At 50.2% G+C, this 135,341-nt stretch overlaps 11 protein-coding genes and 2 long non-coding RNA genes across 18 annotated transcripts in view; 11 read left to right on the top strand and 2 right to left on the bottom strand.

Annotated features, from left to right (window-relative positions):
* Positions 1-4,129, top strand: part of HOXA13 (homeobox A13) — a 4,733-nt gene extending 604 nt beyond the window's left edge. The window contains exons 2-3 of the mRNA XM_035021401.1: positions 19-632; positions 1,374-4,129. Coding sequence (XP_034877292.1) covers positions 19-632; positions 1,374-1,618 — 859 coding nt within the window. The 3' untranslated portion in view covers positions 1,619-4,129. The remainder of the gene's footprint in view (positions 1-18; positions 633-1,373) is intronic.
* Positions 4,130-14,700: 10,571 nt separating this feature from the next.
* Positions 14,701-18,642, top strand: HOXA11 (homeobox A11). The gene is made up of 2 exons (XM_035020802.1): positions 14,701-15,427; positions 16,880-18,642. The coding sequence occupies exons 1-2, from the start codon at positions 14,701-14,703 to the stop codon at positions 17,110-17,112; spliced, it is 960 nt and encodes a 319-aa protein (XP_034876693.1). The 3' UTR covers positions 17,113-18,642.
* A 7,043-nt stretch (positions 18,643-25,685) lies between these two features.
* On the top strand, positions 25,686-28,770 carry HOXA10 (homeobox A10). Its single transcript, XM_035020799.1, has 2 exons — positions 25,686-26,665; positions 27,840-28,770. Exons 1-2 carry the CDS (start codon positions 25,699-25,701, stop codon positions 28,112-28,114), a joined length of 1,242 nt encoding a protein of 413 aa, XP_034876690.1. The 5' UTR covers positions 25,686-25,698; the 3' UTR covers positions 28,115-28,770.
* An 8-nt stretch (positions 28,771-28,778) lies between these two features.
* Positions 28,779-31,289, bottom strand: LOC118020906. Its single transcript, XR_004682051.1, has 3 exons — positions 30,254-31,289; positions 29,536-29,669; positions 28,779-29,173 (listed from the first exon to the last, which is right to left on the bottom strand). It is a non-coding gene; the product is annotated as an uncharacterized LOC118020906 (long non-coding RNA).
* A 931-nt stretch (positions 31,290-32,220) lies between these two features.
* On the top strand, positions 32,221-36,640 carry HOXA9 (homeobox A9). Of its 2 annotated transcripts, none has more exons than XM_035020801.1 (2): positions 32,221-35,166; positions 35,471-36,105. In XM_035020801.1, exons 1-2 carry the CDS (start codon positions 34,587-34,589, stop codon positions 35,614-35,616), a joined length of 726 nt encoding a protein of 241 aa, XP_034876692.1. In that variant the 5' UTR covers positions 32,221-34,586; the 3' UTR covers positions 35,617-36,105. The 2 variants fall into 2 exon arrangements, with proteins under 2 accessions (XP_034876692.1, XP_034876691.1); XM_035020800.1 differs by lacking the exon at positions 35,471-36,105 and adding an exon at positions 36,234-36,640 and having other exon boundaries at positions 32,222-35,166.
* Positions 36,641-43,398: 6,758 nt separating this feature from the next.
* HOXA7 (homeobox A7) lies at positions 43,399-46,447 on the top strand. 2 transcript variants are annotated; one of them, XM_035020796.1, is made up of 2 exons: positions 43,399-43,945; positions 44,320-44,888. In XM_035020796.1, the coding sequence occupies exons 1-2, from the start codon at positions 43,567-43,569 to the stop codon at positions 44,547-44,549; spliced, it is 609 nt and encodes a 202-aa protein (XP_034876687.1). In that variant the 5' UTR covers positions 43,399-43,566; the 3' UTR covers positions 44,550-44,888. The 2 variants fall into 2 exon arrangements, with proteins under 2 accessions (XP_034876687.1, XP_034876686.1); XM_035020795.1 differs by lacking the exon at positions 44,320-44,888 and adding an exon at positions 44,918-46,447 and having other exon boundaries at positions 43,403-43,945.
* Positions 46,448-49,800: 3,353 nt separating this feature from the next.
* Positions 49,801-54,612, top strand: HOXA6 (homeobox A6). Its single transcript, XM_035020798.1, has 2 exons — positions 49,801-52,911; positions 54,307-54,612. The coding sequence occupies exons 1-2, from the start codon at positions 52,470-52,472 to the stop codon at positions 54,564-54,566; spliced, it is 702 nt and encodes a 233-aa protein (XP_034876689.1). The 5' UTR covers positions 49,801-52,469; the 3' UTR covers positions 54,567-54,612.
* A 1,648-nt stretch (positions 54,613-56,260) lies between these two features.
* On the top strand, positions 56,261-89,235 carry HOXA5 (homeobox A5). Of its 2 annotated transcripts, XR_004682050.1 has the most exons (6): positions 56,261-57,175; positions 58,152-58,463; positions 60,050-60,153; positions 73,304-73,483; positions 77,762-77,844; positions 89,120-89,235. XR_004682050.1 is itself a non-coding variant. In XM_035020793.1 (2 exons), exons 1-2 carry the CDS (start codon positions 56,281-56,283, stop codon positions 58,400-58,402), a joined length of 1,146 nt encoding a protein of 381 aa, XP_034876684.1. In that variant the 5' UTR covers positions 56,261-56,280; the 3' UTR covers positions 58,403-58,653. The 2 variants fall into 2 exon arrangements, 1 of the variants encoding a protein (XP_034876684.1); XM_035020793.1 differs by lacking the exons at positions 60,050-60,153; positions 73,304-73,483; positions 77,762-77,844; positions 89,120-89,235 and having other exon boundaries at positions 58,152-58,653.
* On the top strand, positions 69,529-71,824 carry HOXA4 (homeobox A4). The gene is made up of 2 exons (XM_035020794.1): positions 69,529-70,212; positions 70,766-71,824. The coding sequence occupies exons 1-2, from the start codon at positions 69,585-69,587 to the stop codon at positions 71,110-71,112; spliced, it is 975 nt and encodes a 324-aa protein (XP_034876685.1). The 5' UTR covers positions 69,529-69,584; the 3' UTR covers positions 71,113-71,824.
* On the top strand, positions 89,177-95,821 carry HOXA3 (homeobox A3). Its single transcript, XM_035020792.1, has 2 exons — positions 89,177-89,762; positions 91,189-95,821. The coding sequence occupies exons 1-2, from the start codon at positions 89,240-89,242 to the stop codon at positions 91,986-91,988; spliced, it is 1,323 nt and encodes a 440-aa protein (XP_034876683.1). The 5' UTR covers positions 89,177-89,239; the 3' UTR covers positions 91,989-95,821.
* A 243-nt stretch (positions 95,822-96,064) lies between these two features.
* HOXA2 (homeobox A2) lies at positions 96,065-99,681 on the top strand. Its single transcript, XM_035020788.1, has 3 exons — positions 96,065-96,150; positions 96,810-97,901; positions 98,544-99,681. The coding sequence occupies exons 2-3, from the start codon at positions 97,403-97,405 to the stop codon at positions 99,281-99,283; spliced, it is 1,239 nt and encodes a 412-aa protein (XP_034876679.1). The 5' UTR covers positions 96,065-96,150; positions 96,810-97,402; the 3' UTR covers positions 99,284-99,681.
* Positions 99,682-100,107: 426 nt separating this feature from the next.
* On the bottom strand, positions 100,108-103,807 carry LOC118020897. Its single transcript, XR_004682049.1, has 2 exons — positions 103,557-103,807; positions 100,108-100,243 (listed from the first exon to the last, which is right to left on the bottom strand). It is a non-coding gene; the product is annotated as an uncharacterized LOC118020897 (long non-coding RNA).
* HOXA1 (homeobox A1) lies at positions 101,001-106,684 on the top strand. 3 transcript variants are annotated; one of them, XM_035020790.1, is made up of 3 exons: positions 101,001-101,963; positions 103,964-104,666; positions 105,174-106,684. In XM_035020790.1, exons 2-3 carry the CDS (start codon positions 104,024-104,026, stop codon positions 105,527-105,529), a joined length of 999 nt encoding a protein of 332 aa, XP_034876681.1. In that variant the 5' UTR covers positions 101,001-101,963; positions 103,964-104,023; the 3' UTR covers positions 105,530-106,684. The 3 variants fall into 3 exon arrangements, with proteins under 3 accessions (XP_034876681.1, XP_034876682.1, XP_034876680.1); XM_035020791.1 differs by lacking the exon at positions 101,001-101,963 and having other exon boundaries at positions 103,947-104,368; positions 104,572-104,666; positions 105,174-105,360; XM_035020789.1 differs by lacking the exon at positions 101,001-101,963 and having other exon boundaries at positions 103,947-104,666.
* The last annotated feature ends 28,657 nt before the right edge of the window (positions 106,685-135,341 follow it).

The following is a 135,341-nucleotide window of genomic DNA, read 5'->3' as shown; positions in this document are numbered from 1 at the left end:
TGCGCCGCCGCCGAGCAGGGACTGGACTGCGCCCGGGGAGGCGCCCCCGTCGGCCGCCGCCGCCGCCGCCGCCGCCGCCGCCGCCGCTGCAGCGGCCGCGGCGGCGTCGTCCTCAGGAGGGCCCGGCCCCGCGGGCCCGGCGGGCGCCGAGGCAGCCAAGCAGTGCAGTCCCTGCTCGGCGGCGGCGCAGAGCTCGTCGGGGCCCGCGGCGCTGCCCTACGGCTATTTCGGCAGCGGCTACTACCCGTGCGCCCGCATGGGCCCGCACCCCAACGCCATCAAGTCGTGCGCGCAGCCCGCCTCGGCCGCCGCGGCTGCCGCCGCCTTCGCGGACAAGTACATGGATACCGCCGGCCCGGCGGCCGAGGAGTTCAGCTCCCGCGCTAAGGAGTTCGCCTTCTACCACCAGGGCTACGCGCCCGGGCCTTACCACCACCATCAGCCCGTGCCTGGCTACCTGGATATGCCGGTGGTGCCCGGCCTCGGGGGCCCCGGCGAGTCGCGCCACGAGCCCCTGGGTCTTCCCATGGAAAGCTACCAGCCCTGGGCGCTGCCCAACGGCTGGAACGGCCAAATGTACTGCCCCAAAGAGCAGGCGCAGCCTCCCCACCTCTGGAAGTCCACTCTGCCCGGTAAATGGCGTCCCCTTCTCAACCCCGGTCCTCCGGCTCTGCTCCAGCTTCTCTGCCGCTCGCTCCCGGGTCACCCTCCTGGCCCTCTGCTCTCCCCCGCTGGCCTGTCCCGGGGGCGCTGCACCCCGGGGCGCCCGACCCCGGCTGGCTGGCGCGGCCCGCACTGCCCTTGAGTTGGGCTGGCTCCTCGCTCTTCCTGGGTGAGGGATGGCTGGGAAGAAGCTTGTGAGGACCCTGGCTGGCTCCCTTCTCCCTCTGCGCCCCGCCCTCCCCAGCCCTTGACATCGACTTAAGGATGGAAAATTGACCTGGAAACGGTTTCCCAAACTGCCCGTATTCGATCTCTCTCTCAAAAAAAAAAAAAAAAAAAAAGGCTTCAGTGTAGAAACATCAAGTGTTGGGGCTTGGGGTATACAGAGAGGAGTCAGGCATAGCAGAGTTGTCCCCTGAGCCTGGCGCTAAGGTGTGGGCCGCTGGGCCAGGCGATCAAGAGAACCCAGGGTGCTGTGCGGACAACGTGGCCCGGTTGGGGTGGTCATTGGGGCCCTAGGCGATTTCATTTCGGTGCAGAACTAACCACCCTCCCCACCGACCCTCCAGGTTGTAGCAGAAGGCTGGATTGTGCAATGCGTGGCAAAGGGCAGCTGGGCGCTGCAAGGGGGGTGGCTCAGATAGAGCTGTCGCCTGTGTCTTAGCCTGGGTGTGATCCCTGTGTAACTTGCCTTCTTCCCTATCTTCCAGACGTGGTCTCTCATCCCTCAGACGCCGGCTCCTACAGGCGGGGGAGAAAGAAGCGCGTCCCTTACACCAAGGTGCAATTAAAAGAACTCGAGCGGGAATATGCTACAAACAAATTCATTACCAAGGACAAACGGAGGCGGATATCAGCCACGACAAATCTCTCTGAGCGGCAGGTTACAATCTGGTTCCAGAATAGGAGGGTCAAAGAGAAAAAAGTCATCAACAAACTGAAGACCACTAGTTAATGGATTAAAAATGGAGCGAGAGGGCAACTTGAAGAAATGCTTCAGAACTGGTTGCTTTGCCCAGATAATGAACATAATGCTTAATAATAATAATTGAAGAATGGGAAAGAGAAAGAGAAAGACACTGGCATTTTGCTTTCCTAAGGGGGATCTCTTTCTCCTTGGTGGAATCTACAACTCTTTTAAAACTTTAAGAAAAGGTAAAGACTTCCAGTCCTCCCGCCAACCCCACCAGACCGTTAAATGACAAACTCTAGAGTCAAACGTCAACCCCCAAATATGCAATTTCAGATAAGTTACACATTTACTGAAATCTTGTAAGTATTTATGTGACCATAATATTTCAGGATACTGTGTTATATGGTAATAATCCAAAAGTTGGTTACAAAAGCAAGAGGCTGTTGTAAACATCTGTTTGTCCTTGGGTCGCCACTGCCATCCCCTCTGCATGTTAAGTGACTGCTCAGGTAAATCTTAGTGAAATTCCTACCATTGTTGTATATTCTGCAAAACATCTTATGTATAGATTTAGAAAGGGAGAGAGAAGAAGGTACTGAAATAATGATCTTGGGCAATTTACAATGAAGAAAGAGAGAGAAAGCTTTTCCAAGGATCATTTGTCTTGGTAGTAAATACAACCAGCTGAGCCTTTGAGGCTACAAGGAAACCCCAGGTTGGGAATGTCCTTCTGACAATAATTTTAAATTGCTTATAACAAACATATTTTGTGGCATTTGGATTACATTTTCTGCTTGATATAATTTACTTTCCAAAGAATTTAATAATTTTAAAAAAATATTTAAAGCATCAGATGTTTCATAGAATTCCCTTTATCAGATCTCCTGAGAGGTCCACCCCGACATGGTGAACTTTGGTTTGAAGAGAATTCATGTTTCATTTAAATTGGTATTTCCAAATATTTACTAAACATTTTGCTAGAGAGTAATTTTGCTTTTTTATTTTTTAGAAAACTCAGAGCGGAAATCCATTCCCCCCGAAACATTTAGATGTTTACATTCTATATTTTGATCTATTAGGGATTAGTATTTTTTCCTTGTTTATTGTGTTATAAGACTGCATAAGGAAGTTTAGGGATTCATCTTTATAGCACATTTTTAATCAAGCAGTTATTTCAACCAGCACATTCATTTTGTTCACATTCACTATAAAATGCTATCTTGTAAATAAAGACATTCAGCACACTGTGAAAATGTATTTGTGCACCTGCTTTTCAAACATTTCTACTAAAAATAATAATTAAAAAGAACCTTAGACCTGTAGATAGTGATATAGAAGTATTAATTATGGTAATAAAATAGTCACTGCCATTAAAATCTGAAGGAAATACTCATTATTTTCCAAGCTAAATGTGCACTGCACAGAAAGAAAAGGAGCGGGTTTGTCCTATACAAATTATTCTATTATTATTCAGCCTTTTTTTTTTTCACTACAAATTTTTTAAATAAAAGGAGAAATCCCTCATAACTAAAATCTTAAAATTTGGATAAATGCTTCAGGAGAGTTAAAGTGTTAAGCATTCTGAAAAGGAGAAAGAAGAAAGGAGGAAGGGATAGTATAAATTCCCAGGCTCACTGTGGAAAATGAAAACCAGTTGTTTAGTATCAGTGATGCCCGGGCTGTAGTATTTTAAAATCTGCTATTGGATCTGCATGTGTCTGAAAGGGCAGGTTTTGATATTTGTTGAAATGACAGGACTAGGAAAGGCCTTAAACCTTGACCTTGACGAAAAAAGACAATTTGTGACCTTGACTTTTGACAGCTCATGAATTGGCCTCGGCTGGATTAGTAGATCAAGGGCGCCACCTCGCGTTGACAAGCTTCCTTGTAATTCTTCAGCTTCAAGGGAATCAAAAGGTCTTACCTCCTTGACTCCTTGTTTTAGAGATTTAGTACTCATTTCTTTGGCTCCAGATGGAACAAATTTGAATATATGTAAGTTATACATGTGCCTGTATATATGTGAATATATATTATATATGTGTATACATGTATACTTTGCATATTGGTGCTCGTGTGTGCTTGTATATATATTTGTAGAATCTGTACAGATATAGGATCACTAATTACTGATGATCCAAGATGTTGTAATTTAAGGTGATTTCTAGAGTTGAGGTACAAAATGTACTTTACATGATGAAGTTTTGCTCCTTTTCTTTAATGGCCAAGTTTGATTTGTCTTCACAGTCCTTGTTCTGCCTCAGATTTCTGCAGATCTGCTTTAAAGCTGTACATTTTTGTTACAGTCTAAAGGTGTTCTTAAATAACCATTCTTTCCTGGCCCTCACCCTCCAAGGTGGTCTACCATCCTAATTAGAGCTATAGGGGAGTCTATACGGCAAATAAAAAGTTTCAGATGCCTTGCTAACTCTAGAGTTCTAGAGTTACATTTCAGAAATTCAAAGAAACTCACCTCTTAAGAGGTCAGTATGGAGAGCTTAAAGATCTCATAGCTACAAAATGACCATAATATGGATGCAGAAGGAGAGTTATCCTGGATAGCTCAGAGCCGAGTGCTGCTCCTGGGTGGTGCGTGCAATCTTATACTGGAGCTTGTGAGGCTGCCATTTGATTTGTGGAAGAAATAGATAAAGATAGTATTAACAGTCACCATCAAAACTATAATAAATATTATATCTACTACCTACTGACCCCCAACAACACATCAGTTGCTGTGTTTAGAGTCATAAATAATACATATGTTCGTTTTATATTTAATATACACATAGGGTAATGTGTTTTTGTCAAATCCATGCTATGCATGTATATATATGTTGGTGGAACCAGGAGCCTTAGGATGCAGAATTTTGAGATGAGGTCAATTTTATCTTTATGTTAGAGGAAAGTAATTGTGAATCAAAAAACCATATTTATCGGTTTATGGAAAGAAATACTGGTTGGTTAGAAACCTGGCTGACGGAAACCTCCCCGACCTGAAGACTTAGAGCTTCTTTATAGGTGGAGAATTACAGAATCTCTAAAGCTGTCTCAGAAACAGCATGGTCTTGAAAACATACATATGGAATGGTCTTGTGAAGTGCAATCCAATTTTGCTGTCCTGAAAGTGGATTTTCACTCCACTTGTGGAAACAAATGAAAATGATGCTTCAGATCAAGCTCCCCACATCGTGTGCCCCAGCACTCCCTTTCTAAATGAGCTGCCATCAAGCCAAAGTAACAACTTTCTCCCCAAATGTTTAAAGTGGTGGAAAATCCCCTCAAAGCTGGGTCATACTGTGTGTTTACGGAACAGCTCCAAAGGGGACTCTTCTGTTGACGGGGGATATTTTTCTTTAGATGTAAGAAATATTCTGAGCTTCAGGCCTAGGAAGGAGGCCAACAGCAGCTCTGCAGCCGGAATACCGCCCCTTCCACAACCCATCGCAGGAACTCTGGGTAAAGTAGTAGTTTTCTTTTCTTTTCTTTTCTTTTTTTTTCCCCCCCTCTCTTCAATTTTTGAAACTAATGACAGAAGACGTGTCAGGGTTTTTTTGTGGGTTTCCCCCCCCCCTGTTCTAAAATGGTAGTTGATAATGGCGATCTTACCGAACTCCCCTCTTATTTAAAATTCCCATGGATCTACCAGATAACCTGAGGCAAGCATGGATTATGAGGGCTCCCTAATGCCCAAATAGCAATTAGCCTAAACCTTTAGAACAAAAGATATCCAGGAGGACTCCAGCCACCATATAAGAATAATAACACCGGACACCAGGATAGTGTTGTTGAATAGCTTATTCAATTTTTTTTTTCCTAAAAGGGAAACCTTTTCTGAACAAGACATTGTAAATATGGAAACAGCTAGACACCGTTTTCATCTATTAAATTTGCAAAGATTTTTAATCCTGTAGTGGCCTACCATTTTAAAAATTGTAAATGTGGGACTTTAAAAAAAAAAAAACACTTTTCCCATATGCTCTTAATTCTGTCAAATTTATTAAGGTATTTGAAGTGGATGATTGTAAAATGTCACTTTGCATTTAACTACTATTTATGCCTGATGCAGAACTGAAGCCATCCGCTTAAATTGTTAAAAAAAAAAAAAAGAAAGAAAGAAAGAAACGATGATTTTTAAAGAAAGGGAGGGAAGAAAATTATTCTTTTTTTAAAAAACTTAACCTAATTGAAGTGCTTTCTTAAAAATTCACGAGGCAGTGAAATTCAGCTGAGGGTGATACGCATGTGTGCGGGTAGTCCGTGACACAGATTTCACCGTATAATATATGTGCAGATTACACCCCGCTGCGTGGGCTTGGAGGACTCGGTGAAGATGCGGCGTCTCGCTTCCTCTCTACGAATTCCGGAGATTCGGAGCGGAGACGATCGCTGTCCGGGACTGCTAAGCCCCAGACCTGGTGGGCTGAGAGGCGCCCTTCCGGATTTGCGGACCTCTACGCGAGAGACGCTAGGGGCTTCCTGATTTATGCGCATTCCTTTAAAGTTGATCGAATGCGTGTCAGCAGCCCAAGACCCGGAGAATCAGAGAAATGTGCAGCGAGTAGCTCACATCCCATTTTTCATAAGCAGTGATGTAGCGTTATCCAAGCGGTCTGGGGAGATTTATGCCTAGGTTTTAGGACCCGCACACAATAATTAAGTTTTCAACTGCTAGGCCGCCGGGTAAATAAGAGCCGGCCTCACTCTTTATGAAAACACCCGCTTTCTGATCGGCTGCTTGGACCCTCGCCCATCTACCTAGCGCCGCCGAATGCCTGCGAGGTGTTCGCTATTTTTGATTTGATTTTAAAGGGAAGAGAAAAGACGCCGGCACGGAAAAATCCCTCCACCGAAGCAGCTAAGGCCTTGTCACAGCTGACTTCATTTTTCCCCGGCTCCGTCGCGCCGCTGAAGGCTGGATGCCCCGGGCAGAAAGCATTACAACGGCCTCTCCGAGACGCTCGACCCTTCGCGGGCGGCGGTGCGCGGCGCGGGGCTCGCCCCGAGTGCGGGGCCGTGGACGAGCAGGAGAAGCGCGGCTGCGGACTCCGAGCGCCTGCTCCCCGGGGGGCAGAGGCGAGGCTCGAAATCCTCCGTGCTTCTAAAGGAACCCTCTACTCAAAATGGAGGCTCAAACCCTTCCAGAGCCGGCCTCGCTCGGAAGGCTTGCGTGTGGAAGGAGGAGCGCCGCAGAGCGCTTGGCCGAGGTCAAGGCGCCGGACCCCAGGCCCGCGCCAGGCGGACTCTGGAGGGCCCGGCCGGGCACCCGCGCCGCGGAGTCGCCCCGCAGCTGCAGGCTGACGTCACGGTCGCCCGAGAGCGGGCCTTCGCGGGCCTCTCTAGGCGTTGATGAGGACAAGCCGATTCAAACGAATGTTTTGTGCGGGTGCCCGCTTCTCCGCCCCGCCCCGCCCTCCCCAAGAGAATAATCGGGTATTTAATCTCTCCCGGTCTTAATTCTTGGCAGCGTGGAAGGTGGTTTGCACGGGAAATAAAACTTGACAGGAGCATTTTCTCCAAAAGGGGTTCTGAGACGGGCTGAAAAGAAACCGTGTTTTTGTTTTTCTCTACCAAATACTTCCGCTTTCTGAACCCCGGGCCGAGGGGTGGGGTGACATCCGAGGGAGCAGAGAGCGAGCTGGGCACGCAGGACAACGCGGTGCACCCGAATCGGGGCGCTCCGGGCAGCCCCGGGTCTCCGCCTGGGCCTGGGCCGGGAAGCAGCCTCGGGCCTCGCTGCGCCCAGCGCTCTGCGGCTCGGCTCGGCTCGGCCCGGCCATAGGCCCGGCGCCGCCCGCAACCCGACGCCAGGACCCCGCTCCCGGGAAGCTGGCACCCAAAGTAATACCCTGGCATTGGCTACGGGCGGCTGGGCTCAAATGCGAGAAGGAGGCGCTGGGGAGGGTCTTGGACCGCTTGGCTTTCGCCCTGAGCCTTTTAGCCAAGGGGAGTTGGGGACCAGAGCACTGCTGGGGGCTTTGTTTCGGCTGCGGGTCTGCAGCTATTGCACAAAATGGAGGGGGGCGAGGGGGCGAGGGGGTGAGCGGCGAAGCTTGCGTGGGTTGTCTGGGCTGCTATTGGGTGGGAGAAGCTGGAGACAGCAGAATCCCCCTCCCGGCAGCTCAGAGAGCGCCCTCCCCTCGCGCCGCAAAGGTCAAGTCCTCCGCACCGTGGCTGCCTTCGCGGTCAGGGCCGCGGCGGACGCAGGAAGCCGCAGGACCCACACTTGGCCGGCTGCATGCAGGTTCTGATAGCCCGGGCTCTCCGACTGGAGGCGGCGGTCCTTTCCTGGCTTCCAACTTTGTCGCTCCAGCCCGACTGAAAAGGAGTTCCCGCAGCCAGGTTTGGCCCAGGCTATGTCCCCGTCGAGTCCTGGAAGAGCGGGTCCAGGAGACTTCGGAGCCCGAGGAGGCCTAGCCCCGAAGAGAGGCAGAGCCTGCAAGCTCAGGAGAGCGGATGTGGCTGGATCGGAGCTCTGGGCTCCGGCAGAAACAAGGGACCCGCAGGGCCTGTGGGCCAGCAGGGCCAGGAATAGGTTAGGGGAGCAAGGACCCTGCTGCGAACCTCTCTTAAGGTCCTTGAGTCCAGGTACGCTCTTTCAAGTGCAAGCTGATGCTTTGTGCACTTTGATGCTCTTCTTCTCCTGCCTAAAATCTGGGCCAAGAAGTGAGGTGCACTCTGCCAAAGGTAAAAATCCCTGACTCCGGGGGGCCCCCCAAACCCATTCACTGTGTTCTGGCGGCATGGGAGCCCCTGCCCTCTGCCCAAAGCTTGCCTGCAGCAGGTCACACATCAGATGCAATGATAAACAAATAATTTTCATGAGGTCTGCCCTGAGCTTATTGCCCCAGGTGAATCAAAGAGGCCCTGCAAAGGATTTCATCTTTTTTTTTTTCCACAAAAGACACAAAAGCTGGGCTTTATCCCTAGAACTGCATGGGTGAGCAGGGCCTTGAGGGGACACTAGCTGGAGGAATTGTGCATGGATAGGTGCCATCACAGAACTGCCTGGAAGGGCATGTAGGGGAGACTCCTAGGGCAGGGTTGGGATGGGCATGGGCTAGCTCTTTTCAAGTACGGAATGTGAACCATGGATCGCTGCTCGAGTAGAAACAGAGGAGCCTGGGGAACTGCCCAAAGAGGCAGCTGGAGCTTGGGGCATGGAGGCTTCCTGCGAGCCACAGCTGAGGGCCAGGGCTGCCCTTCTGGTTGGGCCGCCCCCTTTCGTCCTCTTTATTGCAGATACCCTCGGCTGGAGAAACCCGTTTGAGCCGAAGTTTCAGGGAGAATGGACAGCAGACGCCGAGAACCAGGGCTTTGTCCTTTAAAGTTTCCCATACTCCATTTGTTCCCATTTGATAAGGGGGGGGGAATTTTTTTTTATAATGAATCTACAATAATAAAAATAAAAATAGTTCTTCTCAAAGGAAGTAACTCTCTCCCATCAGTTTGGGACCCACTAAACTAAATATAACCAGATCGCTTGGGTGTCTAAAACCCTCAACTGAGCCCTATGCCCCACTCTTCAGTGGCCAGGGGGAGGATGTGGACTTCTTCAGATGTTTAGGGGCCTTGGAGGATTGAATCTGTGAGTCAGATGAGAACCAACCGTAAGGCCAAGTTCAAGGAATTACCTGTTCCTGTGCTATAGGGAAGTGTAGAGGAGCTTCTGGACAGGAGGGTGCCTTGCCAAGCCAAGGGGATAATGAGCTAACCCCTGCCTCCACCTAGTAGTGAAGAGAGAGTCTCCTAATATTTCATTGTAGCCTCAGGGCCACGTCTGGACAGCGCCTGGAAATGTGATAGACTGGCCATGATCTGCCGATAGACTGTTCCCTGAGAACAAATACTGGAGATGTCTTGGCCTCTCACAAACAACCCGTTACCCAGAATCACCATGGAGGACAGATGCACCTCCAGACACCCCCCACCTGGAAGGAGACAGCCCCCAAATAAAAGCCTGGCCTCCAACCCTAGGAAAGACTCTGTGGCTGTTTTTACCTTGGGCCACCAGTTGCCTTTTGCACCTGTGTGCAGTATGGTCACTGGGGTTGAAATAGTCTTCAATGGAGCTTTCTAGAAATAGGTGTGACATTTAGGGACCGAGGTTGCTAGGGGCTCAGTCCAACAAGAATAGGAAAAAAAAAATTGGTGCCCTAAGTGATCCATAGATAAATGACTATAGATCTTTGCAAATGAGTTTTGGTTTGTCCAGTGAGCCTGAGCGCTCCCAGGCTGGCTGCCATCCGGGAGCTAGGTCCCAAGAAGAGAAGAACGGAGTACTGGGGAGAGAGGCGAGAGAGAAAAAGGACATGGTAGAGCCTTGGGATGGAGTGTTCAGAAGAATGAGGTAAGAGATCGAGTTCAGACCCCTGGTGGAGGCCTAAACTGGCGGGGGGGGGGGTCCAGGAACCTAACAGTCCTCCTTCTCTGTGCTTGAGGACTGGGTGCCCTCAGTTCTTGCTCAGCCTAGGAGGGGTATCAGAAAAGGCAGGAGGCTGCAGAAGGGGAGACTCTGCTGGAAAGAGGAGGACAGGGAGACAGGTGAGCAGGGGCTGCCAGGAGACAGGATCAGCTAAGGAGGGAATGTGGTGAGCGCGCAGCCTGGTATTGGCATTCACACTACTGACTACATGCAGAGCAGTCAAGAGGCTGCAAGTGCAGGCATTGGGGACTTCAGATTCTCAGAGTTGGGGGTCAATGAGCCGGTCCCAGTGCCCGAGCTGGCACCAAAGAGAAAAGAGGGCAGCCCAGCAGCAGTGCCACATGGGGTTGGGAACCCAGAGTCTGGAGTTACTCCCTGCCCACTGCTCTGTTTCTCCCTTGGAGTGAGCAGGTGTTAAGCTGCCTATCAAGTGACAGTCCTTTCAGCTCATGGCCCTCAAATGACTGTGCTGGAAACGCCCCCAGCATGACAACCCCCGGTGGAAAAGCTTCACGTCGCCCTGGTGCGCACCGACTGCACCAAGGCTACCCGGCCTGGGCACCGCCAGCAGGCACCCTTCGGCTACAAGAAGTAGAGGCGGCAGTGCTGGGCAGAGGCACCTGGACGCAATTTATTCCAGTATCTTGCCTGGGAAGGTGGGTGGGGCGCAGGACGCAGGAATCATCCCCACCAGGGCCCACTCAGCCGCAGCAAGGAGGATCCGGGAGGTACTGCCGAACCCCTCAAACTCCCCCTCCCCCATTTAGGGCCAAATCAAACGGAGCCTTGCAAAGGCTTGGTCTGCTTTGCTGAGCAAATCGCCTCGTTAGCCGTTTCCACTTGACAGGGCGGGCTCGGGACCCATCCTTCTCCTCTCCGGGTGGCCGTCTCCAAACGCTGCTTGGGGAGCGAAAGGGCCCGGCCCTGCGAGGGCTGCCTAGACCTTGAAGTTTGGAAAAACAACAAGAAGAGATTGAAAAGGCTCCCTCCCTTCTCCACAGACACACACGAACCGTCAGGCCGCCGCCACTTCCTGCCTTTGTTTTTCTTCCTCCAGAACATTTTTGGCCTTTTGCATTAGCTGCCGTGGGGTTCTGGGTTGAGGATAAAAGGAAATACATGCTGGAGACTGTTTTCTGGAGATGGCCCCGCGCTGTGGAGCTCCGGAGAAAGGACAGTTCATGGGCAACCAGCTGCCAGGGCCAATGTCCTAGCCTTGCCCACTCAATCTCTTCAAGAAATACAACTCGGATGTGGCTTTCCAGGGTGGCCTTAGCACCCGTCAGGTCTTCCCTGAGCCGGGTGGGCTCCCTTCAGCTGTTGGGCCTCCTGCAAAGCGGAAGAGTCAGGCTCAGAGCAAAGTCAAAACCGAGGAGCTGCAGTTCTGCCTCCCCGGCTTCCCCAGATTTGATCTGATCCTCAGATCTGCGACCACCCCCAACTACACACCCCCCATGCAAACCTTCACTCTGCCAGTGTATTCCGGGCAAGAGGGCCAGGAGCGGACAAAGCTGGGAACAGTGCGAAGCCTTGGGGATCGGAGCACCCCCTCCTGTCTCTGCTGGGGAAGTAAAAGCATTTGCCACTCCAGGCGTTTTCTCTTCTCCTGCCATCAAAAGCCTTTCCCTTCATCCATCTTCACCGCAGCACCCCCACACACCCTCTTCCAGGCTGCGTGCCCCTCCTGGCACCCCGCATTGGTACAGCCTTCTGAACTGCCCTGCCGACTGCTTTGGGACAGCCTTCCTCCAGCCTAGCCTTTCCTCAGAAATTTGTCTTTGTCTCCTGCAGACACCCATGGGATCCAGACTTGCTGGCACCCTCTCGGCTTGGCTCTCAAGGACATGGGAGGCATTGATCATGCAGAACAGCATATACCCCCATACTGACCTTTCTGCCGGGACCCCCTCTCCCTGGCACCTAGGGGGAAACCGATCTAGTTAGGAGAGGGGCTGCGTGCAGCTGGGGGAGGCAGCTTGGCGTCCCCCCGCGGGCGGGCCACCGCAGCCGGTCTGCTCAGGCACAAGCTGAAGTTGACTGCCAAAACTGCTATAAAACCCCAGGTCTGTCTAGAACTGTTTTCGGTTCTCCTAGATGCCCCCGGGTTCAATTATAGTCTTAAAAGCCCTAATACAAGTGCAAGAATTTGTTTGCCTTCACCCAGGGGCGGGGCAAGCCCCGAAATGGTGGCGCCTTTGTTATGGCAAAGTCACTGAAAACCCTCAAGCATTCCTTTTGTTCGAGGGTCGGGGTGGCGGGGACTGGGTGGGCTGCCGGGAGATAGTTTGGGAGAGCCAAAATCAAGCCAGGGAACAGCTCAGATACTACTGTTCGCAAACCTCTCCCTCTCCCGTTTATATTCTGTCTCCAAGAAAGAGATGCTGTGGAGAAATAAATATTTTGCCTTGTTGGTCACTGCTGGAAATCGAAGTTTTTTCGCTGCAGGGCAATCCCGTAACTGTGATTCCCAGCTTTAGGAGGTCTCAGGCTGCCCTTCCCCAGCAACCTTCTTCCCCACCAGACCTTCTCACCCACACCGCTGATGCCCTCTGCACAAGCCACAGTGGACAAATAGGTCAAGCTGAAGATGCACAAATAATTTTAAGTTCAACTCTCAGGGATTCAAGGGATATGAAAGTTCTTGAAGCAAATCCTGAATAAAGAGTTCATTAAACCAATGTGCCCGAGTAGTTTGATTTGTGATAAGAAACCCTTCTAAAGGAAGGGGGTAGGAGCCACATAAACATTAATGCTAATAAATTAGTTTACTCCACTGCAGAGTAATTACTTGATATTATTGATATTTACAGCAGGTATTCAAACGCAATGGTGGGCCATCATTTGGAGAAAATACATAATGAGAATAGTTCTTTTCCAGTGCAATACATGATTAGATTTGTTATTGAGTCAGTTACAGTCAGCTCAGCAATAAATAAATAAATCGATGTTGACACTTAAATACCAAAGATCTTAGAGTTTATACTCTAAATCTCCCCAAGATATATAAATACCTTCAGCTATTTCCTGGATGGGGAAAGGGAAAAGGTTATCCTTTTTCATTTTTCGACTTTCCTTCAGCGACATCCAGCTCCTTCCAAGAAGATAGGTGTGGGGAGGCCTCTGGGCCCCTCCCAGTCGCCGGTCCTGCTTAGCTGCTCTATGCCCTCTTCTTTCACTTCTCCCAAACGTTGATCATCCAATCCTGCAGGATGGCAAGCCCTTTTCACCATCTTAATTTTTTTCTTTCCTTTTCCCAAGAAAGCTAGTCTCCTACCAGCAGCTATGACCCCTGTCTCTATCTTTGGCTCAAACCTAGCCTTTTCAGGGCGTTCTCGTCATCCACAGTGCCAGGAGTTGGGGAAGCATGGCTCTTTTCTTTAGCATTATGTTCCTTCTGTGGGATGAGTAGCAGAAAAGGCGCCCAGCCTTCTGAGTTTCTTTCTGCTTGCACATCACTGGCTCTCGCGCTTTGCAAGGAAGGAGAGGAGGCGGGTTACCCCTTTCTCAGCCACAGCTCCCTGGCCCTAGCCTCCTTCCTTCTCACTGCCCTCACTCTCCTTCAACTCTGCAGCTCTGCTGGCGGCCTGGTGGGCCCCCGGAAGGTGCAGCATACCCAGGAAAGGCTCCTCGGATGTCAGCGCCTCTAAGCAGCCCAAGGCTCGCCTCAACTGCGTGGTTTCCCGAGTCCTCAGCTCCAGAAGACCAGGCGGGCGTGCACAGTGGCGCAGCCCCCACGCGTCTGGCTCCGCTGAGTGACTCCGACCCCCGGCAGGCAGCGAGGAGGAAGGGGTTTCTTCAAGGGCAAGGGGTGGAGTGAGGAGGCCGGCGGGGAGGATGAAGTGGAGGTGGATCCCGGGTAAGACGAAGGCCCTTCCGGGACCTGCAGATGCCTGACAAACCGCGGGGGAAGCCGCCCTGGTTGTTGGCGGTTTAGGGACGGAAGGCACTAAAGCGCTTCGGAAGTGACCATGAATGCGAGCGTGTAATCAAGTCACCGTGCAAATCGGGCAAGCCACGAGGCAGGCACATCCACGGCTGCGAACCCTGGCCCCGAAGGGGTCCGGCCAGAGTCGGAGACAGAGGTGGTTCCCAGAGCAAGCTTGTGGGAGGGGGATAGCGAAGGAGGTGCGAGCGCGAGCCTGCAGGAGAATAGATTCCAGGACCGCGCACCGGCCACGCAGCGACGAGCTCCCACCCGGCCACCCCCAGCCTGGGGCATCCCTCACCCGGGGAGTGATGGGTGGCAGGAGTTGAGCTCTCTCACCGCCCTCGGCGCACTTGAGGGCCAGGACCGTGCCGCTGAGCACAAGCGAGTGGCATGGGGCGCACCTCAGCCTCGCCGCGCACCGGGAGGCCCCCCAGCCAACATGAGTTACACCGGCGATTACGTGCTTTCGGTGAGAACACCGAGTGACGATCTGTTGCTTCCCCTGAGGTGGCTACAAAGAAAGGAAGCCGGGGAGGGGGGGGGGGGGGGGAAGGGAAGGGAAAAAAAAAAAAAAAAAAAAAAGCCCGGACCAGCTTGCAGCTTGTCAATTTCAACATCGGGTCACATGACCAGCACCTCCCTGCTAAGGATGGGGATAGATTTCCACGTCAGCTTACGTCTCCAAATTTCTACTTCACGGATCCGCTTCAAAGAGGCAGCTGCAGTGGAGAATCATGTTAAGCTCGGCTACTGCGGAGAGCCCAAGGTAGCCCAATGATGGATTTTGATGAGCGTGGTCCCTGCTCCTCTAACATGTATTTGCCAAGTTGTACTTACTACGTCTCGGGTCCAGATTTCTCCAGCCTCCCTTCTTTTCTGCCCCAGACCCCGTCTTCGCGCCCAATGACATACTCCTACTCTTCCAACCTGCCCCAGGTCCAACCCGTACGCGAAGTGACCTTCAGAGAGTACGCCATTGAGCCCGCCACTAAATGGCACCCCCGCGGCAATCTGGCTCACTGCTACTCCGCGGAGGAGCTCGTGCACAGAGACTGCCTGCAGGCGCCCAGCGCGGCCGGCGTGCCTGGCGACGTGCTGGCCAAGAGCTCGGCCAACGTCTACCACCACCCCACCCCCGCCGTCTCGTCCAATTTCTATAGCACCGTGGGCAGGAACGGCGTCCTGCCACAGGCTTTCGACCAGTTTTTCGAGACGGCCTACGGCACCCCAGAAAACCTCGCCTCCTCCGACTACCCCGGGGACAAGAGCGCCGAGAAGGGGCCCCCAGCGGCCGCAGCGACCTCCGCGGCGGCGGCGGCGGCGGCAGCGGCCACGGGCACGGGCACGCCCGCAACTTCAAGTTCGGACGGTGGCGGCGGCGGCTGCCGGGAGGCGGCGGCGGCGGCGGCGGAGGAGGAGAAGGAGCGGCGACGGCGCCCGGAGAGCAGTAGCAGCCCTGAGTCGTCTTCCGGCCACACTGAGGACAAGGCCGGCGGCTCCAGTACGTATAAAGGCAGCGCCCTGCGCTTTATGAAAGGGGAGTTGGAAATCTAGCGCAGCACCGCTGTTAAATTTTTATATGCTGTTTTATAAGCATATAAGGTTTATGAAGGGCCTTTAGGTTTCCCCCAACAAAACTTTGTTATAAAAGGCGGGATCACGTGGCGAGTGCTGAAATTGGCCGTGAAATACCCACCGGCCAAGGCATGCCTGCAAAAAAAAAAAAAAAATCAAAAAAAAAAAAAAAAACCACACACACAACTCCCTTTTTCCCTTTTTTCCCTTCTCAGTCCCAAGCCCAGCAGCTCGACCCTGCTCGGGGCCAGCTCGGGCTGGGGAGCCGGAGGTGGGCGCCTGTAAATTCCCCCTGCAAGGGCTCCGGGAGCCTTTGATAGCGAGGTAATCCGGAGATTTTTATAAAAGCCATGTGTTGCGCCGGGACTCCAGTCCCGGCCGGGATTCAAAGGCGTCGCTGTTTAACGATGGCGCTAGGAGCGTGTTTAACGGATAAAATAGCCCGCTTAGCTCGAGCAATATATTAAAAGAAACAAATTAAGCCAAAGCTGGCCTTTTTATCCAAAGGAAGCCATTTTCCTCTGGCGCGGTGGCAATTACGTGCCGCCTTCTGTCCCACTGCATGTTACTCACAATTGTTATTCATTCTGTCAAAAGCGGTTTTTTTTTTCCTCTCGGTCCTGTGAAGTTTTATTGAAAAGGGGGGCAAGTCGAGCCTGCCCGCAGCTTTAGGAAACCCCTCTTCCCTCCACGCTATCTAAAACAGCACCCCTGGCCAGCCGGGTGTTGGGGGGGGCGGGATGGCTGTGTGGCCTTGGTGCTCAGGGAGGGCCCGTGGTAGGGGGCTTCCGCTGCCACCTCCTCAGCTCGCGGAAGCCAGGAGGCTGGTCAAGGAGGCAGGAGCTGGTGGCCAGGACTCAGGCTGACAAAGACCCGGCAGCGGCCTCAGATGCTAACGAGGGCCAAGTCACGGCCGCAGCCGGGAAAGGCTGGGCCTGGGGTCGACTGTACTGCCTCGGGAACCGGGAACCGGCCGCCCAGGTGCTGGAAGGTGAAATGTCCGCGGGCGGTTGTTTGTTTAGTCTGGCCGGGCTGGAGGCAGCCGGCGACCCCCTCTCGGCGGCTTTAAAAGCCGCTTCTGAGGCCCCAGCCTGCCCGCCTGTTGCTGAAGGAGCCCTCCTTTCTGCTCTGGGGGCAGTGTGAGCAGCTTCCCTGGGGGCCTATCTAGGGAGCTGGCTTTTATCTGGGGCTGAGTCTCCGCCTGCAGCCTGTCCCCAGCGGGCAGTAGGAGACTGAAGGCAGGGGACGGAGGGGACCCTGATGGGGCTAGGACAGGGCCTCCAGTCCCATGGGCCAGCCCTTTTCCTCCACTCGGGGTTCTGGGATGGATTGCAGCCCCCACACCTGGCTCATTCCCTGCTTCTTTCTCCCTCCACAGGTGGCCAACGCACCAGAAAAAAGCGTTGCCCCTACACCAAGTACCAGATCCGGGAGCTGGAGCGGGAGTTCTTCTTCAGTGTGTACATCAACAAAGAAAAGCGCCTGCAGTTGTCTCGCATGCTCAACCTCACCGACCGTCAAGTCAAAATCTGGTTTCAGAACAGGAGAATGAAGGAAAAAAAAATTAACAGAGACCGTTTACAGTACTACTCGGCCAACCCGCTCCTCTAAGGCTCCAGCCAGCTGGAATTGGGTGGGGGGCTTGATACACGTGAGATTATATGCAGATTTTGCCCTTGACAAGGTCAAGGCACGTGGTGACTTTTGAAGAAAAGAGATGTGCAAAAGAGGGGAGGCTACACGGAGACAGCCTCTAAGAAGGCGGCCCGGGACTCTCTTGGGCATCTGTGGTTAAGATTCCTAACAAAAATTGGATTTGGAGAGTTGTGCATCAACTAGAATGAATGGTTTGGGACCCCTGGTGGTTCATTCTTGGAGACTGTGGAGCTTTGGGCTGGGTGTGGTCTGCATCAGGACTGGGCCTCCTGCCAAGCGCCCTGGAGACCGACCTGGGCCCAGGACCCTCCACATGGAGCCTGCCCATCCCCAGGACCCCTGCGCCAAGAAGCTATTCAATCTTTAAACCCAGTTCAGCTTGGGGACAGGAGCAGGAGGAAGGGGTGAGGATTCCTAGATGTCTGGAGTGGGGCTGCTTTCCAAAGCCAATGTGAAAGACGGCTGGACTAAGAGGTGGCTATGAGGTGGGAGAGGGCTGCTGATCCTTGAGGGGGGAAAAATCAATTCCAGGTGGCATTAGGGGCTCTCCACCCCTCCTAGCCACTCACCGCACTGTCCGAGGCCGAAGCTTCTAGCAGTAGCCTCCTGCAGCCCACCTAGTTTTTCCTACCGATGAGGGCCTTCTTCCTGGACTGCCACTCAGGCCTAAAGCCTGGTCGCAGAGCAGACCTTTCCCGCTAGCCCCAAGATCTCTGCAGGAAATGCCTGTGGAGTGCGGCAGCCTAGCTAAGTCTCCACCACACTTAAGTGAAGCTTGGGTTTGTTCAGCGGAACAGTGGGCCTGGCCAGCGGTCCCCAGCTGTGAGGGGCTTGAGTCCCCAAAACACCCAATCTGGCACCGCACTCTGCCCTTTGCGCCCCAGAACTGAGCTTGGAAGCTTCCAGCAACCTTCCAAGAACTCAAGAGCGTTTGGAATTATTTTAAAAAAATAAATATTATATTATATTATATATATTTCCCTGCAGGAACCAAAGCGAATTTTAAAAGATGCAACGTAAAGAGGGAAAAAGATGATGAAGAGAATATTTAAAGGCTCTATCTGTTTACAGTGTTCCACGGTTAAACTCACTCACTGCTAAAGAATATTTGAATGTACGCTTCATACAGGGATGGTGTTCAAAAGACTTGTAAATAAAAGAACCATAACCTATTTTGTTTGAATACTTTCTAAATTTTGCCATTAGTTGATTTCCTTGGGGTGTTGGAGGGGCGGGAAGGGTGTTAGGAATGATCTTTTTAATTTCTTGCAATGTCTGGAAAACATTAGGGGGATGCTCTGAAGTAGTTTGGCCCTCCAGGGTCTGGAGACCTGAGCTGAGAAAGTCAGGCACCCTCCCACTGAATCTCCTCTGCCTCCCTGTTTTAAGAAGTGTCTGGTGACTCTGTTTGTAACGGGATGTTGGCCTGTCCTCCGTTCTCACCCACCACGTATGTCGCAGCATGTACACAGGCGACAGGGCACAAGGAAAATAAAGACTGGAAACTTGAGTACTGGGTTCTGGTGTGACTTTCCTCTTCCTGTTTGCCTTTTACTGCCAAATGTCTGCCCCCCCCATCACTCCCCCCAAGGGGCAAGTTACCAGGCCCCTGAGGGGGTGGGGAGGTGTCTTAGTCAGGATTTTAACTCCACTAGAAAGCAAGCTTGGGAAGCCAAGGCGACTGGCCAGGTCCTTTGCAGAAGTGGGGGTCCCATGAATGGGGTATTTCAGGACCTGGAATTGGGGGTTTCATCCTTTCAGACTGGAGAGAGGCCTGGGAGAAAGCCCTGGAGCTTGAGGTGGTCAATGAGTTTGATCCCAGGCTGGGCTTGCTCACCTCAGGATTAGGAGGCCTGAAGTGGAACCACTCTAGGGTGCCCTGGGGATCCCCTTAGGAAGACAGAGACCAGTCTGGGTACAAAGAGCAGACTCTCAGGAGCCTCTATGGACACTTTGTCCCAAGCTCCCAGCTGAGGTTGCCTTTTCCCTTTGGGGAAAGAAAGATGCCTGTTTACTCTTTGTTTCCTGCCTTTGAACTTCTGCCTTAAATTTGGACATCACCCATAACCTTGAGGGGCAGGGCGGAAAGGCCAGAGCCTTTTGTTGCCCACCCCCCACCTCTACCCCCACCCTCTCCCCAGCCACCCAGGCAGGGCCAGAGTTGCAGAGAAGATCGAATTTGGAGAGAGGCCCCAGACCCCAGACCCTGCTTTGTTTATTTGTTTGTGTGTTTGTCTAACTGGTGCGACTGGGGAAATCGAGCTCAAAGGGGAATGGGACAGACCCCCCTAGATGAATGTCTAGGTTGATGAACACACACAAGGAGGTGAACAACGACTCTCCTGGGGGCAGGGAGGGGTGGGCAGGGAAGCCCAGGGTTTAAGGAAAGACTTCCTTTGGGACGGTTAAAGATTAACCAAAGTCTTGCAAGTTGCTAGAGAGTGTCTAGCCAGGAGGACTGTTCGCTGGCGGGCGGCAAGCGGGCGCGGGTTTGATTTCTGAGCCCTATAAAAAGCCCATCCTCCGATGGCTGTGACAATGTGGTCGTAAACCCGTCCGGGGCCGGCCAATTTGCATATTTGGAATGCGCCGCTATAAACCCGGCTGGGGTTTTGCAGCAATTTCTTAGATGTAAAAATGAGATCTGTTTAGCAGCGAGCTGGGCACATTCTTTCCCTCTGTCTATGCCTAGAGCCTGCTTCCCTCTCCCGGCTCCCGGCTGAAGTTCGGGCCGGGCCTAGTCACTCAGCCGCCACGAGATGGCGCACGTCCGATCAATGTCAAAGCCGCCGGGGAGCCGGGAACCCCAGCGCGATTCTTGGCCTTTGTTCGCTTCTGATACTAAGAGCAGCACGTTACATTATTTCACTTGTCCCGATCCCCTTAGTATCAAAATAAGGGGGGGGGCTCACCTTCAAGAAGTAATTGGTGTTGTAATTTAAAGCAACGCGCCTTCTCTAGGCCTCGCAGGCGTCGCGCCGCGGAGAAGCCTGCTTGCTGTCCCTTGGCAGTGATTTCGGAAATATGTCAAGGTAAGAGGCCACAAGTTTAGCAATTTCAGTCTGGCTGAGTCGGGAGTGGGGAGGTGGCCCATGTCAGAGCAGGACTGGGATAAGTGGCTGGGTTTGTGCGCTCCGGGTGACGCTATAGGCGCTCAGCCCACCCCCTCCTTTCTCCCATCGCTCCCTAAGGTTGGAAAGCAGAGGGAGGCCTAAGTGGAAAAGTTGACGATTTTAGCTCCTTGCGCCAGCGGTGCACCCAAGGCGACCTTTCAATTTTGTAGAAATATGCAGAATGGGATGAGTCAGGGATGGGGGGCATCCAAGTGAAGGGGTTCTGGCAGTGCCGGGGTGGGGGTTGTGGTGGCAACAAAAAGAGAAAGAGAGAGAGAGAGAAGAGGAGAGAGAGTGAGAGAGATGGCGGTACTGGGGAAAACAAAGTTTCTACTCTAAACAATGAGGTGGTTAGCAACCGTGGCCGCTGAGGCTGTCTTATTCCCTGGGCAGATATCCGGGAGGTCTCTGGTTTTCTACTAGGTGCAGTCTCTAGGTCTGTCCAGCAGCCTGGGGAAAACCTTTGTTCTGAAAAAGGCCAATTCCAAAAAGTCGCATATGATTTTTGAGGCTTCCAGAGAAGCTGTATTTGCTTATTTGGGATGCACTGCTACAAACCTAGCTGGGGTTTTGCAGTGATTTCTTAGATGTAAATATGAGATATTTTGCAAATATGTGAAAACTGTATTGGTATATACCCATACATTTTCAAAAGCTAGCATGGAGGATAAACTCTGATCACAGTCTCTCCATCAGGGTTGTCACACAACAAGTTTTAAATACTCAGTTCACTTAACGTTTCGGAGGCTAGATTCAAATATCCTCTTTTCTTATGTTTAAGTTTTTATCCCAATATGTTTTCATTAGTTTCTTGAAATCACTATTTTCACAAATATATAGTGCATGGGTGAATGGGGGGAGGGAATCTCAGAGAAAATATGAGTTCCGTGTGTGTGTGTGTGTGTGTAAATCTTGCCTATCAAAAGTCACTAGTCTTTGTTGAGTGTGGGCTCCCAAACTCTGCCAAAATAAGGCAACCACAGGAACCACACCAAGTGGGCACCCGCACCACGCTTTCTGCAGCCTGAGCCTTCCCTAAAATCCCAGAGCCACCTCTGGTTTCAAGGCCAGAGGCAGTTTATTATGGACAAAATTAAGCATATTGTAATTTGGGGAGTGTGTGAAAAGGCCCCAACACTCCCCCATGAGGAGAGAAGGGCCAGTTTAGTGGTTGGATTTAGAGAAAAATTTAAAGCGGGTTGTTTAGGGATAGATTGCACCTGATTAATTCAAAACAGACACAACAAATTTCCCTGGAAATGTTGACATTCTTAAAGATGAACGAGAAAGAACGTCATGGCTTACAAAAAAATTTTCTAACCATACAGTAAATGTGAGAATCAGAGAAGTCCAGATTTTTTGTTAAAGTGGATATGTGAAAGGAGCGCTTATTTTCCTTCTGTGGGGTCGCAGCCCAACTCCACAACCGGTCAGATAATTCTGAGCCTGGAAAACACTGAGAACGACTTCCAGATACAAACTGTTTACTGGCTATCCCCATTTCTGTACCTAGTATTTTTAAAAGGAAGTGGGGTTTTGGGTAGTAACAGTTTGTTATTTCTCATCGTTTGCAAGGGCCTGGTCAGAAGGAGGAATCCGCTATCGGGTGAAATGCACCGTGATCCTCGCCAAAGGGCTTTTTCCACTTGCCTGGCCTTTACTTGGGCTCCACAGGCACGGGGAGGGTGAGCGTTATTACCCAGGTAGAAATGGATGATATTTACTCCGAAATAAAACGTGGGCCTTGGGGGCTGCACATAACCTCTACACAGGCCTGGTTGAAGGAAGCATGCACGGAGAGCTTTAGGTCAAAGGCATCCTGAGGGGGACAGTGAAATTCAGCTGCTGGGAGGGAGGGTGAAAGGGAGAGAGGGGAAGACCGCAAAGGGGCTAGAGGGAAGACAATATCCAGGAGCCGACCCATGCTGCAACTGAATCGCTTTTCTTAATCTCTGGGGATGGGGGACCTTGAGAAGGCCCTGGCGATCGATAAACCGAATATTCTATTGAGGAAGTTAACACCTCGGTGTTATAGTCTGGGGAGTGCGGAGCCTTGGTGGGGGGGGGGGGGCGCGGTCTGGGATGCTGGGAGCTCCAAGACCAGTTGAAAGGGCAGCAACATCTAACTTGAGCTTCTGCTGCGTGGATATCTTCTTGTGCGAACCAGCGGCAGCAGGCCGGCTGCGTCCCAGGCCCTGGGGCAGGCTGTCGGTTTGCTCGCAGCTCGGCCAGCCTCGGTGGGGGTGGGGCGGCGGTCTGGGACCAGAGAGGAACTCTTACCCGGGCTTACACACTCTTCATCATCGTCATCTTTTTTTTTTTTTTAAGCAAGAAACAGCACAAACTCAACATCCCATTTGGTTTATTGCAAGGGGGAGAAAAGAGGTTGGAGAAAAACATTCAGCTTTCCCAAAGGTCAGTGAAGACCCAAGTGCCAATGCCATGGTCTGCAAGCCTGCAGCGGGCTTTCCACCTCCTCTAAGTCCGCCGCCAAGGGGGCCTTCTTAAAGCAGATGCAGTACCAAGCTGGCTTTTGTCACCTTGGTTGGCACCTGTGTGTTCTTGGATCCCATCCCGCCTAGAAGCCCATTTGGTCACCCTACAGGGCGCTGACCAGGCTGAGCCTGAGATGCCTACAGCCAGGCACCCGGCTTGTCTTACCAGTCAAACTGGCAGGGTTGCTGAATTCCTGAGAGTTCTGGAACATTCTGGAGGGCCCAAGGAGAAGGCTGTAAGGGGTCTGTGAACTCCTTGAAAATGATGGGTCAAATTGTGGGAATGCCCAGATGTGCATTTTTCACAGGATAAGAATCAGAGCTTGGCCTTAGCTTTTCCAAGGGGGCCTTAACTTTCAAAAAGAAAGATAGGCTTAGATCATTGACTTTCATTTTATTTTCTTAGCTTCTGCCATCTCAAGCATTCTCTCCTATAGCCACTGGCTCTTCCCTTCCCAGCCTACAGCCTTGGGAAAGCTGCTTTCTGCTTTTAGTGTGGAGAGGAACCAAATCCTGGCCCAAACGGCCTGCAGGGACTCATTCTCCTCAAGGACTCCTCTCCTGTTCTTGGGCCTTACTTCACACTCTGCAGAGCTTTCTTGATTGGCAAGCACAGTGCTTTGGGGCAAAGCCCCCTTCTCAGGCAGTCCTCAGTTCTGTGGCATTTCCCAGTAGCACGCTGAGTGCAACAGTCCCAATGCGTTCCACCCTCCTGGAGAGCTGGATAAGGACCAAGCCCATCCAGACAGGGGTCCTAGGTTGTCCTGCTCTGAAGCTTTTCCCTATTCAAGTTTGTTGGCCTCTGGGCCTAGCCAGGTTAGAATTTGTCTTGGCCTCGTTCGCCGGAAGGAGGTGGGGAGTGAAGGACAGTTCCTGATCTCTCCACACAGACTTGATTCGGCCGCTGCTGCTACTTAGGCCTCAGGATCTCGTTGGATTGGAGAGAATTGGTTCTCAGACTCTCTCCCCTTCTCCCCCCCGCCCCTTTCCTTTCTCTCCCTCAGCCCTTCTCTCCTTCTTGTCTCGATCCATCTCCCTCCTCTGCACCCCAGACGCTCGGTCCGCGGAGCCAGTCACCGTGAGGCACAGGCCGGCCGGGTGGACGTGGCTGGAGCGCAGCGCAAGCCGTGGTTCGCCAGCTCTGCAGAGTGGGAAGCGGGGGTGCGGCGGCCCGCGGAGCAGCCACAACAGGCGCAGACCGCAACCGCTTGCATCTCAGAAGCCCGCGTCAGGGCTCTCCCGCCAGCCCTCCCGGCTACTCTCTCTCTGGGTCTTCTCGGGCTCGGCTTCCTTCTCCGACTAGGTGCACGACGGGAGGAACAAGGCCAAGTGCCTGGCACATCACCCGGGATGCAAGGGTCTTTCCCCGCTGTACACAGAGGCCTGAGCGCTCTGCTTCTTGGGATCCCGGCGTTCGGCAGCGCCAGTCAAGGCCTCTGCAGGGGCTGGAGCTGGTGCGGCGGGCAGGCCTGGGGCATCCTGGAGAGCTGTGGCCCACAGGCCTGGGGCAAGGCAGCGAGCTCCCGGGCTCCACTGGATCCGGCCGGAAAAGGTATCATTTCCTGAGATACGTATGAGGCCCACACCGGGGCTAGCGCCCTGGGCCAGCAGTTTCCAGTTGACTAAGAGCGCGTCCCTACGGCCAGGGACGAAGGAGGCCCTGGAGTCTACTGAGCAAAGGGCCTGGCCTCCGAACGCTGCTATAAATGGGCCACGAGCCCAGCCCGGCCTTGCCGGGACGGATTTCCTCACCGCGGGTCTCGTTAAAATGCGCACACCGCAGGAGTGAGGGCTGCCCCAGCCGCGGGTTTAGAGGGGAGGGGGGAAGAGGGGAGGGGACGGAGAGGCAGGAGTGTGGTGACACTGGTTCCTGTCATAACCTCCGAGAGCGTGCGAATGCCAAGGCTAAAGGGAGAGCTTGAGGCGAAGGCGTCCATCCGCCGCCCCCTCCTCCAAGTTTCCCCCTCCAGGTCTTGTCTCCCGTCAAACCGAAGACCCTGAAGAGCAATGTTTCTTTCACTTCCCAGAAGCGGCATATGAGCTTGGAAGCTACCCGGGTGATGGGGCTGTGGGGTGCCTGGATCTGGCTGGGACCTCCAAATCGGGGTAGGGCAGTCTTTCAGCCAAGGTTACCAGTTGCTTTTACCAACACCCCCCGCCCCCCCGCCCCAGCTTGTTTCAGCTCACCAGGGTCCACCGACAGGAGCTGCAGAGAAAGCAAGCCAGGTGAGCACGCCAGAAGCAAAGATCCTAACTGGATCAACGACTGGCCGAGGGGAGTGTAGAGAGATGAGAAGCCATTTTGGGGAAAATTCTGTGTGGGGTGCAAGAAAGAAGTGTCAATAGCCAGCTGCCAGTGAGCGCTGGATCTCGGGACACTCTAAGGGTCTTCTTGGTGGCTTTAGGGCCAGGTCTGCCACTTTGGGGAGACAGCTCCAGGTCCCGAGCTGAAAAGGAAGAGCCTGAGGCCCCCACAGGTCCCCTTAGTGGTTAGAGTGCCTGGAGAGCTAGTGGCTGATTCCGAAACAAGAATGGGGAGCACCCAAGGCGGGCCGGGGTGCGCACCATAAACACCCCACTTGTTAACTGCGCGGGGGGCCCAAGGGCCCTTCAAACAGACCCGACAGGAGGGCTCACGTCCGAGCGTGGGCGGGGCTAGCACAGGGGCCAGGCCCCCCACTAGCCACGTTGGGGCAGCCCCCACAGCCCCTGGCCTTTGGGCTGAGGTATCGGGTGTGCGTCTCCCGGCCCATCAATACAGATTACATATTTATATCAATCATGCGCTCAGAGGGCGCCCTCGGAGAGCGGCCCCGCGCCTACGAAACCAAACTGGGAGTGGTCGCGCGGAAACTCTGGCTCAGGATTGGCTGCGGGCACCCGCCGCGATGCGGGGGGATTGCTAATCGTATTCAGCATGTTTTGCACAAGAAATGTCAGCCAGAAAGGGCTATCTGCTCCCTTCGCCAAATTATCCCACAACAATGTCATGCTCGGAGAGCCCCGCCGCGAACTCTTTTTTGGTCGACTCGCTCATCAGCTCGGGCAGAGGCGAGGCTGGCGGTGGTGGCAGCGGCGCGGGGGGCGGCGGCGGCGGCGGCGGCTACTACGCCCACGGCGGGGTCTACCTGCCGCCGGCCGCCGACCTGCCCTACGGGCTGCAGAGCTGCGGGCTCTTCCCGGCTCTGGGAAGCAAGCGCAATGAGGCGGCGTCGCCGGGCGGCGGCGGCAGCAGCGGGGGCCTGGGTCCCGGGGCGCACGGCTACGCGCCCGCACCTTTAGACCTGTGGCTGGACGCGCCCCGGTCGTGTCGGATGGAGCAGCCCGAGGGGCCGCCGCCGCCGCCGCCCCAGCAGCAGCCACCGCCCCCGCCGCAACCACCCCAACCCCCGCCGCAGGCCACCTCGTGCTCTTTCGCGCAGAACATCAAAGAGGAGAGCTCCTACTGCCTCTACGACTCGGACAAATGCCCCAAAGGCTCCACCGCCACAGCCGAGCTGGCCCCCTTCCCGCGGGGCCCGCCGCCCGACGGCTGCGCCCTGGGCACCTCCAGCGGGGTGCCAGTGCCCGGCTACTTCCGCCTCTCCCAGGCCTATGGCACGGCCAAGGGTTACGGCAGCGGCGGCGGCGCGCAACAGCTCGGCGCCGGCCCGTTCCCCGCTCAGCCCCCCGGGCGCGGCTTCGATCCGCCACCCGCGCTCGCCTCGGGCTCAGCGGATGCAGCCCGGAAAGAGCGAGCCCTCGATTCACCGCCGCCCCCTACGCTGACTTGCGGTGGCGGCGGCGGCGGCGGGGGCTCACAGGGCGACGAGGAGGCGCACGCGTCGTCCTCGGCCGCAGAGGAGCTCTCCCCAGCCCCTTCCGAGAGCAGCAAAGCCTCGCCCGAGAAGGACTCCCTGGGTAAGCCGGGCGCGCCGAAGGGCCGCAGTCAGGCGAGCAGACAGGCCGACCCAGAGAAGGGAAAGAGCAGAGAGCCAGGAGTGCGCGCAGCAGCCGGCCGGCCTTGGCCCAAGCTGCAGGCAGGCTGACCTTGTGAACTTGCTTTTTAATATTTGGGCGTGGGGACGCAGTAAAAATTCATGTCCGGCTTAGCGCCCCACACCAAGACGTCCGCCGCGCTGGCCTCAGCTCACCCCCCATTGGGGGCGAGGGCATGGACGAGCAGCCCCCCTCTTGTGCATGCCCTTCTCCGTGGCCCGGAGCACCCTAAGCCGTGGTCTGGGCCCAGCCTGCGAGGCGCGGCCCACGCGGGGGGAGGGGGAGGGAGGAAAGTGGCTCGCCCGCAGATAGCGCGGATGTTTGTAAGGCATCCAAAATAAGCAGCCGCCAGCACCAATAAATAAGCCCATTAACCGGCGAAGTTCGAGTTTACGATCCCCCATGCTTTTTTTCAAAGTTGCTGGAGGGGCGGGAATCCTTGCGGGGAGAAGAAAAGGCAAATCCGGCCGGGTCGGCGGGGCCCTGAGCCTAGAGTCAGAAAGGGGCCATTTCGCTTCTCCTGGAACTCGGAATCGCCCAGACTGCCCGTCCCTGGCTCCTGGAAAGACGTGAGGGACGGCCCTTGACCCCGATTCGGTTTTTCGTGCCTTCCCCATGGCCCAACGATGTCCTTGTTCCTCTCCTCATTGGGCCTTAGGCAATCAGGGGACGGGAATGGGACAAAGCCACGCTGCCGGCCTCCCTTCCAAGTGAGCACCCAGGTCTCCAGCCTGGGGGCTGCAGGAAATGTTTGTCTGCCTTGGGGCAAGAAGCAAAGAAAGGCGTTAAGTTCAAGATACACAGCCTGCCCTCCCAGGCCGTTCTGTCTGTGAGCGCCGGACAGCTTTGTGCTAAAACAGGTGTTTGGGGAAAAGTGGAGGAAAATGTAAATCGGGAAGGCAGGTGTAGATTGGAGGCCCTCTCCATTTTGCTCATGCCCTTTGGAGGAACTGCTCTTCCTGAGCAAGCTAAAGGGGTGTGTACGTGTAAAACTCTCTCTGTGTGACTTAGGGCATCCAAGTCCCAAATTCACCCCTGCGCACAGCCTAGCGTGGCCCCTATTTAACCTTCCCTTCTTTATTCTCTTAAATGCTAGGCAATTCCAAAGGCGAAAACGCAGCCAACTGGCTCACGGCAAAGAGCGGCAGGAAGAAGCGCTGCCCCTACACCAAGCACCAGACGCTGGAGCTGGAGAAGGAGTTTCTGTTCAACATGTACCTTACTCGAGAGCGGCGCCTAGAGATCAGCCGCAGCGTCCACCTCACGGACAGACAAGTGAAAATCTGGTTTCAGAATCGCAGGATGAAACTGAAGAAAATGAACCGAGAAAACCGAATCCGGGAGCTCACAGCCAACTTTAATTTTTCCTGATGAAGCTCCAGGCAATGCCGTTTTTTCGCTGCCAGAGAGCCGTTCTCCTCCCTCTGCCTTCGGCCTCTGCCCAGGAACTCGCACCTGTGCCGGAGCCCCGTTCCTCCCTCCCACACTCGCCATCTCGCTGGCCGTTACATCTGTGCAGGGCTGGTTTGTTCTGACTTTTTCTTTGTCTGCTCGCTTGGTGCTGGTTTACTTGTTTTCTGGGGGAAAAAGCCATATCGTGCTAAATTTCTATAGAGATAAATATTATCCTCAAGTGTTGAGTGGTGACCGGCTGGTTTGCTGTCTCGGGGTTCCTCTGCTGGAAATGGCTCCTGTCCTCCCGGTGGAGCTGGTTTCCTGCGGGGGCGGGCAAACCTAGCCGGAAGGCCGAGGTCCCATTGTAGGCGCTGAGGTGTCTGGCCTGAGGTCAATGGTGCAAGGAGCCGCCACCAGGCTCGCCTGCCTAGAGTGCTGGGCTGTGTTTAATCAGGGGACACAGGCCCCTGGGTTTCTTTTTTCTTTCTTTCTTCCTTGGCAAAGAGAAGGGCTTGCAAGCATGAACATGCAGGCTGGCAAAAGGGCTTGGCTTTGGCTGATGAGAAAATTGAGAGTCAGAAAGATTAATCTTTCTTTTCTCTGTAAGATATCCCAGCTCTAAAAGGGGAAAAAAAAAAAAAAAAAAGAACGACAAGGAGAAGGAAACTTCTCTTCCAGTTTGTGTGAGGTCTTGCATTGTGGGACTAAATTATTTCACTTACCTCTGAACTTCCATATCCTTCTGGCTGTAGATAAATAATCTAATATAGTTTTGTTTATGCGTGCGGATTTAGTGGGGTTTTTTGGGTCATCAAATAATTGTTACCACTGGTAACGCGACAAGCACACCACAATTCTCCCTATCTTGTGGAGAGTTTTCTTTCTCATTTTCTTTTTTCTTCTTCCTCTTTTATTTTTTCTTTTCTAAAATTCACAGAATCCGAGGAGGGCTGGGCAAGCAGAATAGACTAGAGAAGGGAGACATTGTTTGGGTTTCCTTTATACTGTGAAGTTACATGCATAAAAGGGTCAAACCTGTAGGTGCAGAAAAAGAAAAATTATAAATACAAATCTGTATAAATGTTTATTATTATGAAAAATTGCCAATCTTGTTTTATGCAAATGCATTCTATCATTATTATAAATGTTAGTTCTAGCTCTATTTACTTCTAATCTTAAATCAGAATAAATTAATATTGTAATGCTGCTGTGCGTGGAAAAAAGACGATGTTTATGTTCTTATAGAAGAATAAAAGCTGTGGAATGAAGCTTTTTAATTTTACCTCTTTTTTTGACTTCTTATCTTCACCTTCCACTTTATCCCGTTCACCACTTTTACAACAGGAGGACTAGCCCGCGCCCCCTGCAATTACTTTAGGCATCTATTTAAATATTACCTAGACGGTCGTAATTTGTCTGGGCCCTATAGCCCTGGTGCCGTAAGGTTTGTCGGCTTTTGTTCAGTTTTATGACTCGCTAGTATATCTGGATTGTAGCTGTCCTGGACCAGTGGTTTCAGTTGAGAGGGGAGCTGCATAGACAGAGGAAGCCAAACAGGATTTCTTTCGGGAGCCCCAGGGAGGCTCGCAGACGCCGGTTGTTTTGTGGGTCCCCTGGTCTTAGATGACCCCCAGCCTAGGAATCCGGGGAGCAGGCTGGGCCCAGAGCGCGTCCCTAGCATCCGCGGCAGCAGCTAGGTAGCCTGCTGCGGGCTGCAAGCCCCCCTCCCCCAGCACGGCCTCCCCCACCTGGTCGCCCTCCGCGGGGCCACGCGTTTCCTGCTCGCGGGAGGTGGGGGGGGGCGACCGCAGGGGGAGGGGGCGCGGGAGCGCGCGCCCCGGCTGGCTGGCTGGCTGGGAGGGAGAGAGGGGGAGAGCGAGCCGTGGGGAGCGAGCGCCGGAGGCCGAGACAAGACAGGGAGCTGGGCTCGGTGCCGTCCCCGGCGCTTTCGAGTCGCCCAGGGCTGCCGCCGCTTGGCGCCGGCTCGCTGAGAAGCAAGATTTGGGAAACCAGCACGCACACTGCTCACTCTCCTTTCTTCTCGCTTTTCCTTCTCCTTCCATTTTCCTCTCTCTCCTTTACCTTCCTCCCCCCTCTCTCCCAGGTTTAGCTTACCGGGGCCGGTGGCTTCTCCCTCGGTGAGGCCTTAGCGGCAGCGCGGGACACACAGTGGCAGCGCGGGCGCAGGTTGGCAAGGGGCCGGGCCGGGCGCGATCGCAGGGTTCTCGCTTGGCTGCGGCGGTGGCGGCGGCGGCGGCGGTGGCGGCGGCGGCGGCGGCGGGCGAGGCAGCCCCGCGCGGGCAGCACCAGAACTGGTCGGTGATTTAGGTAGTTTCCTGTTGTTGGGATCCACCTTTCTCTCGACAGCACGACACTGCCTTCATTACTTCAGTTGAAATCGTCTCCAGGTACCTGTGCGCGCGGGGGCCGGGCCAGGCGGGGCATCCGGGCCCTGGTCGTGCCAGGCCTGCGGTGGCAACCGCGGCTTTTCCCACGCAGGAGCCTCGTCCCTGCCTCCTTCCCAGCGCTTTGCCAGGCTGTTGGCCTCAATCCCTATCCCCACCTGGCCCTGAGCAGGTATGGTCAGGTTAGCCGCTCCTTGGCGGACGCCGGGGGCGTGGTAGGAATTCTGGGCCCTGAGCCATTCAAGGTCAGGGGCGCACGCTTCCATCCTGGGCCTCCCCCAACTCCGGGCCATTCTCCTGCAAGGCTGGGACGCTACCAGCCCCAATCCAGGGTAGGAGACCAGGAAAGATCCCTCTGAGAGAGACTCAGGCCAAACTAGGAGGGACAGGGCAGAAAGGGGCTGGGATCCTGGCCTTGTCACTTACCCTTCTCTCTGTAAGCCGCCCTCTGCTCCCAGGAGTCGCCTTTGACTCTTTCCTTCCTTCTTTTCTTCCCTCCTTTCTTCCTCTTTTTTCTTCTTCTTTATCTTTCCCTTTACTTCTTTCTTTCCTTCCCTTCATTTCTTTCATCTTCGGTCTCTCTGTGCCCAGTTTTCCATCTCCACTTCCTGTCCTCCCATCTCTTCCTCTGGGAGGGACCCAGGTCTAGCTTGGGGAGAGCCTGGGGCGGGGATCTTATTTTTTGATGCGTGTTCAAGTTGTGGTCAGAATCTGCCAAGGAAGGGCTCGCGTGGGACAGCTGTCGAGGGCTGTGGATCAGGGCCTGGTGTGCCACTGCACAGACAAGACCTCGGTTATGATCACGACCTGATGGCGGCGGCCTTGCGTTCTTACTCCGTGGGTCAGCAACCACAGCCTAAGAGATCCGATTAGGGGGCATTCGCGGCGTTTCTGTGTGCCCACACCGAGGGCAAGGAGGCCTTCGCTGGCCTCACGGGGCACTTGAGGCTGGGACCTGGGCTGAGGCCCAGCCAGGCTCTGTGGAGCCTGGCCACGCAGGGAACCGCGCCTGGAAGCTTCCTCCGCTTTCCGGGGCCTGCCGGTCCCAACTCTGGCTTTAACCACTGTAAGGGAGCCCGGCTAGGGCAAAGATTGGTTGCTTGATTGCCCGTAGCTTCTATCAGGTTCAGAGTCTGTTAGAAATGGCATCCTTGTGCGGGCGGGTGCTGGAGAAAGGGACCCTTCCAGCTCCAGTCTGTTTCAAATAATAGGGGAAAGGAATCTTAAATTCCACAACCATTGTATTACAAACTTGAGCCCTTGTTGCAAGTTGTAGTCCACCATTGGAAGCCAGTCGAAGGATTCTTGCTACCGAACTGAAAACAACTTTCATCCCCTCCCTGCCCCCAAACACACACACACATACACACACACATGCAGGGGCCTTCAGACTCATGCCCACCCAGCTGTGTTTCCCTTCCCAGCTCTGGCTGTGGGCCCTGGAACTGTTTCCATTGCTCTGTCTGCGGTTCTGTTATCTGAAAGGCCAGCACACCGCTCTCCTCTCAACTCCTCTGTACCATTTTCCGGACCAGAGTATTGGATTTGTTTTGGAGGCCAAGGTTTTAGAACTCTCAGGCGAAAAGAGGCGGTTTGTAATTACATCCATTTATTTTTTTTTTTTAAATATACACACGCAGTCCCTTTCATTTCCAAAATAAAAGCTGATTCAAAAGCCTGAATATTTTCTCCCCAAATCTCTGGGCAGAAGAGGGGTCATATTAGGTTTTTCTGATTTTTCTCCCTTTTTAGGCATCAGTAAGGCCTGCTTAACACTCCACGCCTGCTAATTATGTGGTAACTGTCCTATTTTGGGAGCTAAGGCTATTTAAACAGACTTTTTATTTAAAAAAAATACTAATAATAATTCAAGGCTTCTCTGGGCAAAAAAGTCGAAAAGCAACTAGGCGAGTCCAGCCTGTTGGCAGACAATTACAATTAGGAGCGAGGTTTCCTCCAGGGTTAATATTTCTTAATGAAAATCTCAGAGGCACCGCGAACTGCCCAATATTTGGGACACACCGGGATGTGGTGGGGGTGGAGATAAGGTAGAGGAATGTAAAGGAAAAGGACAATATTACGGGGGAGGAGGCTAAGGCGACCGGGACCAGCCACATCGGAGTTCGCTGTGTCGGCCACTTCCCTCTTCCGGCGAGAGCGGATAACGGGGCACCCGGTTGGTCTCCGCCACGCTTCGCAGCCTCGATCTGGGGGAGAGCCCGGCATTTGAGGGTCCCCGTCCCGGATAGGGATGTATCAGGGTTTGGGGGAGGATTACTGGAACTGTTGGGGAGGATGGAGGCAGAAAAGGAGATGGAAGCGCCCTCGCCGCCTGCCCGCGCCGCCAGGGAAGTGGGCTAATGAGAAACACACTCTTGCAGGCATAGTGTTCACACGTGAATTTAATTACCCCGTTTTTAGGAGTCGCTGCTTTCCGTTCGGATTTGGGGTGGGTTTTTTCTTCCAACTAACAGAGGCCGCGAGGCCTCTTAATTTAACCCTGAAAGACTCTTAAGGGGTGAGAAATACCCTCCTCAATGTGGCCAAGCCAAGGAATGGGATTAAAGTCAATGCCCCGTGCCCCTCCCCGTTTTAATTTCTAGCCCTGGACTTGAGCTGCGGTCGCCTAGCTTTGGGCCTTGTAACCCTGTGGAGCCGTCCGGCCTGGTGAAAACCGAGGCGGGGCCCGGGGCGGGGGCCAGAAAGAAAGGAAGGAAGGAGCCCTGAAGAACTCATACAGGGCCCGAGGCCAGCCGCTCCGGTGCGGGCCTCCCAGCTACCGGAGCCGCGCGGTCTCTTTGGCCGAACTGCGTCTCGCAAGCCCATCTCGCCTTCCACTGAGGCTGCCTCGTGTTTTTTTTCGCAGCTAGGGTTTGGGGAGTGCGACAAAGCTTGCAGAGCTCAGCGTGAGGGCCTTTGAGGTCGGGGCACAGTGTTGGGTCGCCTGCTGCGTTCGCCTGGGTGTCGTGATTCCCGGCTGAGGACCCGAGGACCCGTAGGGCGCGGGGGCCGCGTGTGCGCGCGGCCGGGACCGAACCCGCAGCACAACCTGGCCCTCAAACCCTTTGGCTCAGGGACAGCCGGCCGCTCCTCGGTCGGGCGCTAGCTGTTAGCAAAGCGGCGAAGCTGGGAGCTAGCTGCCCGGGTGCCCTGGGATCCAATGGGGCAGATTTCCGGGCCCCACAATAGGCGGTGCCCTCTCGGAGGCCTGTCCTTGCCCAGCGCGCTCGGGCAGGGGCGGTGGTGGCTCAGTTTGGGATGGATACTGCGTTGAATTTGACTTTTCGCGGCCGGCCCGGGGTAAACTCGCATCTCTGGGGACTGCAGGAATTATTTACAGGGAGCTCGCCAACCAAACACAACAGTGTAATTTAACCTTTCCAAGTCCTCGTAAATTTTTACAGCTGGGAGCCATGGCGAAGCAACCGAATCTGCTGGTCGTTCCCAACTTCCCACCAGCCTGTGTGGCTTCTGAAACAATAACTCCTTATGAAATATCATAAATATAGATTTAAATACAGTAGAGCGAGAATGCGATTTGGCTGCTTTTTTATGGCTTCAATTATTGTCTAATTTTATGTGAGGGGCTCCACTGGCCGCACTTGCACGCGGGACCCGCGCCTTGCTGATGGCGTGATTAATTGTGATATAAAATAGTCCGCTTAAGAAGTGTGCGTCTGGTGGTGGCGGTGGGAGGGGAGGGAGTGCAGAGGCAAGGCCAGATTTGATCTTTTAATCTTCGTTGGCCACAATTAAAACAAACCCGATCGTGGAGCGCCGCGATCCCTTTGCATAAAAACATATGGCTTTTGCTATAAAAATTATGACTGCAAAACACCGGGCCATTAATAGCGTGCGGAGTGATTTACGCGTTATTGTTCTGCCGGGCGGGCACGTGACGCGCGCGGCCAATGGGGGCGCGGGCGCTGGCAACTTATTAGGTGACTGTACTTCCCCCCCTGGTGCCACCAAGTTGTTACATGAAATCTGCAGTTTCATAATTTCCGCGGGTCGGGCCGACCGGCCAGGCACGGGGCACAGCGATGGCCACCACCGGGGCCCTGGGCAACTACTACGTGGACTCGTTCCTGCTGGGCGCCGACGCTGCGGACGAGCTGGGCGCGGGCCGCTACGCGCCCGGGGCCCTGGGTCAGCCTCCCCGGCAGGCCACCGCGCTGGCGGAACACCCCGACTTCAGCCCGTGCAGCTTTCAGCCCAAGGCGGCGGTGTTCGGCGCCTCGTGGAACCCGGTGCACGCGGCGGGCGCCAATGCGGTGCCCGCCGCAGTGTATCACCACCATCACCACCACCCTTACGTGCACCCCCAGGCGCCCGTGGCGGCGGCGGCCCCGGACGGCAGGTACATGCGCTCCTGGCTGGAGCCCACGCCCGGCGCGCTCTCCTTCGCGGGCTTGCCCTCCAGCCGGCCTTACGGCATTAAACCTGAACCACTGTCCGCCAGAAGGGGTGACTGTCCCACGCTTGACACTCACACTTTGTCCCTGACTGACTATGCTTGTGGTTCTCCTCCAGTTGATAGAGAAAAACAGCCCAGTGAAGGCGCCTTCTCCGAAAACAATGCTGAGAATGAGAGCGGCGGAGACAAGCCCCCCATCGATCCCAGTAAGTGTGTCCTCCCTTCAGGCCGGCCGCCGCCTCCACGCCGGCCACCAGGATCTGCCAGCCCTTCAGCTTTCTCTCGAGCCTGCCTTCGCCTGCGCTGGGAGCCTCTTGAGCAGGGGCCGGGAACCAGAAGTTGCTGTTTAGAATGCCTCAGATGGGGCCCCAATTCCAGAGAACAGTGACAAGCTGGCTGCCGCGTTCGGGGGGAGGGGAGGCGGCTGCTGCCGAGAGAGAGGGGGGGCGGGGCGGGCGCTGCCGGCCAAGCCAAGACCAGCAGCCCCTCTCCCTGGCTGCCCGGTTCCAGGACAGCACTTTGGGCCGTTCTTCGAAGGCAGCTCGTCAGAGAGAATCTTTTGTGCGGCTAGATTGTCCTGGAGCGGCGGCAGCAACTGTAGCCTAGACCCTGGAGAAGACAGCCGATCCCCTCCACTTCTTGCCTTCAGCCAGTGATGGCGTAAATCCTGCCCAGGATGAGGCTGTAGGCGACCGGGCCACGGTGGTCCCCATGCCAGATTATTCAAATAAACTGGAGACGTGATCTACGCCCCGCGGTTGCTCAGGGGCGCCTTGCCGGCTGCCCGGCTCCCACGGCCTTCCAGGGAGGTCAAAGACGGAATGGGGAAAGTAGAAGGAAAGGTGGGGAAGGGTGGATAGAGAGAGAGAGAGGGAGAGGGTGTGTGTGTTAGTGAGAGGGAGAGAATATTAACGTTGCAGGAACACAGGGCAGCGTGCTTTCCCCCTGCCTGGCAAGAAGAGGATCTATTTCCAAATTTCACTCCTTGCACAGTGTGCAAAGGGCAGGACGAAGGAGAGGAAAAGGACAGGAGGACAGTGGAGGAGAAAGGAGGGTCTGGGAAGGGAGGGGGAAGCCGAGGTTTTCCTGCGTGCAATTGTGACTGTTCCTCTGTCTGTCTGCCGGGATGCCTTTGTGTACGGTTCGCAGCGCTTCCCCAACCAGTTCAACAGCGCCCTGCACTTTGGCGGAAGACCCCAGGAGATTCCCTGGCCCCAGTGGAGGGGCGAGGTAGGTGCTTCTCCTCTTGCTAAATCCCCTGTCTCCCTCGCAGGCAACCCAGCTGCCAACTGGCTCCACGCGCGCTCCACGAGGAAGAAGCGCTGCCCCTACACAAAACACCAAACGCTGGAACTGGAGAAGGAGTTTCTGTTCAACATGTACCTCACCAGGGACCGCAGGTACGAGGTGGCCCGGCTGCTCAACCTCACCGAGAGGCAGGTCAAGATCTGGTTCCAGAACCGCAGGATGAAAATGAAGAAAATCAACAAGGACCGAGCAAAAGACGAGTGATTCAACTGGAGTTCATTTAGAAAAGAGTGAGCTAGAGAGAAAGAGAAAGGACTGCCTGATCCTCTCCCACCCCTATTCCCACCCCAGCCTCCACCACCCCGCACAAAGCGGCTCTAAACTCCGGGCCTCATCTCCCCCCCCCCCCCCCCCCCCAGCCCCGCTCCCGGGCGGGCCCCCCCCCCCCCCCAACGCCCCGGCCTGCCGCTTTGATGGAGGAGGTATTGTAAGCTTTCCATTTTCTATAAGATGAAAAAAAAAAATGGGGGGACATTTTCACTGATGGCTGTGTGTGCTAGCTTGTATATATTTTTTAAAAAAAATCTACCTGTTCCTGACTTCAAACAAACAAACAAACAAACAAAAAAACTACCTTTTTATAATGCACAACTGTTGATGGCGGGCTGTATAGTTTTTAGTCTGTGTAGTTAATTTAATTTGCTCTTTGTGCGGCAGAGCGATCTGCCCAGATACTTGAACACTGTGTTTTATTGTGGTAATTATGTTTTGTGACTCAAACTTCTGTGCTGGGTGACGCACCCGTTGTGATTGTGAGAGCTTAGAATTCAATTTCAACTCAGGTTGTTGATGAGGGAGAAAAACAGTTGCATAGAGTATAGCTCTGTAGTAGAATCTGTCTTCTGTATGACTAGGCTGTTCGCCTTTGATTGTAAACTAGCTGTAAGGATTTCCCAGTGAAATAAAATTTTAAAAGAAAGAAAGTGTTCTCCTGGATGCATAGATTCATGGTTTTTTCCTCTTTTGAAATGCGGGCATTTTAGTCTCTACATGCTCTATAGACCTGTCTTGTTCATTGTGTATATAATCCACATATTAAAGAAAAAGTAATCAGACAAGCTTGAATATTGTTTTTGCACCGGATGAACATTGAGGAAATTCGGAGCTATACATATGTGCAGAAGGTTACTACCTATGGTTTACATTTAATTTTAATGGGGGGGGGAATGAATGCTTATTGTAATGGAGTTAATTTTATTGATAATAAATTATACACTATGAAACCGCCATTGGGCTGCTGTAGATTTGTATCCTTGATGAACCTGGGGTTTCCATCGGGCTGAACATACACTGTATATTTTGTGATAGTTACCTCAAGACCTACTGACCAAATTGTTGTGTTGAGATGGTATTTAACTTTTTGCCAAATAAAATATATTGATTCTTTTCTATTTATTGCGGGTCAGCTCTTTGCACCTTTTTCTCTGGATAAGGGAGCGGGGGTAGAGTCTCTGGGTGGGGGCCGGGCCGGGGTGCAGGAGGACAGAATCTCAGTTTCACCTCTGGCGGCGGGCTGTTGGAGCGGGAGCCTGCCGCACCCAGCTGCGCTCCCGCTGGCGGCGCAAGCACGGGAGGAAGGCTGCACGACGAGGGCCGGCGAGGCCTAGCTCCCGCCTCTGACCTGCCCCACTTGCGGGGAGGCCCAGAGGCCTCTGAGGAGCAGGGCTGGGGGCTCGGGTCTCGTTGGCCAGTAGTAGTGAAAGGCCATCCTTTCATCTTGGCGCCCCAAGAAATTCCCCTGACACGGGTGCACTGAGACTCCCGAGGCCTTCCCCTGGCACGGGGCGGGGAGTGTGAGGGCAGCACCGCGGGCTGAAGGGCCTGCCTCCTGAGGAGTCTTCAGGGAGGGAAACAGGAGCCCGGCTGCCCCGACGCGGCCTCCAGGACAGACATTTGCGGACTCTCAGGGGACGGAAGTCTTGCGCCCCCCGCCCCCGCCCCCGCCCCTCAGCGTCCTGTCCGGCTGGCCCGGGGGATTCGGGGTTCTGTACGGCGCTCCCCTCCCGAGCACAAGTCCTGGCAGAGGCAGGGCCTAGGCAGCCAGCGAGCTGGACGCGCCATAAAAGCAAATGAGGGCTGTTGCCGTTTATGGGGTGTAAAGGGCTGCGGGGGGAACAGCCACAACATCGGAGGCCCAAGTGCCTTAGAGATGTGGCCAGAGGGTTCAGCATAATCTCCCCCCTTTTCTTTTCTCGCTCTCCCCGCCCTCCCCCCACTACCCCGAAACTGCTGGAAAGTTATCTGAGTTCCGACGCCTAAAGGGGGAACCTGGACGCCGGGGGGATGGGTCTTCTCCTCACACCCCCACCCCCACCCCGCCGCCAGGTTGGGACGCCCTCTGTTGTTGCAGACAGAAGGAACTTCAAAGAATGGGCAGTAAGGGTGTGCCATAAAGGCCGGGTCTGCGAACTGTCTGGAATTCGGCCCTTAATGAGTTTACAACTGTCCAGCCCCAATTAAGATTTTCCACCAAAGCCTTTTCATTTGTTCTGTCTGCACCGATAAAGCGGCTGCGGAAACAACTCTTTTATGGGCACTGCGCTCTCGGCAGCGTAGATTCCGGGCTCCACGCACACCCCCCGCCAGGGACTGGGCCCTCGCCCAGCTTTGGGAGCGCGGCGCCCTGCCCGGCCCGGCGCGGCAGACGAAGTTCAGGCCGCGCGGCCGGGGCTGCAGTGCAGGGACTCTGCCAGCAGATGGCAGTATGGCTCCACGCAAGAGGCGTCCGCGCCGCCATCTCCCGCCGCCGCAACCCTGGGAAGTTCCTAAGATGTCGACTTGACGCTAGCCTTTCTCGAATCGGAGCCCCAGATCTGAATGAACTGCGGTCGTATATTTTCTTTGCTGCTCACGCCCGCCGGGAAACCTCGCTGGGAAACAAGCAAGCTGTGGGACTCGCCCGACCTGCACCGCTCCCGCCCTCTTTCCTCTCCCCGATTCCGGAGGCCTAGTGCTGCGTGGCTGCAGCCGTCCGGCGGCTGCGGGGCGGCAGCTCCAGGCGCGGGGGTGGCTCTGGGGTCACCGTCCCCAGGCCGGGACAAGACTTGGGGCAGCGCGACGCTCGGAGAACTCGGTTTGACCCAGCGGACAAACCAGGACTAGGGCCTACAGCCCCGGGACTTGGTGACCCCCCCCCCCAGAGGGTATGCAGAGGGCGCATACCTTGGCCAAGGCTCCTGCGGCAGCCGGGGAGGCTCCCTAACGCTGCGCCCCGGTAGGAGGCCCGGTGAGCCAGCACCCGCAGGAGAGCCGGGACCCCAGGACCCGGCCGCCTCGAATAAGTGGCAATAAAATTAGGCGGCTGAAGATGGGGGGGGGGGGGGAAGGCATTCTTGGTGACTTTCTAGTGTGGGTTTGGCGGCTGAATTGCCCGGGATGGGGAATCCCTGGGAGCTCACCAGGGACTGCTTTGATTGTTCTAAAATAAATGCGATGTTTAAAATAATTATAATAACATCCTAGCTCCAGGATAGGAGTTCACGTCGTGAAAGCTGTCCTTGCTTTCTCTCGCCACCGAATTTCCTTGGCAGTGGAGCTGCTCAGGCTGCTCTGGTTTCCCGTGTTCAGGAGGCGAGGAGGAGGGAGGGGACCCCAATCTAGGCCCAGCCTATCCTGGACCCTGCACGGGGAACACGCCCCGGAACCTTCCAGGAGGCGGCCACGAGTGCGGGTGCGAGGATCAACCCCTGGTGCAGAATGGTTTCAGAGGGAAAACGCAAAGCAAACAGAACCCTTCGAAGCACCCCGGAGCCCTGTGAACACGCCACGCGGTGTATTTATTTGGGTTGTAATACTGTCTGCCAAGCCCACAAAATGTTTACAACCTGCGTCTCCGCGCTATACACGCTGTAAAACTGGGAACTGGATTTTTGGCTGACATCTCCTGAGTGTTTCTCTCTCTTCCTCTCTCTCTCTCTTCCTCCTCCCTCCCTTTCCTTCCCTCTCCTCCCTCTTTCTCCGTTTATATACACATACGTTGGTATTGCAGACACACGAAATAACACAATATTTCACAACATCTGATTGTAAGAAGGGTTTTATAGCTTCCAGGAGAATCGCCCGTGGTCATGTTATCCAAGCTGCAGATAGAAAGCTCAATTTATGTAACTACAAATAAATGGCGTGGGAGCAGATCGGTGGCGACCGCTTCTCTCCACCGATTACGGTGCCGGCCGGTTGGGATCTCAGAGGCCTCCTGGACTGACTGCCACGCCGGGCCTCCCTTGCCCTTGGCCGGCGATGGCTGGGAGACGGCTCTCCTGGCTCGTCTGCCTGGGAAGCGCTTCCCTGTTAGCTGCACAGACAACGCCCCTACCCCGCGTCAGCCCCAGCTCCTTTACACTCGTCGGGCACGGATGTGTCCCCGCGCCGCGACCGGGGACTGCGGACTGCTCAGTGACTGAAGAACCCTGCGCAGCCCGTGCGAGGGGCGCGGGTGGAAACGTTTAAAGAAGCAAATCACCAGCCGCCAGACTCAAGGCAGGCTCCCTTCGCTTGCCCAGAGCTGGGCTTATATTCTTAGCTGGGTTTAAATATTGAGCCCTATTTGGTAACAAGAAGCAAGGGAAACACATTCTGGTTGGTAGGTAGGAACCCAGCTCCAGGAGAGCGGTGAGAAAAACGTCTTTATGAAAAGACAGCTCGGCTGATTAGAAACCCGCCTGCACGTGCCTGCCTGCTCCAGGCTGATCGTCAACGAGTATTTCTGTGAATATTATCACATATAACCCAGTGCATTTGTGTCTTTTCAGCCAGATAAGTAGGAAACCAATGGCTCAAGAACACGCGATTAAGGAGGCCTTACTGAAAGCCTTGCTCTGTCTGGCCTTTTCGTTTTAAAACCCCGCCACCGAAGGCAGGAGGAAAGAGAGAAGCCCAGAAACGAAAGAAAGGATTCGGCACCCGCGGGACTCGGCCCAGTTGGCTGACGTGGGCCCAGAAAGGCTGAGGCCTTGCCGGCAGTATCTGGATTCTCCTTGGCCCAAGCGGAGGGGCAGGGCGCCCTGCCAGGACCATGTGGACCTGCGCTGGACAAAACCCAAGCAGGGATGAGCCTGTGGCGTGGGTTCCCAGCCCTCGTGGCTGGGATTGCGTTCCTTCCCGCGCTCCCCTGCTCCCTGAACTCTATCCCTACTTGGTCTGGGTCGTCTTACTTCGGGGCAGGTTTTACTTTAAACGCCATCGCTGTTGGCCGCTCCAGCCGCCCGAGTCTAGACAGACGGCGGCGGCGGCGGCGGCGGGGCCGGGTCTTTCTCTTTGCATCTTGCTCTGTGTCACCCAGGGAACAATTTATTGGTCTAAAGCTGTCTAATTCCGCCTCTTTGATCTCCTAGCTTTCTTGCTTGCTTCGTCTTCCTTTAATATTTTTAGGTTTTTATTTCGGGCAAGAAAGCGATGCTATTTGGAATATTTAGTTTTTCTTCCCTTCCCATGTTACAGCCTCCATTCCCCAACTAAGACATACTATCATCCTGATCCTCCATAAAGAGCATCCCCGGATATTGCCCCCCCCCACAGCCCCTGTGCCCCCAGGGGAAACCAGCAGGCGCCCACCTGCCCGGACAGCTCCCCGCCTCTCCACCCACGCCCCTGGGCAGTCCACTAGGCAGGAACTGGGGCTCCGTTGCATCCGGGTCTGAACCCTCTTGCTGCCTTTTGTGCTCCTGGGACCCCCTGAGAGGGTGCAGTGAACGGGGGCGGCCTGGACTCTCTGAAAGTGATGGGAAGTGCTTTGTACACAAGGAACCAAACTCTATAATTTAGAGGAGAATTTCCGGGGCAATTCCATTGTGAGGTCGGGTTTATGGTGTGCAATCGAGCTAAGCAGTAAAAGGCATACTGACCTGGCGCCTGGGCTTCCAGCGCGGCCTGAGCAGTTTATGAGGCGTTTAGGGGAAGGGTTCGCCCCACCACACTCCACCAAGCGGTGGGCGGCAGGGGCTTGGGCTGGTCCAACCCTGCGCAGGGGTTGGAGGCTTGGAAAGGTAAGCTCCACGCGTTGGGGGCCTGGATGGGAAGGAGGGAGACTATAATGTGTTCTGCTCTCTGTGAGCCAGTCTTGGAAATGTGAAGCCGCCAGAACTGGGTGGTCTTTCTAGAGGGGTCCCCCTATTTGGGGGGTCTCCAAAAGAATAGCGGGCTGAAGCCCCCAGGCACCTGGGCCCCTTTCTCTCCTCTCAAACTGGCTCTAAAGTATGTGTTGCTTTCTCCCAGGCACTCAAGTCCATGAGGAGCTGGCAGAGGCCCGTGGGTGGCCCCGGTGAAGGCTTCCAGAAAAGTCCCAGCGCTAGGGGTACCTGGAAAGGTGTGGGGTCTGAGGTTCCTCCAACCTTGGGGGAAAGAGACTTGGTTCCCCTTGAGCGAGGGGGAACCAGAGTCTGCAAGGAGGACAAAAGAGTGTCCAGCTATTTCGTAGGCTGCCAGAGGCCAGCCAGGTGCCCAGGAGCGAATGCACAGAGCCTGCCAGGACAGCGGTGTCCAGGAGGAGGGAGGGGAACCCCACATTAATAAATCTGTTGGCAAATGAGGCTCATTAATAGTTAAATATTTCACTGCTTCCTTTAAGGCGGATAAACAGTGTGCCGCCGATTAAGGAAAGGAAGCTGGGAGACGTTGACTTTATTCGAACCACATGGTTCCAGTTTGCGGTGGCGTTCTCGCTGCAGCTGGAAGCGACGCTGCGCCGGCCCCATCTGGATCATAGTCTAAGTGGGCCTATCGCCCAGTGGACCTGGGTGGGGGGCGGGGGGAGAAGCGGGCAAAGAACCGATTTGCCGGGAGCTGAGACTTGCCCGTGGGCTGCCGCGGGGCGGGCGGGTGCGCAGAGTGTAGAGAACCTCCCTAGGCTGGGTCAGTAGACAGGACAGGGGTCGGGAGGGCCTGCAGGCTTGGTCCAGAGTTCGGTAATAGGCTAACGGAGGCTGTGCCCGGCCGACCCCGCGCAGCCTCTGCAGGCCAGGGGTCCACGCTGCGGGGGGCTGAGCCCTCGCACGGAGCCTCGGGGTCCTTTTCCCGCGGGACGCGCCAGGCCGGCCGGGCGCAGGCAGATTCGTTGGCCACATATTTGAGCCTCTTCCCCTTCCATTCTAGGCTGCCGCGGGCCCCGCGGAGCAAGACCACCTGTGAGGGCTGCTGAGATTGGCGGAGGCGGTCATGTGGGCGGTCACGTGCTGCGGCGAGCTCAGTCCAAAAGAAAATGGGGTTTGGTGTAAATCTGGGGGTGTAATGTTATCATATATCACGCTACCTCGTAAAACCGACACTGAAAGCTGCCGGACAACAAATCACAGGTCAAAATTATGAGTTCTTCGTATTATGTGAATGCGCTTTTTAGCAAATATACGGCGGGGGCTTCTCTGTTCCAAAATGCCGAGCCGACTTCTTGCTCCTTTGCGCCCAACTCGCAGAGAAGCGGCTACGGGGCGGGCGCCGGCGCCTTCGCTTCCACCGTACCGGGCTTGTACAATGTCAACAGCCCCCTCTATCAGAGCCCCTTCGCGTCCGGGTACGGCCTGGGCGCCGACGCCTACGGCAACCTGCCCTGCGCCTCCTACGACCAAAACATCCCCGGGCTCTGCAGTGACCTCGCCAAAGGCGCTTGCGACAAGGCGGACGAAGGCGCGCTGCACGGCCCGGCCGAGGCCAATTTCCGCATCTACCCCTGGATGCGGTCTTCAGGTAGGCGAAGCAGCTAGGCTGGCCGGGTGGACTGGCGGGCGGACAGGCAGCGGGGAGCGCGGGGCCGGGGAGCGCGGAGCGCGGAGCGCAGAGAGAGGCGACTGTGAGCCGGCGGCCCCGTGACTCCTGGCGGCGCTGCCTTTCTGGTTTTAATTAGAGTCAAGGCGCCATAGCGTGGAGAGCCCGTAGCATTGTATGTAAATGAGGCTCATAAAACTTTTTATGACCCAATTAATGGGTGCGATCCTCGTAAATTTATTTAACTCCATTTGCCTTGGAATTTTAATATTTTGTTCGCTATTCTCTTTCTCTCTCCCTTTCTTTTCTCCCTCCCTCCTCCTTTTCCTTTTGGCCCGGCTTTTCTATTTCAAAAGCAGGAAGAGCCAAACCCTTCATCAGGGCCCCTCTTACGCCCCTGTGCCAGGGGCCAGTTAAAGGAGGGGTGGGAAACGAGAGCGGGGACAGGGGGTCGGAGTGCCCACGGAAGGTCCGGGGATGGGGGCGCGGTCTTCTAGGGAGGAAAGGCGCCCCTGGAGTGCGGACCGCCCGAGGGTCACCCACTTGCCTAGCAAGGGGCGGGGGAAGCGGCCCAGCTCGCCTTTGAATGGCAAAAGCGCAGCGTCTCCCACTTGCCCACACTCTATATTTACAATTTCCCTTTGTCAGGGGGAAGCAGGACATTGTGGAAGCCTAGCCGGCTGGAAAGGGCGGTTGTAAAGTTGGGATTCTGCGCCTTTCCTCCTCACAGAGCTGCCTGCCCGTCTGGCACCGCAGTTGGGGTCTTCCGCTAACGCTCCCGCTCCTCCCCCAGCTTCGTTCGGGGGGCGCGGGCCTAGGGGGGACGCGCGCCCGGGTCAGCGCTGGGAGAAAGGTGCAGGCTCTGGGACGGCGGCCTGGCTAATGCACTGTCCCGTCTGTGTCTCTGTTGGTTTGTCTGTCCATGTGTCCATGTGTCCGCGTGTCTGCTCCCAGGGCCCGACAGGAAGCGGGGCCGCCAGACCTACACGCGCTACCAGACGCTGGAGCTGGAGAAGGAGTTCCACTTCAACCGCTACCTGACGCGGCGCCGCCGCATCGAGATCGCCCACGCGCTCTGCCTCACCGAGCGCCAGATCAAGATCTGGTTCCAGAACCGCCGCATGAAGTGGAAGAAAGAGCATAAGGATGAGGGTCCGGCCGCAGCCCCCGAGGGCGCCGTGCCCGCCGCCGCCGCCGCCGCTGCCGCCGCCGCCGCCGCCGACAAGGCTGACAAGGCCGATGATGAGGACGAAGACGAAGAAGATGACGACGAAGAGGAGGAGGAATGAGGGGCCAAGTCGGGGCCCTGGCTGCACCAGACAGTCGGGAAAAGCGTCTTTAGAGACTCATTGATTTTATTTACAAAAGTGGAAAAAATAAAAAGAAACGTTAAAAAAAAAAAACAAAAAACAACCCAGTCCCCAACCTGCACCCATCTGCCCCATTACCCACTCCAGCTCCCATCTTTTCTGGACCGAGCAGCCGCCTAGACTGGGTCCCCTTGGGGATCTCTCTGCCCCCAAGGATCCCCAGCAGACACCCTCCCTAACCCCAGTCCGACCAGCTCTGCGCTGGCACGGCGAAAATACTACCTAGCACAGGCCTCGGCCAGAGGCACCCCAAACTACCTATGGGCCCAGCCCCGGTAGGCCTCCACTCCCAGGAAGCCCAGACGTGTCCCAACACTGGCAGACACCCAGCATCTCCTCCATACCGGCAAGGACCTGATTTTCTCAGTACTACCTACTCCTCCCAAACTACCTATTTTGTGCTCACTGGCTCGCCTGCTACCTAGTGCCGGCCCCTTCCCCCGTCAGGCCCCTCCTGCTTCTGCCTGGCAGCCTTTGGGGTCCCTGAGGCTGCATGGAGAAGGTGCTGGGGTCCGGGGACCAGGGTATTGGCTTCTATTTAAATTGAAAAATAATATATTTATTCCAAAGCATTCTAAGTGCTGCAACCTAGAATCCCTCCTTCTCTGGCCTGGGCCCCTGAAGTTCAGGCCCATTACCCCTACTTCTGGAGGGGAGCATTCCCAAGCTAGCTGCAGATCTCTGGGTTAGCTTCTGCTTAGTAGGACTGCAGAGATGCTCCCAGCCTCCCTGCACCTCCCCTGGCCCCTATGTCCTACTGTCCAGCCATGTTGAATATGTACACCCTGACTTTTCCTACAATAGCAAATATTGTATATTTGAACAAGACTTTTTTTTTGTCATTTATATAGTCTTGGAGCTCATTTGTAAGGCAATGTCTTGATTTGGGAAGGATGTGTTAATGGGGTGACTTTGTAGCATGGTGTGTTGTCTTGAGCTAACTTTATAGCTGGTGGGGAGGGCCGATGCCCTTCCCAATGCCCTTCATCTCTTGTGTTGTCCTGCGTCCCCCTTGTCCCTGTAGGCTCTAGCTTGGGGTTCCAGGAATGGGAAGGCACACTTCCTGTCTTGCCCAGCTAACCGTGTTTTATGTAACAGAAAAATAAAGATGCTTGGTGACAAAAAAATGTGGACTGCTTTATACAGGGGGGCCTGGGAAAGAGAGGGAAACCTAGCTGGGGTTAGCCTAGCCACAGTTTGCTATGTCTGGATGCCCACAGGGGCTTTGGGGAAGCAAAAGTGGAAGGACAAATAAGGTCCAAGTGTTGAGTGTCCATGTATTGGTGTATGTGTGTGTCGAGTCCCTTTTTGTGTGGATTCTAAGGTGTGGATTTGTATAGGTATGTGTGTACCTCTTTTGTATGTGTATTTTATATACGTCTGTGTGTATTACTACCCAAGTCAGTGATTTTATGTAATTCTGTGTCCAAAATTGAGTGCATGTGTTTCTGGTGTAAATAGTTGCATGTATTTCTGTGTCCATAATTGAGTGTGTGCATTTCTGTGTGTCCATAATTATATATGTGCATTTCTCTGGAGATTTTCATCTTGGTTTTGTGTGTGTGCACAAACATCTTCCAGATCTCTTGAAAATGGAATCTTCAATGATACATTATATTCTATGAATCTCCCTTAAAAAAAAAAACAACCCTCCACAAATTCCATGAGCGAATCCAAAATCCACCCTTTCCTGTACGGCTGTGGGGTGGGCACACCACCCTGCCAAGATCCTGAATTTTCCATGAGTCCTGAACACGGCCCCATGCTAGGAGGTGGGATTCAGGACCTCTGACGCAGCCCCCCTCCCACCCTGCATTCAGGCAAAGCAAGGGCGCCCAGGCACAGCACTGCAAATGAGGGATATGGGAAGGGGCAGGGGCCCCGCAGACCCGGGCTGCCGAGCCTTGGCGAGGGCGTCCGGGTGCGGGGAAGGTGGAGGGTCTGGGTAGGGGTGAGGGGCGATGGGGACAGCGCAGAATAGCCTGAGCTCGGCAGGCGAAGACCTCGACTCCAGTGTCCTGCCTAGGTTGGGCCCGCTTCTTATTGCTCTTTTAATAAAACCCAGCCCAACTGGGTTTGTTAAACCTGCGGCCCCAAGTCGGGGCGGCCTCGGTGGTAAGATGGCGCCGGTGTAAGAGCTGCCTCCTCTTAGTGATGGGGAAAGGGTCATAAATCCGTTGTTGTTTATGAAAATTTACAACTTTGCAATACAACTTTATGAGTTGTTCGGCCCTTCCATTGGCCGCTGTCGGTCATGTGGATGGGAACCGTGAACATGAACTTTTTTATAATTTCCCTTGCGAGAATAGAGCCGCATTCTTTTGCTCCGCTCCGTCCTGCCTGCTTCGGAGCTCTGCCTTCCAGCTGGCCTTGGCTGCGCTTTGTCCGGCGATGGCGAGCGAGACGAGGCCCTGGCCCGGCCCGACCCCGCCGCTCCCGCTGGAGGTGGGGCGCGTCCAGTTCCCGGCGCCGCGGCGGCCGCTTTGCAACTCGCAACCTGGCTAATTTCCTGCGTCCTCTGGCACCAGGAAGGAGGACGATTCGTCTCCCCGGCTGCCCAAGCGACAGCTGTCAGAGGGGCAGGAGCTTCTGGGAGCCGCCATCTGAAGGTGAGACATGTGGGGAGACAAGAGCAAAGGTGGTGAGATGGCAGCCGGCGCCAGCGGCGGTGGGAGAGGGCACCCAGGGCGGCTTTGAAGAGGGGCATACTCACCCTCGCCCACACTCACCGTTCACACTTGCCCCCATCACACGCGCGTGCACACGCGCGCGCGCGCACACACACACACACACACTCCCTTTCTCTCTCCTCTCCCTGGTTCACCATGGCAGTAAATGCCAGCCTTCCTTCCGTGGCACAGCGTCCTGGCATGGGGCAGGAGCACTGTGGTCTTCTCTCTCCTCTTCCCCAGCGACCTTGCCGAGCCCCAAAAGAAGTGGCCCTGCACTCAGCGTTCCCAACCAGCCTCTCCGGTTTGGATTTTTTTTTTTTTTTCCATTCATGACCCAATTGGCTCGACTGAATTCCCCAACACCTGGTGACAGTTCCCAACCTGGGGAGGTGGGAAGAGGTGAGGGCGGAGGGAATTAATTGACATGCGTTTTATTAGTATCAACACAGCACCTTCTGTTCCGAGGGAATCGGTTTCTGGAGAGAAAGGTAGAATGAGGAAAAAACAAACAAAAACTTACTAATTCAGCCAGGTTCCTCTGCTGATTGCCTGCTTTCCCTTCACGCGGTTTTCCGATGACAGAGGTGGTCTGAAGCGCGGGGAGAGGGACTAGGTGCGTGGGTGGTACTCTGTGTTGGAGGAGAGGATGGGGTTAATTGACTGGGTGTTGCTTGGCGGGAAGTTTCGGTGCAGAGAATGTAGTGGTGTTATTGAGTGTGGCAGGGGCCGCAGCTAAGGTTGAAGGAAGGACGCAAACCGAGTCTGGGCGATAGGGGGACCCCCCACCCACCTCGGCGCAGCCGGCTGGCGACCGCACGCCCCACTTTCCGCGAGCGGGGAGAGGACTGTGGAGCCGCCGGGGAGGAGGCACGGAGGGTGCCGGGGGCGTCGGCTTTATGTGGCGCGGTGGCACAGACTGGGTGAGCCTCGGCCAGATTTGCCCCAGGAGCTTCCTGGGACTGCGACCAGAAACGATCCTGAGGTTCTGGGCTCGAGTTCTTTTTGTTTGTTTTGTGGCTTTGGTTGTTGTTTTCCCACCTTAAGATAATACCTTGGTATGCATTCGAAAATTAAGAAGGGGCTGTGGATGTTTGGGACGGCCACGCGCGCTGTGGGTGCGCTCAGGGCGGATAAAGCCGCGCTTTTGCGTCGTAGGGCCGCGGGCTGCCTGACTGCGGCTGCCGCGGGCAGATTATTTATTGCGACCGCGCCGGGCGCTCGCTGCTGCCACGCTGTGGCCGTCGCCGGGACCGACGCCACCCGCAGCCCCGCGTCGTGCAGCCTGGCGCGACCGCTGCGCGGGCCCCTCAGAGATTCCCAAGCAGGCCGAGGAGAGCCGGGCAAGGGAGGACCCGAGGGGCGGCCTCCCAGGGCCTGTCGGGAGCCTCCCCTGCCTTGGCCACCCCTGACAAGAGCTGGACGCCCGACTAGACTCGGGTCCTCCCCCCACCCCCAGCGCCATGGAGACTGGTTGCACAGGCGGCCTGGCACGTCATGGCTGCTTCTGTCCAAACTGCGCGACCCAAGGCGCCCCCGGGGCGCACGCTGGTGCGGGGAAGGCGCCCGCTTCGGGATTTCGAAATCGGAGAGACCACTGCTGGTCCCGAGGCCTGCAGGCCTGGCTGCCCTTGAGGAGGATTGACTATGGCAAGAAAGGCGGGCTTTGGCGTCAGGCGAGGGCCTGTGACAGGCAGAGGCCGCACCTGTATGCTATGGCCTGGCTACAGATGGAGGCGGCCCGGGTGGCCCTCAAGGTCCCCCCCACCCCCACCCCACGGCAGGCCGCCCTTCAGGCTGGCGGAGGTCGAGGTGGCAGCCCAGGGAAAGGGCGGACTGTGGGGCCCTGCACGCCATCCAGTCCCCTTTGAAGAGGGGCTGAAAGGTAAGTGGACTTTCTCTGTGGCTTTGACCTAGAAGAGAGAGTCCTGGTAGCCATTCTCACTATCCCAGGAGAGGCTCCCTCCAGCGTCTGGGGCTCCTATTCTTGCCTGAGAGTGTGTGTGTGTCTCTCTCACTGTTTCTCTCTCTCTCTCCATATATATATATATATAGGCACCTAATGCTGGTTGGAGAAATAAATTGGGCCATTGCCAACATAAGATGTACCAGACTTGGCTAACACGTAGAGATTTCAATTTATGTTTTTCTATCTCAGCGCCTGTAGAAGCTAGAAATACAATGTTTTTTGGCTCTTAGCTGAGAAATCAAATTCTGTCATTGTCTGGGGGTAATTATTAGATCAAGAATCCAAGTCAAAACATAACAAATAATAACAATAGTAGTATATGGAGTAAACTGCCATCAGTCCCAATACTGTGTGAGACCTGGAGGTATGACACAGAAATTATAAATGTAAACATTTATCAACATCTCCCAACAGTTATTTTTGTCTTACACAATAATAATTTGTTTGAAATCACTGTCTTCTGATGGTCTTGTTTAAGAAACAATAACTCAAACATGATTTTCTTTGGACATAGCTTTTAAAAAATAGTTCCCTTTAGAATTTTTAACTTGAGTTTTCATTTTCAGCTATCGTGTCTATTCTCTGAGGAAATTCGAGGGAAATGTTACATTCTATCCTCTCCTGCCAGGTCCTTCTTTATATATGGAAGGGAGAAACTTTCCCAGCTTGGATTGGTTGGGGCACAGGCAGAAAGCTTCTGGGTGCAGCCCCCATCGCGTGGGGAGAAACCACTTTCAAGGGTGCTCGCTAGGTTCTGTGGAGGCTACCCGTAGCCCAGTCCTTTCCCAGTTTTCCCCCTTTGAGGGAAGTGAGGGCAGGGGGGCGGGGAATCAAAAAGCAAGGAAGAGGTTAAGGAAGTCGTTGGCAGATTCCTAGGAGGGCATAGCCACCCCCCCAAGTCCTGAACCCCATGAGCCTGCATTCACCAGAGTTTTACAGATCTTACAAACATCCTCTGGAAACTCAACCAAATTGTATAAATAGTCTTTCTTCAGCCTCCGCAGAACTGAGGATTTTAAAGCTAATTCAAGGGTTTTACAAGCCCAACAAATACAGTTGTAAAAATGCCATTGGAAAGATATCACATTTTACAAAATGAGATTGATCCATGTGCTGTAAAAGTCAGCTATCTCGAAGGCACACCTATCAAGCAAGGGAAAGCAACCCAGGACATGCTTTTCACGTCCTGTCTGGGGAAGGCCAGGCCTGGGACCAGGGTGAAAAGCAATGCAGACGGTTCCTGGAGCCGGTGAAGCAGCTATTCCCGGTTTTAGAGCAACTGCAGGTGGCAGGCCCCCGAAGTCCCAGGAAAGGCATGGAAGAGGGTACACCCCAGGAAAGTGCGGGCTGTAGGGTGCCCCACAAACCAAGCACACCAATGATCTCACAGCCTTGGGACATCCCAGCTGCCCTCTCTCCCTGGCTTGGCAGGGACCTTGGGTCGCATGAGGACAGAGATTCCACATCTGGATCTGTCTCAGCTCTGAGCAGTCCGGGTATCGGGAGGGCGAGTCCCAAGTGCTGGGCGAGGAGAGCAGGTCCCACGGCCGGCTTCGGAGCTCGGTCTCAAGGCCACTCCTCTGTTGGTCCCTTTCTTGTTGAAACCAGTGGTTTCTGGCCTCTCCGTTCCTGGGTTCAAAGGTGGGACGGGGACGCACAGCTTGTGGGGTGCTGTGAGGCCACGAAGGCGCTGGCCATTGGAGGGGGGAGTCCGTCGGGACTCAAAGGAGACGTGTTGTATGTGGGAGGATGGGGCCGGCGGGGGAAGACGTTTGGCCGCATCGTGGTCAGCTCGAGGTGAGCCTTCCGCGGCAGCGAGGCCCAGGCCCTGGCTGGAGGTGGGGAAGGAGAGCAGGAAGGGATGCACCGATTCCTAAGGTGCAGGAGTGAGGAGCAGGGCGTGAAGGCCTGGGTTCTCAGACCCCCTTCTCCAGTTCTGGAACCCGCACCCACCGGTAGGGGAGTGCAGAGGGAGGGGCAAACTCAGGGCAGGCCGACGGGGAGCAAAGCCTTCGTTGTCACCGCCCCTCCGGGCGCGGGGCTGTCAGGTTTCCTGTTTGGAAAGAAAACCCAGCAAAATCCGACCAGGCAAAAAGGGGAGGAGGAAGGAGCGGGCCTGGCGGGCCCTTTGCGGCGGCCCGGGCTCTAGGGCCCCTACCCCGGCCTGATTCGCACGCCCCTACCCGGGCCGTGCCCGCCGCTGGCGTTCGGGAAGAGAGCCGGGCCGGCTGGCTGTGCGCGCCCATTAATCTGCCGGGCGGGCGGCGGGCGGGCGGGCTGGGGGCTGTTTGTAACTTTGCTGCCTCGGTCGCCGCGGTCCCCGGGGAGCGGGCTCCGGCGCTCGCTCCCATTGGCCGCCGCCGCGTCAGCTGGTGCGATTTGCGGCTGTCGCTTTTGGCGTTCGGCCATCCAGAAACAAACCAGTTCGATGACTACTAATAGTTATAGCCAGATGTACTAATACACAACAAATCACAGTCCTGCAGAGGGGCGCGCAAATGAGTTCCTATTTTGTGAATCCCACTTTCCCCGGGAGCCTGCCCAGCGGCCAGGACTCCTTCTTGGGCCAGCTGCCCCTCTACCCGGCCGGCTATGACGCGCTGAGGCCCTTCCCGGCCTCGTACGGGGCGTCGAGCCTCCCGGACAAGACGTGCACCTCACCTTGTTTCTACCAACAGTCCAACTCGGTCCTGGCCTGCAACCGGGCGTCCTACGAGTACGGGGCCTCGTGTTTCTATTCTGATAAGGACCTCAGTGGCGCCTCGCCCTCGGGCAGTGGCAAGCAGAGGGGCCCCGGGGACTACCTGCACTTTGCTCCCGAGCAGCAGTACAAACCCGACAGCAGCAGCGTGCCGGGCAAAGCCCTCCATGACGAAGGCACCGACCGGAAGTACACGAGCCCTGTTTACCCCTGGATGCAGCGGATGAACTCCTGCGCGGGTAAGGCATTTCCCTGCAGCCCCCGCAAGAGAGTAGAGGGAGAGGGGGAAAGGGGCAGGGAAAGGAGGAAGGAAGGAGGAGACAGAGAAAGTAGAAAGAGGAAATAGAAAGCAAGGAGGAGAGAATGAACAAAGTTTCTTTGGCTTTTTTAAGAGATTAAAAAGCAAATACAAAAACCAGCCCATTCCCAGTGAGGCAATCAAGCTGTGGCAGAGTGAAGGCACTTGTATCCATGTAAGGTGACACCTTAGGGGATCGAGAGGGGTCACTACCACTCTATGTGAGACTCTGTGACAGGGGCAACCTGAACACACAGCTAGGCTGCATGGGAGGGAGTGCCTGCCCACACTTCCCCCTCGTAACACCCTGCTCAGATCCCCAAGCAGAGATGGCCTTCTGCAACCATCACTGGTAACTCCCCTTTACTCCCCAACCCCTCTCCTTTCTGCCTTTCAGAAACCTATATAGATAGAGGCTCTCATTTGGCCTCTCCTAGTGTCTCCCTAAAGCCTTGGAGGGCCACATCCCCAGCCTCAGGATTTTTTCTTTCTCCTCCCTTCCCTCCTCCCCCTTCCACTCAATTGCTCCCTCTTAGCCAACTTCTGCCTCCTTTTGAGGCCCTGCCTGAGTCTCACACACCCAGCTTGGGGGGAGCCCCCCACTCATGGCCTCCTTTGGCACCAGTACAGATAGCCCATCACAGTCCTACATTTCCAGAAACCCCAGATGGCCCATAGCTCCATCCCTTTGCCTCTGGTTTCCAAAAATTCGACAGAGAATCCTTGGAGCAGGGCAGAACCTAATGCAGATTTTTAAACTGATAGTGTTTTGCTTTAAGATCCACTTGTTTTTTCAAGGGAGCTCTGCTTTTCTCAGAAGGACCATATAATTTGGGGGGGGGGGAGTTTGCAAAGATTTGAGAGGGCTGACCATTTTTCATCTTTAAAAGAAAAAAAACCATGTTGAGTCCTGTCATGTCTGGCCACAGTAACACCTTCACAGAGATCCGTGTGTGAATTCCGAGTGTCCACCCTACTCACAGGGTTCCACACCCATCACTTCCAGACACACACCCTACACTCCCACAAAAACACGACTCAGGTACCCCGAATTAAGAATGCTCATTCTATTCTGTTGCTTGTAATGGTTTTCTTACAGAGCAGATTTTTCAAAAACAGTAACTTCTCACTCCAAGTTGTTTTAGGTGAAAAACATCTCGCTTGGTATGAAATAATCTTCTCCCATCCTGCCGGCTTTTGGCCTTAGACATAGCGAAAGAGACTGGAGTGGAGGCGGGTGGTTTCCAGTTTAGAGGCCAGGGGAGCCGGGCGCGGGTCTGACTGGTTCGGCTGCCAGGATCCTGGCTCACCGGCGCCCGGCCATTTCTACCCGCAGGTGCTGTGTATGGGAGTCACGGGCGCCGAGGCCGCCAGACCTACACGCGCTACCAGACGCTGGAGCTGGAGAAGGAGTTCCACTTCAACCGCTACCTGACGCGGCGCCGCCGCATCGAGATCGCCAACGCGCTCTGCCTCACCGAGCGCCAGATCAAGATCTGGTTCCAGAACCGCCGCATGAAGTGGAAAAAGGAAAATAAACTCATCAACTCCACACAGCCCAGCGGGGAGGAGGCTGAGGCAAAGGCGGGCGAGTAGACGCCTGGGCAGGGACCAGGCCAGCGCCGCAACCTCCCTCGGCTTTGCCCCCTTGCCTTCGCCTGCTCCCCAACTTTCCTCCCCCGCCTGCTCCCATCCGGGGGGCCTCTGCAGCTTCAGGGGAGCCGGGAGCTTTGCAAACGCCTGAGCATTTATTTCTTACCAAAAAAAAAAAAAAAAAAAAAAAAAAATCCTACACACAGCCAATCCCAGCGGTGGAGCGGGGCGCACTGCACATACAGTCCCGCTCTCCAAGGCTGCCCTAGCCGGCTCCGGATCCCAGGGCGCGCCCCGAATTCGTCCCCGGCTCTTGTGCTAGCGCCTTTGCGTGCCCCTGAGCTCGGGACGCGGGGGTGCTGGAGAGGAAAGAACCTGGGCCGAGCTCCTTTTGGTGTCTGGGCGTTTTCGCCCCTTTCCCTCGCCACCAAGTCCCGGACGTCACCACCAAATCGACTCAGGCCACTGGAAAGAGGGGGCCTAAAGGCTGGGGCCCCAGCACTGCGGTGGCATCCAAGGCCGCTCCTAGACAGGAAGAAGCGTGAGGAACAAAGGGGGCCCTGAGACAGCCTAGTCTCTCGGCCCCGCGCGCAACCGTCCGTGGAAGAGAAGCAGCCTCAGCCGAGCGGATCCAACCTGGGCGCGGGTGGAACTTCACAGCCCCCGGAGAGACTGGGCTCCCGAAGACTCCAGCTCCGGATCCCGGATCCCGGATCCCCGCCTCCGATAATGCCTGCGCTGCTACCAGAGTAGCTTTCAGGACCTAAGGAGGGGGCTCAAGGCCATGGGAACGGCAAGAGTCCTGGTTTCCAAATGTGCCAGGGGTGACTGGAACGCTCAGCCTCCAGCGGGAAGTACCCCTCATGCCTTTCGGCTTTATTTGTGATTTACTTTCGTCTTTCAGGACCCAGGAAAATAACTACGAAGATACTAGGCACTGCCACGAAATGCTTCCATTAGCACCCTCATTTTGCTCCTGGAGGTCTAAGCAAGACCCTAATAATTCGGCCCAAGGATCCTCAGGCTCCAAGCAGCTTCTGTGGCTGCGGGGAGTCTGGGCCCACTCGCTGGGTTCAGGGAGAACCCTCCAACTTGGGGCCCGGCTGCCTCGAGGAAAGGGACCTGGTGGTGAAGATTCTCCAGATTGGATACTTAAAGCAAATCAAATAGCGAACTAATGACACGAAAACCATATTTACACGAAAGAAAAATCGACTCCGGTTATAAAAGTGTATGGAATTTGACCTCGCCTCGGAGAAACACTACACAAAAGCTATCTTTAATAGACGCCTGTCATTTAAGAGCGGCAGGGACACTGTCCCTCATGCACTCACAGAAAAACAGAGCCGTAATTGTAGCTGCTGCTGCGGGCAGGATTTATTTCTCCAATTGGCTAAACGGCCTCCCCCCTTCCCCGAAGGTGATATCTGTATTTTCAAATTTCAGAGCTGCCGGCACGACGGGCAGAACCGACCCCAACCTCGACACAAAAATAAGAGGGGCTGCACAGCGGGGAAATAAAGTTGTTGTAAATAAAATCCAAGTCACCATCTCCCCCCAATCCTCTGCATCCTCGCCGGGCGCGCGATCGGCAGCTGACGGCCTCACAATTGGTACATCCTAATGGAACTGCGAGGGAAATGCAATAATTTTGCCATAATGGGCTGTAACCTCAATTCGACCCCGGCCCTTGCAGCCCTGGGTCGGAAGCGGAGCGATGCGCCCTGCCTCCAGCGGGTGGCGCTCGAGTCCGACTGAACGGCGGCGGCGGGTGGCGGGCACGCGCCTAGGGCGCGCGCGCCACCCCTCTCGCCTCCACCCAACTCCCCCATTAGTGCACGAGTTTACCTCTAGAGGTCATCAGGCAGGATTTACGACTGGACAACAAAAGCACGTGATTCGAAGTCGTACCCCATATTTGGGTGCCTACGTAGGAGGGAACCAAGTACATGTCCCAGTCATTTCCATAATTCATCATAAATTGTGCAAGGGTGCTATAGACGCACAAACGACCGCGAGCCACAAATCAAGCACACATATCAAAAAACAAATGAGCTCTTATTTTGTAAACTCATTTTGCGGTCGCTATCCAAATGGCCCGGACTACCAGTTGCATAATTATGGAGATCATAGTTCCGTGAGCGAGCAATTCAGGGACTCGGCGAGCATGCACTCCGGCAGGTACGGCTACGGCTACAATGGCATGGATCTCAGCGTCGGCCGCTCAGGCTCCGGCCACTTTGGCTCCGGGGAGCGCGCCCGCAGCTACGCGGCCGGCGCCAGCGCGGCGCCTGCCGAGCCCAGGTACAGCCAGCCGGCCACGTCCACGCACTCGCCTCCGCCCGACCCGCTGCCCTGCTCCGCCGTGGCCCCCTCGCCCGGCAGCGACAGCCACCACGGCGGGAAAAACTCCCTGGGCAACTCCAGCGGCGCCTCGGCCAACGCCGGCAGCACCCACATCAGCAGCAGAGAGGGGGTTGGCACGGCGTCCGGAGCCGAGGAGGACGCCCCCGCCAGCAGCGAGCAGGCGAGCGCGCAGAGCGAGCCGAGCCCGGCGCCGCCCGCCCAACCCCAGATCTACCCCTGGATGCGCAAGCTGCACATAAGTCATGGTAAAGCCAGCCTTTCTCTAAATCCACGCGGCTGCGGGGGGCGCGGCTCTCGGTCCCCCTTCTCTTCTTTACCGCCCTCTCTCCCCATCTCTCTCCTGGTCTCGCCTCTCCCAGCCCTGTGGAGTCTCTCCCCGCCGTTCTCCTTCCCCTGCCTTCCTCCTTTCACCTTCTCGTCTCTGCAGTGCCCAACGCTCGCAAATGGGAGGGGGGGGTAGAAGAAGGGCCGCTGGCCAGGCAAGTTTAGATGTTGAAACCGGGGGAAAAGGAAAAATCCCATATCGAACCCCAGCGCCTCGGAACGCGCTCCCGGGTCAGGCCAGCCGAGCAGGGCGCAGAGAGGTAGAGGATGGCAGTAGGGGCCGTGAATCGGGCTTGTCAGGGCGGATAATTTATGAGGAGGGCTACGCTGGGGAAACAGCGTTACTAATTAGAGTCCCCGAAAAGGGGCTTGGGGGGGAATAATCGAGGCGAGAGCCGGCGGGATTCTGAAGTTTGGGAGCAGAAGGGACAGCAGGAAAGGGAAGAAAAAGAAAGCAGGCGCCCCAAGCGTGCAGGCTGGAACAGAAGGCGGCTCGCGGGGCTGGAACTTTAAGGGAGGGTGACCTGGAGGCCACTTGGGCGCTCAGGAAAGGGCCTTGCTTCCGTGGGTTTCTGAGAGGTGGGCTGCCTGGGAGGGCTCTGCCCCGCCTCAGGACGCCAGGGGCAGGGCCAGAGGGCAGGAGAGGGGTGAAGGAAAGCCGGGCGATCCTCCGGGACGCGCGGCTCCAGCCTCAGATGGGCCGATTGTTCCCAGAGTCCAAATTGTATTGTTTTCTCTCTAGAAAGGAAGAGGGAAGGAAATTCTGGAGGGGTGGGCGGGCGAGGAGAGAGGACTTGTTGAGCTTTTCTCCCCTGTTCCCTGCTCAGGACCCTAGCTCGACTTGGGTAACCAGGGACTGAGGAGTTGGTGGCTAAATCGCCGACTTTTCTGTTGCAGACAACATAGGCGGCCCGGAAGGCAAAAGGGCCCGGACGGCCTACACGCGCTACCAGACCCTGGAGCTGGAGAAGGAGTTCCACTTCAACCGCTACCTGACCCGCCGAAGAAGGATTGAAATAGCACATGCTCTTTGCCTCTCCGAGAGACAAATTAAAATCTGGTTCCAAAACCGGAGAATGAAGTGGAAAAAAGATAATAAGCTGAAAAGCATGAGCATGGCGGCGGCGGGAGGGGCCTTCCGCCCCTGAGTATTTGAGCATTTAAAGTACTGAGCAGTATTAGCGGATCCCGCGTAGTGTCAGTACTAAGGTGACTTTCTGAAACTCCCTTGTGTTCCTTCTGTGAAGAAGCCCTGTTCTCGTTGCCCTAATTCATCTTTTAATCATGAGCCTGTTTATTGCCATTATAGCGCCTGTATAAGTAGATCTGCTTTCTGTTCATCTCTTTGTCCTGAATGGCTTTGTCTTGAAAAAAAAAAAAATAGATGTTTTAACTTATTTATATGAAGCAAGCTGTGTTACTTGAAGTAACTATAACAAAAAAGAGAAAAAAAACACACAAAAATGTCCCCCTTCAACCTCGTTTAGTGCCAATGTTGTGTGTTGCACTCCAGTTGTTTAACTGTGCATGTGAGTGGAAGTGTTCCTGTCTCAATAGCTCCAAGCTGTTAAAGATATTTTTATTCAAACTACCTATATTCCTTGTGTAATTAATGCTGTTGTAGAGGTGACTTGATGAGACACAACTTAACTTGTTTGATGTGTAGTGACTAGTGGCTCTGTGACGAAAACTGTGACTCCGAGCGGTGTGTCCCTGCGTGCCTTTGTAGGACCCTTTGCACGAACTCTGGAAGTGGCTCTCATAAGCTCAGCTTCAGTGATGTATGTTTTTGTGAACAAAGTTACAAATATTGTCCGAGTCTGGCTGTTTAAGCAAACTGTGATCAGCTTTTTTTTTTTTTTTTTTTTTTTTTTTTTTTTTAAGGAAAAAATACTGACTGGAAACAAAAAAATAAACTTTCTATTGTAAGTTCTCTTGGTCTGGTTTGTGCCAAAGTAGCAAGCGGCTCTTTCTGCTCTTCTGTCTGTCCAGTGCTGGAAGGCAGTGAGTCTGAGGCTACCTGAGCAGCCTGCCTTGCGCAAGGAGACCTCAGACCAACACCCTGACCCGCGACCTCCCTAGCTCTGACCCATCAGAGTTCAGGGCAGAAGGTGGAAAAGCTGTAGGTGGTTCCAAAGCCTGAGTCCAACCTGCCCATCTCTGAGGAAACCAAGATAACTTGCTGGGTACAAAAAAAAAAGAGGAAGAGAGAGAAAGGAGCAAAAGCACAGGGCTTTGTTAGCAGCCCTCAGGGCCCACACAGATGCTGCCTCTTCCCTAAGGTCATCCTAGGCCTCCACTTGCTGAAGAGGCTGCTGCGCCAGGTCGTGGCTCCCAAACCCTCTTCCCCTAACCCACCCAGGCACCCCTTCCCATTCCTCACCCTGAGCCCAGTTGGCTTCTTTTGCTACAATTAATTCGCTACAAATGGAAGGTACTTACCCCATCCTAGCTCGATTGGGAAACTCCTCAGAGCAGCTAAAGCGCAACTAGAGATTTGCACATTTACCGACTGCTTACACTGATGCCGTCTTTCCTTTTAAAAGTTATAAAACAGTAAACTTTATAAGCCCCAGTTCCGGCTATATGACATTTGGGTGCCAAATGAATAGGGTTTTGTCTATGAATTAGATCGTAAAATCATCCATAGCACAGACAGATCGGCTCACTGGCTATAAAACGTCACGTGGGGCCATTAAAGTAAGTTTTATGGTTTTGGGGAGTTGACATCCAACATTATATACCACATAACATATAATCTCACTGACGCTGGACTCCATTTGACTCTTTTGCAGGCTACGTGTGCCGCCCGGTCATTCAAATTGTCAATTTTAGGTCCAGAAGTGTCCAAACCACAAGTTCTCAAAACTCTCTGAAAAATGGCTCCCTCCGAGTTAAGGTAAGCTCGCCTCCTGAGCGCTTTCAAGTTTATTTGTACTCTGGAAAACTTTCTTCCTCGATCTCTCTCTCTCTCTCTCTCTGGTTCAATAACTCTGAGGTTGCCTCTGAATTCAAAAGGGCAGAGCCAACTTTTCCTCTGCCCACATTAGCAGCGCCAGGAGCCAGCTCTGCGGAGGCACCCCGGTGAAAAGCGCCTGTGGCCGCCGCGTCCCCAGGCCTAACTTTAATTGCTGCACAACCGCGAATGTTAATGACTTCCGCTGCTCTCGCCGGCGTGCAAAAGATGATTTTTGTGTTCGAATGGGCCTGTGTGCGGAGACTTGGCAAGGCCGCCCCCCATTCCGGGGCTGGCGGGGCTGGCTCGGCTGGCTCGTCGAGGGGTAGCGGAGCCCTAGGGTGGGGGCTGGGAGACTGTGGGGCGCCGGGCCGCGGGCGCCGAGGGCCGCGCTGCGCTGCGGAGTGCTTGGAGTTTGAAAGAAAGGCCCAGGCAGGGCCGAGGCGGACTCTGGCGGGATTCCTTACGGGGCTGCGGCAATATGTCTTCGCGGGCCGGGGTCATTTGGCAGCACTGAATTGAGACGGCTGCCTTCGGGGCCGAGTTTCAGGCTGGCTCGTGAGCGAGCCGGAGGGTGGCAGAGGCCGGCGAGGCGCGGGCCGCACCTCCAGGCTGGGCCCCTGGGTTGCCAGGCCGAGCCCAGGACTGTGGGGACGGCGGGTCCCCACCTGGGGGGAGGGCTCACCATCCCCTCCCCCCGCACCCGGGACCAGGCCCTGAACCTTGTTTGCCTGCACGTTCTTTTTATTTCGGTGGGACTGTTCTCACCCGCCTGTGAGTCTGAAGCAATAAACTTTATGGCCGGATTTAACTTTAGTCTTTGAATCCCCAGGCTAAATGAAAGGAGTTAAAGCGCTTTCTTTTCTTCCGCCTTCCCTTTCTTCTCCCTCTCTTCGTTCCTTTTCCTCTCCTCCTTTGTAGAATTAAGACCTGCAGGCACAGGACGCTCAAAAGGCAACTTAGGGATCCTCTTAGGTAACACTAAAGATTAGAGACATTTACTCCCCCTCAACATACAGGCAAATTCTGTCTTCCAAACTGTGCCCTAAAGTTTGGGGGGAAGTCAAGGTGTCTTCAATGCCCAACTTAAAAGTCCCCAGAGCCATTAGGTTGTTTTTCCTGACACGTCATAAAGGATAGTTTAGGGAAGAAATTGGTCGTTTGTCAGTAGGAGATTTCCGCCTTTCTTTTGTTAGCTGCTCTTTCTGTTTGATCCCAGGAAATTTACATAATCTATGATTTCCAAAACAGTTCCCAATATTGCACCTACAATGAAGTAAGGTGAAATAAATTTTTCCTGGGTACAATTCCAACTTGGCCTCAGCCACCACCCCCTCTGGCCCCAAACCCTCACATTCTTCAGTGGCAAAGTGACTGGGGATGCTGTGGCCTGTCCAGGGGTCTTTTTCTGGATGGGTACCCACAAGGGACCTAGCAGATTTCCCACACTCCCTCTGAAGAATTAGACCAAATTCTCCAGCTCAGAAATGAAATAAAAAAAAAGAAATAGGACCTTCTGTCGCCAAATGCTTTTCTCCTTAGGAGCTAGATAGTATTCTGCAAGTGCTCATTGGTAAAGATATTTACTGAGTGCTTAAAGTGAAAAAAGAAATTAAGGTATAGTTTTGGAATTTCAACAAACTTTATTGTGCAGAGGCCACTTAAACTCAGCATAGGTCCAACAGTTGTCCCCAAAGTCAGAGGTCCAAAAAACAAACCTGGGAAGTTTTTCGAAAAATCAAAACCCTCCCACAAGTCCCACTTCTCTGTAACAGTGGCAAGGCAAATCCCTGAAGTCATCCTGCGTGACCTATTAAAGTACTGATATTTCAGCACTCAGGAAGATGTGTCCGCATCTTAATGGGAACCAGAATATAAACTCTATTTGGGTTCTCTTTTGTCATTTTGTGTGTCTGTGAGAATTCTGGAGTCTGTTTTGCTGCTCTGACTTTTGAGTTCTTTACTGGAAAATATTGGGTTAAGTTTTTATTTTAGTTACTCATTTGGTGATCTTGCTTTAGTGATTTCTTGGTGACTAAAATTAGTAGCAGGGAAAAAAAGAGCGATAGGGCTTCTGGCAGGTTCACTTGAGTAACTTGCCCGGAGGAAGCGTCCACACCACGTCCGTGGCCACATCCCACCCTGGGTGTGGGAATGGGCAGAAAGGCTGTTGGACCGATATCCAGCATTACCCAATGTAGAGAATCTTTTCCATGAACTAAAAAAAAAAAAAATACAGGCTATATATATTATCAGCTTGCTTATTTCTGTCTGTTGTAATCTTTGTGAAAGTTCAGAGTTCCTAAGAGAACAGGTTAACTCACAAGGAGTTAAATGACTTTTTAAAAATACAGCATCCAGTCAGACCAATGTGAGCGTTATTGGAGACATTTTTTTCTTCCTATTTTCATAGGAAGCATAGTAAAGAGGATGGCTGGTTATCTGCTCATTTTGTAGATAAGTTATTTCTTCTTGTTCATTCTTTGGTGGAGTTTTTGCAGAGGAACTTACTTAGAAAAAAATCTCTGTCATTAAGGGCTTTATGAAGACATCCAGCCTCAGCTGGTGGCAGGAGTGTCTGTGCTCCTCATGTTGTAAAAGGAGAAGGTGTCCAGTATGTGCAGGGCCTCGTTTGTTTCTACAAGCTGAAGAGACAATATTTCCTGAACTATAAATATAATAGGAAGCTTCTAGTCACAATTACTTAGGGGTTTGTTAGGGTTTCCATGGTCTAATTTCACAACATTATGCTGATATGCATATATTCCTTTTCTCCTGCTCTTTCCCCTGCTTCATTGTTGGCGGCTCTGGGAGAGCAGGACAGAATTCTCTACCAGAAATAGAGTCATGTTCGTTTGTTGAGATGTGAAGAGTATTATATCCAAGCAATTAGTGAGGGGAGAGCAAATTACATCCTGAAAGATGGGCTATTAAAGAGGAAAACAATCCTTTTAGCTTAAAAGATGCCCTTCGAAGCCTTTCCCCTGCCTTAGCTCGGGAGTCTGTCTGAGGTTTGCCCACCATGGAGAGTGCAGAATGTTGTGGGCTCCATCCCTTTGGCTTCTAAGGCAGAATTTCTTTCTAGTCAGTGACAAAACTATAAACGGGGCTTCCAGACAAGGCTGAGGGGGTCAGCCCAGGTTCCCACCCACATAGGAGAGGGGAAGCACAGTCCTGGCCATTGTAAACCCCAGAACTGGAAGGTCTGCCTAGGTCTGTTTTGTTTGGTGGTTTTCACAAAGAAAGCTGTCCTTCTTCCACCAGGTCCCCTCCCCACAAACCGGTCTTTTCAATAATAATATTTGTTATGAAGGTTATTGGGTAATTATTGCGATTTTGTGAAGCAGCCCTTGCTGGAGGTGAAGTCTGTCATCGCCTAACAAATGACGCCCGTGCAGTTCACTGCCGGGTTAAGTAAATGCAGAGAAGATAAATCTGCACACCCTAGGAATCGCCAGCAGAGCACGCTTTAGTACAAGTTCACAGTCAACTCGCCTGCCTGGGCCAGCTCTCCCAACAATTAGGGCTGCATCTTTATTTTTAAATAAAGAAAAAAAAAATGTCTCCAACTCCCACTGCCTGCTTTCTCCCTGTCTTCTTTTTTCTTTCACTTTTTTTTTTTTGAGATTCCATCCTCCTATTCCAGATTTTCCCTGTAAATGTGATGATGAGTGATTTTAAAAATAATCTCCCTCCTATTTAAGTGCTGACAAAAAGAGGTAGGAGGCTGGTTTGACAGGAAATACCGTCACAAACACCCAAGAATATCCAATTCACCCTCTTAATCCAAAAGGCAGTGGCAGAAGCAGGGTGTCCCTGAGATCCTGGGGGGCCCCTTCCCCCTGAAAGAAGAGGCACAGCTTTGTGTATCTTTGTGGCTAGTGCGTTGCAACTGCGGGTCAAAAAGTTGAGGGTCAAAAGTTTATGTTGTACAGCACTCTTAGTCATCTGCCCAGACAGAGTTTGATGTCAATGTTAGAGCTGCGATCTTGACTATCAGCACAAAAGATAAAATGGCTCGGAGTGACGCGTGTATCATGGTATGGACTCCAGGTGAACCCTAGTGGTTGAATGACCTCAATTACGGAGGAAAGGATAGAAAATTCCTCTTTTCAAGAGTAATACATGCTGTATTTCATCTTGAATTATCGCTCCCATTCTGAGGGAATAGCAGCAGGTAAATAGGCATAGATTACTGAAACACCAACACCTTAGATGTTGGAGAACCAGGAGTCTGTGGGTTTGTCACAAAATTAAGAAGCTCAAAACTCATCAGTGGACCTTTAAGAAATAATGTAGCAAGTTTTCAAGGTATCATCATATCTTCAGAGGCAAGAGAACCCAGCAGGACACTTCCTTTAGTTGAAAATTGTTATTTTGATTGGACAGTTTCTTTTTCTTTTTCACACATATAATGATTCCTCAAGTTTGTGAGAACAAGGGCAGGCACAGGCACTTCTCACAAAATGTATTCTTTGCAATTTTCAAACACAGAATGGTTTTTCTGCAACCTCCACCCACTAAATGCAAAGAGTTCTCAGAGCTGGGAAGGGAAGGAAGGAAGTGGAAATGCTCCCGCAAGGGCAGGATTCTTCCACACTCCACCAGGGACAAAATGCTTATTGGTACCATGAAAATGTTCCTGTTGTTGGAAAATTTTCACTATGTTTGTTGTTAACCCAAAACCAAATGTAAGAGAAATGCTACAATCTGTAAGTGGATAACTAAACTGAAAAGAATATGCCATTTGAACAAGAAAATGGAATCCACAAATGCCAGACCATTTCGTTAAGACCACCGTGAGGAACTTCTCTTCTCCAGAAAATACTCTTTAAAAATACATTTGGAATAAAAGCTAAGGAGAGGGGAAGCAAGCTCAGGAGGAAGGGTGGGAGAGTAGAAAAGAAAGGGAATAGTGTGTTGAGGAAGTCAACTGGAACCATGCCTCATGTGTGAGTTGCAACTGGAGAACTAAACAATATTTTATTTTTTATGCACCTATGTTAGCTGTAAATGTTGGTGCCATTAGAATCTGTTTTCTGTTTTCTATTGTCCTCTTCTATGTACTGATCTTCAAGTAATCAGAGTAGGAAAACAGAAGAGAAAAATGAATTTTTTTTCTACGTTTTCCCTTTTAACTTTAGAGATGAGTTAATTCAACTACTCAGAAGGTGGACTCTTGCAGGGATATTTAAGATCATCCCAATATATTCTGGTTGATTGGATTTGCTGGTGCCAGGTACGTTTAGTGGTAAAGTAAATATTTCCTAAGCACTGCCTTCATGGAAGTAATCAGATTGCTTCCAATGTGCAATGTGTAAAGTTTTCACTCTGGCCAAGAGCTTGAAGCCAAATGGGGGTGTGCCAGATGAAAATAGACGAAAGGAAACAACCGTGGTGATTGCTGTTATAGCAATGAACACTTCACCACATCTGGGCTAGTGAAATGAAGAAAACTGAAACCCCCTCTATTACTCACCAAGACAATTATGTGTCTCTTCAAGAAAACCTTGTTATCGTATTATTGGTTAAAAGCGTGCCACACCTTAGAAGCATATCAACTTCAATAAGCATAGACACCCCTGAGCCAGTTTTAAAGTTAAAAGAAAAAAAAAAAGTACCTGCAGAAGTTATTGCTTTTAGAGTACCTACTTTTTTATTTGGAGGATTTTTATCTTTAGGCCTCTCACACAATTCAGGTTAAAATTCATGTTTAATCCAGATACACATTTCAATCCTTATGTGTGGGTTGTGTGCACTATTATAAACTACTACAAGGAAACTGCTCCTTGGCCGAATGGCTGAAACAGTATTGCTTCCCTAAAATCATATGCCTCGTGTAGGTATCGGGGAAGTCCTCAAATGCCACCATCAGGCATTTTGAAATTCAGCTATTCCCGTGTGCGCTCCAGAGACTTGCTTCAGACAGAGAACAGTCTGGAGAACTCTCTCGCTCTAAAGAACAAAGGACAAATACAGTCAATACATTCCATTACGTTTACATTTCCTTTGCTTTTCCCCTTGGTTTTCCCTGAGAAGGAGTGACCTGGGCAAAGCACCCTGCTCTCTAAAAGACACTGTATAGACCTTTTAGAAGCGCAAAGTCCAAGGCCGAGGTGAACTTCAGGTCAGCGCGTCTAACAAATATGAAAATGTCGGCTAGTGAAGGGCGCGCCTTGTGATTTAACAAAGACTGTCAATGTGTAAGATTAATAAGAAACAAAATGCGCACGGTGTCACTGTTCGGTCACTTTGAAACTTGGGACAGGGTTGCATTCAAGAGGGGAGGCTGTTCCAAATATATTCAAAATGATTCAAATCAGATTCAAACGAGGCTGCAAACACTGCCTCTCTCTCGCCCTCCCTCTCCCTTAGACTCCCTTCGCTCTCCTTTTCCATCTGGGATTCCAGGACATGATGAAAAGTTATTTCACTTAATGGGATTTTAAGAAAGCTTTTGTTGGGAATATATGTTATCTCTGCACGTGGAAATGAGCAAATGCGCTCACCAGTTTCCCAAGAAAAGGATAACGCTTTCACCCTGCTAGGGACTGGAGCCAGTTGGTGTGCGAAGATTAGCACGCTCCCTCTCTGCTTGATTTCAGGGCATCCCATCTTTTCTCGGGCGAGATGCTGCTGGTAAACTTCAGCTTATTTATTAATTGAGTTAGTCTCTTCCTGGCTTTACTTTGGTGTGTTGGATCTTATGTAAAGGCAAGAGGTTTTGGGTGGTTTTTTTTTTTTTTTTTAAAGCATTTTTCAAAAGATTATTTGATTCAATGGAATGATGCTATGGCTTGCAAAGAGAGATTGTGGAAGGATCAGAAAAGGTACTGAGATTGTTTATTACAGCCATAAATCTTGCAGTAAAATGTCAAAATGTCGGTGTGTGAGATAACACTTGGTGGTCCTGGCTCCGTTTGTGTTTATGATAGGAACCACAAAGACAAGTTACAGGCCTTGGGGGATTCTGTGTAAGCCCATCTTCCTAAAGTAATAGAACCACATGAAACACAGGCACAGTTAACTCGTTTAGGTTAACCATATACAAAACAGTGCCTGTGCCTCGTTAATACTTTAAAATAGAAACTCAGTAGAAGGTTCTGAGGCTAAACAACATGAATTTTGTGTTTTAGTGTCTGTAAATAATATTAAACAGATGTAGTTAAGACCCTAGTACTTAAGGCTGACATGAGGGGGGCAAAATTTCCTTGTCATGTTTTTTTCTCCCCCTGAAGCTTAGAAAGCCACGTTTTGTAAATTACATTATGTATGTATATATTGTTCATATAAAATAGCATATAAAATATGTATCTATTATTTTTTCTTGCTGTAGAGAAATACTGGTTTAGGTAGCTGTATCACAGGCTAGATTTCCCCCCAACTCTAGAGAGGATGTCTAAAGATTACACTCAGCGTTGATTTCTGTCTGTGGATCAGATTTCATTAAAAAAAAATTCAGGGTGCCCCGTGTCGATGGACGGCACTCTTCAGAGACACACTTCCAATGTGGAAAGCCTCTTTGTACTACTTCAGGGTGATTCCAGTTGGAAAGCTAACATGATCCCTTTTTTAACCTCTTTTCCTAAATTAGTTTAAAGATTAGTCCCATATAATAGGCTTTATGTGGCTAAGCATTAAATGACTATCCATCAAATGGATATATTCCAGCATTTAGTAACTCATATGAGTAAGCGATATAAATGAAGATAGAATTGACATTCCTTTTGAAGTGTCTCCAGGCTTAGGCTATAACTTTCCTTGTCTGCAGTCCAGACTCAGTTGTGAGAAGGCTGTTTATACTGCTCTTTGAAAATTCAACTAAGGTGCACCAGCTGAAAAATCCTTGCTTTGCATGCCAATATGAAAGTATTTTTAGCATGGTGACTATGCTAGTTTGCTCTGCTTTCATCTAGGCTGAAAAGTATAGAGGATCCAGGTGTGTCTGTTACTCAGAAAATGGAAGGGAAAGTACACACTACTACGAGTAAAGCATCAGTATTTACTTCAAAGATCAACATTAGGTGGAATTAATATGTAATTTATTTGTTAATAATGGCGTAATTAGTTTACCCATCAAATTTCAATTACCAAATGGCAGGCAACAGTCCTCTCTCCCCGCTTTCCAGAGCTGCTGATATCGTTAATATGCTAATTTTCAGCAATTCAGAAATTATAGACTATCCTGTAAATATAACTTTAGCCTCAAATACAGCCTGAGAAAGCAGCCTCCAAAGGACAAAATATAGGATTCTTAGCGCGAAAAGACCCGTCAGAGATCAGACTGGGCACAGTGCCTATTCCGTCCTTAGCTTGTTTTTGTTTGGGGATTGTTTTGAAATAGGAAGTTGTTGGTTTCAAAGCTCGATTTTGTGGAGGCGTCGCTGCTACCTATTCCCACCCTTGGGCTACCTTTTCTCTCACAGTCGCACCTAGTAAAGGCAAGCGTGTTTAACTCTCACATCGACACCTCCATCAAACGAGATGCTATTAGAAAGGTTTTGATTTTTCTTAGGAAATAATCGAATAGATTCTGTCTCTAAAAGGAAGAAAAAATGAAAAGTGCCCATCGGTTATATTGGAATGGCCTTGCTTTACATCCTCGGGCCGATTTCTCTCAGCTATTCACCCACCCACCCTTTGCGGCTCCGGCCGGGCTTCTCAACGCAGGGTATATCTGGCGCACGATGTGGGGAAGAGGATCAGTTGGTGAAAAAAATGGGTCTGTTGGCCTTATTCGTTTTATTCCGGGGCCAGGATTAAAAGTAGGATACCTCCAAGGTCTCGACGCCATTCCCTTCCCCCGCCGGCCTCGAACCCTGGAAAACGCCAGGCCAGGCTAGGCTGGGCCCGAGGTCAGCGCTGGGCCGCTGTCACGCGGCTGCCCCGAGGCCTACGCCAGGAGTATGGCACGAAAAGGGCCCGGCCTGGGCGTCCAAGAGGACCAGAAGCACTGGCGGGCCCCGCTTCCCAGCAGGACTCAAAGTTCGGGGGTTGGGGGGACCAAAGCTCCAGCTCCCTCCCTCCGCCGGAGGCCCGACAGCGGCATCCATCACCCACCCGCGCGCTTCCTGATCCGGGTCCGCGCGCGCGGCGCGCCCATTGGCGGGGGCTGGTCACGTGGTGGGTACTGGGCGGGGGCGCGCGCGGGACCGAGACGAGCGCGCGCGCGAGCGGGCGGGGGGGAGGAGCGGCGCGAACTTTGGTGGCGTTGGCGGCGGCGGGAGGGGGAGGGGTGGGCGCTTGACAGCGGGGGAGGGGAAGGGAGCAGAGGAAAGGGGGGATGGGAAGCGAGGCAGGAGGGGGAGGGGCCTCGGCGAGCCCAGAAAAACGACAACGCGAGAAAAATTAGTATTTTTGCACTTCACAAATTAATGACCATGAGCTCGTTTTTGATAAACTCCAACTACATCGAGCCCAAGTTCCCTCCCTTTGAGGAGTACGCGCAGCACAGCGGCCCGGGCGGCGGAGACGGCGGCCCAGGCGGGGGCCCCAGCTACCAGCAGCCTCCAGCGCCCGCGGCCCAGCACCTGCCGGCGCAGCAGCCCCAGCTCCCCCACGCGGGCAACAGCCGCGAGCCCCCCGCCTCCTACTACGCGCCACGGGCTGCCCGCGAGCCCTCCTACCCTGCGGCCGCGCTCTACCCCGCGCACGGTGCCGCCGACGCCGCCTACCCCTATGGCTACCGCGGTGGCGCCAGCCCGGGGCGGCAGCCACAGCCCGAGCAGCCCCCGGCGCGAGCCAAGGGTCCCGTGCACGGCCTGCACGCGAGCCACGTCCTGCCGCCCGGGCGGCAGCCCCCGCCGCCGCCTCCCCCGCAGCATCGCGCGGCGCCCCCGGCACCCCCGCGGCGTTGCGAGGCGGCTCCAGCCACCCCGGGCGTCCCGGCAGGGGGCAGCGCCCCCGCGTGCCCGCTGCTCCTGGCCGACAAGAGCCCGCCGGGCCTGAAGGGCAAAGAGCCTGTGGTGTACCCCTGGATGAAGAAGATCCATGTCAGCGCCGGTACGTGGCGCCGCTGGGGAGGCGCGGGAGGGTGGGCTGGGGCCGGGCCGGGGTTCGGGGGTCGGGGCGAGGGTCAGAAGAAGAGGCTGAGGGGGAAGAGGGCCTCTGGAGGGGAGCCCCCATCTGGCCCGAGCTACAGTGGGATGTGGGTGTGTGCGCGCCAGCCAGCCGCCTGATCCTAACGTGAGAACCCTTTTGTACCCGGGGTCCCTTTATCGAGAGATTTACGAGACGCCAAACTGTTAGGGCAGTAATTATAGCCCCCATAAATTTAATTGCCCTGGCAGAGGCTTCAGGCCATGTGTCTTTGAAGCTTTTCTTCAGCCCCAATGCCCAGCACCATTCTTTATGGCTCTCGGGTGTTTCCCGTTGTCAATAGCCTGTGAAACATTTTCTTTGCCGTTTTATGTATCTTGCGTGAACTTGGTGTCAGGTTATTATATAATGATGATGTCCAATTGCTCTTCCCCACCCCACCTTCTCTCTCCTCCTCCTTTCCCTCTCTTCCACTCCCTCCTCCTTGGCCTTCTCCTTCGGGGTTATGGGCGTTCAGTCAACCCCAGTTATAACGGAGCGGAGCCCAAGCGCTCTCGAACCGCATACACCCGACAGCAGGTCTTGGAGCTGGAGAAGGAGTTCCACTTTAACCGCTACCTGACCCGGCGGCGCCGCATCGAGATCGCCCACACGCTCTGCTTGTCCGAGCGCCAGGTCAAGATCTGGTTTCAGAACCGGAGGATGAAGTGGAAGAAAGATCACAAATTGCCCAACACTAAGATGCGATCCTCCAACTCGGCCTCGGCCTCAGCAGGCCCCCCAGGGAAAGCACAAACTCAGAGCCCGCACCTGCATCCCCACCCCCACCAGGGTGCCTCCACACCCATTCCCTCCTCCATATAATCTTCTAGAGATCTAGACCAGTTTCATTCCCCCACCTGCTTTCCCTCCTTCTTCTGCCCTTTTCCCCATACTCCTACCTGTCTGGACCATAACAGACCCCAAAACAAAACCCAACTTGGTGAAAAGGATAATAAAAAAGAAGACATTATCCCGGTAAGAGTGTGTGCTGGTTGCCACCAAAGAGAGGACAATAGCCAGGATGCTGGCTGATGGAACAACCTGCTGGCCTGAATAAGGCTGCCAGGTTTGGGTACCTGAGAAGGACCACTTGGCAGCAAATACTTTTGAGATGGCTAAAGTCAGCTGGACAGCCTATGCTGACTGGGGACATATACATGTATATTTGTTGCAAGCAGAAGAAAACAGACCCTTTTCCCACCTTCCCTACCTCCCCCTTCCACATTAAGGCAGCTCATACAAGCTTGTATTGAACTGAATAAATGAGTAGACATTGTGGACCTCACAAGATTATTTAATTCTCAAAATGTATAGACCTTGATGGTAGATGTGACACATGTTAGTTTCCTTTCTTTGCATTTATTTAAAATATTGTTGTAGAGTTGTTGTTGTCTTATTCCGAGGCACAATCTCGGGGGAGAGGGGAGTGCATTTAGACCCATGTGCAACTGTACAAATTGTGGTGTGGCTATATAAAAAAGCCATGTGCTAAGAATAAATTCTGTTTAAAAAACCATTAAAGTTCTAAGACACATTTGTGTGTTTCCTACTTTTAATTAAAAAAAAAACAACAAAATTCTCTGGATTGAGATGTTTGACCTTGCATGTAAAAATCCTATAGATGGCTTGAGTTATGTTCACTTGGATTCTCACTGCTCACGTAATTTGTGTGAGTGTGTTCAACTTGAGCTGAACTTTTGTCAAGTTTGACCCACTGTGGGAAAAGTTCCAAAGAGCAGGGAGGCTCTTGAGCTCTGAGAGGGCTCCTCTTCTTCCCAAACTTGGCCAGGCTTTCAGGCTTCAAGTCTCTGTAAGGCATAGAAACGTGTCCTTCCCTGCAATGAAAGGTGAAACCACGCAATGCTGAGGGCCCAGGGGTTTCTGCAGCTGTTCTACATGCTGAACTCTGAGCACACTTGGAAAGAAGTGGTCCCTTTGGTATTTATTGCACCTTCACACTTAATCTGCCTGTTTCCCTGGAGATAAAAAAAATAGTTTGTGCAGAGAGTTGAGATTGCTTTTTGTTTCTTGGCTATTTTTAAGGTTCTCTTCACTAACTACAGCTTGGGGATTTTTGTTTCTCTTTCTCTCTTTCTTTCTTTCTCTCTTTCTTTCTTTCAGAAGCAAGAGCTTTCAAAATAAACTGAATTTTCCCGGTAGACCCTCCAAAGTTTCTCTGAGGAAAGAAAAAGCATAATGACACTCCCAAAATGTACCCCAAGCAAGGTAGACCTGGGAGTATTCAGTGCTGGAAAAAAGCCAAATTCTGAGCTAGGGTCACTTTCCTCAAATGCTCCTGGATCTTTCTGCCCAACCTAAAGAGCTAGATTCAAAGGTTGAAAATCAAAGCCCACATCTCAATCTCTGTAACTCTAGTATTTATTTACTGATTTACAAAGCAGTGAAGAGGATTTAGACTTGGTTGTCACTGAAGGGAGGATTCTGCAACACGATGCAGAAAACCAACACACAGCAGCCCCAGAATATAACTGTCACCTGGCCTTGAATGGGTGCAGTATTTAATTCATGTTATAATTTTAGCAGAGATGGGAGGGGGCGCTCACCTACCTTTGCTATACCAGAGGAATTTTGAACACATTTTCCCATCAGGGGCAAACCCTTAGCCGGCGGCCAGTGCTGTTCCTCCTCTTGTCGCTGTTGCCCTATGTGTGATACTGGCAATGGTGATTAGTTCCCTTCCTATGAACAAGCCACATCTAGGAGGAGAGTGGTGGACACCAGTCTCTGAGGGGTTTCCACCTCTCCCCAAGAAAACTCAGGGGCAAACGAATACACGCCTTCCCAAGCCAGGCCCAAACTGGCATAAAGTGCATTTTATCCGGTGTGAACGGGTGCCAGGGATTTCTGGAAGCACTGCAACTGTGCTGAAACTTATTAACCCTCCCCCTACAACACGCACTTGTAAAACGAAATTAAATCACGCTGAAAATAGCAATTTTCCCAGGAATCATTAATCACCTCATACAATAAATACTTCTTTGTAATTCAACAGCAATTCTGAAAGGCATTCTCTGGGAAAAGTCTGTGGAGAAGCGAGGGATCTTCTTGCAAATAATATGGTCTCGGGCAAAGATGCAGCATCTTGGCTGTCTGCTCAAAAAATGCCTAGACTCTTGGTGGAAATTGAGTGTCGAGCTGCAAAACCTCAAATGGCAGATTATCATCATGTAAGGTAAATTCTTGTATTTCTCCTCTGTAGGGAAGGAGGGTATAGGGGCATTCATTAGCTTCCTACTGGAGGCAGTTATATGGGGATGAAAGGGATAACTTTCTTTCACTTACTCTTATAGTCTATCCAGGAAAGGAAGAGAAAGGATCGAAAGATTGTTTTTCTAATTTACCAGGAGAAAATGGCATTTTTGTCCAAACTGTCTTGATTATGAAGGTATCGGTAAGTTTTGCAAAGCCAAAATTATCCAAAATGACCCAAACAATTGTATCATTTCTTTACAGTGTTTTGCCTGTTTTAGATTTGCTCTTTAAGGGAGCTTGTTATAACAGCTTAGAAAATCCCACTTTGGGCTTTAAAATCAGGCATTGTCTTCCCTTTGCTAGGGCAACCATAAGAGTTCACCCAGAGGACAAATTTTCTATCTCATTAATTGTTTTTTTTTTTTTTTTAAAGCGAACCCTAGTGGCCCCTCAAACCCTTGACCTTTAAAGACAGTATTTTGTGTAAGCTCTATAATTCTCCTACCAAAATGACCCTTACACATGCTCTCCTCTTCTTTTTCTCTTTCTCCCTCCTTCCCTCTAACACATACTCCCTTGCTTTAGTCACAGAGCCAAGCTGTGCATGACTCTGGAGATAAAAGTTTTTCAACATCTGAAATCAACTTAAATCGGATAGGAGACACTTTAATGGTCACAGTTTGAATTAAGTACTTAACACTCTCCCCCCTGAAGAAAAATGGCACTTTGCAGGCTCTCTTTCCTAGTTTTGCTGAAATCTACGATATACCCGGTGTTTTATTACAGCGGGAATTCAACTGTGACAGGCATAGTAGAGTACTTAATACCCAGGATGGAGCTCATGGGAAGATTACCTAGACATATAGGGAGTGGGCCCTCTGCACAGCATCTCTAACTCTATACCCAGCTATACCCAGGTGCCCACATTCCCCCCACCTCTCAGCTTCCTCCCCATGGGGTGGGGATCACCATCTCTACTCTGTCTCCTTGCTCTCCTAAGCATCCAAACTGTGCTGCTCTTCTCACCACTGCCTTCTCTCCAGCAGTCTCAACATAGAAACTGATCAAGGACTCTTTAGAATGAAAGGAAAGAAAGACCCCAAAGAATCAACGAAGCAAACAGAAACCTGGGGCTTCCCATCTGAATGGATGGGACTTCTGTGCAAGCAGTGGGGCTGTTGGTCTGCATCCCTAGCCTGGGTCGTGTATTGAAGAACATAGGCTCACCCTTCCCAAGGGCTGTTCCTGTTGCTCCTTCTCTATATTGTACACCATGGGCCCAAGAATAACTCTGCTTCCTCTCTCAAAAGGCTATGGGCTGGGAAAAATAGGAGGAAGAAAGGATGTGGGTTCTAACTTCTTGATAGCATCAGGGAGGCTGCTGGGGCTGTTATGAAACATTCTAGCCTGAACCTTCTATCTTGGAATTCTGGCTCTCTTCTTCTCAAGGCCCCAAACTGATGGAGTAACTCCCCGTACCCACTCAGGCCAGCTCCCCTCTCTCTGGACTTGATTTCTGGGGCTAAAAGAGTTCCCTGTTTGAAAGAATGTCTGAAAGATTTGGAGGCCATTTTGGTTCAGTCTTCTCAGTTTACCCATGAGGAAACTAAGGCAGCTCAAAGTGCCCCCCATGTTCATGTTGATGAATGTGTAGGTTGGATAGAGCCTTTGGTCTCACCTTGGAGAGGGGTAAGTGCACAGCCATCTTTCCTCTGCGGAAGCCTATTCTGCCTGGAATGGACGTGGGCATCTGGGCTTACGCTTGACAGGGATGGCCACAGGTGTGCCGCGGACAGGGAAGAAGGCTGGGTTCTTGCCTGATGCACCGGCAAAGCGCCCCAGGAGATTATGTAACCAAAGCGCCTTAGCCAAGACGCTGAGACAAGTGGGCTCTCCTCTGGGCTCAGGAAGGAATAGACGCCATGGTGCCTGGGAGAGGGGTGGGCACCCCACTGTCCACAATGCTTACAGTTCCAGAATGACTACTTCTACTCTGCTGGCCCTGGGATTTTCATGGCAGTCGCTGGCCTCGGAGTTGAGCAAGGAGCAAGGGGTTTGCTTCCGGGGGCCTGGGAACTAAAAGAGCCAAACAAGGACGGTGGTTGCTGCAGATAAAGGTGTTAGCGCCAGTTCGAGGGAGATACTGAAATTGTAATCTTTTGAGGTCACGTGACTCATTAAATAATTAATGCGGATCGTCAGGAATGGATCGGAGTCGTCAGGGCCTCACTAGGAATGAATCTCTCAGAAGTGAGACCCCCCAACTTCCTATTTGATTTTTAAAAAACACACTCCCTCAGATTTATCTCCAAAGGCTTTTAACTCCTTCAGGGGGGCTGAAGAGAGCCCTTCGGCGGGGAGGACCGGAGCTGGCGGGCCCACGCTGGGTCTTGGGGCTTTTTCTTCAGGGTTTCTGCAAGTCCGGGGAGCGCGCCGTGTCCGGGGAAACGTGAGTTTGGGCTGGGTTTTCTACGGTCACATCCTGGCTTTAGTGATGAAGTGGGACGGATGGGCAGACAGTTGGTAATGTTCTGATTCACACTGGGGAAGGCTGCAGAGATACCACAGGACCGGCGCGCGGCTTTGTTCAATTTTCCCGGTGTTCATAAATCACCCTCGCCGGGCGAGCGAGGGAGCAAGCGAGCGCCAAAAACGCCGAGAGAGAGGCCACGCGGCGGCGGCGGTGGCCATTGCAGAGGGAGAGACCTGGGCAGCATCTCTTTGTGACTCATTAGTCTGAACGATTTATGGGGAACAGCAACCATGAATATTTGACTTGGGGATAAGGAAATAGCAACAACAATAATAACCATAATAATTACAATACTCCTAAGCGTCGTTGGGGGCGGGGGAGGGGGTGACGGATGGTGGCATAGCGGATCTTTCTGGAGCGAAGTTGAATAGCACCGAGAAGGGTAGCTAAGCCCCACCTTGCTCAGAGTCACTCCAGGAGCTCCAAGGCCGGGGGCACTCCCTTTGGGGATAAAGAGGGCGAGTTTGAACAAGAGAAAGGGGACTCTGAACATGGACTCTGAGTCCCAAGTGCCTGATGGAGGGGTGGGGGCTGCAGGTCGAGGTGGTGGCAGAGGGCAACTAGTTGCTGGTTTGTGGCCACTTGTTCAATGTGCTGGGGGGCCCTGAAGCCTGAGGGTCAGGGGGCTTGTCAGCTATTTGGTAGCCTCTCAGGCTCTCAGCGGGATTGCATGGGCTGGAGACAGACTTGGAGGGCTGGTTTGGGGCAGGCTGGCGTGTGGGGAGGCTACCCAGGCTTGGGTGAAAGGGTAGTGGGGGATAGGGTTGTGGGAGCAACCCGCCCAACGGAGTCCCAGCCAGCGGAGAACTTCTCCAAGCCCGAGTTCAGCACGGAGGATGATACTTTCCTCCCTTCCCCAACGTCTTCTCTCCATCCCCGGAAAGTTGACTGACCATTTGCTAGAGAGCAAGAGGGGGTTGCAAATGTCTTGAGGGATGAGTTGGCAGCGGAAATAGGGCATCGGTTGGCTTGTCGCTGCTGCGTAAGGCCAGGCTGGATGGGGCCCCCAGACCGGGTATTGTCCGATGTCTGCATCCTTGCCATTTCCCCCCTATTTCCAACAGCCGAGGTTGGCCTGTTCTGAGGGGCCGGGCGCTGCGGTAGTCCCGCCGAACCACTGCGACCGAGAAGTGGCGCACCCAGGGCTTGAATGAACCAGAAGACAAAACCTCTCAAGACTGCCCCCCCAGCCCAAGGACTGAGCCGCGGTCTAATTTCGCGCCACACAGAAATGAACACTATTAGTGAGGTTTCAAGAGAGTCGGTGATTGAATGCTCCCAGACAGGGCTTCCCTTTGTTAGCGAAAGAAAATAAAGCGTGCATTCACATTCCCCAAGTTGAGGTGCGTGAGGAGCTCTGGGAGCAGAGCTGGCCCCAATGGCAAAGCGTCTCCCACCTTCCCATCTTCCTCCGCCTGTCCGTTTTCTAACCCCGACCCCCTTCCCTCACCGCACCCCCCTGTAAAAAGAAAGAGGAGAATGTGGGTGCGGAGATGGAGTATGTATTTATTTTACAAAAATAAATCACCATCTTCGGGCCATCCTTAGACTGGACCCTTACAAGCAACGAGTGCGCCTCATGGACGAGTGCCCTGGCGACTCCTCCGCGGCCGCGTCACGCCGGGGGCCACCCCGGCGCCCGCGCCGGCCGCACTTCCAACTCCGGCTCTCCGACTCCCTTCCTTCGCAGCCACCGTTTACCCTCTGCTGTTTATTTGTCCGCAGAGCGCCAGGACACCGGAAAAGGCGATTCCCTGAGTGCCAGGGGTCGGAGACAATCACCGGATCAGTCTTCAGGATCTTTCGAGGTAAGCGCGGCGCTAACTCCTCACTCCGCCGGGCTTTGCGCGGGCCTTTGGAGGGAGTTTACTCCTCCAGGGAGCTGCAGCCCTCTGAAAGAGGTTCTGGTCAATATTTAACTTCGAAGGCATTTTGGAGCTGGGTTCCCTTTCGCTGCACTCCCCGCGAATGCGGGGCTTCAGGCAGACAAAGAGTCGGCCCCGAGAGCCGCCCGGAAAGCCGCCTGGCGTTGTGCAGGAGGGGCGCTTGCCCAACCAAAGATGTGTGTGCGTGGGGGTGGGGGATGTCAACGGGGTGTGTTTCTTTCTTCGGGTAAGCTCCAAACAGACCACTACACCGAGCAGCGGGGCGGAGGCAAGTAGAGGCCACGGGCGCGGCGGCCGCTGCGTGGGCCGCTCGCCTTGTCGACTGTTTGCAGCGCCTGCGGAGACTTGTGAGTTCGGGAATGGTCGTCAGGCACGGATCTGCGTGGAGGAAACTTGTCTCGACGCCTTGCAGTTTCTCCTATCCTTCTGCCTTTCCGTGGCAAGAGGGAAGTTACTGCCTTTCAAATGTGTAGACCGTCGCAGGCAACGGGTCTTCCCCGTTCCTTGAGCCGGGCTGATCCTCCGTTCTTCCAACAGGAAAAGCACGGGTCTTCCAGGTCTCTGCGTTTTCTTTTCCTACGGGAAACAAGAGAAAACTCTTTAAAATTCTTTTCAAGTTCTGGCTTAATTTGTTCTCTTAGTTTGGGGATGCAGGGGGGTAATTACTGTGGTTTATTACCTTGTAAAAGATCCATAAATTTCGTGCCTCTTTGGGGGAGGGGCTGCTGGAATAGCTTTCAGAATGTTGGTAGGAAGGAATGGGTTTGCTTTGTTCTTTCAGGAGTTATTTATTTTTAAAAAGTTTTCTGAGTTTTTGTTTTGTATTCCCTAGGCCTCTGTCTTCCCCCAAATTTGCTCCCCAAATAGATATCAGGTTGTTAATTAATTGCAACATGCTATTCAGCAACACTCAAAGGCTTATATGGCGTTCTGGACACAATTATTATTTTATCAGATGGAAAGTAAACAGGGTAATAGTAAAGCTAAGTTACTTTCTCAGCGACTGTATGACCATTTATATCAAGTATAGGTGGAGTATTTCAGGAATTTGCAACTCAGGGTGTAGGTAAGATTTGCATCTCTGTGCACAACAGAACCATTGCATGTATACATAGTTGCAGGAGTTTTAGACCATGTGTATAAAATGATATACACATCCATATGTATCCAGAGAATTTGGAGCCCATTTGTACTGCAGCTGCACCCACCGGAAATATCTCATGTTAAATAATGATCTATAATCTCCACCAAAAAAAAAAAAGGTGGGCTAAGTGGGTCTTACCTGATGCTAAGTAGCAAAACCACTACAGTTAACTAAAGGGAGAAAAATGTTAAGTGTATTTTTGACAGAGAAATCAGATTGCAGTGTTTGAATACAGATATATCTAATCTGCCAACAGCCTTGCAAATATTGACTAAAGCTCTGTATCCTTGCTCACCTGCTCCTTCCAAGACAACTTTCCACCTATTTTGGCTCTGGTGAAGTGGATCCAGGGCATGTGTACCCAGCACTGGTCAGGTTGGGGCCTGGAGGAGTAAGTGGAAAGGGATTGGTTCCCCGGCCTGGGCCTACATACTTGAGCATCTGAAGTCTTGTTCTCTGGAAGGGAACTTTAAAAGGCCCAAAGCCTTACTCAAGGAGAGTGGATTTCAGAGTGGTGAGGGAGGACTCTCAGCTGCTGGTTCCCTGGTGGCCTGCCCAGACCAAGGTCTCTCTTAGGGAAGCTGTTTTCACCTCAAAAGTTAAATTTCCTTTGACTTCCTCGGATTTTTTCCCTTCACATCCCACCAAATCACCCCACTCCAACCCAAGTCGTTAATGTTAATTGTTAAACAGCGGTTGGAGCATTAACTGAGCTGTTAATAGCATCATGGAGGCTCCTGGCTAGAGCTGAGATGCTGCCATTGGGCCTTGCTGGCGTTAAGGCATTTCTCTGAAGCAGTACCAAATACTTCTGCCATTGATTTATGGCCTCAGTTTCGATTTGCTCCAGACTATTCTGAGAGTTCTGAAGGGGGCCCCTTCTCATCTTTGAGTTGAAGTCTCTGCAGAAACTTTGGTTGGAGGAGAGGGTAGTTTGCCAGCAATTTGGCAATACTTCCAGGTCCTTTTCTAGGCTATCAGGAGAGTTCAGTGTGAAATATTTGGCACTGGTGGGGTGGGAGGCTGTGCATAAGGGGAGCAGAGGACAATGTATTAGCGGTCTGAAACCTTGGGGGACTGGAGAGTGCTATTTGGGTACCAGCTTTTGGTCCTATCTCCCACCCCCATACCTAAGAGAAGCAGGTTTTCACTTTGGGTTCTCACTTTCCAGCTTGTGACTTAGGTCAGAGTTGGGACAGTTCACAGAGAGGTTCTCTCCCAGCTCTACCACAGACAGAACTTTGTTGGAATACTGCCACCAGGATAGGCCAGGGCTCATTTCCAAGGGATTAGGTCTCCTCCTCTTTTATTGCCCTTCTGATTTGGACACCCCCTTGACCAGGCCCCCTTACTGAGGGCCTTACATTCTCACCAGGTCCCTGCAGGGGAGGAGGGGAGGGGCGGAATCATGCTCAGCCTCCTGCAGCTGCTATAAGTGAGTCCTCACACTTAGAGAGGCCTAGCCAGCTAGCTGAAGATCCACTCTAAAGAAAGGAAAGAATAAGGCATGAGGATCTCACCACTTCCAAGAGCACTCCCAAAGTTTGGAAACTAAGACCTGAAAAGAGGAACTTTTTAGGCAGCCCGTGAGAGGGTGAAGTGTTAAAATCAGTGGACAATGTCACCTAGCAGATCTCAGGAGTAGAACATGGGGCTTATTTGTTTCAGCCAGGTTCATCCAGAGCAGAGTTGGTCCAGTTCATTTTCTGCTGGCGGACAGACTTGTCTTAGGGCTGGGTGGACAGACCCATGTGCAAGGAAGGTCCCAGGTTATCTTGTAGGTTAATTCAAGTGATGCCAGTAAAGGTTGGTTGTATATATATATATATATATATATATATATTTCTTTTTTCTCTTGCAGAGTCAAGTAGGTCATTTCACCTTATATTTTCCATTGTTAGAAGCCTGCAATTTCATGTATCACTCCCGCTATGCACTGAGGAAATACACCAGTATAGGTTTAGCCAGGGCACTAGGTCCCTCCATATTTTGCAAAACCCTGACCCACCACTCTAGAGCTAAGCATCTCTTTCCTAGAGGGCTCCCATTGAACAAAATCAACTGGACTTGGGGAGGTGCTTTAGCCTTTTGTCAGGTAATTTGGGGCCTTTTAGGTTTCTCCATTGGTGTGGTGTATGGTGTGGGTGTTAGCAAACTCCATACAATGGCAGGCCATGAGGGGGTCCACCAACTAAGCCAGTCATTACTGGGTTTTCTTCTGGAAACAAGGCCTGGGCTTTGCCTTTTGATGCACTGGCTAGTGGGCCAGAGGAGACTAGAGTACTTGGGTGTGCAGGCTTCAGCTTGTCTGTGAGTGGAAGACTATAGAAAGTTACATGAACTCTAAGAATGGGGATAGCATTGCCGTTCCCTTCTGTTTGGATCATTTGTAAAGAAATGTAAGTGGAGATAAGTGGCCTAGTATGGCACATGTTGAGGGGGGATGCCCCCATTGTCCTACTGCCCTAGATGGAAACTCTTCCCCACTGCTGACCAAGGTTCCCCACTTCCCCTCCCCCAAAGCTGAATGTTCTGCTTGGAAACCTAGTCCCTTCAGTGATTCCCTATTTCAAATAAAAGGATTTAAGTTGACGTATGACCACGTGAGCACATAATACAGCGCATTATTGTGGCATTTGGAGCGGAGACCCGGGCGGGCTTCGCCTGTGATTACGTTTTCTAGATTCTCTACAGAGCGAGAGCTTTTTTCCCCCACCCCCACGCACCCACCTCCTCCTTCTCCTTCCCCTTCTCCGGAGAGCGCTCTCCTAGCGGGTTGCAGTTTTCAGCGCTCATGGAGCGGTTCTGGGCGAGCTAGCCGATGGGACTCGAGGCCACACCAGGAGGATGGAATTTATTTTAAGGTATTTCCGCTGATTGTTCATATCTAGAGTGAGTTATGGCTGTGAGAGACAAAGGTCAGGCGAGGAGACCCTGGTTCACCGACAGGACCCTCAGCCCCTCTTCCTTTGTTTCTCTCGTAGAACCGAAACCGTTTGAAAGATCCCCAGTAGCGCCTCAGATAGAGTTGAATTCCCTGGAAAGTGTTGGGGGGTATAAAGGGAAGGGCACTTGGGGGCGACTAGGTAAGCCCGGTAGCCTCCAGCGCTCAGGCGGCTTTGTCCACTGCAGCGGGTTTGAGTCCCAGGAGCTGAGCCCCAGGCGGAGGGAGGGTCCCGAAGTGCTGGCTCAGGCCGAGGTGGCCCGCGCGGCGATCGCTCGGCAAGACTGCCTGGAGGGGGTGGGGGCTGGCTGGGTGGGAAGGGGACTCGCTCGGGTTGGTCGCGTTTGCGGGCGGCCGGGGATGGAGAGGTAGGGCTGACCTGGGCAGCTGGAGCAGCTGGGAGAGGGAAATCAATGAATGTGCAGATGCGCTGCCATTTTATTGATGATGCTTCGGGCCACTTTGTTCAGTGCTGGGTTGTAGGACGCGCTTTCCCACACTCGGGACCAAAGGTGCCAGACCCGGAGGACACGCCATTGTTTCCTCATCACCCTCTCTACCCGGGTAGGGGTGAAGAAGGACAGCTCAGACTTAGGAGACGCTTAGGGTGGGGGTAAGCGTGCCGGACGCCCAGAAGCTCTGTTAGTCTAAATTTCAGAGAGAAGGAGGGAGCCAGACCTGGGTTTGGGCTTCGTATTGTGCATGGCCTGGACACCCCATTGTAACACACCCAGCGGGCTTGCAGAGTTTTAAGGACTGGCTAGTGCGCCCTGGGCTAGAGAGAATTCCAGAGACAGAGTCCGCAGAAAGCAGAGGCAGACATGTCTCGGGCTTCAGACCTCAGAAACAGTGCTGTAGCCAGGATAGAGGCAGATGAGAGTTAAACTGTGCTTCCAGATTACTGGGAAAGCCCGCGGTAATTGCACTTTGGAGACCCAGCGCTCCTGGGAAGGATGAAAACTCCCTGAAAAGGTGAAGGAAACTTCGCTTTCCTCTGCTCTTGGAGATCTTGGAGTGGAGGAAAGGGGTGCCTACAAGGAGTCAGGAATCAGATTTGCCCGTGACTTAAAAAAAAAAAAATCTTATTTCTTTCCGTACTTGGAAAAAAAAAATCAAATCAAGCTTCTCCTACTTGAGTGGGATTTACATCCCCAGAACGGAAGGGCTGCTTCTACCCTCCCCCGCTGCCGGCCTCCGCACTAACCGTGTTTAACTGAGGCCGTTTCAAGTGCTCTAAAACACCCCTTGGAAATAAAATGTAAGCTTTAATTGCTGTTCAATTACTTGTCAGCATTTCATATGATTTATGACCCAGTTCTGGCGCATTTTTGACCCAGTTAAAGACTCATAAATAATATAGTTTCGTTAGAAAGAATGAGAGAGGGAATAGAGGTTTGTTAAAAGCATCTTTTTATTGTCACTTCAGTGCCAGCAAGCAGAATAAATATCTAGGGATGGACTCTCAAACTGGTTCTGTATAAAAGTGTGCACAGTGAGAAGAAACCAATAGTCCAGTTTATAGAGCGCCAGTTGGTTTTTCCTTCGTGGAAAGAGCTGAAGGCATTCCGTTATAGCTAAACTATAGCTATAGCTATTTAAAAAAGGCTTTTACCCTCAAAATGCCAGCCTCACCCTCGCAGGCAAGTGTATGTCCTCATTAATTTTCCTCCCCATTCCCGGATTCCGATGCCTCTTTTTGCCTCACCTTTCTCCCTGGCTGCACAGCCAGCCTCAGATCGACCCCAGGCCCTCCCAGGCGTGTTCTCAAGGAAGCCCCTGTCGAGGGTAGAGAGGCACAAACACACCTTCGCTCTTCCAGATATTTTCGTAGTGCCGAAAAAATGTTTCCTTCTAGTCCCCATGAGTAAGACATCAGGCAGCACAGGGACTGGAGGGGGCTGGTTTGGAGGAGCCAAGGGGTCCTCTCCACAAAGAAAACCTCAGTGGTTTTGGCTGAGCAGGGTGAATGGCTGCGGGATCTGCCTAGAAAGGGCACCACAGAGGCAGCAGTGGGTAATTTCTGGCAGTGGAAATCGACAGGCGGTATTTTTCTCTTAGAAAACAAGAACAAATAAAAACCCGTCAGCAATCATAAATTATTATTTTTAATCACCTCGCCTGCCATGCTCCAAAAGTCAGTCCTGTGGATTTCAGCAGAGAGGCCCAAAGCCCGGAGGTCTACATGCCAGGTCAGAGCCCCGTTTCTGCCTGCTGCAGCCAGCCACCCAGAAGCCACCTAATCTGGGACCGGCAGAGACCCTGTCCGGACCTCCGGCCCCAGCTTTCCCTCGGCTCCCGGGGCTCCTCGGGTCCAGTCCCAGCATTTTGCCTGGCACGGTCTTGGCGCCATTGAAAAGGTATGTGCCCCAGATGCCCCAGCCCTCACCTCGGCGCCCTCGGCCCTCTTGGCCCAGGAGGTCCCCTCCCCTAGCAGGTTCTCACGGAAAGCTGGCCTTCCCTGCAGCTGGCTTAGCGAGAAGGCGGTGAGAGTCGTGTCAGCAGTTTGGAGGAGAAAGTGCGGGTTGATTATTGACCCACGCCTTCTTTCTTCAAATGCCACATCCGACCCGGCCGGTCTGAAGAGAAAATGCAGCCGAGCGGATTTTTGCGGCGGCTCTCACCTCCTACGCCGCCCGGCTCCCCCTTTCAAGTTGCGCTGCTGCAATATGCCATAAGGAGCAAGTGTTTGCTGTTTTGTGCTCTGTTTACAGCTTTGGGGCGCCGAGTCATAAATCTTGCCCAGCCATAAATGACAAAAACCATTGGTATGCATGAGGCCACCCTGGCCAGGAGTGCTTTTTGATTTCTCCCTTTTCCCTTGGCTTTGTTTTTGCTCTAAGGTGACACTTTGGCTCCCTGACAGTTTAAACATACTACTTATATTTTTAACACCTTCCTTTGAGAAGGACTGGCCGTTGACACCTTGGAATTGCACGAAAGCTCCGTTTCTCTCTTTGCCACACACATACCCTTGCAGAGTTCACTTCTGAATCTGGAGAGTTGAGGGAGGCATTAGAAGGGAGGGAGACCACACTCCTTCAAGTTGTGGCAATACTACCGGGCACTCTCGGGCCTTTCCTCTGCTTAGCGTCCCTGCATACCACTAATTAGCGGGGAAAACATAGACATCGTTGGCGTTGGGGTCAGAGTTTTATCTGTCGTTCTCTGTGAGTGAGCTGCCTGTCTGTACTGGGAAGTGGGCACCGGAAAGCTGGAGACCCAGGTTTCTAGGCACTCTAGTGTGTACCTGAGCCCAGAGCATCCCATTTCACTGCCTGGACTTTGTCCATTTCCCCCAGGCTCCTTCCCTCCTGGCTGCCAGGATTTTAAAGGTTTCTGCCTAAAAATATAACCAAAGACAGCCCAGTTGGATCTTGGGGAGGTCTCTTGAGAAAGGAAGCCCTACCTCTGCCCCCCAAAGATTGGCTTTGAGGTTCTCAGACTGGGGGTGACAGATGTGGTAAAGTGCCCAAAGTCTGGGGAACTCTCCTCCTGGTTCTCTTTCCCCTTGCATCCCAACTGGAAGTGTCCAGGGCAGGGGTTACATGGTTTCTCAAATGGATTCCTAAGAAATAGAGCCCGGCTAGAGAGCCCCTTTGTGAGAGCTGTTTGTCCTCATTAACATAATTTTCCTGGACTTTAGTGACGCCGAGAAGCGAGGAGAGGGAGGGCGGTGGGGGTTGGGGGGAGGCTGCCCTCCTCCCGCCGCCGCCGCCGCCGAGTTCCCCCTCTCGCTCCTGTCCCTCCCCTCGCCTCAGCCCCATCCCCCACGCCGCCCCGCGCTTCCCCAGCCGCCTCGGCCTCCCCTCCCGCCCGCCCCCAGCACCCCCCACCGCACCCCCCGACCAGACGCTGCTCCGCGTGTAATATTCATAAGAAACATACCCAAGTCGGTGCCACTAGCCCAGGCAGAGCCCTGCGCCGCGCGAGCGCTTATCTCCGGGCCGCGGCTGCTGCCCTCGGGAAGGGCAGGGGGCGGGGGTGTGGGGGAGGGGTGGGTGGGTGGGGTGGGTGGGAGGGGGGGTCCAAGCCGCCCCAGTCCGCCCTGGGCGAGCCGTGCCGGAGCAGCGAAGCCACCACGCTCTGCGCCGCGGCGTCCGGGCCTTGGGGTCTCCCTCCCGCCCGCCGTCTCGGCTGATGCTGAGGGTCGGTGCCCATCCCGCGCCTAGGGGAGCCGGCCGGGCGGCCGAGCCGGGCCAGGGGCCGGAGCCCGAGCCCGAGCCCGAGCCTGCGCTCGCGGCGCTCGTCAGAAGTTAAGGTAAGCAGGGCCACAACCGGCCGCTCTCAGCGCTGAATGGCGGAGTTTACGTCTCGGTGATTTATGGCTGCAGACTTAAATCTCGGTTCAAGAAGAGTTCACAAGCCGGAGCTTCCTTCCCGGCAGTGACTGATACCCTTACACTTCGAGTTCAGGCCGCTTTCCCATCCCCGCCCCCACCTCTTCCCTCTCCCCTAGCCCAGCCCCAACTTTTCTGGGTTGGGGAGGATGGGAGGGGTGGGCAAGGGGACACGGGGGCTCTTACCCGATATTCCCGCTTAAACTCGGGGTGAGGGCAGGCTGAGGAAGGGGCGGGAGTGGGAAGAGGGAGCGGTGTCTGAAGGAAGGAGGTTGAATTTGGGCAGATCTTCCAGAAAGACAATAGGGCTTGCTTTCTGCACTCAATTTAGCCTCCTCAACTCTCTTTCAGCTCTTGCACCTGGGGGTTATTGTCCAGAAACATCTTTTCGGAGGAATCTCCTCCCAACCCCAAGCCCTTGCTTGGCTTGGCGAGGGGGGGTTGTGCAAAGCAAGTTTCCAGACTGGCAGATCTCCAACTTCTTTACTAGGTTGCAAACTTTGGGGGCTGGGGTGGGGGCGGGAGGGGGGAAATGTGTGGGCCCCACTGTGGTTGTCTGCTGACCTCAAACAATAGGAAGGACTTTGGTGGGATCTCCGAGGTGAATTCATATTTTAAGTTTATGGGGGCTGTTGTATGCTCTTTGGTTTTTCATGGTATTTTTGTTATTTGCAAGACAATGCACAACTTGATGAAAAGACTTAAGTAGCAGGCCAATATAGTTTGTGATAATGGATTAGCAAGTCGCTTGAAATGTTGCACGTTCAAAATCACCTTAATTTTGTTGTATCTAATACCTTGCTGTTCAAGTGTCTGGAGTAATGTTCTTAACCTGACATTTTACACAAGCCTAGTATCTTAAAAATTTATAATGGCAGACATTAACACTGCCAAATGTAATAGGACCTATTTTCAGTGAAAGAACAGGAAACTGAGACATTCAATTGCTATTCAGTTTTAAATTTTATTTTATTCTTCGTTTATTTTCGATCATGGTATCTGTAGCTTCCTATCTATTTCCAAAATAGAAACAATACTCCAGGGCTCAAGATCACGCATAGTAACTTCAGATAATGGAAGCTGTAATTTTTAATTGAGGTTCTGGAAAATTAATTGTGCTTGTTTTCCAGATGTTGGTCAGATTGTTGGTTTAATAATGAAATCCAAAGAAGCCCATTATTAAAAAAATTATAATCATCATTGGTGGATGGTGTTTTCTAGTTAACCAAGTGTCTGCTATTCCTAGAGAACTTGAATGACTCCAGGACTCAAATATACATAGTTGGGGCATGAACTAAACCATTTTCTTCAGGAATTTGTCATTGTATTTTTTTCTTAAATAGACTGTCATCCTGTGTGTGTGTGTGTGTGTGTGTGTATGAACTCACATGGAACTTTTCTCAGCTGAGAACCAGAGATTGACCATGCAAAGGTTGAAAGCAAAAATAAAACATAGATTTGACTTCTGCAAACTGCTTTCTAAGTAATAAATTTTAAAAAGGGGTTGAGAAGGCTTTCATTGCTTTTAAGATTTCCAGGGTTGACCTTTACTTGGTGTTTCTGAAGCAGGTAAATAGGCCAAGTAACAAATATCAACAACAACAACACACAAAGATCAGGGAACTCTGAACTCTGGCAGGATTTTATGGCTTGTGCTTCCATCCCTCGTCCGGAGCCAAATGACCCCCATACATCAAATTACATAGCAGTTTCTAAGACAGAACCTATTATCGTTAAGTTGGAAGGAGAGTTCAAGCCGTGGTCATGGAGATGAACGCTGGTTTTTCAGGTTCCTGGTGGGTTGTTTTTTTCTCTAATCCATCATGTTTTAACAGGTAGAATTTGATAGTTGCCCTGAATAACAGCACCTCGGAAAGTCCAAGGCAGGAGGGTCTGGGGACCTTTTGTAACAGGGGAAAAGAGGTGGGAGTGGCTTGCTGGGTCATGCCTGAGAAATAAGGAGAGGAAAGGAGTAAAGAACTGTCCAGGATTTGAGTTTGACTTGCTGGAGCGAGGTGTTGTTGGTCTCTTCCCACACAGGATGTTTCTTCTTAAGTTTTTTTCTCTCCCCTTCTTGGCCACAAGGGGCTCATTTGGAAGAGGTAGGTCATATCCCAGCACAAGGGTAGATTAACTGCCTAACAAGCTCAGCTTCTCAAATCCATCCGGGGTAGAGTAGGGCAATTGCCTGAAAAATTTTTGTGCATACCTCTGTTGGGTGCTGGAAGATCCAAGACGGGGCTGGATGGGAAGTCACCCCGCGTCAGGGCTCTTTTGCCAAATATCAGTCCTAAAGGGAGGATTGGAGAACAAATTGGCAACCTACGCTCCCCTTTGCCCCCTTGCCCCTTCCCCAAGATCCTCAGAGGCAGGGAGTCGCGGGTCTCGCTGGACGAGGCCAAAGAACGGAGATGAAAGGACAACCCCAGTTTCTCCTTCTCTGGAAACGAAGGATCCCAGCCCTGTTTCTTTCTAGCCCATCAGCCTTTCTTCTTTTGGATTCCAGCTTTGGAGACCCGGCTTCCAGCCCTCGCTTACTCTTCTGCTCTCTCCCCGGAAAACCCCCAACTCCAGACGCAAGTTAAGCAAATATTTGTAGCTGCCAGTAAATTCCAGCGGCTTTTTATAGCGCGGCTCTCTGCGCCCGGGGCCAAGTCGTGCTGCTAAATATTGCTGACCACTTTTTCTTTTATGGCTTTCATGTCACTTAGCTATTGAGAGTAAGATGGATTTGCGCGGAGCCCTCACCGCGCTGCGATTCTCGCCCCCCAGGTCTGCGCGGGGCGGCCATTGGCGGCGGAGCGTCACGTGACCGCGGGGGCGTGCCAATGTGCGCCCTCACGGGTGTCAAGCCCCCGTCAGAGTGTGCGATCAAGATTGTGAAACAACGCGATGCAAAAAGCGACCTACTACGACAGCTCCGCGATCTACGGTGGCTACCCCTACCAGGCAGCCAACGGGTTCGCTTATAATGCCAGTCAGCAGCCGTACCCGGCCTCCGCCGCACTGGGCGCTGATGGCGAGTACCACCGACCCGCCTGTTCACTCCAGTCGCCTGCCAGCGCCGGGGGCCACCCCAAGGCGCACGAGCTGAGCGAGGCGTGTCTGCGCACCCTAAGCGGCCCGCCCAGCCAACCTCCAGGCCTGGGCGAGCCACCCCTGGCCCCGCCGCCCCAGGCCGCGCCCCCAGCTCCACAGCAGCCTCAACCCCCGCCGCAGCCCCCAGCACCCGCTCCTGCCGCACCCCCTCCCCCCTCTTCAGTTTCCCCACCTCAGAATGCCAGCAGCAACCCCACCCCCGCCAGCGCAGCCAAGAGCCCCCTACTCAACTCACCCACCGTGGCCAAACAAATCTTCCCCTGGATGAAAGAGTCTCGGCAAAACACAAAGCAGAAAACCAGCGGCTCCAGCTCAGGTAAAGCAGTGCCTTCTGGAAGAGGGTCCTCTGGCCTGGCTCCCCCCCACCCCCACCCCCAAACCCTCTCCAGCCACAGCCAGCACGGTCTGGGACGCTGGAACATTTTCAAGAATTCACTGAGCCCCCCCCCCTTCAAGTGGGGGGGGGTGACAGGACTCTGTGTGACCAGGAAACCCCAGAGAGAGACCTGATGGGGGAGTCTCTCTTGACTTCTCCAAGAGCAAGTGGGGCCTAGTGAGTTTGGAATCCCTTCTTATTCCACTCTTGGAGTTAGGACCTTTGGGGACAACAAACCTGAGCTCCACTCTTTCTTTTTAGCACAACTCATTTATAATGAAACCATGACATCCACTCCACACTGAAATGTGGCAGAATAAAAGCAGGCCTAGTCACCATCCAAGTGAGAATCAACGCTTTGCTTATAAGCAGAGCCTATTTTTAATTTTTGCTCCAGTAGATGGAGTGGCTGCTTTACCTCTGGGAAGGCCCTACTCAGACTCAGTACAGTGAAGGCAGTCAGAGATCTCCTGGGGGAGGGGATTTGGACTTGTCATGCTAATAGGAACCACATGGGTCTCCAGGAACTAGACTGGAGGACAGGCCCTGGGTCTTGGGCTTCCCAGCATCTTGGTTACCTTTTCTCCTGCCTTCTCCAGTTGCCAGTACTCTGCTCTAAGCCTAAGCATCTGGGGTCCTCCAGAGTCAAGATTTGGGAAGGGGGGAGGATAGGAGGGCGCAAGATTAGTGGATGAAAATGGGGAGGCTGCTTGATTAAATGAGGAACCCTAATTAATAGGACCCAGCATCAGGGGCCTGGGTCACCCCACCAGAAATTGGTACTTTCAGTGGGATCTCTTCCTTTGGGCGCAGAAGGCCTTCCAGATTGGGGCTTCCACTCTACCCTTCTCCACAGGGTAGACTAAGTAAGTGGCCAGTTGAGGCAACTGTCCAAACGTTCAGTCAGTGAAAGAGGGAAAGGTTTATTGAGTGTATATTAGGTGCCCCACATTCCAGTTACTGCAAAGGGAATGAAGATGGGCGACCTGCCCACAGGGAGCTTATAGTCTGACAGGCCTGAAGGATCAGTAAATGATTCAGAAAGTGAATAGTTCCAGGACAGAAATACAGACCAGGAAGGCAAACTGGGGGTTCTGCTTTTCTGTCCTTACCTCTCCCGCCTTGGGGAAGCTTATGACTTGCAACTTGACTGAATGGAGGGGCTAGCTACCCAGCTACTGGCACTATTTCCCCACCAGGAGAGAGGGCAGCACCTAGTTCCTCATCCTCTTTTCTGGGCCCTGACGGAGGGGTCTTGGGGCCTGGAGCAAGGAGGGGCCTGGCGCGGTCAGGGGTTAGGCGGGGCTTGGGGTAGCCCCTGATGGCTCCCTTCCCGTCTCCTTTGCTCTCTCCTCTGTCCTCGCAGGGGAGAGCTGCGCTGGCGACAAGAGCCCGCCTGGGCAGGCGTCGTCCAAACGGGCGCGCACCGCCTACACGAGCGCGCAGCTAGTGGAGCTGGAGAAGGAATTCCACTTCAACCGCTACCTGTGCCGGCCGCGCCGCGTGGAGATGGCCAACCTGCTGAATCTCACCGAGCGCCAGATCAAGATCTGGTTCCAGAACCGCCGCATGAAGTACAAGAAGGATCAGAAGGGCAAGGGCATGCTGACGTCATCAGGGGGCCAGTCCCCAAGTCGCAGCCCCGTGCCCCCCGGCGCGGGCGGCTATCTGAACTCTATGCATTCGCTGGTCAACAGCGTCCCATATGAGCCCCAGTCGCCCCCGCCTTTCTCCAAGCCTCCCCAGGGCACCTATGGGCTGCCCCCCGCCTCCTACCCCGCACCCCTGCCAAGCTGCGCGCCCCCACCGCCCCCACCGAAGCGCTACACCGCGGCGGGGGCGGGGGGTACACCCGACTATGACCCGCACGCGCATGGCGTGCAGGGCAACGGCAGCTATGGGACCCCACACTTACAGGGAAGCCCCGTCTTCGTGGGGGGCAGCTATGTGGAGCCCATGAGCAACTCTGGGCCTGCCCTCTTTGGCCTAACTCACCTCCCCCACGCCGCCTCGGCAGCCATGGACTACGGGGGTGCTGGGCCGCTGGGCAGCGGCCACCATCACGGGCCTGGGCCAGGGGAGCCGCACCCCACCTACACGGACCTTACCGCCCACCATCCTTCTCAGGGAAGAATTCAGGAAGCCCCCAAGCTCACCCACCTGTGATGGTGGGCGCAGGGCTGCGCGCCAGGAGAGTCCCCCCGCCCCCCACCTTTCTTCTACCGTTTACTTTTTGTTTTGTTTTGTTTTAAGGTTCTTCCTGCCCTCCCTTTTTCCTCCCCCGCCCCCTCTACCTTCCCCCCACCCCGTTTTGTTTTCTTTGGTAACGCGTTTTTATAGTTTATGTGACGTAGCAATCTTGGTTGCTGGAATGGCCGTCAGTATCGGTAGCGATGTTTATCTCCTCCCACCCCTCGCTCGGCCGCTGGCCCTGCATCCTTTACCTTCTCTACTCTTTGATCAGAAACAGGGTATATGAACAAATTTTCTAGCCGAGTTCTTCAATGTGAATTTGTTCGTACATTATGGCTCCCGAGGGGAAGCAATTACTTTTTTTTATTTTTAGGTTGTTTTTTTTTTTTTTTAAATTGCACTTCTTGTAAAGAGCGAGAAAAAAATCAAAGGCGCTTTGAAACAGGGGCTCCCTGTGCAAGGATGACTAAGTGTACGTCTTTCCGTGTGTGTATGCTGGTGAACAGTCAGATTTATTTATATTTTTTTTGCAAGCATTGAATAATCTAAGTTTTAAATATTATTTATCCCCATCCGTTCGTATTTATATTAAAGAAATTCTGTACCCTGATTGTTCAGAAGGTTTCTTGGGCCTTTTGTTCAATAGTGTATTGGCGTACATAGAAAAATTTTTATTTGAAAGGGAAATATAATTCCTTTATAAAAACGGTAATGATGCAATAATACCAGAGAGGATCCAGCTTTTGAAAACAGTGATTTAGGTTTGTAACATCCGACGAAACTGAAAAAAAAAAATCTGTAAACGTGAAAAATGCTAGATTTGTTTTGAGAGTTCTACATTCCTTGCTGCTCACATTCTGAGAAACGAAACAAATAAATAAATAAAGTTTTTATTCTGAATAATATCCGTGTTCAGAAGGGGTTCTTTGGCCGAAGATGGGGGTCTGCGTGGAATTCAGGCAGAGGCGAACTGGCTGAGCAGGCCGCGCGGCAAGCCTTCCAGCTCCGGAGTGGGGCCTGGCCAGGCGGCTCGCCTGGGAGCGCGGCGGATTCTTGGGAAGGCTGCAGGAGCTCCTGGAGGCGAGCAGCTCTGGAAACGCCGAGCGCCAGCCCGCTGGGCCGCCTGATTCCCAGTTGCCAAGGAGGGGCCTGCGCGGGCGCAGGGGCTGCGGACTGCTGAGTGCGGGAGAAACAAAAGGCAGCCAGCGCGAAGCGCGGCGGGGACTCACAGGTGCCCGAGAGGCCCCGCTGGGGAGTAAGGCAGGGCTGTCTTCTCCAAGATCTTCCTCCAGGTCAAAGCGGACCAGCCAGTGCTTTAACCTTGGGAATCATCAGCCGCGCGGAGGATGCCGAGCATTTCCGGACTCTCTGTGGATGCTCTTCGGTCCCTGATCTCTCCAGGAGGAAAGAATGACTCCTAAAATCGCCCCTGGGAGCTAGGCAGCTCGAAGGAGACACAGCTTCACCCAGGTCTCCAGCAAAAGAAAGGCTGAACTCCCAGGAGCCTCCCCGCACCCTTCCCTGGACTGCTGGAGTCCCAGCTTCGTCTTCATCCCGGAATTTAGGATTTGGCATCCCCTGGATTTATTTCCTCTCCTTCATCCCTCCTCACTCTCCTTTTATGGCCCCAGAGGGAGGAGGAGAGAGAAAGGAGATTGGTATCTTTCTAATAAAAATGCAATTTTATAAGTACTTATTTCATGTGATGCTGCAGGAGCTAAACATTACATTTCTACTCCTGGATTTAAGATAGGGCTGCCTACTGACTGGCTGGCAGATGCAAAAGCAGGCACAGGAAAGGGAAATATTTTTATTTTCAAATTAAAGAATTGCTTGGAGAAAGAACCAAATTCAGAAAGTGAAAACCTCAGAACTGTATCCCCATCAACATCCCCTTTCTAAATTGGAAGTGAGAAACCACCTGCGTCTCAGGATCAGAAGCATCTGATGTGAGAAATAAATCAGTCTTCTCCCTGGGTTGTATCTTTCAGAGACGGAGGTGAAAAATGTCGCCATTTTGTTTGCGATCCCAAATATCCATCATCATGGCCTCTATCTTTCCCCTGAGAAGCTCCCTCAGATGATCTTTAGAAATAGGCACTGGAGCCATTTTGGGGTATCTCCTCGGTTCACAGGAGCTGCTCTTAGGGAAACTTCTCACATTTTAAGAAAAAGAAAAAGGCTTGGAAGATGCAAAGCCAGGCAGCTATAGAGATCTGGGTGTTTATGTCACAGCCAGAGATGCTTCTCCCACATCTGTTCTGGGGCTCTTGATACACACACATATATATTTTTATTTTAAAAGAGTTTGGGCTATGGAAGGAGTAGATTTGCTCCCCACCCCACTCCAACCTCCCTGCCGAAATATGGCGCACTTCAGAAATGCGGAGTCTGGAAAACCAGTCTTTGTGAGGACTGGAGCTTCTGCCCTTTGGTTGTTCAGATCTGAACTGAACAGGCTAAACAACCACAGAAGTGTTCTTATGAGTAATAATTTTACAGAAGTATATAAAATTACCTTGTAAAATAAGGGAGACTGGAGAGAGAGTGCAAGAGAGAGAGCGAGAGCGAGCGAGCGCTATCCATTCACAGATGAAAATCTTTCAGAGATACCACTATTTGAACCCATTTCTAAAATCTGCTGTTTAGCTGAGAGGGGACTGGTTTGGAGGCATCCTCCTTCCCTCAGGGCACAGATTTTTAAATGACGTTCCAATACGATTCACCGTATCTTGGCAGTCAAAACATTCATTTTAGGTTTCAAAGAGAAAATATTGGTCTCACCTCCAGCTTCAAAGATATTAAAAATAAGTCCTTATTAAAATATTCCTGAGTTAAAGTAATAGATTTGGGGAAGATTTCAATGTTGAATGGCCAAAAAAAAAGGGTTTGCTTCCAGATGGTATTTGAATTAAGGCCGCTGAGGCGAGCAGAAAGCTCTCACCCACGCAGCCCCTGACAAAGCCTCAGCGATATGGGGGCAGCGCTTCTCCCTCGCCATAACTCCCCCTCCCCTTAACCCCTCAGTATTATTTCTGGTAAAAGCAAATGCCAAAAGTCACTATCCCAGAATGTGCAAAAGCACCTTTCCTAAAAGCAGCCTTATAACTCTTCCTGCTGCCAAAACGATATCTTTAAAAAGACTAGTTTTCCTTGTTTACTTGCGTTTCCTGCTCTCCTCTTTGCTCGGCCACATTTGATCTTGGAAAGAGCTCGAAGCTGAAATGTGTTCTTAAGGGCCAGAAGCTGTCAAGGCTTTTGGTGAGCAAGATTGATCGCACCCAGACTTCCTTCAGAGCTTTGTTTGGAATAAAAGCAAGAAAACTGAAAAACCTCACATTTTCCAAAATAGCATCTCTATCTGTAAGGCGATGCTCTGGGCTAGTCAATGATGGAGGCCACTTTATATCTAATTTCCACCCAAGCCCCCTTTGATGCCGGCCTCAGAAATGGAGTCCTAGCCTTGTGCCGTGGTCAGCCTTTCTTGTTTTCTACGTAGATTTTTCTCCCCCACCAACCTCTCTCTCCCTGGCCATCAGAATGATTTATTTTCCTGCCACGGATGCCTGCCGGCCTGGGGGAGTCTGATCACTTGGTCCATTTCAAAGGAAGCAAAAGCGAATCATCATCCTCAGGGTTTGAGGGAAAAGAGATACCTTCAGATTTCTCTCTCAGCCTCCTCCCCTCTTTCTGGCTTGGTGGATTTTTTAAAAGTTATTGTTTGGTACCTAAAGGTGTTATCTTTTGAACCCTCCAGCACAGTCCAAGATGCCCTCAGTCTCAAGTCTCCGAATTGGAAAAAAAAAGAGAGCGAGAAAAGAGAACCTTTACAATTCCTTCTGAGGTTGCCCTCTCTCACCTGCGGTGCTTGTTTCCCACAGCAGAACCTGAGTGCAAACATCCCTGGTGGCCAAGGAGCAGAAAGGTGCGGGAGACAATTGGGGCTGCCAGGGAGCACGCTTTGCCTCTGAACCCACAAGCCCCCAGTCGGAGCGACAAGGACCAGGAGAAAAAGGAGACGAAAAGAGACAGGAAAAAAAAAAAAAAGAGGAACAAGCACCTTCTCCCTCCCTGCTGCTAACTTCCAACAGACTTCCTGGAAATCAGAAATACTCACCGCACCCGAGCCCTAAGGGTATGAAACCCAGAATGCCAGGAGCCGCAGGAGCCTGCTCGGGGTGGCATTGCTTTGGCTGGCCGCCGCCCTGGCTACAGGGATTTGGACACATGGACCTGGGGTTGTTGTCTTGCTTGGCACATGCATCTATCTTTCTCCAGCCACTCTTGAAAAGTTGATGGCACAGGAAGGTTGGGAAGCTTCGAGAGCCGCCTCCCGTCTTCCGCTTCCCTCTGGAGCCAGATGCATAGCTGCCTTGGAAAAGCCGGCTAACAATGGGCCGGGGTCCGGGTCCGAGGGGCGCGCACTCGGAGCTGGGCTTTGGGAGGGGGGCGAGGGCATGCAGGAGAGGTTTGGCGAAGGAGAGGAGGATAGAAGTGAGAGGGAAGGGGAGAGGGGAGAAGAGGGAAAAAGAGGAAAAGAGGGAAAGACAGAGAGGAAGGAAAACAGGGATCACTTCTGAGATCCAGGAACTGGTTTTAGAAAAGGGGGAGGAGGAAAGGGGAAATAAAAGAGGGGAGACCCCAAAATTAATCCTTTCTTTTCTGTGTCTCCTCTCTCTCCTTCTCCTTCTCTCTCTTTCTCTCTCTCTCTCTCCCCCTCTCCCTCCCTCCCTCCTTCCCTCTCTCTTTCTTCTCCCTGTCTCACCTCCCCTCTCCCTCTGCTCCTTCCTCCAGCCTTAGCAGAACTTATGTGGCTGGGATGCGGGGCTCTCGGGTGTCAAAACTTTGAAGATTAATGGATTACTTTGTTAATGACTGCAGGCGTCAGACTGAGGTGCTTAAATGATTTGTGAGGTGCGAGGCGTCTTCCCGACAGTCCCAAACAATGCGCGGAGTGTGCGGGGGAGGCAGAGGGCAGCCGCCGGCGGGCCCGGCAGCAGGGCTCGCACTCGCACTCCACACACTCCCGGGCGCACACACAGCAGATCTATGCTGATCGGGAGGCAGGCAGGCACCCTCGCCCCCACGCACTCCCGGGCATCCCCACCCACACCCACATCTATGTATTTTTGCCATGAAAAAAGTGTAAATAAAGCCTCGCTGGCCCCCAATGAGGCGTTCCTTCCCGACTTTTTTGGATCAATCAAACAGACAGTGGCTTCTTTTGATTAAAGCCCAAATTGTCATTGGGCAGAAGCAATCATGTGACAGCCAATTCGGTCCAATTTCAACCTTGTCTCCATGAATTCAATAGTTTAATAGTAGCGCGGTCCCCATACGGCTGTAATCAGTGAATTAGAAAAAAAACACCCCAGCAGCGATCTTCTATGATAGATTTTTTTCCCTCTGCTCTCGCCTTTTTCCTGGGCCTTGCCCCCCCAAAGCCCCTCCAGAAGAGGGAACTTTTTCTCCGAGGGGGCTCCAAGGAGAAGGCCATGAATTACGAATTTGAGCGAGAGATTGGTTTTATCAATAGCCAGCCGTCGCTCGCTGAGTGCCTGACATCTTTTCCCCCTGTCGCTGATACATTTCAAAGTTCATCAATCAAGACCTCGACGCTTTCACACTCGACACTGATTCCTCCTCCTTTTGAGCAGACCATTCCCAGCCTGAACCCGGGCAGCCACCCTCGCCACGGCGCTGGCGGCCGCCCCAAGCCGAGCCCCGCGGGCAGCCGCGGCAGCCCAGTGCCCGCCGGCGCCCTGCAGCCGCCCGAGTACCCCTGGATGAAGGAGAAGAAGGCGGCCAAGAAGACCGCGCTGCCGCCTGCCTCGGCCGCCGCCGCCGCCGCCGCCGCCACCGGCCCTGCCTGCCTCGGCCACAAAGGTCAGTCCAAAGACTTGGCCCCAGGTCCCGGGACCCTTTTCCCCCTTCTGGGCTGCCCGGGGAGCGGCTATGGGGGAGGGGAGCGTGGGCTGGGAGAGAAGGGGGAGAGAGGGAGAGATGCTTGGCTGCCTTCCCTTGCCCTGTGGGCTCAGGAGTGGGTGTGCTGGAGAGAAAAGGGATCCTGCGCTGCACAATGAGACACACATATATTTTTAAGAAGAGGGGGGGAAAACTTTCCCTAACTTGTGTAATGTGGGATGATTTATTTGAGTTGGAACTGACCTCCTCTTGTCTAGTTGTCCTAGAGTTTGGCTTTTTGACAGTAATGAAGAGTGATAGATCGCTCTTGCTCAGCTAAGCAGCTGATGCATTAATTATAAATTGTGGTGTGGCTAATATAAAGTTTGCTCCCGGATGGAGAGGTTGGGGGGAGCCACAGGCAGCAATTTGATGGAGGTGGAAGAGATGGGGTCTCCCCGGGCTGGGCTCCCAGGAAAGGCACAATAGCGCTACTGCATCCAGGGCGGCCATTTTGTTGCAGTTGATCTTTTCTGCTGTATTTATTCTCCAGTGGAATAACCCCGCTCGAACCCCTCCACCTCCAACTGTGCGTGTGTCTCTTGTTGGTTTCCCTTTCCGCAGAATCCCTGGAAATCGCCGATGGCAGCGGCGGGGGCTCGCGGCGCCTGAGAACTGCTTACACCAACACGCAGCTTTTAGAGCTGGAAAAAGAATTTCATTTCAACAAGTACCTTTGCAGACCCCGAAGGGTGGAAATTGCAGCGTTGCTGGATTTGACTGAGAGACAAGTGAAAGTGTGGTTTCAGAACCGGAGGATGAAGCACAAGAGGCAGACCCAGTGCAAGGAGAACCAAAACAGCGAAGGGAAATTTAAAAGCCTCGAAGACTCTGAGAAGGTGGAGGAGGACGAGGAAGAGAAGTCGCTCTTTGAGCAAGCTCTCAGCGTCTCCGGGGCCCTTCTGGAGAGGGAAGGTTACACTTTTCAGCAAAATGCCCTCTCTCAGCAGCAGGCTCCCAATGGACACAATGGCGACTCCCAAAGTTTCCCAGTTTCGCCTTTAACCAGCAATGAGAAAAATCTGAAACATTTTCAGCACCAGTCACCCACTGTTTCTAACTGCTTGCCAACAATGGGCCAGAACTGTGGCTCTGGCCTAAACAATGACAGTCCCGAGGCCCTCGAGGTCCCCTCTTTGCAGGACTTTAACGTCTTTTGCACAGATTCCTGCCTGCAGCTTTCAGACGCAGTCTCGCCCAGTTTGCCAGGGTCCCTCGACAGCCCCGTAGATATTTCAGCTGACAGCTTTGACTTTTTTACAGACACACTCACCACAATCGACTTGCAGCATCTGAATTACTAAAAACATTAAAGCAAAACAAAGCATCACAAAACAAAAACCCCTTTGACCAGGTGGTTTGGCCTTCTTTTATTCCGAGAGTTGATTTTTCTTTTCTTTTCTTCTTGACCTACCCTGTCTCTCCTCTAAATGTGGAAGATTTTCTGTTTAGTGGTTCTCCTGATCCAGTTTGAGCCATCTTTTCCAGATTATTTTGGAGTTTTAGTTGTTCTGAATCGAATCCAACGACCCTCTATGTGATTTCCTGAAAGCAATATAGGAGGCCTGCAAGAAAGTGATCATATAATTGTATCTTCACTTTCTTTTTATTTTTGTATTACATTAGGATGCATTGTCATGAGTATTTTTGGTAGAATAAATTCTCCTTTGCTATAAGTAGCTTTCTTATTTTTTTTTCTCCCCCCTCTTTCTCAAGGCTCATAACAGTTTCTTTTCCCTCTTTTAGTCTAATTTGGTAAATAAAATTCTGGTCACAATTCATCTTCTTTTTTAATTTTAATATATTTATTAAGGGGGCATGTTCAAAGTCTTCAAATAGACAACAACAAAAAAGAAAGCCAGAAAATGGTTAGGACTTCTGAGAAGTGTTCTTTTTCTTTTTTTCTTTTTTCTTTCTTTCTTTTTAAAGGGAATGGATTTGGTTTTTCAGTGTAGAGGTTCAAGCCATAGATTTAAATTGGTAATAGAAACAGGATTGGGCAGCCTCAGAGTTGGGCCAAACCCAAGCTTTTGAAAGTGGAGAAATAAAGTGCCTACAGAAACCCCCAACTCCAGGAAGGAGGAACATGGAGTTTCTTTAACAAGCTACCAGTCTTCGGGTCAATAACTAAGTTATCAACAATTCATTTATTTATACACATTTGTTTCAAACATCTACATTCCAACCCCTCCCCCACAATCCCGGAAACATTTTCAGTGTGGTCGATTAGTCTCCCAGCTGTTGATGGGTCGAGGCAAACAGACCTAAAAGGTAGAGAAAAACAAAAACAAAACAAAACAATGGTTACTAGCTGGAAAATGCACTTCAGAAAGGGTTCTTTCCAATCCTCTGGTTCAGTCATTCTAGGATTCTTTCTTCAGGGTCAGAAAAATCAATATTTCATTCTTAAATCTGTTTACATGGCAAATAATGGATCATTAAAGCTGTGAAGTCAGGTTACCAAGTTGAGACTTAAATTGGAGAGTTTGTGCGCCCTAGGTTATAAATTAACCCAGTTTCTAGAGAGGGAAAGAGAAAAAGCACTTTAAATGAAATACCAATAAAATGTGATCCAGGGCACGTTACTGGGTTGTTCTGATTTTTTCCCCCCTTCTTTCATCTCCCCATGCTGATTTTTCCCTTACTGAGCTCTGCTACTTACTTACCGTGAGAAAACGCAGCGTGTAAGCAACATGTGTGGGGGGCGGGTTGATTTAGGAACCCGGCTCTTAAAAGCTAAGGCTTGGAAGTTACAATGAAATCGCGATCTTTCTCTATGGGTTTGCACCCTACCTTCCTCCACCCTTTTGCCCCCGAAATCCTGGCAGCGGCGGAGGCGTGTGAGGACCCCGGTGAGTCTCCAGCCCCAGGCGCAGAGCTGAGCAGGGCGGCCCCGCCGCAGCCAGGGCTGAGCCGCTGCTGTTTGAGATTCGTCCTACGCTCATAAATCAAACGCTTTCTATGAATGAGAATGTCATCAAAGAGATCAATTGCAGGAACACATGCACAAATAAAAATCCTCTTACGTATTTGCCGGGGATCCCCGTCCGAAAGCATTAAGTTAGAAGGCGTTTAGTCATAATTCATTTTTATTGCTCTTTTAAAACAACAGCTTGGCTGAGCCGCGGATGCCATGAACAGCTCCGGGCCTCCGCGGCGTTTTGTCTCCTCCTTGCTCCTTCCCTTTCTAGTAGAAGAGCCCTGAAAGAGGCGTTTTGAGCCCAGCAAGTGGCTTGCAGGCCATCATTTAACTAGTGACCAAGCTCTCCTTTCGCCCACTCTCCCAGGGCATTTAAAGAGACTTTAGCTCGAGTCCTGGGGCGCTGGCCTACACGCTCAGAAAACCAGGGTCTTCTACACGGCGGAACGAGCCCCAGGATTTCGTGGGGGTGGGGAAAGAACGGAGCTACGGAAGCCTTACGGGCTCGAGGCCAGAGGAGACCGCCTTTGTAAGCAACACCGGGAGAGCGGCGCTCTGGGCGGCCAGCCGCGGCGGAGCGGGCTCGGCTGCGAGCGTCCGGCCTGCCGGGAGCCGGGAGCGGTGCGCGGAGGTGGGTCGGTCTCCTGCGCGAGTGCTTGCGGGCTTAAGTGCAAGTGCATCCATGTGGTCCCAAGAAAAACACCCCCACCCGTGCTGGCTCTGGAATGAGGCCCGGAGGGAGGAAGACAAGTGGAAGGAGTGGAGCGCGGAGGCCGAGAACTAGCGGAGGAAGGAGAGCGGTTGCGGCCCGCGGCGGCTTTGTGGCTCAAGCCCTGCGGCCAAGGGGCTTGCGCAAACCCGGGCTGAAGAAGCCAACAAAGGGACAGGAATGAGACCAGGGGAAAGCAGACCGTCCGCAATGCCAGCCCGGACCTCCTCACGTCCTGCCTCCTCCCCGACAGGAGCCCCTTCTCTCCCCATCGTTGGAAGCCTGGAGCTCCTAAGGAAGCCGCCTCCAGGAGGACCGCCTTTCCTTTTCCCATCTCGAAGATGAACGTCCCCAGGTGCTGAAATTGGGGCAGGAGTGACTTTTCCTGTCTGTGCTCTCTCTTAACCGCGGTTGGGGATGGGTCAAAGGTCACAGAAAAATACCATTTCAAAAGAAAATGTTTGGGGGAAAATGTTTCTTTGCTACTGAGGGAATCCGTAGTCAAATGTCTGCAAGAGTTTCCCCTCATGGGGGGGGGGAGGGGGCAGGTTGGGGGGGGAGGGAAACTTCTATATGTGGAGAACAGAATGCAGAAACCTGAGAGGTGACTAACACATTTGAAATGTGCCTGCCTCAAGCAAAACTTCCTTCTTCTAACTGGGGAGGGAAAGCTAGAGGGGAGTGGGAACCCCATCCTCAGATAAATTTTATCTGTCCGATTCCGGTGTGGTAAACAGGGTCAGGGAAAATCTATACTGCACTGGCTGCAAAAGCTTCTTGGATGATCTCTGGATTTCTTTTACCTAAGAATGCATCAATTCTCGGTCTCAGTTTGGCATTTTTCTCTCTACAAGCCAAGGGTTGACACGAAACCTAATAGTAAACAGCAATTAACGACCCCGTCAGCATCAGGGTAGGATGAGGGTGATGGAGAACAGGACCCCTGGCCTGGGATGACGCTCAGATTTGCACGTGTCTCTCTAGGGAAAGACTTGAAGGTTCACACAAGGAACTACACAGTCAGTTACAAAGGGGAGGAGGTGTTGTTGGGGAAGAAGAAAATATCCCGTCCACCATCAGCCATCTGTCCACCGCCCCTCCCACCTGCCAGCCCCTACCCACTTCAGACGTGCAGTAGAATGGCGGGGGGGGGGGGTGGATAAAGGAAGCTCTACCACTCCTAACATCCCCCTCCAGAAAACGAGCACCATTGCGGGGGGAGTCCAGCGTATTTTGCTGGCGCTGTGGTCTCGCCCTTTGAGGCCCCTGCCGGAGCGCGCAGACTCCTGGGTCCCGGGGAGCCGGCAGATGGCCTGCAGCGCACCGCCCGGCCCCCACGCTAGCCACGTCCGCTAGCGTCATCTTTCTCCCCCGCCTCCTACCCTTCAAAATCTAGCGGCCGAGCTGCTCGGGATCCCGTAGGGCTCCCGGAGCAAAGCTGAGTGGGGAGGAGAAAGGGGCGGAGAGCGAGGAGAGAGGGAGGGCGAAGAGCCCGGCCACCCCCGGCCTTTTCCGGCAAGCTTAACTACTACCAATCACCCGCACCCGGGCGTCGAATTACAGAAGCTCCTCATTGCCTTGCTAATAATCAGTTGGGGTGGAGGGAGTAGGGTTCGGAGACCCTCCTTGGAGAAGGGAAGTTTGTTTTTTTTTTTCCTTGCTCCTGTCCCCTCCACGCCCACCCGGAGTCCTCCAGGCCAATCCTCTGCGCACTTCCCTCTCCCTTCGGAGCTTGGAGAGCTGGTGGCCTGGCCTCGTCCTACGCCACTATCCCCTGCGCTCCTCACTGCCCCGACCCCACCGCAGGGACTGTGTAGTAAAAGCGCCAGGGGAGCTACCCTTCCTGCTCCGCGCACTACGGGCTCGGCCCCTGATCTAGTGGCAGGCCGGGGAGCTCTGGCCCACTGATTCCCGACCCAAGAGAGACGGAGCCCTCTTCCCTTCTCACCTCTTGCCAGTTCATCTTTCTGTGCACGGTGCGGAAGGGGCGGAGACGGGGATGCCTCCCAGCCCCCACCTCCCGGAGGGGGGGGAGAGCGGAGACGGCGCGCGCAGAAGGTGGCTTCTGCTCCCCTTCGGCCCAGCGCTCCGAATCTGCCCTTGCAGCCGCCGCAGCTGCTGCCGCCGCCTGGGCTGCCTGGGGGGGCGACTGCGCGTCACCTAGACTGAGGAGCGCCGGGGATTTAAATGCCACTGAAACGGTGATCCATCACCGCGGGAGCCAGCAAACTTTCGCAGGAGGCTCCGCCATTGGCTGACATAGTCACGTGCCCCTCCCCCGGCGCCCTCCGCCCTCGCGCCCCCCCTCTTGCGCACTGTACATTCATATCATTTTTCTTCTCCGGCCCCATGGAGGAAGTGAGAAAGTTGGCACGGTCACCCAGGGCTTCGCAGGATCCGGTCCCTCAGTGACAGATGGACAATGCAAGAATGAACTCCTTCCTGGAATACCCCATCCTCAGCGGTGGCGACTCAGGGACCTGCTCAGCGCGAGCCTACCCTTCCGACCATGGAATTACAACTTTCCAGTCGTGCGCGGTCAGTGCTAACAGCTGTGGCGGCGACGACCGCTTCCTAGTGGGCAGGGGGGTGCAGATCAGCCCACCCCACCACCACCACCATCACCACCCCCAACCGGCCACCTACCAGACTCCCGGGAACCTGGGGGTGTCCTACTCCCATTCGAGTTGTGGTCCAAGCTATGGCGCGCAGAACTTCGGCGCGCCTTACAGCCCTTACGCGTTAAATCAGGAAGCAGAAGTAAGTGGTGGGTACCCCTCGTGCGCTCCCGCAGTTTACTCTGGAAATCTCTCATCTCCCATGGTCCAGCATCACCACCACCACCAGGGTTATGCTGGGGGCGCGGTGGGCTCGCCTCAGTACATTCACCACTCATATGGACAAGAGCACCAGAGCCTGGCCCTGGCCACGTATAATAACTCCTTGTCCCCTCTCCACGCCAGCCACCAAGAAGCCTGTCGCTCCCCTACATCAGAGACGTCTTCTCCAGCGCAGACCTTTGACTGGATGAAAGTCAAAAGAAACCCTCCCAAAACAGGTCAGTCTTGCCATTCCTTGGATATTCCTTGATGGTTCTGGAAGGAGCTTGTTTGCTTAGTTGCCAAGGAAAATTAATACTTTTTTTTCTTTAAAGTTCTTGCTTCCCACTGGTGTTGTTGAGTGTGGAGAGATTGTCCAGGTGTGTGGGGCAAAGGAGCATATGGGACTGTTGTGTTTTCCAAAGGGCTGAGTTTTAGAGGTTCTGGAATAGGAAGTGGGTAGGGTTGTGTGTGTGTGTGTGTGTGTGTGTGTGTGTGTGTGTGTGTGGTGGGGTGGTTCTGTTAATATCTCCAGGCTCCATTAATCACGGGTCTGACCATTCTAATGGTTGACTTCAGATTAACACTTTACACCTCATCAGTCACCTTTCCCAGCCTAGTTTGTGTTGAGAAATTCTTGATCTCCCCTCCCCTCTACCTGAATGTTGCTCTGAAGCGTGTAGGGGCTCTCATATGGATTGTAAAAATTTTTCTTTCTCTCTCATCGCTCCCCACCATGCCCCCAGGGAAAGTTGGAGAGTATGGCTACGTGGGTCAACCCAATGCAGTGCGCACCAACTTCACCACGAAGCAGCTCACTGAGCTGGAAAAGGAGTTCCACTTCAATAAGTACTTGACGCGCGCCCGCAGGGTGGAGATTGCCGCATCCCTGCAGCTCAATGAGACCCAAGTGAAGATCTGGTTCCAGAACCGCCGGATGAAGCAAAAGAAACGAGAGAAGGAGGGCCTCTTGCCCATCTCTCCTGCCACCCCGCCAGGAAGTGAGGAGAAGGCTGAGGAATCTTCAGAGAAGTCCAGCTCTTCGCCCTGCATTCCTTCCCCAGGGTCTTCTACCTCAGACACTCTGACTACCTCCCACTGAGGCCCACCCAGCCCCAAGACTCCACAGCCCAGGCTACTCTGAGGGCTGGGGACTCCCTACCCAAAGCACATTCTTAGCTTATCTTCCTTTCCATTTACAGTCTCTCTCTTCCTTTCTGATCCTATCTGGGGAGCTCCTGGCCAGGATAAGGTGTTTCCAGAGAATTCTAGATTAGAGGCTTGATTGGTGTGTGTGTGCTAACTCCTTGATGCAGATTAGGTGCCATAATCAATTTTCTGATGGCCCCCAACACCCCTCCCTACTTTTAGGAGATTTCCACAGAATCTGTTCCTTTCAGATGTCCTTTGGAATATAGTCTCCTTTGCCAGCAGAAGCATGTCAGAGGGAGGCCTATCCTTTACCTGTCTGTGTATTTACAGTTCTCCCCTACTTTGCCCTTAAAGTGGGATAGAGAGAAAGGAGAGTCCAGGAGCTCATAAAGAAGAGATGCACTATGAGCGTGTTTACACAATTAAATCATCCCTTAATTTAATTCAATTTCATGTGTGTGTTTGCTGGTTGTAAATACTTTGTCCTGAGAGATTTATCTTTATACAGATTTTCTAGAAATGTTTAGATTAAGTGACTAAAACAGGGTGGGTAACTCAAACTGGTACAATTTTATATGTGATTATGGGTTAAAGAATAAAATTGCTCACTTAAACTCGGTCAGATGCCTCAGAGGGTAGCCTGCATTTGCTCTTTCAATGAGTTAAGAAGGCCTGCAGAACACAAGGTTCAAAACCTTGCTTCCTGTGCTAAGTCTCTCCCCATCCCCACCTGTTTATTGTTTCACTGGCCACACTATTTGAAATTTGTGCTGGATTATTCAGAACCTAAAGGTATTATTCAAACCAGCTTCTTCCTTCCACAGTTATCTTAGCTGGATATGATGTATTTTCAGCTCAATTGTTAATGTGATGGATGGCACAATGAATGTATATTTTGTGTGATTCGTGAATAGTCTTTTGCATGTCGCACAATGTTTTGATGTCCCTGAAGTACCACACTGAGTTATATCAGTTATTCTTTGTGAGCCTATGATATTCCCCCTTTCCTGTACAATCATGAACAGCTCTGAGATCCTGGAGTGATGTGATCCAGAGCAGAGTTTACGGGTCTTAAGATGTCTGTAATAAATATATTCAAGTTTCACATAAGCTTAAGCATCCCTGTATTTGGCTTGGCTACAATTTGTTGGCTTATTTCACGTGGGGAGGAGGGAAGGGTGATGTGTACTTTCAGAGGTGGGCCTTTTCTTGAAAAAAGTAAATGCTTTCCATTATGTAGCTGAAACTTCCCCTATGAGTGTCATAGCACCTAGCTGCTGCCTATTTAATAGGCTGATTTTCTTTAAAATAACAATAGTTCCTTTATTACAATCCAAGTTCATAATGGAAAAAAATGAATGGTGAAGAAATTTATGAAGCAGATCTATTTTTGAAACAAACATGAATACTTCCTGGGTCAAGTGCTAACCTTTTCACCTCCCACTGAATGTTGACGTATATATAAACAGAACCCCCTTCAAAAGCCCAAACTCTTCAGTCCGTCTTTCCTCACATCAGTGAACCAAGAGCTAAGAGATTCACATTTAATGAGCTCCAGTATAAAGCTGTTTGAGGACAAGACCTCCACCTCACCCCTCTTCTTTTTCGGCTTGTCAAGCAGTGTTCCGGTATAGTCCACCCTTTAAACTGAGTATGGTCTATTTTCAGTAAACCCGCTGTATCTCTCCTCCCATCCCTCCTGTCAGTGTCCGTCCCTTCCTGCCACTCTATACACGTTCTCCTGCCCACCCCCTCTGGGTTACACATCTCATTCCCATCAGATTCGGCTTGGATTTCATAGCCAGCATGGCTGTCATGGGTCTGCTCTAATCCATGACCCAGTTCTAATCCCCTAACCCAGAAAAAAAGTTTTTGTTTTCTTCTCTGGGCTCAACAGATTCTTTCAGGTGACCTTTTGAAAGCTGCCCTGAAGTCTTTCGATATTCAAGTTGCTTCCAACCGAGGCAAGTGTCTGCTCTCGAACAGAGGAAGCCAGCAAATCAAAGTGTTCAAAATGGCTCTCCCCCCAGACCTCTTACCACTTTTCCTTTACCTTCGCACATTTTCAGAGGCTTTAATTTAGCCCCAAGGGTAGAGGAGAAATACAGCATCACAAATAGAGGCATATGACTTCCTTCCTCTCCAAAGGCTGTTTTACAAAGGATGGGCTGGCAGTGGGAGGAGAAATCCTACAAAAACTTGGAATTTGCAGGCCTCCTAGAGCACCCAGGAGATTTCCTGTACTTCCCTGTCAAAGGGGGCAAGCCTGGACTTTGCAGGCACAGTTGCTGCGGCCATATCAAGGGCACCCGCTGCCCTCCCCTTGGCTCTGGGATCCTGGGCTCCGGGATTGCCTCTAAAAGACTCAAGTGGATGGAGGAGAACTTCAAAGTCGGCCAACTCTTTCTTTCATTTCCCACCCTGACCTTATACAGTATCTTTTGTTTATTAGTGTAAGGCCACACAGCAAAACAGATGGCTGGTTTCCAAATTCTTTAATGTGTTAAAGTGTCATTTGCATGCCACTGCCGTAATTTCAATATCTAAAAGCAGGGCCGGACCCGCTGGAATCCTGGAGATTCCAGTCTTCAAGGTGCTGGTTTTAATGTAGCTGAGAGAGAGGAGAACAATTAATTATGGCTAAACATCCAAAGCCTTCTCTAGGTCGTGGAATAAATCAGTTAACAAGCAATGCATTTAGGAAACATTAATATACCTTTCAACAAGGAAAACATTTGTATCTTTTTAGTTGCCCCAATCGATTAAATCAGAGGCACTTACCACATCCTATTTCTAGGTCTCTCTTTTTCCGTTTTGGTCCCTGAGGAGCATGGTTAGCTCCCTGAAGATGACAGCAATGGTGACTGAAACAACAAAAGATGGAAAACAGAAAATAGCATTTTATTGATAAATTTCAAAAGGACAAGAGCCTCAATTAGGGACTTGGGATAATTATACAACAAAATTCCAGTTTTCAAACACTTTCTCCTCACTTCCTTCACACTCATTCAAAGTACTCCTGAAATTCAGGGTGTCCCCAACTTAAGGGTGAGTTGAGATCTTGCTCTGAAGTCTGCTCTTGGCTTCACCTTTGAAAGTTTACTTTTGGAGGCTATTCAGATGCCATGGTGTTTTCCTCTGGGGCAATCAGATTCAAACCGATCAATATTTACTCAGTCTGAAAGGGTTGTTGAAAAGGCTGCTAACAACAAACTGCTTAGCTGCTCACCCCTGTTTAATCTCAGGTTCACTGAAAGTTCAAGAAGAGATGAATGCAGTGATGGGTCACTTTAGAATGAGTCCCAGCGCTTTATCTGAGCTCTCTGCTAAAGGCAACAATTATAGTTCCATCCCTCTTTGGGAAAGGGGCAACTTTCCTATTATTCTTTTGCTAAACAGTGTTTACTAGAAACTTAAAACACTTTCCTCTCCCTTCCTGGCTTTTTTTTTTTTTTTTTTTTTTTTGGAGGTGGGGAGAGGAGCTTCCAGCTGCCCTTCCCCAGCCTCTCTCCTTCTCTAGCTTTCTGCCAATCCACTAGGTTTCATTTGACTTAAAATAAATTACATTGAATATTTTTAAAATGTTAAATTAGCCTGACAGAAGAGATCCGATTTATTTCAGATGCCAAGAGCTATGAAATGAGGCTCTTCGGGCTGTTAGAGCTTATCTTCCTTGCGAAAGTACAGGGCAAGATCGAATTGAAATCCATTTGCGTTTGAGTAATACCGACAATCAGAGCCCCAATATCCATCTGAGATGACTTTTTAGACAGGAGGTGAGAGGAGGAAGGGGTAATTCGCTCGTGCAAAAGCAAGTACCTCAGGTAGAAAGTCAACTTTAAAATTTTATACTCTCCTAGTGCATAGACTATTGAGATGAGAAAGGAAGACCCAAGGAAGCCAGTTGGGAATGATGGGAGAAGATGCTGGCCACTGAAGCTAATTGCTACAGCTCTTCAGAGGTCAAAGTTCATGTAATCACTGCATAAATGCATACTAAATAGGGATTTATTAAGCTTTTCTGATGGCTGAGCACGTCTGTGGGAAAAAAAAAAAAACAAAAAAAAACAACGGTCACTGCTGTTTGTGCTTCTTCCCAAAGAATAATCATTCTAGCAGTAGAAGCTCTTGGAGTCTGGGTCTTTAATTTACTGTTTTGAATGACAGGATACCCTTCTGTTTTTAAAATTTTGAAATCAATGCATGGACAACATCTTAATTTTGGATGGGATTGTAAAATAACTCTCTCACTCTTAGAAATGCTATGATTTTTTTCAATACACACAAGAATACAAGTTAGTTCGTCCTTATCAGAGAAGCTACTCATTAGATGGCTAACTTTGGTGACCTTCTGCTCCAGATAAGCCTACTTTTGCCTGCATTTCTGATAGCACACAAAAGTTCTGTCTTAGGACTTCTTGTGCCTAGATGATCAAAACTGAAAGGGACCCATGTACCCAACCTCTCATTTTATGAATCAGAAAGATAAGGTGCCCAGAGGTAGACTGATTTGACTTAGTATTATTACCCTTACTTCCTAAATAAAAATCAGGGTAGTTTATATTCTGAGGCCAGTGTACTTCTTGATTCAAAATTCCTGATTTGATTTTGCCCCTTCCCATTTATTCTATGTGATTTGTTTCAGGCTAGATATAGTTCACAGTTTTCCACTTCTGGTTTACTAGCCATCCACTAAGTCCTTGATTTGGAAGCCATCAAGATTACGTGAATCTTTGAAATAACCTTCCAGTTGAATGTTTCTGCCATCTTGCTTGAAGGTTAAAATATTGGGCTGCTTGCTGTTAAAGACAAACGTTCTTAAGATATAAAAATACAACAGGTAAAATTCAACACACATATTTTATTTGTTGTTGTTGTTTTTGAACCTAGACTAGGGAAGAATAAATGAAAGAGGAGTTGCCTGTGCCCAAGTTCAAGCTCCATTAAATTGTCAGTATCAGCTAGAAAGGGCTTAGAGAGCAGCTAAAAAGGGCTTAGAGATAGATGCAAGGAACATTCCAGGAGGGGTCTTAATCCTAAATCTTTTTCTGTGTTTGTTTCTGTTTGGTTTATGACATAGCATAGCCTCCGGAACTGTTCTGGTCCATATTTCTCAGTTTTCTTCACGACTCACTCATGTACCAAATACACATACAATTTAACAAAATTTCCTTGCAACACAACTTTCCACATTTTCCTTCCTTGGTGGGGTCCTACTGATCTCAGCAGAACCTGCTGCCCAAAGGGACACCTATGGCTGTCAGTGGAATCCCCAGCGTTTTAGAGCCTTCAAATGCAGCTAAACTTCGATTGCAGAACAGCAAAGCAAATATCAATCAAGCAATTCTGGTAGAGCCTAGCCTATGAACCTCCCCCCACCCAATCTCAAACCCCAATTACGCCCTGTAAAATAGTCTGGAAAGACTGCATTTTGGGTTTATTGGAAACAAATGAAAAGACCGACGTTTCTTTTTCTCAACATTTCCAGACACAACAAAAATACGTGTCTCCATTTTTTTTTTTAAACAGCCCATTAAATTTTTTTCCTATCCAAAAATGTGGTGGAAAACGTCCAGTCACAAGCCTAATCTATAGAAATCAGATTGTTTTTGCGTTTTCATTTCAGGCTTGGGCGTTCAGGGGAAAAATACGCGACGGCTTGCAACAGAAAAAAAAGCAAAAATTTATTGATTTTTTTTTTTTTTTTCTTTTTAAACTGGGATACTTTTTAGGCGCCCTGGCCATTTAAGCCTGCTTCCTTTTGCAAGAAAAATCGCCGCAGAACCACAGCGAGAATGCAGAAAGCCACGATTGAAACGAGCAGGGGCCCTCCTCCCTCCCCGCCAAATATCGGCGATACGGTTCCGGGAATCTGCGCATTCTGAGGAACAAATGAGGTCCTCTCCTCAGGACGCGCCGGGGCAGCTGCCGGAGGCTCGGCTCCGGCGATCGCTCGCGGGGCAGCGCTGCGTCGTCCCGGGCGCCCAGGGGAGCTCCTGCCGCGGGGAGAGGCCGTCGGGTCCTCGGCGCCCCGCAGCGCTGGAGCGGGGCCCCGCCACCGAGGAGAAGACGGCTTTTGCCTTCCTTAGCTTCCCGCCTCCTCTCTCCGAACTCTTCGGCAAACGCCGCCGCTCCCTTCCCGTCCCGCGCGGGCCCCACGCAGCGCGGGGCGGAAGCAGCATCCGGGCCCTTGGCGGGTGTGCGGGCGGCGCGGCGCGGCCGGCCTGGGGCCTGCGCGCTTCCCGGCCGCGGCGGGGGGCGGGCTGGCTGTGAAGCGGGCGTGGGTCGGGGCACCTTCCGGGAGGCTGCGAAGAGCCCCGCTTTGTCTCGGGGGGCCACTAGGCCTCCCGTTCCCTCGTTCTTTCCCCGCCAGCATCGCCTTGCTTCCAGGTGCTCCGGGACGCGGCCGGAGCTGAGAGGTGCGGCCTCAGATGCCTCAGGCGGCGGCCTGACTCCTCCTGGTGGGGGGCTCCGGGCTTCCATTCCCAAGAGCCCTGGATGAGGGACCGAACATCTCTTCCCCAGGAGGGGAAACCCAGGTCGGAAGCCTAGTCCCCCTAGTTCATCTTTTAAGATGTGAAAGCGGGAGGGAGATTTTACATCCTGCTGGCTTCCTCCTCCCAGCTATTTCCAAAATATATTTAATTGAGCAACATACTCATTCTCCTTCTAGTTCAAGTTAGATGTTTTGAAGGGTCGAGGTGGGGATTGCAGGAGTGATGAGAAGTTTCTAAACACTGATGTTCCTAGAGCGACTAGTGCTTCTCTAGTCAAGGGAACTCCTTGCTTCTCAAATGTCCTCTCCTCCTTTCAGTTGCAGAGTCAAACGGCGCCTTGCCGCCTCAAGTCTCACTTCTTTCTAGAAAGTTTCCCGCCCTGCTTCCCACTCTTTGAGCTGAGCCCCTCGTCAGAACACCTTTTACACAGCAAGCTTTGTTCCGCAGCACCTAACTGGGATTGTGAACTAGACTATCTATTTGTGTTGGTCTTGGCTCCCCAAATGGATCTTTTTTTTTTTTTCAAAGATTTTATTTATTTATTTGACAGAGAGAGACACAGCGAGAGAGGGAACACAAGCAGGGGGAGTGGGAGAGGGAGAAGCAGGCCTCCCGCGGAGCAGGGAGCCCGATGTGGGGCTCGATCCCAGGACCCTGGGACCATGACCTGAGCCGAAGGCAGACGCTTAAGAAATGAGCCACCCAGGCGCCCCATCCCCAATGGATCTTAAGCTTCCTGAGGGCAGGGCCCTCGACGACTTCCGGCAACCTGAAGAGCCGGTCCCTTTAGAAAGAGCTCTGGACAGGAATTCAGGACACCTGTGTTCAGTCTTTCCTCATTCACAGTATGGGTTCGGGCAGAACTCTTAACCTTTCTATACTTTCAGATCCTTAAGTTATAAAATAAGGTGATTGTTCTTATTGGCTTTTAAGTAATTCTCTAAAATTTATGTGGTTTTTCAGTATCCTGAAAATCTGGTATTTATTTAGGTTTACTCTGAGCCAAACCCTATGTCAAATACTATACATACATTAACTCATTTAATTCTTACTCAGCCCCAAGAAAGAGATATTTTTATTATTTTGATTTTACAGCTAAGGAAATGGAGGGGTCCAAGATGTTAAGTAACTTGTCTACTGAATCCAGAGCCCAGACTCTTTCTTATCCACTGAACTATAGTGCTTCTCCACAGGGCCAACCACATACATCCTTTACAGAGAGTTATCAGGCTATCTTTGTTTGACCCGGGCACTATAGTGGGTAATTGCTCATTGGTAAAGAATTAGAGAGCTGGAGAAACTGATTTTAATATCAGGCATGTATGCAAACTGTAGCTACACATTCTTGGGAAGATAAGAAAATGACAAATACTTGAATGAAAACAAAGCTAAAGAGAGAGATCAAATTTCACAATAAGTCAATGAGAAGACTAATTTAACAATAAGAGACTTTTTTTCATATCTGACACTGATTAAGAGAACAATTTGCAGGGAGAAGAAAGGCACCTTTTATATTCACAAGTTATGTCTGTGACATGCCTAACGTGGACGAAAATGGAAATATTCGATATGAAATACAGATGTTTTGTCTCTATGAAAGCTAGCATCCACAGGATTGGAAACATTTGAATACACGATATTCCATCTCTCAGTTTTCATTTGGTCATTTTATATACTGCAAATCCAGTCACAATTCACATTTGAGGAAAAAGAGAAAAATTTACCTTCACTCAGAGTTTACAACTTAGCACCTCCTGGGGCACCCGGCTGGCTCAGAGGAGCATGGGACTCTTGATCTCGGGGTGGTGAGTTCAAGCCCCACGTTGGGTGTAGAGATTATTTAAGTAAATAAAACTTAAAAACAACAACTTAGCATTTCTTGACTGAGAATAATCAGAGGAATCAGGTTCAACAACTTGAAGGAATATATTATGAGGCCTAAAGAGAGCCAGTTTTTAAAAGCCAATTATTCCTAGTACTCTTATTACAGGAAGTGAGATTGAGTTGTATGGAGAAGAACATACTTTTCTCCTTCCTACTTTACTAACTTTCATAAGTGAACAAGGACTTGCCATTATTACAAACATTATAATGTTACTAATATTATTTAGTTATAGAATCACAGATCATCTAATCTGGTCTTTCTATTACAGGTGAAGAAACTGAGGCCCAGAGAGGTGCTAGCAGCAATAGTGGTAAGAAAAAATATTTGCTTATATCTTTAATATGCACTTAAGTGGATATTAAAAATGGCAGGCAAAATTAATCTCAGGATAGATATATTAATAACATCAATAATTAATTACTATATTAAGTATAGTAATTATAGTAATTAATTACACTAATAATTAAATACTGAAGATCTAAATGTTACTAAGAATAGGCAGATTTGAATAACTAGATATATGGCCAGAGGGGTTCTTCCTTCCTACTTACCTACATGAATCCTACAGAAAGGGTGGTTGTGCACATCCCTCTTATCCCATGGTTAAAGAGAAACGGGATGACCCATTTTATTTCTTCCATTTCAGAAATTATTTGTATGGTTTGACAGATGAGGCAGAGACAAAATCAAGAAGAAAACCAAGCTTCTTAATTGTCCTGACCAAGCCACTCAGATAGCATGTTAGCTCCCTGGTTCCTGCCTGATTCAGGCACCTTGGAACTTGAGGGCATCCTGGCTACACTGATATGTTCCCTATGGACCCTAAGGACTTAATTTGCAATTCATTATGTATATAAAAAATAATACCTCTACTAGAGAGATCCAGACTTTACCAAGTTGTGACAACTTATTTTGTATGTTAACATTTATTGATAGCTTTCTTTGTACCAGATGTTGAGCTAGGAGTCTTAGTGAATGATCTCAGTTTTTCTTCACGGTAGCCTTATGATGTGGGTTTTATTATCCCTATTTACAGATGGAGAAACTGAGGCTTAGGGAAGTTCTATAAGTTTCTCACCATTACATAATGAGTGGTTAATAAAGTTAAATTTGCAGCCTCTTACAGTTAATCCTCATGTGTTGGAACTTCATATCTTAAGAATGTGAGATAAAATTTTTTCCATTTCAAGCTAAAAAATAAAATGGGAGAGTGACGTAATTCAGACTAACCTTAAATTTAACTTCAGCTTTAAAATGTTTGTATTTTCGGTGTTAGGGAATTTCTCACTGTGAGTCAGAGAAGGCCACATCATTGCTTTCTTGGAAGAGCCATCTGTTTTAGCACAGCCCTAGTGAAGGTGCTAGAGACGGCAGTATCGGGTCTAGTGCTTCGGCAGTTGGCACCATCAGGGTTCGGGGCAGAGGCAGCTGTCTCGCCTAAGCTTTCCATTGCTAAGCTTTCCATTGCTCTCGCCTGACTTTCAGTCTTCCTAGCAATTTTCTGAGCTACCTGTATGTTCCTGTTCCAGTTAAATCACCAATAGTCAGTTTCTGTTGCTTACAACTAAGAATCCTGATTCATGTGCCATGTGGTATACCAAATGACGGTGCTTTGAAATCTCTTTTCTTAAAAGACTTTATTTCTAAGTAGTCTCCGCTTCCAGTGTGGGGCTCGAACCCACAGCCCTGAGATCAAGAGTCACATACTCTACCAACTGAGGCAGCCAGGTGCCCCAAGGTGCTTTGAAATTTTTTAAGGCCAGTGGGCTGTTGTAGGAGGGAAGCTGGACTCTAATGTGGAAAGTATCTATATATGTAAGATGGGCCAGATAGCAGCTTCTTCAAATTCTATTTTCTCTTCTTCCCCAACTCTGGGCTCTTTTTTTTTTTTTTTTTTTTTTAAGTTTTACTTATTTAAGTAATCTCTACACCCAATGTGGGGCTCGAACTCCTGACCCCAAGATCAGAAGTCACATACTCCTCTGACTAAGCCAGCCAGGCACCCCTGGGCTCTTTTAATGCACATCCTTTTTGCTTTGTTAAACCCAAACAAATATATTGGGGTGCCTGGCTGGCTTAGTCAGAGTCGGTTAAGTGCCCAACTCTTGATTTTGGCTCAGGTCATGATCTCAGGGTTGTGAGATCAGGGGCCCCACATCTGGCTCCTGACTCAGTGCTCCACAGGGGATCTGCTTGAGAGTCTCTGCCCCTCCCCCCTTAAAATAAATAAATAAATCTTTAAAAAATAAAAACCCTGAACAAATGTATTTAAAAAGCCAAAGATGGCCCTGTGCCCAATAAGAAAATGCAAATTATCTAATTGAGTTGTAGAACACAGCTTATTTTCTGTTTTATTTCACAGCTTTCCTATCTTATCATCTTGAGTAGTTATTCTTCTGAAGCTGACGCTTTATGTACAACAGGGGCTGACACTTGTTGATAACTTACATAGTGCAAGGCACTATGCTAAGCATTCTTGTGGATTAGCTGCTTTCAATCCTCTACACTATGAGGTGTAGGTAGGTACTATTAGAAGAGGAAACTAAGAGGAGAGGTCACTCAGAAAATGGCAAGGCTCACTCTTAAACCTAGCAGTCTGGCTTCTGAGCACTCATTCTTCAAAACATTGTATATACTCTTCCCCCAAAGTCATTTGACTGGTCCAACTTTGCTTTTTCTTACCTTTCCTCTTTCTCATTTTCTCTCTCTCCCTAGTTTTTTCTTTCTTAACTGAGGATGACTTGAAAGCATCCAGTCCAGTCCTTAATTGAGCTCTGTAACTGTGTGAGGGGACTGATTCCATATCTATCAGCTGCAGATGCCCTTGAGAGGCACCTATAGGTTTACTCTTCTGGCCCTACAAATTCCTTCTGGCTTCACCTTTTCCTGACCTCCACTATCCCTCTTCCCCCTCCCCTCCACATGGAACTTCTGTCTCATGACTTTGCTCCTTCGTTAGTTAAGACATTTATTCAGGGATGATGTAAAATTTTAGAGAGAGAAGGTACCACCCCTTTTCAAGGAGTTTATAAAGTATTATGAAGCATATAACCTATTACCTAATTTTTGTTATATTACATTATGTATTAATATTTTTATTATAATTTAGTTAGGCATTTAAGCTTTTAGGATTTTATTATGAAAGTCCTATAGAATGGGGGCACCTGGATGGCTCAGTTGGAAGAGCATGGGACTCTGGATCTCAGGGTCGTGAGTTTGAGCCCCACATTGGGTGTAGAGATTACTTAAAATAAATAAATAATTTTTTTTAAAAAGTCCTACAGAACAACTGAAGGTGACACTTCTTTCCCTCCAAAATGTGTAACTTGAGAATAAGTCTTTAGTTCTGGTTGGGGCAGTGATGAATGTATGATTTGGGTCGAATGCTAAGGTTTTATGATGACATTTGCTGGAGAAGACAAGGTGTCTGGTAAATCTTAACATAAACTATGTGCCCCCAGTTTGACTGTGAAAGGCAAGGGAATGGAAAGAGAAGAGAATAAGAATTATAGGAACTTGGCGCTTTTCAAGTATTTGTGAGTCAAAAAGGCTGAAAAAGGAGGATAAGATAGAGGGAAATGACCCTGGGGAGATCGTATTCTTAGGACAAAAGGAATCTAATTTTGGGTAAATTCTGCAGATGGAGTCTAAGGATGCTACCAAGTCAGACAGAGTTCTTATGGTTTCAAGGTGATCAGTTTTTCTAGATCCAGTGTTGGAATATGTGAGAGGTGAAGAAATTAAAAAAACAATACAAAACATACAGACAAACAAAAAACCCCAACTATGGTTTAGTTTTAGAAAGGAAAACAGAGTTAGGAACTACTGTAAAAGCAAAGATAACTTACCCATAATTTAATATGTCTGTGCAATTATACATGTACATGCATATATATCTCTTTAGGAAGAGCCTTTCCTTCTGATGCCACACTGCTCAGCTTGTTCATCTGCCTTCTTGAAATCCCTCCAAAGAACCATACTCTTTCTTCCCCAGGGAGTTTGAGACCTGGGATGAATCCCCCCTCTCCATTTTTTCCTAAGACCTTGAGGCCTTAGCTAAATGATGCTTCCTCAGAGAGGCCTTAACTTCCTACCCTCTTTGTTTCCTTTACACATGTACCACAGTTTGCAAATGTAGTTTTATATTTTTTGTCTCTCCTTCTCAACCTATATCTTGAGAGCTTTTCTGTCTATTCAATACTCCGCCCCTCCATACAGTTCCTGTTAGTAACTGCTAAATAGACATTGAATCAATGTTTATATTAATGAGGGTCTGGCTAGGCTGGTATAACAAAGAAATCTAAAAATACAGTGGCTTACGGGCACCTACTTGGCTCAGTCACTTAAGCATCCAACTCTTGATTTCGGTTCAGGTCATGATCTCAGGGTTGTGAGATCCACCTGGGGCTCCACGTTGGGCACGGAACCTGCTTAAGATTCTCTCTCCCTCTCCCACCCGCCCCTGCTCACTCTCTCTCTCTCTAAAAAAAAATAATAAAATATATACAATAACTTAAATATGGCTGAAGGTTAAATCTCTTGTATGTAAAATTTCAGAGGAAGGTGAGAGCCCAGACTGGTGGGGTGCCTTAGCACCACAAGGTCATTCCCAATCTGAGTTTCTTCTACTGCGCTGCTCTAGTATTCCTTAGGTCTTGCCTGCATGGTCAAATCTGGGCCACCTCCACATTCTCATTCTGTTTGTAGGAAGAGTATAGAATGAAAGTGGAGGGCAAGCAATTTCCTATAAAGCAAGTGACTTGTAAGTAGCACACCTCACTTCCATTCACATTCGTTGTGATAAACTTAGTCAGATGGACACACCTACTTGTAAATAATACCAGCAAATGCAGTCTCTGGGCGGGTAGCCATGAGCTGTCTAAAATGGAAGAAGGAGAGAATGAGAATTGGGGATTAACTAACCATCTGCCCTATTGTTGGGTCAATGCTTGTTGAAAGAATGAATATTCATTCTTATATTATCAGAGGTCGGAAAAACATAGGGGTTTGAGGGCTCTGTTTTAGAACTTCAAAAAATAGGGATGTGATAAAAAAATATTAGACACTGACTAAGATAGCATCAAATATGCTCAATGACACAACCTGTTCACCTGCAAATTTGGGGGCAAGGAAGGGTTAAGGATCAAGAAATTGAGCAAAGCATGTGCAGGGCAGCTCTGGGTATTGTGAGTACATACCTGGCTTTGTTAGAATTTGGATATAAAATCTCTGCCTTCAGCAAGCTTCCAGAAACAAGCCCTTAGCTAATAAGTCTAGCTTCCCTCCAATCCTCCCCTGGCAGGGAAGAAGCTATTTTGAGGCAAAGACATTACTTGACTACTTACCGTTTCTCTTTGTTATCCTAAATTTGACACTAACAAAGGCTTTAAAATTTTAGGCCAAAAACAGCGAAACCAAATAGTAACTATTTTAAAGGATGTGGATAAAAATTATTTTCCACTGGTATATCCTGATACAAAAATACCATTTTAATGAGTGTAGGCTGAGTATGGAACTGTATGACAATGCTTTGCACCTGCCCTCCCCTCTGAGGAGCTGAGGGCATCTTGGCAAGGCTTATCATCAGCTGGCCTGACCACATCAGGGCAGATGAGAGCTGGTGGCCCAGCTGCTGCCACAGCCCGAGTTGTCGTCATGTCTGTGGTTGCAGGAGACACTGGGCTTGGCATTAGTCCCTCCTTCCTTAAATTCCCTCAGCACAAAAAAGCTAACCATTCCCCTCCGATCTCCCCTTATATTTGGCCAAAAGATGAGGAAACCCATTTTGCCCCTCTCTCTGCCCTTTGCCCTGTCAAACTCCGTGAGCTGAGCTCATGGGTCTGTCCTCTGTGAAACCTGCTACAAGGAAAGTGAATTCCTGCTCTGCTGTCCTCCCTTAGCATTTTCTACTTGTCAGAGCACTTAGCACTTTTGGAGCTGAAATTCTTCTGGTGGTGCCTCTTCTTTGTAAATTTCTCCAGGATAGTCACCATATCTTAATCATTGATTCTCTCTGCCTTGTATGATACCTGGCACATGGTAGGCAGTTGATAAATGTTTGTTGAATGTGTGAGTGAGTGAGTGAGTGAGGGGACAATTCTTTGGGTTCTTTTAGCTTCTCAGCTGTTCTAATATGCTCATGATTCCCAAGGCTTAGGAACATAAAGTGTGATTCCAAGTACTTCCAAAATGTTGTGGGTTTTTTGTTTTTTGTTTTACTTGCTTACTGATGTTAAATCGAAGTTCAAAATTCTTTAATGGAGAATTGATCTTTCATTATGGAATGAGGTGTAAAATGGTTTAAATGTAAATGTTGTTTGAATTATCATACTGACTAAAGCTCAATGAAACTAAAGGGTAACCCAGCAGTCAATCAGAAAGTGTAAATAACTGATACTTTGAGTCTTTTTTGTTTTGACAGGGGGGTGGAGGTCAGAAAAAAGTTGGCGCTTGGGTCTTAGTGGGGGTGGAAGAGGATGGGAGGTCAAAGGGTCATGTAGGTAGAAACAGAATAGAAAGGGGAACTAGGGGCCATTGATTTAGCACTTCCTCGATGTCTCCATTTTAGGGAGAAGTATGGTGCAATGTGCTCATGTTTGCAGTTTTGTGAGAACGGTGTTGGGAACTTTATGGCGCACAAACACTGCTGTATAGGATTTGTTATGATTTGGTGTTTATGCATGTGTGCACTTAAAAAAAGTTGACTTTGTTGCAGAGGATCTACATTTTCAGAAGAGTTAATTAAGGGTTATATAACCCAGACTGTACCCTAAAATATCTCTGCTGGTAGTAGAATAGTTTGGGTACATTGCATGACTGACTAGTTGATATTGGAGATGGGCCTGGACAGGAAAGGTTAGAAGTTATGCCAAGATTTGATTTTGAGTTGGAGCCTGGAACAGGGCGGACTGCCCTAATCTATGTTTCATGTTATCAGAGGATCTCTGATACCTCAGATTTTACAGATAGAGCTGCTTAAATAGCTCAAGGCACTTTTCAAACTTCCAGTTAGTTCTCTCGGTACCTTTGGAAGCAGAGAGCAAATATGTGCAAACAGAGGTCCAGTGCTACACAATTGGTTTAAAATTTGCTGTTGGTGCAATGCCAAATTATCAGTTTGACTTTTTTTAAAAAAATCTTCCTTGAACTGGAATTGAGCTAGAGTACTAGAGTATTAGTTTGTGAGTCAGATGCCCTAGGTTTGTTTCTGGCTCCACTTTGAGTAGCTATGTAATGTATCACAGATCACTTCTCCTCTCTGGGTGGAGATGAGACTCTATATACCTTAGGGTTCATTCCAGACCTAAGGCATTCTGTGTTAGTACTCCATTGCAAAAAATTAGAGCATTTGGCATAGCAAACCAGTAGCACAGTTTCGACTGGAACCCATGTCTTAAAACCCATTTAACCTCTACTTTTGTTTTACTTTTTAAACTTTTTAAATTGAAATATAGCATACACATGGTAAGTGCATAAAGTGCACTAACCTTAAGTAAACAGATTGCTGAGTATTTTTTTTTTTTTTAAGATTTTATTTATTTATTTGAGAGAGAGAATGAGATAGAGACAGAGAGAGCATGAGACGGGGGAGCGTCAGAGGGGGAAGCAGACTTCCTGCTGAGCAGGGAGCCTGATGCGGGACTCGATCCCGGGACTCCAGGATCATGACCTGAGCTGAAGGCAGTCGCTTAACCAACTGAGCCACCCAGGTGCCCGCTGAGTATTTTTAAAGTAGGTATCAAGTTGTAATTTAGCTATCACAGGATTCAGCCTTTTTAAATACATAGTTCAACGAGTTTTGGTAATTGTATATTATCATGTAACACCACCAAAATCGAGCTATAGATGATTTCTATCATGCCAAAAAATTCTGTTGTGGCCCCTTATAGTCAATCCCCTCCTACCCCAAGCTCCTGGCAACCACTGATCTGTTTTCTATCCCTATAGTTTTGCCTTTTCCAAAGTGTCATGTAAATGAAATTGTACCATATGTAGACTTTTAAGTCTGACTTTTTTCCCATAATCTTTTCAAGATTCATCACATACCTATATAATTGCTACCTAGATCAAGATATAGTGCTTTTCTGGCACCCAAAATGTTCTCTCATGTCCTTTTCCAGTCAATAAACTCCTCCCACTCTTCAAACCTCTACCATTGTATTAGTCTTATCTATTTTGTGTTTCAGATAAATAGAATCATACAGTAGGTACTATATGGCTTTTTCCTCTTCATGTAATACCTGTAAGATTCCTTCATGTAATAGCTAGTAATAATAGTTTGTTCTTTTAAAAAAATCATTGTGTGGCATTCCACTGTATGAATATACACATTTCATTTATCCATTCTACTGATAGAATTTGGGTTGTTTCTAATATTTGACTATTTTGAGTGAAGCTGTCATGAACATTCTTACTGATGTCTTTTGACAACATTCTTCTGAAAATATGCATTCATATCTCTTGGGTATATTCCTAAGAATGGAATTGCTGGATTATAGACAAGGCATATGTTTAATACATGCCGCCCAATGGTTTTTTGAAGTGGTTGTACCAATTTATCCTCTCACTGTATGAGAGTTTTAGTTACCCCACAGCCTTGTCAATACTTGGTATTACCAGTCATGTTTTAACCTCTCTGGACAGTTGTAGAGTTACCACTATTTTTTTCCCCACTTTTTTTTTATTGTGGTAAAATACACATACATAAAATTTATTATCATAACAATTTATAAGTGTACAGTTCAGTGGTATTAAATACATTCATAACATTGTGCAACCATCACCACCATCCATCTCTAGAATTCTTCATTTTGTAAAACTGAAACTCTATACCTCTTAAACAGTAAGTCCCCTTTCCCCTCTTTCTTCCAGCCTCTGGCAACCACCATTCTACTTTCTGTCTCTATGAATTTGACTATCCTAAGTACCTCATATAAGTAGAATCATACAGTAGTTGTTTTTTTGTGATTGGCTTATTTCACTTAGTTAGCATAATGCCCTCAAGGTTTATCCATGTTGTAGCAAGGTTGCAGAATTTCCTTCCTTTTTAAGGCTAAAAAATATTCACATCTTGCTTATCCGCTCATTCAATAGCAGACACTTGGGTTCCTTCCATGTTTTAACTATTATCAATAATGTTGCTACGAACATGGGTGTACAACTATCTCTTTGAGACCCTACTTTCACTTCTTTTGGGTAAATACTTAGAAGTGGGTTTGCTGGATCATATGGTAATTCTATTTTTAATTTTTTGAGGAACCACCATACTGGTTTTCGCAATGGCTGTACCATTTTATATTCCTACCAATAGCATACAAAGGTTCCAATTTCTCCATATCCTGCCAACATTTGTTATTTTCTGCGTTTTTTTGATAGTAGCCACCCTAATGGGTATGCGGTGATATCCCATTGTAGTTTTGATTTGCATTTCCCTGATGCTTCGTGATATTCAGCATCTTTTCATGTGCTTATTGGCCATTTGTATATCTTTTTTGGAGAAATGTCTATTCAAGTCCTTTGCCTATTTTTAAACTGGGCTATTTTGTTGTTGTTGTTGTTGTTGTTGTTGTTGAGTGTTAAGAGTTCTCTCTATATTCTGGATATTAATAAACACTACTTTTATTTATTTATCTATTTATTTATTTTAACGATTTTATTTATTTATTTGACAGAGAGAGACACAGTGAGAGAGGGAACACAAGCAGGGGGAGTGGGAGAGGGAGAAGTAGGCTTCCTGCCGAGCAGGGAGCCTGATGCGGGGCTCAATCCCAGGACCCTGGGATCATGACTTGAGCTGAAGGCAGATGCTTAACGACTGAGCCACCCAGGTGCCTCTAAACACTACTTTTAAATAGAGTAAAATTGCATGTGCAACACCAAAACCAATAGTGCAATTCAGAGTTGTGGAAAATCAGGAGTGATTAGTGACAAGACAACCACCAGGGGCAAATAGTGGTAGAGCCACCTTTTGTTACTGAAAAGACCCAAGTGAAAAAAAAATGTATCATATCTATCTCACTAAGAAATAGTGGTGGTGGTGGTGGGGAGCCTTTCCTCCCTGATTCAGTTACCTCACCTCCCCTTTAATATTTATTTAATTCCAGTTTCCCTAGAAGGAAATATCTAGGGGGTTGGTTGGTAAGGAACCCCTACTTTGGCCTTATCAAAAGAAATAGGTGAGTTTATCCCTCTTCGTTTGAGATGGACTTTGGAAGCCAGTATCAAACCTCCAATGAAATCTGGGTAATAAATATTCAAGAACCGCAAGGTAGTTAGTTGCAGAGAATCCACGAATGGGGTGTGGGTCTGTGTGTGTCTAGAGCAAAAATAGGCTTCATATTTGCAAAGATAGTAGTTTCCAAGAAACACAGTGAGGCTAAAGCATTCATTTAGGATTCAGCTGTTATTCTTGATGTTGATAGCACTAGGCAGGTTTGAGTTGGTGGGCTATGGGTGGGCCTTGCAATGTGGTTGTTCATCTGATAACATGCCTGTGAAAATACAGCTAAAACTGTCAGATTTTTTTGTACTCTATACCTAATGTAGACTGTATAATGGAGTTTTATGTGTATCTAAGAATCACTATGCATTTTAGAATATTTCTGGCCACTCTACAAATACATGAATCAGATTAAAGAATAGTCAGTCAGACTTGAATTAAATATATATTCCCATAATGGTGATTATCTTTTTTTCTTGGCTTGACATTATTATAGCAAGCTAAAATAATAGGAGATAAGTAGCTATTATAAATGAACCATTAAAAGCAACAGTGAGCCAAAGTTATCATTGATCTCTCCCTGTCTCTTACTTTATAAAAACTAATGTAGTGAATTGCCTTGGAGTTACCTACTTAATAATAAATCTGTTGTGTCAGGGCGGTGACCTGATGTTCTTTTACTCATAATTTATAGTCTATTGATTTAATCCTCTGAATATCTCACCTTATTTGTATAGCATAAAACCATTTCTTAATTGAAAGACAAAGGAAGCTTGGATGAAACCACATGGCAGAATATTTTTATTTAAGATTTCTACTTGATCAATAGCCAAATAAATATGAACTTATTTTCAGTGACAGTTTCAAGTTTAAAAGACGAAAAAAGGAGATGCTTTGATTCTTCACCTATGTGGGTAATCGATTTATAGATGTATTTAGAAATTTAGATTTTTTTTCCAGGGGCAGGAGAGGGAGGCTTCTGGAAACATTTTAAGGAGATACTAACTTCTTTTTTTAGTGAGTCATAAACAAGAATGTAGAAAATGAACTCAAGTAGCAGACAGTTTAATGTGACTACATAAAACATTGATGTGTTGCTAAAGCTCTTCCCTCAACTTGTAGAAGAGAAAGCCAGCACTTTATGGTCGTCCAGCCAATAACTGGCCCCTTTCCATTTCACTCCACACACCGGGATGCCGGCTGCCACACCACCACTCTCTCACTTGAATGGAACTAACTGCCGACTTCCTCTTACTGACAGTTTTAGATTTCTGGCAATGAGTATTACCATAACCCTGCCATACCTCCTGTCCATCTGCACAGATTTTGAGCTTACTGTCCTGTTCCTGAGCTTTTTTTTCACTTGTCTCAAGCAAAAGTGTAATGAGTACCATCAAATATCACTGAGAAAAGCTGAAGAAATAGCAAATGTAATAGAGATGAAACACAGGATTAATTTGGCAGAAGGTTTTCTCTATTTTTGTCCACTTGCTTACTTATATATTTGCTTATTTTTCTTTAGATGTCATAGATCTTACCCAGGTAAGCTAAAAAAAAATGACCATGCATCATTGTCATGTCACCAGCATAACTCAGCTTAGAAGAAAGCAATTTGAGGATGGCTATCCTATTACCATGCTTTATTTTTTCTTCACCTAATGCAGGTAGCTATAGAGAATATGGAAGAGTACCTTAACATTCACCCCTTAAAGAGAAAGCAGTGATTTTTTATGGTGCTTGTAATTCATGCCATCAATTTTATCTGTGGTAGGTCCATGTCAAAATCAGAGTAATTAAATGGAATGGCAGTCCTGTTAAATGTGTTCATGCCATTGCATTGGCAATAAAGCATGTGCAAATTTACAATTAAGGCTTGTCTTTCTCCTTAGCCATAGAGAATTGCGACAAACATTAAGTTGCACGGGCATAGGGATCCAAAAGGGTATTCATCAGAATAAAAACACCAGGTGGATAGTCTCAGGATTATAATATCTTCTTATGCAATTACTTTTTTTCACTGCATATTTTTCACTGAATAATAATTACTTTTGCACTGAGAAAAGGCAGGATCAGCTAGTTTCAACTTGTTTTATTACAACCCCCCTTTTCAAAATTTGCAAGGCAGCATAGAGCCATAACTGTTTATTCAGATAAAAGTATATTTGTTCCAGTTCTTAGCTTTCAAAGGGTGACAGACTGTTTCAAATACAGCACACTGAGCTTTTAATACAGTCAGTTTGGTGCTACACAACACACCATTAAGATGCTTATGGATGGTGTGGTTAATTTCCTAACCTATCACTAGGAATCATCAATATAACAGAGATAAAGGAGTTTCGAAACCCAGCCCAAGTAGTGAATTGACAGCCATCTTTAACCACCCTGACCTAAGAATGACCCTGAGCTCTGCGGGCTGCAGAGTTCGATATGTTGCAGAGCGCAGGAATCAGATATCTAACAGGCCTAGAGGCCCTCACTGTGTGGCAACTGCAAAATCACTTGCAAGGTCTGATATACAGATAGGTGACAAGCAGTGATGCCAACTCCATGCTCTTTCAACAAAATAGACAGAATTATGCATGTTTAATGTTCATTACAGCTGCTCCCTCCTTTGTAGGCTTGTTAAGATTCATAAAAGAACCATTATCAAGTTTTTATATTATTTAAAATATTCTAATTTGACCATGCAGGTCTACACATACTGGTACTATGTGTATACACATTTTGCACGTGCACTCATCAAGAATTAATTTTATAGCAATGGAACAATATATTCTAAAGGACTTAAAATCACCCATGGCGTTTTATGATAAAATGTACCCTTTGTTTTGTTTTTGGTAGCTCTTTATCCCTAAGTCTTGCTTACATTTTAAATTTCTTGCTTAAATCTTTATAACTTGGTCAGTAATGATAGTTTTGGGGGAATCACACATACAGAGCTGCAGAATATGGATTTAGGCTCATTGCCATGCTCCCTTGTTACAGATATGCTATGTGAAACAGTTATTGAAATAAAGCCCAGTTGTTAATAAGGGGATAGACATTTGGAGGAGCTAAGGAATAGGAATGCAGGCTACCTCACCAGCTTTCGGTGACTACAGTGGAGAGTTTCTCTTTCGTAACACTTCTTTTCCTAGGATTCTAATGAATGAAAAGTGGATACACTCAGCTTTTAAAAAAGATGTAAATTAAATTATTTGTGTTATTAGCATATGCAGAATGACTAAAATGTTTACCTATCAATCAGGGAAAATGCAGCTGGGATGATATCTATACAATTTCCTCCACCTGTAAAATGCACTTAAAAAATTCTTCGCAAACAATAAATAAACGTAATAATCTTCTGTTTCTCTGAACCCTCTCCGATTTTCAGTTTTTCAAAGACCACCGCAGCTTGCAAGTAAATCCGGCATTTGGAATTTGCCAGAATCACTTTGGAAGTTCCCGGGGCAGCACCACAGGAACTGCACTCACAGGTCTTTGTGGGGTCTGTGACCCTGAGGCAGTGACAAACACAAGAGCAGAGCTGGAGCTCCCACCCTGACCTCCATTGCCTGGGACTGGGGTGGGAGTGGGGAGCCCTCTGCCTCCTAATTGCAGTGCTGAAAAATAGTAGAAGTTTTGAATCAAATCTTCACAAATACCAAATTTTAGCTGACACCACCTCCCCTCCAGGGTCATTACAAGATGCCAAATTCAACTGCTGCATTTACTCTCAGGCCCATGCTTTTCCCAGGATGGCATTTCATGGTTATTATTCCTTGCTGTGTTTTTAATGAGAGAAACAGGTAGTGATGTGCATACTCTAATTGGTAATGCTTTCTAATAATATTGTAATCTGGGTTTATATAATAGTTCTGTGAAAAGTGTGGAGGGATCTATGGCTCAGGGAAGAGTATTACTTCCCTGGTTCTGTGACAAATGAGGATTTTAATCTGATTCATAACCTTTTACAAACAGCTCCATCTTGACCAGAGTACTGTATTTGGTGACCTATGCAATTTATTAATGTTTCACACTGGGCCTAAGTGCCTACAATGGAGAAATGACAACAAGTGAGTACTGGTGACCTCATTAACTTGGCTAATACCGTTAAACGGATGGCTTGGCATTATGGAAGTTTGCCCCGTGGAAACCCTTCTACCTGAGGACAAAGATAGTCAGACGCCATCTTGCTGTTGGCTGCTGCAGAGATTTATATGTTTCAGCCGCTCTGCTCATTTGCATACACCCCAATGCTGTTTATTTTCTAAGGACTATCTTTTGTGCCCAGATGACACCTCTCTGTAAATGGGATTCATCTTTGGCTTGACTTGTTTTTTTTTTTTTTTTAAAGATTTTATTTATTTGAGAGAGAGAGAGACAGCGAGAGAGCGAAAGAGAGCATGAGTAGGGAGGAGAAGGAGAAGCAGGCTCCCTGCTGAGCAAGGAGCCCAATGCGGGGCTTGGTCCCAGGATCCTGGGATCATGACCTAGGCCGAAGGCAGCGGCTTAACCGACTGAGCCACCCAGGCGCCCCTGGCTTGACTTGTTTAGCATCACAAATTTTTAATGCTTTAGGAAGTAGAATGTTTCATGGTTCAGTTTCAGGAAGCAGAGACCATCCTAGCTCTTTTAAGAAGAGATTTAAATATAGAGAATTTTGTCCTTATACGATCAGAGTTGTGAACTCAGTGCTGGGTCTACAGAAGTGACTCCCAGAACTGTACTGCTGAACTAGCCTGAAATTTTAGTTGCTACTTGATCAGGAAGGTGGGAAATTAGGAGGCTGTCATGGAACAGCAGAATTCAAAAGCTCACCTCAATAGCCTCACAAAACTGGTGACTGGACGCCGGAACCTAACTGCAGAAAAATCTACTATCTCATTTCGCAGCCCTACTTGCCAGCAGCAAGAGAAAGAACAACAGGGCGATTCCTCCCACCTCCTTTGCACCTTCCAGATCTGCAGGTGACTGCATCTACTTCGTGGGTCCTAATCCCAGAATTCTTGCTGCAAGGGAATGTAGGGAACTACGGGGTTTTTTTGTTTGTTTGTTTGTTTTTAGCTTTCTAGTCTCTGCAGTACTGAAAGGCACACTCGGGAAGTTGCAGTGGATGCTGATTGCTGATTTACCATTTCCATCTCATAGCCTAAATAAGCAAAAATGTGTCACAGCATAGGAAATCCTTGGGTTCTCTTTCTCTTCCGGATGCCCTTTGGTTTTCATTTAGACAAGTGAATTTTTTCCACAAAAGTAAAAAAAATAATGATGATTCCACATTATTTTTTTATGGTTTGTCTGAAATAGCTTGGCAACTTCATAGCCCTTTCCCAGGTTTTGATTGAAGATGTACTAACCTGGGTCTCAGAGATTCCCCGTCTTCTTCTATCTTGTGTTCCAACCAGTTGCTCCTGATCTCTCCTTTGGCTCCCGCTTGTTTTTGTCTCACTCTGTGCCCATTCCCCTCACATTATTGTTTGGTGGGATGGGGTTTTTTGGCCTCAGCTTTCTTTCTGGAAGCTGTTGTTGGGATCTTCCTTGTTCTAGGCTCAGGGGCCAGAGGAAGCCTTAAGCAAATGCCCATCTCTTACCCCAGCTTGGGTGTGTCATTTGGACCCCCAATCATCCAGGAGGGAGTTAGGCCAGTAACAGTTATGTACTGAAATGCTCTTAAATTTTTTTGTTATAAAAATCTCAAACAGAGCCAAATAGGTCACTGAGTAAATAGAAACATTTAGGGACTGTATTTATTTCCTATTGCTGAGCTACCCTGACCTTGCTGGAATTGGCACCTAGCACAGTCACAGAGTAGGTATGTAATATTGGTTGAATTAATCATGGAATTTGATGGCCACGATGCCACATTTTTAGAACTCATTTGTATATTTTGGTAAGTAAGAATTATGCCTTAAGTTCACGCATCTTCCTTTGGAGTGTAGACTTTACAAAGTGCTATGCTGTCAAGCCATCTGGTTATACAGTGTGGCTTAATTACAAAAGGGGGCAATTACACTATGTGTTAGTTAGAGCTCTTCAGGTAACTTCTTGACTCACAACTGAAAGGCCAGGGGCATCTGGTCAGAGCTCACAAGATGTTATCAGAACCTGTCTTCCTTCCTTCCTTTTTTTTTTTTTTAATTTTTAAGAATTTTTTAGAAAGATTTTCATTTATTTGAGAGAGCGAGCACATGCACTAGCAGGGGCAGCGACAGACAAAGGGAGAGGGAGAAGCAGGCTCCCTGCTGAACACGGAACCAGTTGTGGGACTCGATCCCAGGACCCTGGGACCATGATCTGAGCCAAAGGCAGGCGCTTCACCGACTGAGCCACCCAGGCACCTCGAACCTGTCTTCCTTTCACCTTCAGTGGGTATATGGCTACTTTCTGCTGTATTCAATTCATTGTCAAGCTATAGAAGATAGCTTCAAGCAACTACAAGAACACATCAACCCAGTTACAAAACCAGTGGCAAAAAGAATTCACTTTCCCAAAGCACAGAGAGAAGTCTAAGACCTTAACCTCCTTAGCCAGGATTGGCCTGATTTAGGTCATATGCCTACGTAGGAGCCAATCAGTGGCTGGGGGAATGGGATGCTCTGATTGATTTAGTCTTGGGCTTAAACTCTATTCGCAAATCCAGAGATAGAATCTGCTTCTTCAGAATGGGGGCTGGCGTGCATCCCTACATGGGAATTCAGGAGTTGTTATCCCCGGAAGCAGAGTAGATGTCAGAGAGCAGAAAGCAACACATGTCCACCACAAGCAGAAAGCAAGCTACCTGTATCAAGAAGATACTATGTCCCCAGAAGCTTAAGAGAGATGAAATCAAGAGCCATCCTGAAATTTCTGGCTTTTTGTCAGTTTTCTGGGCCACAGGTCCATTTGATAATCTGAAAGCATTTTTTTTTCCCCATAGAACATATGAAATAAAAACTGAGAGCCAGCTTTAAGGATGTGAGTCTAGAGTTGAACTGAGATGGATGGACCATGATGGAATGCACCCTGCAGTTCTCAAGAATAATTCAGGACTCTGGGCACTATTGTCTGGATTTCTGTTTTTAATTTGAAATTGTTTTTGCAATAATGTAACACTTAAAAAGAAAAAAAAAAACCCTCAAGCATACACAAATGTAGACAGATGGTATAATGACCCCCCCATTTACTCACTACCCAAATTAAATTGCTAGATAGATTTTTGTCATTTTCTTCATCTATCATCTTTTGCCTCCTTTGCCGAAATATTCTAAGGCATATCTCAAATATCATGCCATGTTACCCCTACATTTCTCAGTATGAAATGTTTTTTTAAAAAATAGCCTTTATTTACTACAACTGGGAATGAGTCAGTCAGAAACCCAAATATTCTGGGGCATTGGGAGCTTAAACTCCTTTCTCCTATTAAACTCCTTTCTCCTAAAACATAGATGTCAAATTCACCTGTGACTCAGTACGAGGCCTACTAAGTATTCACCATACTGAAAAGATTGCATCATTCCAGACAATATGAAAGGAATTAAAAAGATAGGTGTGTTCTACGCCTACATGGACAGAACTTTGGCTGATTTCCTACTGTAGCAGTTCAGACATTTGTAAGGTACCATGGCTGCCAGGTAGGTGGATCTGATCATCTTTAACAGTTGTCCTTTTATTAGGGACTTAAGGTTTTCTTCTTTGAGATTTCAACATGATTGTTTTCTTTTCTGGAAATTGGTCTCTTTAAAAAACTACTATAAAATGAGTGTGAAGCTCAAAGTTTATTTTAATGTTATTAATACTATCTTGGGTTTCAATATAGACACCCCAATCTGGCTAGCTTGAGACACTTTTTTTTTTTTTTAAAGATTTTACTTATTCATTTGAAAGAGAGAGAGAGAGAGAGTGAGTGAGAGGGAGAGGGAAAGAGAATCTGAAGCAGACTCCACACTGAGTGCAGAGCCCAACATGGGGCTTGATCCACAACCCCGAAACCATGACCTGAACTGAAACCAAGAGTTGGGTGCTTAAATGACTGAGCTGCTTGGGCGCCCCTTGAGACTTTTTTTTTTTTTTTTTTTTTAGATTTTATTTATTTATTGGACAGAGAGAGAGAGAGAGAGAGCGCGAACACATAAGCAGGGGGAGTGGCAGGCAGAGGGAGAGGGAGAAGCAGGCTCCCTGCTGAGCAGAGTCCGACATTGGGCTTGATCCCAAGACCCTGGGATCGTGACCTGGGCTGAAGGCAGATGCTTAACCGACTGAGCCACCCAGGTGCCCTGAGACATTGTCTTATATAAAGTTTGATATGCAGGGATAATCGAGTTCTAAAAGAAACTTGTGGTTAGAATTTTTTTTTTTAAAGATTTTATTTATTTATTTGACAGAGAGACACAGCGAGAGAGGGAACACAAGCAGGGGGAGTGGGAGAGGGAGAAGCAGGCCTCCCGCTGAGCAGGGAGCCCGATGTGGAGCTCGATCCCAGGACCCTGGGATCATGACTTGAGCCGAAGGCAGATGCTTAATGACTGAGCCACCCAGGCGCCCTAGAATTTTTACATTAAAAAATTCGATTGGGATTGTTGTCAGGGAGATTATGAATCAAAGTTTAGATATGTGGTTTAGCAGTATCTCTTTAAGTAAAATATCTGGTATGTTTTTACAAAGTTTCCTGTGAACCTTGTTCCTGAACCTATAATCCAGAAGGTCTCCTGAGCCTTTGATCTCTGGCAGCATTGCCATTCCTATTGATCTAGGTGAAACAAGGCAGGGGTGGAAAGAGCATCTGGAAATAGCTGTTGATTTATTTATTTGACACATATTTATGGAGTTTCTGTTATGTGCTGGGCACTGTGCGAGGTACTATGGATAAATTAAAGAAGAAATGACAAGGACCTTGGTTACAAGGTGTTTATAGTCTACTGGAGGTAAGACCTTTACACAAAGTAGAACATAAAGTATCATAAAATGAATATGGGAATTCTAAAGAGGAAAAGAGTTGTTCCTTTTAAATTCTGGGATCTGAGACAGCTGCATGGGAAGATGGCAGATGAAATGAGCTGGAGAGTATATTTTGAATTTGGACATGCAGACATGGTCAGGAAAGAAATTAATGGCTCCACAGACTATTCCAAATCATTGTGTCTTGTACAGAAGAGCCTTAGAGACTGCTGCCATCATCCTTCAGGTGTGCAAACAAACGGTATCACTGTTTGTCACTGTATGTCTTATGTATTGCTTACGTATTGTGTACAAGATATTTATTACTAATTGTAGAAGGGACACTTGTCAAATATTCCAGTGCTATACCTTATCAGTATTCTGTGAATCTGTTGTAGCTTTGCTTCTGTAACCCCTCTAGGATTTGGGGATAAATAGGGAGCAAGCTGTTGCTTCCATCAGTCTTCAATGTGAAATAACTTTAATTCATAAACCTTGAACCCCATCCCCATATGTAAAATCACAAAAAGTATAAATAAAAGGGGATAAAATGTAATAAATAGCAATGATTACGTTCTGTTTTACCTCCTTAAGTCTCTCTTGAATCTGTTTTTCCTCATGTTCACTATCCAATTCGTAGGTTGATAGTTCTCACTTAGGACTCCCTGCCTTTACCTCTGTGCTCTTCCATTCCAGTCTCCATCCTGCAGAGTGAAATTTCCACAGCTCCAATATGAGAATATTTCTTCTTGCTTAGGAACCCTTCAATGACACTGCATTGCTCCTAGGGTAAAATTTGAATTTCATTGCATCAACCAAGGCCCTCCATAATCATTTGATCAGGATTGAGGTGTGTGATCCAAGAGTATCTAAATGTAATATAAGCAACCGAAAAAAAAAAAAGTTGAATGTTATGTTCCAGGTAGTAAAATAGATATCACATTTACTCTTGAATATATCTCGTTTGATATTTTTCTTATCCTGTGTCTTACATGAGCCATTTAACTGAACCTTACTTTATGGAATAGATAGAATCTTTTCTCTATAAAATTTATTTCTGAATTTTCAGTGTTTTCCACACTAAATTTCTTTACAGAATTAGAAATTGATCCTTCCATAAGGTCTATTGACCTTAAAATAAAAAAAAATTAAACTTTCAAACATCTTATGTTGAAAGGAAATGAAATTAACTTAGTTTTAATATATAAGTTTATATATATTTAATATATATAAACATATATAAATTATAAATATATGGTAATCTATATAATATATATTTAATACATAAATTTACAGCAGTTAGGGTGTTTTCTAGTCTTAAGACAATGAAATAAAGGTCATTCTAGAAAGATGCCAGTGACTTGATTGAATATAATGCAACGGAATGAATAATCATAGTTTATCAATCCCAAATCTCAATAAGCTACATCAAGGTGGTATGTGATTTTCACATTCTGTTTCTTGGTACCTTTAAAAATTGCTGACATTAGGAAACACAGGCTGATCTGGACGAAAGAGGGAGTAAGTTACAGAAAAAAAGCCAGTGCAATGATTTAAAATCAACAATGGGGCTGCCTGGGTGACTCAGTCGGTTAAGCACCTGCCTTTGACTCAGGTCATGATCCCAGGACCCTGGGATCAAGCCCCGCATCGGGCTCCCTGCTCAGTGGGGAGCCTGCTTCTCCCTCTCCCTCTGCCCCTTGCTGTCTCTCGAATCTCTCTCTCTCTAATCAAGAAGATCTTAAAAAAAAACCCAAACCAACAATGACTTTAAAAATGGGACAGTGCAGGGGCGCCTAGGTGGCTCAGTTGGTTGAGTGACTTTTGGTTTCAGTTCAGGTTGCGATCTTGAGGTCGTGAATTCGCGCCCCACATCAGGCTCCGTGCTCTCTTGGAGTGGAGTCTGCTTGGGATTCTCTTTCCTTCTTCTTCTTCTTTTATTTATTTATTTATTTATTTATTTATTTATTTATTTATTTATTTATTTATTTATTTATTTGAGAGAGAATGAGAGAGAGAGCACATGAGAGTGGGGAGGGTCAGAGGGAGAAGCAGACTCCCTGCCGAGCAGGGAGCCCGATGAGGGACTCGATCCCGGGACTCCAGGATCATGACCTGAGCCGAAGACAGTCGCTTAACCGACTGAGCCACCCAGGCGCCCTCTTTCCTTCTTCTTTTGTCCCTCCCCACCACTCTCTCTCTCTCTCTCTCTAAAAAATAAAGAAACAAATCTTTAAAAAAAAATGGGACAGTGCTTTTATTGATA

The sequence above is a fragment of the Mirounga leonina genome, unplaced genomic scaffold, assembly GCF_011800145.1.
Source record: "Mirounga leonina isolate KUSES-001 unplaced genomic scaffold, KU_Mleo_1.0 Mir_174, whole genome shotgun sequence".
Taxonomy (NCBI): Eukaryota; Metazoa; Chordata; class Mammalia; order Carnivora; family Phocidae; genus Mirounga; species Mirounga leonina.
The sequence above is the reverse complement of the archived record's forward strand: the minus strand, read 5'-3'. Positions and strand labels throughout refer to the sequence as shown.

Excerpts from the sequence above, each read along its gene's own strand:
- HOXA11 (XM_035020802.1), top strand. The coding sequence starts at position 14,701 with ATGATGGATTTTGATGAGCGTGGTCCCTGCTCCTCTAACATGTATTTG. Across the intron at positions 15,428-16,879 it reads GGACAAGGCCGGCGGCTCCA|GTGGCCAACGCACCAGAAAA; the intron begins GTACGTATAAAG and ends CTCCCTCCACAG.
- HOXA10 (XM_035020799.1), top strand. The coding sequence starts at position 25,699 with ATGTCAGCCAGAAAGGGCTATCTGCTCCCTTCGCCAAATTATCCCACA. Across the intron at positions 26,666-27,839 it reads GCCCGAGAAGGACTCCCTGG|GCAATTCCAAAGGCGAAAAC; the intron begins GTAAGCCGGGCG and ends CTTAAATGCTAG.
- HOXA9 (XM_035020800.1), top strand. The coding sequence starts at position 34,587 with ATGGCCACCACCGGGGCCCTGGGCAACTACTACGTGGACTCGTTCCTG. Across the intron at positions 35,167-36,233 it reads CAAGCCCCCCATCGATCCCA|GCAACCCAGCTGCCAACTGG; the intron begins GTAAGTGTGTCC and ends TCTCCCTCGCAG.
- HOXA7 (XM_035020795.1), top strand. The coding sequence starts at position 43,567 with ATGAGTTCTTCGTATTATGTGAATGCGCTTTTTAGCAAATATACGGCG. Across the intron at positions 43,946-44,917 it reads CCCCTGGATGCGGTCTTCAG|GGCCCGACAGGAAGCGGGGC; the intron begins GTAGGCGAAGCA and ends GTCTGCTCCCAG.
- HOXA6 (XM_035020798.1), top strand. The coding sequence starts at position 52,470 with ATGAGTTCCTATTTTGTGAATCCCACTTTCCCCGGGAGCCTGCCCAGC. Across the intron at positions 52,912-54,306 it reads GCGGATGAACTCCTGCGCGG|GTGCTGTGTATGGGAGTCAC; the intron begins GTAAGGCATTTC and ends TTCTACCCGCAG.
- HOXA5 (XM_035020793.1), top strand. The coding sequence starts at position 56,281 with ATGCGCCCTGCCTCCAGCGGGTGGCGCTCGAGTCCGACTGAACGGCGG. Across the intron at positions 57,176-58,151 it reads CAAGCTGCACATAAGTCATG|ACAACATAGGCGGCCCGGAA; the intron begins GTAAAGCCAGCC and ends TTTCTGTTGCAG.
- HOXA4 (XM_035020794.1), top strand. The coding sequence starts at position 69,585 with ATGACCATGAGCTCGTTTTTGATAAACTCCAACTACATCGAGCCCAAG. Across the intron at positions 70,213-70,765 it reads GAAGATCCATGTCAGCGCCG|TCAACCCCAGTTATAACGGA; the intron begins GTACGTGGCGCC and ends ATGGGCGTTCAG.
- HOXA3 (XM_035020792.1), top strand. The coding sequence starts at position 89,240 with ATGCAAAAAGCGACCTACTACGACAGCTCCGCGATCTACGGTGGCTAC. Across the intron at positions 89,763-91,188 it reads AACCAGCGGCTCCAGCTCAG|GGGAGAGCTGCGCTGGCGAC; the intron begins GTAAAGCAGTGC and ends CTGTCCTCGCAG.
- HOXA2 (XM_035020788.1), top strand. The coding sequence starts at position 97,403 with ATGATAGATTTTTTTCCCTCTGCTCTCGCCTTTTTCCTGGGCCTTGCC. Across the intron at positions 97,902-98,543 it reads TGCCTGCCTCGGCCACAAAG|AATCCCTGGAAATCGCCGAT; the intron begins GTCAGTCCAAAG and ends CCCTTTCCGCAG.
- HOXA1 (XM_035020790.1), top strand. The coding sequence starts at position 104,024 with ATGGACAATGCAAGAATGAACTCCTTCCTGGAATACCCCATCCTCAGC. Across the intron at positions 104,667-105,173 it reads AAGAAACCCTCCCAAAACAG|GGAAAGTTGGAGAGTATGGC; the intron begins GTCAGTCTTGCC and ends CCATGCCCCCAG.